Here is a 144,179-nt window from a genome sequence, read left to right as displayed (position 1 = left end):
GATCCACAAGAAGTCGAGGTGAGTCGCTGTGTGAACGCAGCAGGTTATACATTCAGGACGGAGTAATGAAGTTTATATCATGTGACCTGTGCACAACCAGAAGAGCGGCACATAACAGGATGATTAAAAACATCCAAGGTTGAAGAAGAAGCATCATTTACAAGGCGGACAATAGCAAAGATTACCTGCCTTCTGAGTCCCCCCCATCACCCCAGCTGACAGGGAGAATCATCAATCATCAGGGGCAGATTGTCTTTTCAGGAGTGCATGTGTGAAAAAAATAATATATCTGGAAATTGATTAAACACAACATTAAACATGCTGGTTTATAACTAGATTTTAGTCACAAGAATGGTGGTAATGCATGACCTGCTTTTGTTGATATTATACTTGCAAAATTCCTAATTATTTGCGATTATTACCTTCCTGCTCCTCAAGTTGCTGTTGCTAGGTCAAACACAAAAACACAAAATATTGAGCTGCCAATTCTGTTAAGCAGGTACCACAGTGTGTGTAAGAGTTTCTGTGTGTCAGGCTACACAGCCTCAACAAGTGGCTTCAGAAGGTCACGTTAACAATGATAACTCACAATAGCATTTTTCACAAAATTTCCTGACAATTTCTGGAAAATTTCAAGACAATCTGCCCCTGAAATTTTCTGCCCTTTCACTTATGTCCCTCACAGTGAGAGATTTTACATGTTGGGTGGGGGTCACGTGACGTAAATAGTACGCTGTGGTCCCCACGACAACAATTTTGGCGTCGGCCCTCACAGCCAGAAGCTGCTGAATCTCTTCATCTCTTCAATTTGCAGACATCTTTGCTATTGTCGACTTGTAAATGATCCTTCCTCTTCAACCTCGGATACTTTTAATCATCCTGTAATGTGTCTCTCTTTTGGTTTCGACCCCGGTCACATGATATAAATGTCATCACCATGCCCTCTTGCTCGCCGTGACTATTACCTACTGCGTTCACACATCGACTGACCGGGACTTCTTGGGGAGATTTAACTGGTAGGCTGGCAGGAAAAACTTGGATACAAATTCGGGTTCGTTTTGCCTGTTTGCGTCCAATCATGCAGCCCACCCGGACAATGTTTGAAAGGAGCTACTATGAACTATGATCAAGGAAACATTACTTGAACTGAGGCTAAGACATTCCTTACTTTAAATAGAGTCAGAGGATGACATGACTATCATTCAGCTCTGCTCCTGTACTTCCTGATATGTGTCCCCTTTTCCCTTTTCAGGGACTGTATTCCTGACGGCTGTACCAGATATGTTCCTTTCATTAGCCGTCTGTAAAAGGGGTTTGTTCTATTAACAGTGGATATATTGTGCTCTTATGTCTTTGGTGTTCTTTTCTTTTCTTCTTTATAATCTAAAAAGCACCAAACCCACAAGATTTAATAACAACAGCTAAGACGCGTTCTGATGGTACAACAGCATTTCCAACACAGCTGCACTTTGTTCTTCCTGAAGCTCTTCTTTTCTCTCTGCAACATTCAGAGGAAGCGAACTAGTCCCAACTCCAGAGGCTGTACGCAGTGTGGAAACAAGCCGCCGCCTCGGGCCACAGAGCTGAATGCAGTGACAGCGAGGTGAGGAAGAGTGGTATCAGATGAACACATGAAAGAGGGAGGTCGCTGGATTTAAGGCCTTTTTGTCTTTGGGCGTTCAAAGGAGACAGCTGTCGACTGCACAAGGCCCGGCTCTATTCATGTGGGGGGACCGCAGACAGAGACCACGCCAACATACACACACACACTTCAAAGGGAGGTGTGTGTGCACATGTGTGTGAATGTAACTCAGCTTCTGCCGACAGATTCACACCGGTATCATCATAAAATGGAAGTGATCAGGACCGCATATCCATTCAAATAACTTTAATATCACTCATAGTGGCCTATTTGTTATCCTCGCAGGTGTACGTGACGATGTGCTCTGTTTTACTTCCTGTTCTGAGACAGGCCCTGCACTTTAAAGGAACAGTCCAACATTTAGGGAAAAACCCTTGTTTGTTGTCTTGCCCTGTGTCAGAAGATAGTACTTTCATCTCTGTGTCCTGTAAAGATGTTAGCTTAGCTTAGCACAAAGACAGTAAGCAACTGTTTAGCTTTCTTTGTAGGAGCCATTTCTGTTTTTTTAAGACTACAAGGCAGTCACATTTAACAGACACAATCGCCGTGCATCTGCGGTCGAAAGAGGCAGACACACACAGGTGTGAGAAGAGAACGCTAAGACATTGTATTTTAACTGCTTATGAATTTTTTTTATTTGTTTGCACTGAACTCTTAATTTCTTAATGTTGATAAAAATGTAACGCACCATATATTTACATGAGCTCCCCTCCTTCATTCACTCATTTGCCCCCCCCCCAACCCAAACCCTGACCCAATAAACCTAATAGGGATGCATAGGGATGCGATATCTGCAGATAATGTCTTAAAAATGACATCCGTGGTGTTTCCGCTGATAAAACAACGCTTCATTTATGCATAAATGCTCCATGATTCCCTAAAAAAGCTACGACATTAACTCGTGAATGTGTGCACGCACTGCCTGCACCACGCCTCTTCCACCAAGCGTGTAGAAGGGTGCAAGATGGCAGTTTTTTAAAGTTTCCAAAACAGACAGCAAGGTTGATTTCATTTCATGTATTTGTTCTGTGCACGAGGTAAAGTTTGTGGTAAAGGATTGTCTCAGGTAGAACATCATCCAAGCCTGTCTAAGTTTGAATATTACAGTTTTATTTGAAAGAAAATGCTACATACAAATAAATGTGGCATTTTGTATATAACCTAAGTTTCTTATATTGCCCAGTGATTGTGTACATTTTAAAAAGCCCTGTAATATGTTATTTCTGCATCTGCCAGTGGGCCACTACAATAAGAGGTAGCGTGATATCAATTCCACTACAGGTGAGACTTGATGTTCTCTGCAGTTAGGTGGAAAAATGTGCCTAATATGTCGGTATCGAAATCGGCTAATAGGGTTGGAAAATATTGTCATATTGGATATCACCAAAAACTCCAAAATCGAGCATCCCTAAAACCTAATCAAGTGTACGTCAGGAATCATACGGTCCCATTGCACTTGTCTCAGGTGTTAAACAACAAAAAAGCCTGGTAACACTAAAGCTGTGTTATAGCTGGGTGTGGTGTGCGTGTCAGAGGATTTGCAGAGGTGAGGTGAACGCCTTTCCTCTTGCTCCTTTATGCTAAAATATGCAAACACCATAAGCCCCTAGCATGTCTGAAATGAATCAGCTGCTGTGACCTAGACAATAAAGTTTTACAAAGCACTTTCTGACTTAAATCTCCCGTTTTCAACCAGGTCTGCAGTTGGTGAGTGTGAAGGCCAAAGTGTTTAGTTTTCATGACACTCATCAGACTCTTTAGGGAGAGGTCGTGCCGTATGGGTGAGGGCATTGTCATCATGTCTTTAATTCTGTTTTTCGGTCTGTATCTGGAACACGAAACAAACAAGATGAATTACTCTATTTTCTTGTTGACTTTAAAGATATAATCTCGAAGATTTTCAATTAAATAAATGTCTGTTAAGTCACTATCTATCGAATGAGGTAACACAGTGGTGATTGAGCCTATGGCCCACTGATGAAAGCCTTTACATTTGCAGTATTACAGAGTGGGTGTCTGTGGCGACTCACAAGCGGCGCCCAGTTAGTGACACGTTTTCCATCAGCTAGCAGTGGTTGGTCTGCCAGAGAGGGTTAAGCAGAGCTAAGCGGCTGCTTTTCCGCTCTCTGCAAGTGTTTCGAGTAAACAGTAATCTACTATGGCTGAACACACAAAGAAAAGATCGATGACTACAGATACAACTTCAAAAATAAGAAAAGAAACAAATTGGACGCTCAGATGAAGGCAATCTGAAAAGGAAACGGACTGTCAGCCAGGAAAATCAAGAGTTACAACCGGAGCCAACCATGGACGTCACACATGCAACACTGTCTGGATATCTGTGATAAGTATTCTCCCACTATTTCTGTTTATCGCTTTAGGTGCCGCCAAAGAGAATGAAACTGAGATCTTCAAGATTACAACTTAAAGTAAAAATAATATCAGTTACTTGACTTCAGATAATCAAGAATAAATATTTGTAAGGCACATTATGTCAGGGAAGTAGAACATTTTCTGTGTGGTATCAGTGATGTCAAACAACAGACCACTTTAAAAGTTACAAGTGTATAACTCCACTACAGATACCTTAACATGACTTTTTCATATTTGGGATGTATTTGAGAACATTTTGTCAGTAATGGTAAAACAGATGCAAAGTTTACTAGGTGCAGAAAAAAATCCCTGTCTGATACTGAAAGTCAAATCTGTCTCTTCTTTTGCCTGAAGCAATAATGCTGTCTGAGCTGCATCGTCACTGCAGCATGTTTTCAGTTGATATTTGCATCAGAGGCAAATCAGGCAGCCTGCATGAGGGGGAGGCAAGGTGTGTTCTCCTGCAGAGCTGCAGTTATGAAACCAAAGGTTTAGTAGAAGTAATAGCAAAACATTTTCTGAACTAGTTTTTCCATGAAAATCAAATGTAACTCTCTCATATGTATGCCATAGCGTGTACTTTTATACTTCTTCTTCTTTCTTTAAATGTATTAAGTCCAAATAGTGCTCCGGGTGACGCCACAGTATGTCATCAGATTGGAAGACACTTGTTGACACTATGTTTTTCTACACAACACATTAGGCCCATAGATTTTGTATTAATGCTCAGCATTTGTCACCAAAATTCAGTATATAAACTTTATCCTCTACTGATGGGTGGCTCTTCAACTCCCCTTCACTCCCAAAGACTTCACTTGTATTTTCCTATGCAAATAACTTTGCATTGACTGAGCGGATGCAGAAGCAGCTGCAGGAGACAAGGCTGCTCTGTGGGGCTCGCGTCTCTTCCTGACCTCTTTTGTTCAAATCAAACCAAGATGCAAAACCGGCTTTAGCAGCTAAGACAACTTTTGTCTGCAACAGTTTGTACAAAGAGACTGACAGAGACGAGCAGCAGAGACTCTGAACTGAAGTCATCACTGTAATGCTGACCTGTTTTAAGGACTGGACAAGGTAGAAAAGATTTATAACACCAGGATTTCTTTAAATTACTCATATTATTAAGACAAGTATGTCAACTCAACAGATTGGCCTTTAAATCCCCACAGAATATATACGTTTGTTAGTCTCAGAATAAAGGGCGACATGTGGGTGTCATCAGGCCTTCATTAACCTGTTTCCCATCTCGTTTAAACATCTGCTGCTGTGAGTCCCTCTACATATGGGCTGTATTCTCCTATAGGAAATGTAATGACCACCTTCTTAACAAATCCGTAGTAACACAGGAACTCTGGGCCGAAGCGACAGCAGGTCGACTACAATGAGGGCAGCATAGAGGAGGGGGGGTTCACATGTTGTGGCATGGGCAGCCTATTGAAGTGTTAAACAGGAACACAAAGGTGGGGTTGGTCTGCAGGGAGTTAAAGAAGGCTATGCATTAAAACATGGCTGTTCAGGTGATGCTTTCTCACATTAGAGCAGAAGAAAATCTCTGTACTTTTAAAACGATCCATGGTGGTTGGAATACACTCCTCACATTTTGTTGAACAACTACTGGCATATCGCGAGCAAAAACACCTCAGACCAAAATTAGCCTTTGCCCACGTACCCAGAGAGTTGAGCGGAGCTTGGCTGATATTGCATCAGTGGGAATCCCATCATAGCAACCAGGGGCCTGCAGCCGAGCCTGGAGGACGAGAGAGCAGGGAGACGGAGAAAAACAAGATGCTCACTGTACAGCTAATGTAACACACACACACACACACGCTTCAATAATATCCATAAGAATTGAACCTGTCTATGTAGGAGAACTCTAATTGCTATACAAGAAGGAGAACAAAGCACCCTAAACCTGAGTGTCATTAATCATTAACCAGCAGTGACAAAGACTTGACTGTGACTGCCAACAGTAAGACAAAGACAGATACAACACTAGGAAGGTTAAGATTAACTCAAAGTCATAAATAGCCCTGGCTTTTGGCAGCACACAGATTTGTTTTGTAGCATATTTCTGGGCGTTCATGCTGCTTTTGTCTCTGTCAGAACACGTGTCAACTTTCTGCAAAACTTCTATATTACACATGATCTTTATGCAGGTCGGATGACACATCACAGATAAAGCGATTGCATCATCTCTGCTCACATACTTAAGGCAGAGGGGTAGGCTGTATGGTAGGTTACTCTGAAATGGATAACTGGAGGGATAGATATTAAGTTGAAAAAGGTAGCTGCAAAATAATGAGAACAAATGTGCTAAAACTTGAGTGCTGGTGGAAAATTACTTCATGTCACTCTTTTAAAATAGAAAAAAATCTGACGTCATCTATTTTATTTTCATTTTAATTCATTTTTGTATTTTTCTCTATATTTCACAGAAGCTTAAAAATAGCTTTTTGTCAGTGCTGCTTTACATAGTAAACATAGCATGTTTTCTGTGCTGTAGGATGAAGGTGCAAAGAAAATAGGGGGATACTCATAGTGTTTAAGACAGGCATCGTTTGAAAGGTACATTTCTTTTAGGTTATTTCTTTATTCAGAGAGAGAAGGCAGTGGATAGTGTCAGAAACAGGGGAATAGAGTGGGGATGGCGCACTGCAAAGGGCCGAGGGATGGAGTTGAGTCCGGGGCCGTCGCATCGAGGACTGAAACCTATGGGATGCACAATTTAACCTGTGAGCTAAACCAACGCCCCAACCTTTTCGTTTTTATTGTGAACATGCAAAATTATAATTTATCTCGTGAGTATCGGCCATAAGAAGATAAATAGGTTAGTGGGAAAAAAAATTTTTTGGAAAAGTACACAAATACAAAACGACTGATTTTACTTTTGTGTTAGATCTGAGACTTTAAAGGTTCCCAAGCAAAGTCTCTACAGACTGAGCATCTGTCTATATAGTGCATTTCAAGTGTTCTGAGCACTCAGAGCGCTTCAATGCTACATGTCACATTCACCCTTTCATATACTGATGGCACAGGCCTAAGTGCCAATCTCCTATCAGGATCCATGCACATTCATACAAATGTGGGGTTCAGTGTCTTGTCTAAGGACACCTCGACATGTGACTGTAGCAGTCAGGAATCAAACCCCCAACCTTCCAATAGAGAGACGACGGACTCTACCACTGTGCCACAGCCGCCCTGTGTCAACATCCCAACTTACTTAAGTCTTGAATAGTACACTTTTGAAAGACCTCTGACATAAAGGAGTAAATCCTTTATTTTGATGTCCTCAGTCCTCAGTCACATTTGGGAAAATGAAAGTACAGTGCTCACAAACATATGAACACATCAGCAGACATATGTCTATTTATAACTGGGCGGGACAAGTGTTTTCATGATAACATTTCCATTAAAATGAATCTTAATCATGATGTTAAAATGATTTTAAATGTATTATAAATAATATTTATGTCACAGTTTGAAGCTGTTTGTGTGGCTTTAGCATGGATGATCATCCTCATCCCCCTCTTCCCTTTGTCATGTTTAACATCAGTGATTTTATGTGGCTGGTGTGGCTTTGTAAAGTTACAGTCAAAGAAGAATTACCTCCATCTTTTATATTATATCAGCTCTCTTACACCAGATAAATAACTGTAACATGAAACTTTGGCGAACACTCAATTGCTGTATTCATCAAACAATAGCAACAACACACCTTGCTCCACCCTGTCTCATGGTTTCATCACAAAAAAAACATCACCAAAGCTGTTTAACTTCTGTTGATATTTGGTTCACATTTGGAATAAAAAGCCCTCGATGCAGCGTCACTTGTTGATGGAACAACAGGTGTTTAGTGACAGTGTAAACAGAGCGTCCTCATCTTGAATGGCTGGTTTCTTCCTGCTGCAGGGGAGTCGATTCACCAGAGCTTTAAGAAAGTGCTTGCACAGACTACTGAGGCTTTTAGAAGACTTTTTTTTGGTGTATTTTGCTGTTTGTTTGTTTTTTTGACATCGAAGTGATAAAACAGTAGTGAAACTGATAATGGACTCAGTCAGGGTGCCACACCCTGTAACAAACAGCTGATTCGCAGGGGATCATGTATCTGAATACAGCTCTGTGGCAGTAAAATTGTGTACATTTACATGTTTAAATGTCATTGAAGTAGCCTAATACAAATCAAGAATACATAAGGATTTCCTTAATATTCATCAATAGCCTTATTAAGTGCACTTTCCTTGTTTTAGTTTGATGTACAGGAGTCATTTCAACAAACCTAAAGAGGCAGAAAAATGTAAATCATGTTTTAAAACCTCTACTAGAATCTAAAAAATGTGGAAAAAACATTTTTCACTTGCATTTATTCACTCTTGTGAAAAGCAGGGTCTTTATTTAGCTTTATATCCTTTTTTGTGCCACAAAATTTGAAACAACTGCATCATTCTCTTATTTTGTGGTGCCATTGACCCCATTCTTAAGGACATCATGTAGGCTTAAACTTCAACCGAATTATTTCCTCTCATTGTCTACGTTGGAGTTTTTTTCACAGACGGAAAACAGGAACAAGTAAGAAAACACCAGCAGACAGTTTCAGCTCCAGAAAAGCTTCACACACACCGGTCTTTCAACATTTAACATCCTGTAGAGAAGTCGTCTCTTCCTTGTTCAGTCAGCCACAGAAGGGCTAATGCTGCATGCGCTAGCTACAGTTATGCTCTGTTGGTTTTGAGGGAAATGTTTTACATTTATGCTAATTGATGAACAAAGAGAAAATGTAATAATCAGTGAGCACTCCAGTAGGTCAAAAAAGTTCAGTCTTAGAACTAATATAATAAGACTGATACCAGTCTGTACAATAGATAGGAGGCTACCACTAGCAGCCTGCTAGCTAGCTATGAGACTGCTAGCACAAGGAAACAGCTGGTCTAGCTCTGTTCAAATGTAAATATATATGTATATAATATATATATATGCAGTATATCTGCATACTTGTATCATCTCATACAAGATTTGGAAAGCAGAAAAAATTGGTTGCTGGTTGCTACTAATTTCCTGGTAGCTACTGACGAAAGAAAAAGTAGGCCTGGCTCTGTCCTAAGGTCACAATATCCATCCATCTAATATATCTTTTTTGATAATCTGCATAAAAACTGAAGTGACATGTTTTGGTTTTTGGGGGGGATTTTTTGTACTCTCTTATTTGTGTATTATTACTAATTCTTGGCTGATTGGTGGCATATATTCTGTGAGGTACTACTGGATGAATGCTAACATCACATTTAGCATCTGGCTAAAATTGTTTTGTTTAAATATGTACTATTTAAGTTTATTAGAGCCTATAAATGTTTGTATCCAACAACCACTTAAATAAGACAAAGCTTCTTAGATGAGAAAAGACCTGTTGTGCTCTCAGAGAGGCTGAATAAATACATGGGTTTAAATTATGCATAAATCATCCTGAGTCATGCGTTAGTTAAGTATTACCTAGGTATGTTTGTACCCTTATGTAAGGTGCTATATAGTATTAGTAACGGGATACACACAGTATCAGGCTCATCGGATGTCGGTGTGTCCTCAATGCCTCCTGGGTATGTTTACACCTGTACTTAAAGCTGTCCACTTTGTGATCCGATCACTCAGACCACATGTTGATACCAGGTGTAAACAGGGTCTTAAATACTCTGGCAGTGTGATCTGCTTTTTAATTAAAGCAGACAAACTTATGTACATTAACCTTCATTTTCAATTAAAGGCCACCTCATATTCAACACTTGGCTTCCACTTTTACTGCTGCCTGCAGATAAGTGTGACGTCAGCTCCAAACTCTTAAAATATGTTAATTTATTCTGAGAAGAACATGTAATGAACACATAATTCAGAGGAAAAATCATTTGATGCAGTGTTGATGTAAATACAGTATTCAGGAGAGCAGTAACTGCTGATACCGAGCTACAGGGAAATACTGAGGAAACGTTTCAGTATGTTGACAGCAGAGTCGGCCTCAGGACACATCAGGGACGGGGAGCAGAGCTGTGAGCAAGTGCGCTCCCTATAGGACACCTGAGAGTGACACGATGATGATTTTTTTTTTTAAGCAGGTTCCAGTAAAACTTACAAAAGATGTATTTAAAAAACAAAACAAAAACCACAATATAAGTAATAAACTTATAGGGCTTTTAATCAAAATTTAAACCAAGTAATTCTGTGACAGTGACTTTTTTATTTTTTTCAGGATTAAAAATTATTTTAAAGTTATTTTTAATTCCACAATATTTAGACATTTTTTTTAAACCTTCTTAAGAATTCTCTGCACTGAAAATTATTAATTATTTCGAAATAAATGTCCTTCATTTTATGTAGCGAAGGAAAAGACAGATTGAATTAAAACACTTATCTTATAACAGGAAGAGGAAAATATTGTTTCGTGAATAATGACCTCAAAATGTTGGTACATTTCTCATTGCCATCTAAGACCTTGTAATTGTCAATAAAATGAATAGCACAAACCTTTACAAGAAACCTCTAAGTCTTCTAAGTCTAGAAAAATCTAAGTTTGAGCTCCATGAGTATTTGTGTTGTGTGACAGGATGTGGTTTGTTGGTCAGTTAGATTCTAATCTGTGATGTTACACAACAGGAAACAATACTCGATACTTTGATTTCACACGTGCCACTAGATGGCGCTCTCATCCCATTCTTTCCTCACACTCTGCTCCTCTAACACACACATATAGAAGACTTTAAAGACAGTACAGTAATATAAAACAGTATAGTAAAGAATAAACAGTATAGTAAAGTAATTATATATTGTGTCAGAGAAAGGGTGATTAATGAATTGTGGTGTTGTATTAGATTGTATTTTGTCTGATTTGATATCCCTCTATAGCACTTATCTAAGGTTGGTATGAACGGAGATAAATAAAACAGTAAAATATATACAGACATACATGTTACGTGAGAATATGTATGATGTAATTATTAAAGACACTTTTATGACTATTAATACTTGAATATAAAAAATGTTTTATTATGATAGGAAATAAAATAAGCTGTAAATGTATTTTGTATCAGATGCTTATTTGGGTTTAAACAATGAGTACATTTTTACATTTCAGTTTGTCCGTTTAATTAAGCATTGTGAAAAGTGAAAGTAGTTTTTTAAAGTTGCATTTTTAGCGTCTAATTGTGGAATTTATTTCTTCTTCTGAAAAATGTGTATGCATTAAGGGGTATTCCAATTACCACCCTTTTATCTGCATTTAAATATCACATTTGAATGTTTTGACTCCAGAAGTAATGAATTTGGACTGTCACCTCTCAGTAAGAAGGTTCCTGGTTCAAATCCCAGTTTGGACGTTGGGCTTTCTGTGTGGAGTTTGCTTGTTGTCACCAGTTCTGCCCCTCTGGGTACTCCGGCTCCCCCCCACAGTCCAAAGACATGCTCATTAGGTTCGTTGGTGACTCCAAGATTGCCTGTAGGTGTGAATGTGAGTGTGAAAGGTTGTCTGTCAATGTGTCAGCCCTGTGATTGACTGTCGATCCGTCCAGGGTGTACCCGGCCTCTCGCCCAATGACAGCTAGGATAGACTGCAGCCCCCCCTCGGCCCTAAACAGGATAAGTGGTGTAGATCACAGATGGATGGATGGATGAGACAACCGTGTCACCTTCTTATTTTTGCCAACACTTAAATTTGCTCTTCATTGCGGCAAAACGTGTGTCCTATTTCCCTTCCTGTCATATTTCACAAAGTTCAAATGAAAAAATACAACAAGGGGACAGTACAGGTGGGGCGGCGGAAGTCATCCCGTCATGTAACTTGGAATATGTGCGTTTATATTTTCCATCTAAGGAGGAATTACGATTTTCAGAGCTCTTAATTTTTATCACTCTGAAGGAACTGGTTTCCCAAAATATGAACAATAATCCCACTCCAATGGACACATGAAGAATTGATGTAGGATTTTTTTGTACAAATGAGTTTTTATAACATTTTTTATGTTTTGGAGTTGCAAAATATTGACTATTTACTTTACTTCTGCGTGCTGTATATAATAAGCAGCCGTGCATACTGAACGCACACACATTTCTTTTACATTTATTCTTTTCAGTGGTGAAAATTCAACAAAGAAAAACAAGAGGTCTTGTGTAGATGTCGTGGCATTGTGTGTACACACTGTGTTCAAAGCTGCCTGTCCCCAGAGAGGACGTCACTGCTAAAGCGCTGAGTCATATGCCAAAGCCATCTGAGCTGTAAGACAATTAGGACTAAGAAGTGGCACACAGCAGCATTTAACTGGAGACGCTGCACTGATACCAGCCTGCATAAATGGGTTACAGCAAACAGAAACGTGTGTGCGCTCTGTTTACCTGAGCGCAGGAGAGCCTGACGAGGGATGTGGATGTGAAATAGGTCAGGAAATGTTCCAATGTTTCAGATTCAAATAAGAAATCCTTAAAGATTCATTTTGATGGGACCACAGACTGGGACGATGACTTGACTTTCCTGCAGTGTGACGGACAATTTCAGTGTTGGGAGAATATTAATTAAGACAATACAAATAAAAACAATCAAGGCCAACTCCTTATAAAACAGTTCCATATTTATTGCAAAATATTTTTGTACAGAATACAACTGAAAAAACATCAACAGAGGAGGAATGGACAGTAAGGCCAACATCAGAACTCCAAGAGCTGAACTGTACAAACACCAATAGTAACATTTGCTGCTTTTATAGTGTTTTTATACATAAATCGTTTCCCGCCCTCACAGCCGCCTCCTTCAGAGGGAGAACAGAAGAGCTCAAACATCTTCCCCATGTTTCTAAAACATTATTGCCTTTGCCTGTAAATCCATCGTAACTCTAAACACAATCGGACAATCCTTAAAATGTTGAAACTTCTGTAAGAAACTTGTCCTTTGATTGATAATGTCTCACAAAATATAAATATATATACTTGTAAAAAGCTCCAAACAATATGGGACTGATAATATTCTCAAAGTGAATGTTGCATCACTCGTCACTGAGGACATCAGGAGGTTCAGAGCACTACAGCTAAAGTTAGGATGCTAACACCATTAGCTTAACTGCTAACACCTGTGCCGAGACAACACCTCTGATTTTAAACTAAATAAAATTTCAATGTTTGCGTTTAGTTAACTTCACACTGCTGGAATAATTGAACCCTCACTTGAGCTCAGAGGGGTTTAGCATAGTGCGTCTAGATAAATTCGGGCGTGCATGCCCATGCACATCCTCATGCGATTTGGCACTGATGTAAAAGTTCTTTCCTCAAAGTAAACCTTGTGGTAAACACGTCTCAGCCTCTCCAGCTCCTTCCTCTTACATCTTTTTATCTTTACACATAAAAAAGGCAGAGTGAGACAGGATACATTTTTTTCCCCGACATTCAAATGTACATCTTTAACATTGGCTCTCCCAAAATTTGGGATCTAAAGAAGACAAAAAAACCTCCTGTCTCCGGAAGTTTATCATAGAAAATAAAAATTAAATAAAGATTAAAATAGTATTTTTTTCTTATATGCATAAGCCCTTCAAGAAAACACACCGAAACATTAGAAAGGATGAAGATGATGTACAATCCAGAACTAGAGAGGAGAAAAGGGGGGGTCTCTGACATGACTCCACTGGGATAGAAGACGTTGAACTAGAGGTGCAGCACAACTACGTCATGTTTTTGCCCTTCTGATTCTAAATCTCACAATACATGTGGTGGATAAAACACAAAACACAGTATCCTCCTTTAAACCCAGTGCTGGTTATCGTCTCTACACCCACACAGGTGGTGTTCAGACACAAACAGGAAAAGGAACGCAACGCTTTTCTGTCTGAAATTGAACATGAGAAAAAGAGCCGACTGGTGCTTCTGGGATGCTTTTTTTCTCCGCGGTTTTCTAGAAGAATATGTCAGTTTTGTTGCAGAAACTTCTCTGCAAACATTCATTTCACTAATGACAATGATATTTTGAAGGTTATTAAAGTGAATAGACCGTTTCTTCTTACTGTTTGAGTCACTTTGCACAACTTTTTGACCAATCTGTCAGTGACCTATCACTTAATGATCCGATATGCTGTGTATTTGAATGGTGGGTGTGTTGGGCTGTTTAACCTTTTATGGATATCACAAGTGCTTTCAATGATTTGATACCCTGAGTAGAGGACATAGGCCTGGGGTGAATTTCAGTACAAATAAAAACATTTTTGCCAAGCAAAACACAAACTGAAAAAAGGACGTTACTACAGAACACCACCTTTCACACATAAATAAAAATCTGTACTTATCGGTACATAAAAACCACAAATGTAACCAGAGAAATAAAACACTGACGACAACAAACCACCCATGACGACACAGTCATTTTCAGCTTTACAATATGCATATCTTCATGCATATATAGTGTGTATTTCCCCTTGCATACAGGCGAGTGGCTGGGGACGATATAGAGAGTCTTTAGTTATACCAACTCCCTTTGCAGAGACTAACACTGATTATTAAGAGATCGGTTCAAATGAGAGCAAACATAATTCACAGGACAGACCTAGGGGCGAGAAGACGGATTCTGTGCAGCCGTGTAAAATGAGGAGGCCAGACACCCAGAGAGAATGATGGGTAACAGACATCCACTTAAAGCAGCAAAGAGAGGACAGATTACAGAAGGTGGAGGCAGGGCGGGAGTGAGGGAAAGAAGAAACGGGGGACCTTTTTCTCCTGGCTTACCGATCAGAGTTTTAGAAGTGGCAGCATCACCTCACAGGTTTGCCTCGTCTGCTTCCCGTCAACTCGGCGGAACATCAGTTCTGACGCTGAAATTAATCTTGAAGTTATGGACATGTTCCTGCCTGTGCTGATCAAGAGGGAATTTTCTGAAAATGTAACAGCAGACTCTCAGCGATGTAACAGCGTCATGAAGTAAAGTTTCACCATGAGGGGGAGGCAGGTGAGCAGGAGGGTGCAACAGGCAGAAAAATGTAACTGGGTCTTCAAAGGTAACAGCTGCCCCCTCCCACTTCTCCCCAGCCCCCTCCGACATCCTCTTTGGGTGGTTAAGAGCCGAGAGGACAGAGTAGCTCAGACGAATAACTGAATCCGCTCCCGGATGGTCTGCCGGCAGATGGGGCAGGTCTTGAGCGCGGCGCTGCAGTCCATGCAGGAGGCGTGTCCGCACTGGAAGACCAGCTTGATGTGGTTGTCGATGCAGATGGGGCAGGTGATCCGCTCCTCCATCTGCCGGTAGCGGAACTGCAGCTGCTCCAGCAGGTTGTGCTGCTCCGAGTTCTCGGTGCCGGGGCTGCAGTCCACCTCTGTTTGGTCTGTAGGGGGGGACAGGGGGGTCAACAACATGAGTGATGTAAGAGCAAGGAAAAACTGCTGACACACAAAAACTACTGCTGTTTCACTGTGGTGGTTTAATAAGGCTGTATATTACAGCGACTGACCATGGATAAAGCATGGCGAAAAATGTCTGAGAATTGAATTGGTGGCTTCACACAGATGTGCTTTAACCTCATACAACCCAGGACTCCTCTCTGGGATGTTCAAATATGCATAACAGTACAGTAACGCAAATATAAAAGTAAGGGCAAAAATCTGTCAAAACACTGAAAGAAAATGCAACATTAAAGTAATATTCTCGAAGATGTTCTTTTAAATAAATGTCTGTTAAGTCACTATCTATCGCCAAATGAGGTAACACTATGGTGATTGAGCCTATGGCCCACTGATGAAAGCCTTTGCATTTGCAGTATTACAGGCTGGGTGTGTCTGTGGCGACATTCGTGGAAAAAATCACAAGCGGTGCCCAGTTAGTGACGCGTTTTCCATCAGCCAGCAGTGGTTGGTCTGCCAGAGAGGGTGGGCGGAGCTAAGCGGCTGCTTTTCCGGTCTGTGTAAACAGCGAGTCAACAGTAATCTACTATGGCTGAACAAACAAAGAAAAGATCGATGACTACAGATACAACTTCAAAAATAAGTGAAAATCCAAAGAAAAAGAAACAAATTTGACGCTCAGATGAAGGCAAACAGTCTAAAAAGGAAAGCAGGGGCGCTGTTTAGCTCAGTTGGTAGAGCAGGCGCCCCATGTACAGAGGCTATAGTCCTCGTCGCACTGATCGCAGGTTTGCCCCCCGGTCTGCCGGTCATTTGGTGCATGTCATCCCCCACTCTCTACTCCCAACATTTCCTGTCTATCTTCAGCTGTCCTATAAATAAAGCCAAAGGCCAAAAAAATAAATAAATAAATAAAAAGGAAAGCAACTGTCAGCGAGGAAAATCAAGAGTTACAACCGGAGCCAACTGTGGACGCCACAATTACCAACGTGATTACCAACGCAATTACCGTTTATCGCCATATGTGCCACCAAAGAGAACGAAACTGAGATCTTAAAGATTACCACTTCATTGAACTTCAACTCATCAACTTCATTGCTTTATTTAAAAATGAACAAACACAGAAAGAAAAGCTCTGAAGTCACAATTAGATTCATCACAATTCAACAGATGCTCTAAAATGTTTGGTTACATCATTCCTCTATTACTACATCCCAGAGAACCAGAAGAAGAGGATTCTTCTTACCTTGTCTAATTTTCTTGGTGATTGTGACTTGGCATTTGATGCATTTCTTCATTCGATGGGCACACTCTGTTTGGACAGAGACAAGGTCAGCAAGGAGATACAGAGGGAATACAGAGAGTCATTTCACCAAGATACACATATAAGTTATTTAACAAGATAATGTCGGAAATCTATGTTTGAGTGTTTCTATCTTTCTGTTTCTTACACACTGATGAGCAGCTAACTGGTGACAGTGAGGCCCTTTGCTGCCATTGGCTTCATCAACCAATCCCCTTCGCTAACTCAAGCCTGCACTCACCTTCACAGGCCACGCTGTGCTGGCAGGGGCAGAAGAGAACCAGCAGAGCCAGCTCGGAGCAGATGAGGCATTCGCTGAGCCCCGGCGGTGTGGGAAGAACCAGGTTTGTCATTGTGTTTGGCGTAGTGTGGACCCGCCGAAGGCTGGCGCTGCTCAGACCCTGTCCACATGTGATGGCCTGCAGACGCTGCAACCTGAACGACACAACAAGAGCATTTTTCAACTCCAAAGTGATTCACTCATTATTTATTCTTTAGCTGCTGATTTCTGCCCATCAATGCATCACATTTAGTAGTATTATCTAAAGGTGTTTCTATCACATATCTACCTGTGTTTCTCAGAGAAGCTCTTGATAAGTTGCATCATAGCGCTGTCTGCCACCAGGTCCAGGGGACTCTTGCCCTTGTGGTTGGCATAGTTGATGTCAGCTCCTTCCTGCGCTAGGAAACAAGCAATCGCTGCACCTACACTCAGCTCGGTGTTCCCCAGAAGACCTGAAGCGTTCAGCTGTAGATGCACACGAAGTGATGAGGGGAAGAGAGGATGGGAAAACAAAAGAAAGCAGAAGAAGCTGGAGTTAGAACAAAAGGGATTTTGGGTCAGACCCTAATCTACAAACATGCTCTTAATAAGGATAAGAAGTGAGAATAATTAGCAGTCAAGGACACAGCTGATTATAAACAACAAAAGGGTAATTGAATTAAAACCAACACAATCCAGCTAAGGCTGATAAATAAACCCAAATCTAATCAGCACTGAAGAACTCCCCCAATAACTCATCTGCTGACAGCGGACAAAACAGCTCTGCGCACTTAAGTCTAGCCACCTTCATGGGCTGTTGTGTGTGTGTGTGTGTGTGTGTGGGGTGTGTGTGTGTGTCTGTGTGCGTGTGTGTGTGTGTGTGTGTGTGTTGGCTTGGCAGGTGCCCAGGATGTTGAGTGGAGCTGCAGTGTTAGCGGTCATGTAGACTGTAAAAGGACGTTCTTCATTGGTACAATGATATCAACACAATCTGATGTGACAGTTTTATAAGTGCTCGTATAAAAAGCGCTGCACAAAGCACAGAGTTAAAGTCTGTTAATGAGGAATATTAGCACGTGCGACTCGAGACGTTAGTGCGTGTGATGACAGTAAAAGAGTTATGCTGGGACATGATAATTCTGATCCTCGTCACCTTTACAAGGTTTACATCTGGGGACCTACAGCAGGTGTTTAAAGCTGCTTTAATAATTATTTTAACACTGGTATAAAATATTATGTGTAGCGTGAGAGGCCCATTAAGACCTATTAAGAATTATTAACAAACTGAATTTCTCCTCAGCTCTGAAAAACATTTTGCATGTTTCACTTTATTATTTTACTTAACTGTGTTGGTTCTCACCGCCCTCCTCAGTAGGGATGCAGGAATATGGATATTTACTGATTGCTAAAATGCTGAAATGTCCCAATTCATTTTGGCCAATTGCCGATACTAATATGTGCACCTTTTATTTCCACCTAATTGCAGAGATAACCAAGCCTCTGCTGCTGCAGAATTAACAGTATTATGCTTACTTATGATGCTGGTGCACAGGTATGTGCAGACACGTTCACAGGGCAAAAAATATGCTGAGGTTATCAGTAAAACGTGCATTATATTTATTTAAATTGCATACCACCACCTGCTGTTTGTAAGTGTGAAGTGAATGGCGTTAGATCATCTGAGTAGTGAATGGCTTGTGTATCACAAGCACAATTAAGGCGTAATTTATGGGCCTGTCAAATTAGCAGAAATATAGAACACAATAGAATAGATAAACCTTTATTGTGGGACAATGCTGATATATAATTTCAAAGCCTTTATCAACAGTACGGTCATAGATCATTCTATTAGTCCTACTTGAATGTGCTATGAATGTACCAGCTGTGAAAAAAATCCCTTCTGGACCAATAAACTATCTTTATATTGACCAAGGAAACACGAAACACGCTGAACAAGAGGGAATGAATTTCACTGGAAACACAGCTCCAAGGTAATGTTGCTGTAATCCTTCTCCGTGTCGTGTGTCGCTAAAACTTTCCCCTTAACGACCTCACAGCACAGCACTTCCCTGTTCCCTTTGTTAAACAATAGTGTCAGTATTTCCTCTTAAAGCAAAAGAGTTACATGAGCTTAAAGTCAAATGTGAGCATCTCTAAATTTAACAGAAAATAAATCCCAAATGTTTTTATGTTTTTGCCCTTTAATACGATGAGAAACAGCTTGAGCGACAGCAGCTATGGTACCAGACATGTGGTATAGTGCCTATCTGATCACTTTCTCCTCAGTTAACCCCTCCCTTGCCCTGTTTACACACTATCCTTTCTCCTCAGTTGACCCTTTAAAGACGTACTTTCCTTCCTCCCACCTTTCATCACTCATTAACCTTGGAAAGCCAGCTGCTTTATCGCACATGTTTGTGTTTACCATTCCCTCCCTGCATCTTTATTTATCCCACTATAAGTCTCTTTTACCTCCTTAAGTCTACATTAATCCTTTCAACCCATCTTTAGTCCTCGCTTACCTTTGAAAGTTGTTTACCCCTCATTCAGCCTATTTACATCCTTTAGTCCCTTATTTATCTCTTTTATAACCTTTAGTCTGTGTTTACACACATGTCAGTCTCTTTTACGCTGTCAGTTGGGTCCGTGTTTACATCTTTTGAAAGTTGTGTTATCTCTCTTTGGCTCACTCAGTCCAAACAACACCCAGAATTCAGAGTTAATGTGTCACTTAACACATGTAGTCACATTATAACGCCTTCCCATTGTGAGTGGAGTCAAACATTAAGGAATATCCGTATCGGCCAGTCATTTTTAATCAGTTCCCTCTAAACCAGGTGTGTGTCTAGGTGCGGTATTATTCTTCTTGACCTAAAGCTCCAGCTCTACAAACTGCTCCTCTATGAAAAAATAATAATACTTTAAAATCAATAATAACAACAAGTTCTCCCCATCGGTTCTCACCTTGCAGTAGAGCGACGTCGAGGTGCAGCCCTCGCTGCTCTCCTCCGTGCTGCTGGTTCCCACAGGGGGGCTGAGCATAACATTGGCCAGTTGCGGGCGGAGGAGGGCCACGTGCATGGCTGTGTCTCCGTCCTCGTCCTCCATGTTGACGTCGGCGGCCTCGGCCACCAGCAGCTGCACCAGCTCGGTGTGGCCCTGCGTCACCGCCAGCTGCAGAGGCGTCTGGTTCCGGTTGTTGCGGATGTTGATGTCGCAGCGTCCCTGTGGAGGAATCCATATTAACATTTATTTACAACAAGTTGCAGGGATGCATAGATCCGTGCATACTGCACTGCAAGTAATATTACAGGCTGTGGATCAGTGGTAGAGTCGGTCGTTTCCCAATCGGAAGGCTGGGGGTTCGATCCCTGATTGCTACAGTCACATGTCGAAGTGTCCTTGGGCAAGACACTGAATTCGAAATTGCTCCCGATGGCATAGTCAACGGGTATGAATGTGCATTTAGTCTGGAGATTGGCACTTGGACCTTGTATGTGAATGTGTGTGTGAAAGGGTGAATGTGACGTGTAATGTAAAAGGGTTTTGAGTGGTCTGAAGACTAGAAAAGCGCTATATAAATACAGTCCATTTACCATTGATTTACCAGTATGCCACATTTACAAGCAGCAGTAAATAAAGAACTTATGAGCGACTCTGATTGGCTTCTATCTTCGGCTCACCTCCTTGATGAGGATCTCGGCGACGTCACGGTGATTGTTGAGGGCAGCCAGATGCAGCGCGGAGAATCCGTCCTCCTTCTTAACGTCCACCAGCTGCCTCGCCCGGGCCAGGATCTTCTCCGTGGCCCTGCCGCCAGGACAAACAACACAAGACTCAATTAGGCACAGGACACAACACTCCTCTTGGCTCATGACTAAATTAAGGACAGTTATATTTGTAAGAGTTGCCATGGTTTCCAGACGGTACCAGAAAGAAGTACCTAATAGCAAGTAGAATTAAATTTTTACTAATATGTTGAATTATTGAGCTGGAATGAATCAGACCTTGTTTTATGCAGATTTTGTGCTGTAGACTTTTTGCACCGTTCTGACGATGCAGAGGTGTGCAGAAGGCTTCTTTCTTAAACAATTAACTTTATATGTAACATAAATAAACATTGCCAACCAAGCACAGATCACGTGCAGAGGGTATTATAAACTAAGATGTCAGACCATACCTTTCTGGACAAACTGATGACACCATTTCTAAAGCACCCCGAGCATTGTTTTATATATTGTATGCTCTGTAGATAAAACGTTTTCATATGGGCGTCTATCAGAAACTTGTAAGCGTATACCAATATGTCTGGGATATCTCATATTGGTTCCATAATGTGGAATCAATTAAAAGGATTATGATGTTGGCTGTTGAGGCCTCTATCATAGTCATATCTTGATTAAAGCTTTGTATCATGTAAATGAACCTTATCAGACAAAGTGACACTGCATCACACGCACAAAGCATAAAGCTCTAAAGCTCATATTATCCTCTGCCACTGAGGACTTGGCCTGAGCTTGCACAGAGACGCAGCTGCTGTGGAGCTGCTAACAAGCTGATCTAACAAGAAAACACAGAGGCACCACAGGCGGCCAGTTCTCACTAAACACAGCCGACCGACCCCATGATGTTTCTTTAATTCTCACCTCCCTAAAATGTTACAGGTCAATTGTTGCTTTAAGCCCTCAATGACAACGGGTCACTCTCATCCTTAAAGCTTGCCATCATATTCAGTATTCAATCAGCACCTCCCAACTCGATGCCAGACACAAGAAAGGATATTAAACACTCAAATCTTTCAAGGTCAAAAACCAACTCAATAAGCTTCCCTTGTCACCGTACAGCATGTTATCTTAAATGTGAGGGCTAAACAGAGGAGAGGAGGACGTGCAGGCTCTCTGAAAGATGACACCACATTCAGTCAAGTGAGACTATTGCAAGTTTTTTTCGTGTTTCATGCAGCGGGCCGCTGCTGCAGTGTGTGGCTGGTCGAGCTGTCCTCTGCTCTAGAGCCGAGCCTGCTTTATGACGTGTGAAATTGAAGCCGACAGCCTTAGTGAGCACCCAGGAAGCTGGCATGCCACCATGGAGGCTCCGGTGCCACATGACCCAACCTTCCTGTGCTGCACGTTAGGGTGATTATATGTTAGCTGTGCTGGATTTTAATGTTACACACTGTCATTGCTACGCTGGACAAATGACTAGACATACAGCTTCTCATTAATAAAGAAGAAGAAAAGGATTTCAAAGCATTGCTCTCTAAACTGCCAGGGGAATCCAACAGAACAACCAACACAATTTATAATCAATAATGAACAAAGGATGTTAGAAAGTATTCATACTTATTACACCAAAACAGAAGGCACATTTTACCGGAGAAGATGCCAAATGTTGGAGACAGTGCGGACCCAGTAATAAGGCCTTTCAGGACAGAATTTCACAAGGCACTAGAGAGCATATCTAACACTGGTCTGCCCTTGCATTTTTGTGCATTATTTTAAGGAAGTGCTGGTTTTCATGCAGGGCGAACTGATAAAGATCTGTTATGTATTTTGATCTCTGCTAGTAAAAAAGCGATTGCAAGGAGCTGGTTTGCTTCCTGACACCCCCAAAATGTGAGTTTGATATAGTAAATTACATTTATTACTTTATGTCTTTGTCTCCAGAACCGTGTTTATTACATGCTTGATCAAGTGGGTAAAATATGTGAGGCCCTTTCAGCCTGATTTTGTGGAGCTATTGAATTAATAACTCTGTAATGTAGAGTGTGTTTTGCTGGCTGTGAAGCATTAGGCGCGCCGCACTGCCTTTTCTGTTGAAGCCTATGGTTGAAAAAAGAGCTCGCTGCACTTTCTTTTTTCTTTACTGTTGTTAGGGCAACCACCGACTCATAGCTGTCGTTAACCTAACCATTGGGCGCTTTTCTGCTTTGAGTTGAAGTTTTTCCTCAAAAACGCAAGACGCACAAAGCGGAAAAACGCGAGGCGCTCAGCAACGCAAAAGCAGCCCGCAAAAAGCGTCCCTCTCATTGAAAACAACTACAGCAAAGCCACCCCAGCTGCTTAACTGCGTCTGATAGGGCCCTAAACCTCTCCCAATTGTACAAAATCGGATAAATGTGTGGATGTTTTGATTTTATATTAATGGATTACTTACAAAGATTCATTGCAATCGTTCATTTTGTGGTTGTTTAAACCCACTAACAAACAAAACAAATAAAAATCTCTACTTAAAATCTTAAAAACCATCAAACAAAACTGACAAATCTAACATTCCTATATCGGACAATAAAAGCGCCCTGTGCTGTAAAGGAAATGTGAGAAATGCAGTAAATGATTGCAGTATAAAAAAGAACACTTTTCATGCAGTTGTAATTATTAAAACTGACAAATTACAGAATTTATAGGCTTATTAACAGCTGACTGCACATATATTTGAATGCATTTCAGAGGGCATGACCGCTGAGAGCACAGGCTGCAGAGCTACACGTATAGTCACATATGGTCGGGATCTCCTCTGGGTGTATTATAAGGATGGAGGCTGTTGGGGAGACTTTGTGTTGGAGGTCATTGGTACCTGCAATGCAGCTCCTTGGGTGTGTGTGTGTGTGTGTGTGTGTGTGTGTGTGTGTGTGTGTGTGTGTGGAGTGGAGGTATTGATAGAAGGAAATATCGCCTCCGGAGCCTCATCGTTAGCTAAAGCGCTCACCCTCGCAGATCTGAGAGACGCATCCTTGTGGTTTGTGTCACCTTTGTGTCCACTGCGCCTCATTTCTCTGCTGTATTTCCATAATCGTTACTCCTGTGTGTTCATGAATATTCAGACGTGTGCTGACATTTGTAGGCCTTTTGTACAATCATGACTTCACACACACAACAGCTACAGGGAATCAGCTACAGGGCATGCTGGTTATGACTTTTCTGGCGAATGAAGTCATCATTTGGTTATTTTTGGGAGTGTTTATCATGCTTGTTTGTGACTTGCTTCTGATAAAAATGTGCCACAAAAAGGAGTTCATGTTTGCTTGTGTATAAATAGCCCTGAAAGTAAGTATAATGTGGGATCTATCTGGTGTGTGACTGACACTGTAATGCCAAAAAGTGCTGTGTAAGTCCAGGAAGAAAAGATAAAGAAAAGGTTGAGGAATAAAAGACATCTGGTGTCAGCGAGGAGAAGCAATAAAGGTACAAGACTGTGAGGTTACAGGAAAGACGGAGAATTCCCGCCAAGTATTTTTTCCATTAAATACAGTCAACAGACTAACCATCCCGTACGTTCGTTTGGCTCTTCTGTCCGGCTGAAAATTCCAGACTAAATCTGGCCTTTTGCATTGTTTCTTTTCTTTTCCCAGGACTGTTTGTGAACTTGGCCTCTAGCCCTCTTTTTCCATTTCCTCACAATAAATAAATACTAATAAACAAAACATTCTCATCTCTCTGACACAGAAAAACCAACACAGTGGGGCCGCAGCTGCTCAAAGGAACTCTAAACAATGTCGCATCGGGAAAAAAAAACAGCTTTTATGGATGATCTCTACTTTGAAAGCCAAGGACAATAAAGCAATTAGATTTCAATGAAAGGTGGATCAAAGTCAGTAAACATAACAGATCCACAAATATAAACTCCAGTAAACACTTTGAATTTACTACACAAAGACTATTCTTAGTATAAATAGCACTGTATTGAGCCATCTTATTCACATTCAAAGTGTATATTACAGTTTGTATTAAAGCCAAAACAAACCAGAAAACCTGAAGATAAAACACTCAGCACCTGGACTGTATCATTGTGTGTAGGCCTGCTGATGATATATGTTTGAACTGGTGAACCGAGCTAATCCTGAACACTGTAAATCCGGCGTCTCGGCTTCTGGCACGGCGGCTGATGTCAAGCTAAATGAATGCTGTGCAGTGCAGCCTAAACTCCCAGCGCTGCACATATGACACTTGCCAGAACAGATTGGACATTTATTAAATGAGTGTCTGCTGTGGCCTCTACTGCTGTTCTTTTTCCTCTCTCACTCGCTCGTAGTCTTTTTTTCTCCTTCTCAGGCGACATTTGTCCACATATTGTGGCCCGGAGATGATTATTGGCTGAAGGATCATGTTGAAGGTCTGTACAGTAGGAGCTGGAAGGGGCTGGTTGATGGAGAGGTGAGGAAATATGAAGTTTAAAGGGAAGAATTTAGCACTGGAAAAATGGATTCTGGACTTCGGCTTTTTTTTGACAGTTTAAGTACCTGACAGACTGGCATAAGTAGATGGTGTGCGTCTGTAGAGAAATGGTGCTCCCCTCACAGCCTAAAAAAACTGAACTAATGACAATAACAGTGCTCCTACACTCTTTGGGATATAAATTTCCAAGATGTTTTCCATCAAATTACACAAAATACACTTTAAAAATCTCTGAAAGAAGTGGCATTCCTTCAGAGAGGAAATTTATGACTGATGGTGTTTTTAGTTCTTGCTTCCTTTCCTTCATGGCACCTCTTAAAAAAAGAGCCAGGGACAATTTTCCATGACATGACTTTGTTATATTTGGGAAGGAAAGTTCATTTGGGGTCGTAAAAGCCCCGGAGCAAAGAAGCAGGAAGCTCCCTATGGTCGGGCAGACTTGGTGCACTGTGAAAAATATCAACTCTTAGAAGTGACTCAAAGCTGTACAGAGACGAACACTCCGATTCATTTTTCAAACAGATGGTAAAATGTTATTTCCTTGATCTTATGTAAGGAATCTGCCTGACTCTGACGCGTTCACAGACCTTGACTGGAAACAGTTCAGTACAGATCCTCACTTAAAAAGAAAGAATTGATGTATAAAAGATGCTAATACAGAATTAGATCAGGTGATTTTTGAAGCAAAAATATATATATAAAAATTGGGGCGCCAGTTTAGCTCAGCAGTTAAAACACACGCTCCATGTACAGAGGCATGGTCCTCAACACAGCAGCCCTAGGCTGCGACCCTCGGCCCTTGGCTGCCTGTCATCCCCACTCTCTCTTCCCATATTTCCAATTCTATCCACTGTCCTGTCAATAAAGGCAAAAGGCAAAAATTATAAGCTTTAAAAAAAAAATAAAAAAGATGTTTAAGGGCCTGTGTCCACTACGCTGGCAGCGCCCACAACCTCAACTTCAGAGCTCTTTGCACCGGCGCTTACTGTTGCTAGGTTACGACAGTTGTTTCTTGTCTTTGTTGTAGTTTTAATTCAAGAACATTTTTACTAAGAAAACATCAAAACAATGGAAAGGGATCATGTCCTGGCATTAGCAGAAGCTCTACACCTGGAAATTGTACCCTCGAAAAAACGAAACTATACGCTTGCCCTCCACCATTGTTGTTGACAAAGTTGATATCTGTCCCGACCCTTCTTGATTCTGATTGGTTGGTGAGTGAATTGAGGAGTCTTTTCAATCAAACCAACACCTCACAAGGTTTATTTACTGAATAGTATACCACCGTTTTCTTAAAATGAATGATTATGACATAATAAGGGAGAAAAGCCTGGCCGCTTGCAATACATAATGAATAGGGGCAAATTTTCAGCCTTGTGAGTTCATGTTCAGTGGGTATGCAGCATTACACTGAGGGTGTTTTAGTGCTGAGGACGCTGAGCGCTGAAAACACTGAACTGCATTGGTGTTGAATAGAAAAACGCTGTTAGTGACACAGGCCTAAATTACAACATTTGTATAGAATCAACACAATAAATCTAAATTATGAATACAGTGTAAACCACTTATAGTGATCACAGATAAACTGCTTACATGGATCAAAAAGCTTAGGACACAATCCTTCCTATAGAAATGTTGAAATAACTGAATTTAGTGATCAAAAATATGTTGTCATGTATGATAAAAATCTAAAATATAGTAACTGACTACCTGAGGTTGGTGCTGCACGCACATTTAAACTATGGCTGGAAAAAAGGGCTATTTTTTCTTTCTACTTAAACTCAACTCAACTCAAAGCTCATGACAAACTGCCAACAATGAAAAAGTGGCAGCTGCTAGTGATAAAGACAGAAAACAAACATGCACTGGGAGAGCACCTGTCGCCCTCATCAACTTAATTGATTATGCCGGGTCACATTTTGGTAAATGAGTGGGTAAGGCTTATACAGTCATTTCATTTGTACATTTGAAACAGCTGTATTGAAACTGTCAAAGAGACGCAGTTTGTTTCATTACTTTACGTTCAAGTCAGAAGTACACAAATGTCAGATGGTAACCTGCATGTGAAATCCATTTCACCCAAACAGACGTGATCACTTTAAGCAGATTCCACAGTATATAAATAACATAATATTAAAATAAATTCAGTGCTAAGAGCTGTGATAACTCCTAAAAAAAAGGGCCAAGGCACTTTTGGTGCTTTTCTCTCCACATTTCTGGGCTATTCAGGGTACGTGGGAGCTGATGTGATGCAACATGGACAGAGGAGGACTCTGGCACACCAAAAGAGGATCCTGGTGTAAGAATTGTGTTTGAGGGATGAAACCTTATCATTGTGAGAACACTCGGTTACTTTGTCTCTGCCTGCCTGGACATTCAAGGCTCAGTGTGAGATTAAGCACCTGCAGTGTCAACCTGGCTAAAACCAACACAGTCAGACGACAAAGGAGCCTTTGTGACAGGTGTCACTGAGGCAGCCATGATGTTTGGCCTAAAGCACCTCAGTGTTGAGTAAAATGGGAGAGCTGATCTATCACCAGCTCCCTGTTAGTGTCGCTGGAAGAAAAACAATATCTGGAGCCATTTTAGGAGGAGATCATATAAATCTTTTATATTTTCATGAAAATAAATGTTTTTTCCTCCTCCCTCTCTTTAAACACTGTGACACAGCAGTGACACTTCTTGGTACATTTCTGGTACACTGCTCACAATTTGTTTCTGATTTATAACATTTTTTGTCCACTCATAGATCCTAGACTCTGCATGGCTTAAGAATGACTACGCTAAAACTTGCAGCACAAGTGAATGTGTAGGGAAATGGGGATGCAGAAGTTAATGTTGCATATTTTGCTGATATTGACTTCCAGCCTGCTGACAGCAGCAGAAGCTGTGTGGGAGATGAGCTCTATCTGTAACGGATGGTTTTGAGAGTTGACCTTTGAGTTCTCATTTGAACACGCAGGAGAAATTCCCACACACACGCCCATAACCATCAATTCTCATCCTCACATTGGATACATGCGTTTAAGCTAGCAAGATGAGCAACAACCGAGCAGACTGAAAATAACATCCATGACTGTTGGATTTATCTGGTGTGCTCATATTTGAGGAGGATTTCGGGAGTGTATACTTAGAGAACATGGCTATCACAACTAAATCACATAGTAGGAGACTGCCAGCTTTGTGTGATTACAAACATTTTCTTTGCTCCAAATTACAGCTGATTAGTCCCTACTTTGTCATGACTAAAGACCCGCTAATGTTAAAATCAGGTTTTTAACCTTGTAAACATCCATGTGGTGTTTTTCATGTGCTACAAGACATATCAGGGACAACATAAGCAGTCATCTCCATGGCTGCTTTAAAACTGCAGTGTACCAAGGACAGGCTGAACAACACGTTTTAAGATTGGCAGGTTTGAGACGTCACAAACCTAAGGCGCCAATCCTGTTAATGGATGGGGTGACACTATGCCTATCATAATGTGCAACCTTTGCAACCACTTCGGCGATGCGCAAGCCAGCTGTAACCATCATCGTAATTTTTGCGAACTCACTACTGACTACTAACATTAACGTTACTACTAGTAATTACTACATTTCAAGCTAGCTAAGTTTCAACAAGTTGCCACTAAACGATGGCAGAGACGGGTTTTGTTTTCACGACGGATGGACGGTTGGAAATTTGCATAGTGGGTGGCGACTAGGTAGATTCAGGAATTTTTAATGAGGGACAAGGAGGAGATCCCTTGGGATGATTTTTACAAGGTAATTAAAGGTATTTTGCAGAAAAAACATATAAGACACTATTTCTAATTTTAAGCAGAGCATTTTATGTGTCTTAAAACACGACTGGAGCTGGTCTTTAAGCAACAAGAGGGATGTTTGTCAAACTCAATCAAGTGACAACCACCAAAGTTTGAATGTAGGAGCCATTAGAAAAGTACTGTGATGTGAGGATTTCCAAACCTTTACTGATTTTTGAAAATGTAGGACACCACATATGATGATGGATTGAACAGATTTTCAGGAGCACAACAGACTACTTCAAGTCAAGATGCAGGACTTGTGTTATCAAATGTGACTTCAGAAAAAAACAAACACTAAAGCCTACTGTCATTGTAAGAAAGTTTCCCTTGTGTGTGCTGTGATTTGCAACAAAAAACTACATTAAAAAAGGAAAAAGACTGTGGCTGAAGTCATGGCTGAGGAGAGAGAAGCGTGGTTTATACATTGTTGTATCTAAGGTGATAAGGAGAAATTAAAAGTAAGCAGGTTTCTGTTGCTTTCTGATGACATGGCTCTCATTGGTTAATGCAGATTTCTGCTCGTTGTTCCATAATTGTTACTTTCACCCAGCAGGGTTTGTGTTTTTGATTCAGTTGGTTACATTAAGATAATGTCTCTCAGCATCTCACACTTCAGCATCATTTGGAAAGATAATCAGTTTCAACACCGTTGAATCTTGAACACCTCTCTGATTGTCAGGACGGTGCAGAACAGAGCAAAAACCTGCCAAATTATTTGAAGTGTGATGCATAAGATTCACTCCAATAATCCCGCTGGATGTTGACTTCAATAAAATCACAAGTATACCGATGGAAGTGGCAAGCTTTTTTTTTTTAAACCTCCTTATCATGTGTCAACTGTGTCACCGTCCATGCTTTAAAATGTAATAGCAGAAAGTTGTGCATGTGATCTTTACTCACAGTTTGTTTCCTTTGAGGGCAGCGTGGTGCAGCAGGTTGAAGCCTCTGTGGTTCTGCTGGGTGAAGTCGATGTTGGGCACCAAAACCAAGATCTCGATGATGTTGCGGAAATCTTTAGCGATGGCATCATGGAGCGGTGTGTCCCCGTATGAATCCTGATTGGAGGAGAAAAAGGGAAAAAGGTTCAGTAAGGGAGGCTATTAAACATATTGGGCCTAAACAAGTTTTGCAGGTTTTGGAGCCTTTTCTTGATGCTTGTTGAGACATGATGCAACAAAAAACATTTTAAATTTGTAATGATGGCAACTGTACGAATCACAGTGTCTTAGTACAGGGGACTAGGGAATACAACTTTGTTCCCAAAAAAGCTTCATAGATCACTGAATATTTGCAACATATATTTGTTAAATCTGTAACTATGTCATGATTTGTTTGTAAAAATTTGTTGTAATCCCAAAATCTAGACTGTGTTTACTATTTTTGGGTATATATTAATAGTGTGTCTCAGTCTATTCTGATTGTAAGTAGCACAAACAAAAACAAACTCTGGGCTGCTTCTCCTTGAAGTGCTTTTAGATGAGTAGCCACTCTACTCAAGCAGAATTAATATGCAGATAGTGAATTCCAGGCCTGGTTGCAGGCATGTTAGACAGTCTGGAAACACCGTAAAGAGACGCTAAACCCCCTTAATGAGGCTGAGGAAGAAGTAAAAGCAAGATCACACTCAAATACTATAAATATTTCAATTTGTTTACAACTGCTTTGAAAGGGGAAATGTTTGAGTTCCTTCTGACATGTGCGTAGAGAGCAATGACAAAGAAGCTCATTTAATGGCTGCTCAGGTCACTGGCTACATGCTAAGCTAACTTTACACATGCCCTGACCAGTGACCGAGCCAGAAAGCAGATGATAAGGTTTTACACTATGAAAAAAATTTATTTGCAGCCTAGCTCCTGTATGCCATCGCCAAGTCAAGTTACAGTAACATCCATGAGTGTTTCCCATAGAATGACAGTGTTACTCTGGTCTTCATGGGAGACAGTGGATAGTGTTGTAAAAAATATTGCAAAGAATACATTACCCTACAAAACAACCATTGCAAAAGAAGGCCTTAAAGCCGAGAGGTAAAAAAAAAACTAATTTACAGAATATCTATCTGTGCTTCTCTGCAGAGCATACAATTGTCAGTAGACCCTTCTTGTGACAGCAGAGCAAACAGGTACATCTGGGGTAGAGCAAGAGGAGACTGTCAACATGAATAGCGGATGGCGTCTGTGACAGTTAATAAAAATAAAACAGATGTAATCAAATTTGGTCCAAGCATTGCTGAGATATCGCATTTGACCCTTTGAGCTTCTGTAAAAAGAGCCATCACTTCATAAATGTATCCGATCAGGCATTTGTGTAAGATTTTATCCCAATTAGTGAATGAATTCTTGCATTATGGCTGTAAATGTTTTTGAGAGAGTGATCTTGAGCGTAGACCTTTAACCACCAAATGGTGATCAGTAATTACTTGAGTTTTAGTCGAGGTTTGTGCAAAATGTAAGAAGATTTCCACAAGGTGTCTCTGACATATTGGACTAACAAGAATGCAACTGAAGGGCAGACAGTCAGACAGACGGGTGGGTGGACACCACCATCCATAATGCCTCCAGCCACAGTTATCACCAGCACAGAAGAAAAATACTTCAAGTTTATATAATTCTATGCTAGAATATTCAGAGATATTCATCCATGATTTTGCAGAAGACAAACCATTCACTGAACCGTACTCTCTTATCATACATAGCACAAACATTAGCAAATCGATAAGCTAATCATTTCATGTTTACAAAATCAAAGCTACAATGCACTGATACTGAAACTACGCTACCACAGAGCTGGTTTCCATTTGTTCTTTTTTACACAGTGCAAAATCAATCAAGAACAGTAAGGGGTGAAAAACTGAACAACATTGTTAAGAAAGACAAGCATCAAAATCTTCACTAGGGTTTGTATGGGAACAAGTATTTAGGCACTTTTACCTGGAGATTGACGTCAGCTGAATGTTCAGTCAGCACGCGCACCACGTCTGTGAAGCCCTTGTTGACGGCAATGTGGAGCGCCGTGCACATGGAGTTGTTCAGGAGGTTGACATTTGCCCCTTTGCTCAACAGCAGCCGTGTGATCTCTGCCTGATTACTACACAACAAGACAAAGACGCATACACAGATTATTTCTAATTGCCATTCCCTTCCATTGAGTGATTTTAACCAGTCCACAACATCTCAAATGCAAATCCTTAATACCTACTGGGGGCTACAAAAAGGCAAAGGGTTGCATTGTAAGTCAAACAAACTTAGCAGTAAAACAAAGTTAATTTCATGTATAAATTCCAGAGGAGATTTTGTGAAATGCTGACTTCCTGATTATGTGTTAATGTGTTTAGGGGAGAGGATGTAGCTGGCTGATTAGACAAACACTCTAATGCTATCCCTTCTGTGAATGGATTATCACATTACGAGGAAAGAGACACGCAAGCGCTCTTATGTACTGTCTATCTGTCAGTCTCCAGGATCTTCTTGAGAGCTGCACGTGTATGTGTGTTTCTTTTGCCCCTTTGTACATTCAAATGTGTGTGTGTGTGTGTGTGCAGGAAAACTGCCTGCATGCATCCTCACCCGAAAGCAGTGTAGTGCAATGCCGTGTCTCCATCTTCATCCTTGACCTCGATGGAGCCGTTGGCCTGCAGAAGGGCCTTCACCACCTCCATGTGGCCTTGGTGTGCAGCCACCTGCAGTGCAGTCTTCCCCTGGTTCTTTATATCCACCTGCCAAGAACACAAAAGTAGATTCATTAGAGGCGATGATGGCCTACACACTGACAAAGCGGAACACAGACTGGCTGAAGCTAATCTGTGCATGGACTACAACAACAACAATGTTCGTCATACATTGTTAGGCTCATAATCCTTATTAGTAGTGTGGTCATCACACGACTGTTGTAATGTAGTCAAGAAGATAACAAAGAAAGTACTTATAATTTACTTTTACATATTTAAGTTATTCTTTTTCTATAACTAAAAAAATAATCACCAATATCATTATTTATTTCAATATGCTTAAGTCGTATGTAAGTGCAATCAAAAAATCTGTTTATTACAATCTTTTATCTAAGCAGGTCACAGCACTTTGTTGCCTAAATAAAAAAAGTGTATATGATGAACATTTATGTATGTTTTAGAAAAACAATCAAACTCCATTTAGGTTTTGTAGCCTGACTAAAGTTAGCATTACACGTAAAAGCTTAATTAGCACTGACTTCAAACTGAATATGCAGACTTTTGCTTTTACCAGAAAACTTCCCTGGGCTATAAGAACATTAGTTTTATATCTTTTGGTTAAGATTTTTTATTTAAAATTAAATTTGTGTACTGATGACTGTCGGGCCGGCTCTCAAGATACGTTTAAAACAGCATCTACTCAGTTGCTTTGCCAGCTATAGTTCTCTTCCTCATATCTTAGGTTGATTAAGTTACTCATTACTCTTTTGTTCTACCACCTCCCCCAACCTTTGATTTCTAATAGTATTAATAAAGTAATAATACAGCACTATATAATAATATGTCTAACAATATTGTGACCCAATAAGACAAGGAATGGCAGTCAGTGAATTGGATGTCTTTATCTTGCTCACTAAATCACTCTGGCCCTTAAATTCTCCACCCCCTGTCTTGGTGTCCTGGTGGGAAGAGCTCTTGGAACGGGCAGTGGACTGCAGCAAAGAGAAGGAGTGCTGCACTAACCTTGTCAGGATACTTCTGCACCAACTCCCGCACTTTGTTGGCACTGCCGTGTGCTGCCTCAATCACCAGCCGGCTGGGATTGTCCTGCTCTGTAGACTGAGACAGCAGCTTCTCCAACACTGAGATAACAGTACCTGTATGGAGACACAGGCAGATGGAGAGAGAGGGGTGAAAGGGAGAGGTAGAAAATAGAGGAGAGAGAGGGGAGACAGAAGGATTAATTTAGCTTAATCAGGCTAACAACATGATCTGAAATAGTGTCAAGAGCCCTCCAGAGGGCCAAAATCCAACCACAAACACATGTGGGTTAAAGGCTTTTTGTCAAAGCTGAGCTCAATGCAAAACCAGGGGAATGAGTCAAAATGTCCCCCCATGCAGTGTAATCTGAGCACATACACATTCACAAACAAACACACAACTCTGTTGTCAACCTCAGCTGAAGTGAACACATGCACACAGCAGATTTAGTCATGATTAAAAGGCTGCTGAAATAATGACAAATGTCTGCTGAGCTGCCAAAGCCTCTCTCTGTCAACATGCAGGATCATGACACGCCACAGAGAGGAACATTTCAGGAAATGAAGCCCAGTACACACAATGCTGAAAAAAAGACAAAAGAATTGTTGTGACTGTGGCCATGAATGTCACACAGTTGTAGCCTTGTGTGAACACACTCATGGCAGAGTTGGAATGAGAGGGGGAAAGGATGAATGAATGCATGCAGAAGTTAAAGCTGGAGCTGGAGTGTTAAAGATGAGCCCCCTCGTCCCGGCAGAGGCCTTACTTCCAGATTCGTTGGGGTTCTCTGCTGTCATAAGGTTGGCGTCCACCTCCACAGGCTGGGCCGAGAGGCATGCTGGGTTGAACGTCCACGTCTGGCCTCCAAATGCCACCCGTAGGTCACCATCCGCATATACTTTCAAAACCTTCCCAACCTGGCCGAGCACCTGGGAAAAAACAGTAAGTAAGATGTGTACATATGTTTGGGTAAGAACGGGTCTTTATCAGGACAAATTCCTGTTCCTCTTCAGTCTTAACTAAATATAAACAAGGCCACATTTAGGGAAATGGTTTTAAACTTGATGACTTCCTCCACTTTTTTAGGAAGTAGGTCACTCTTAAGTCGGGGGGGTGTCTGCCAAAAGAAGGCTTTACTTAACCAAGTGACATCTACACAGAGAGGAAGTAACTTTAACATACTAAAAAACAGAGGTCAGAAAAAAGTTTCATTGTTTCATACACTACCAGTCAAACGTTCGGACACATTTTCTCATACAAGTGAATGGGAAAGTGTGTCCAAACTTTTAGTAGTAGTGTAGGTCAAAATCAAGTTTGGTCATGATATCCCAAGCTCCTACCAACAACCCACAAGTGAGTTCTATAAGTTAGCATAGTCAATAAACTGGGTAAATTATAAATAATAAAGCTAATTCAAAGGCTAAAGTCCAAGTAAAGCCACAAGATACTGGTGTGAAAATCAAAGTGTAGTCAACTCCAAAGTCATCAAAGATTGAGGGAGAAATTCACAATGATTGAACCACGGCCGCCGATAGCTCCATAAATTGAGCGTCATTTGCACCCGCTACCTGCTCCGTCTCAAGGTCAGATACACACAGCAGATTACACTGATGATATATTCATTTAGCAGAAGCATGCCGTTTACTTTTATTTTGTATCTGATTGTGGAGAGAAGCAGTCTGCACCTCCACTCTCTGCTGCTCGGTGCTGCGCTCTCATGCACACGGACGGATCGCAACTCTGTCCACAGACTGATAATGAACAGGGAGAGGAGGGGGCAGCGCTTTTAACAGTTTATTGTTAAGCCCAGACTCGACAGGTGTTTTACGAGTTTCAATGTCTGTAGCGCAGCTTAAATTTTTAAACAAGCGTGCAATAGCAGCGAGTCCATATAATAATTCCTGTCATGTGTGATGGCTTTTTGATCACACGAAAGGTGGAACTGTCGTCATGATCAGTGGAAATTCTGAGCGTGACAGCAATTACAATATTGCGCCGCAGTTACCACCAGCTTTCTGCAGATAGTAATATTTTCACTCGAACTGTGCGGTGCTGTTAGCATTGGCATTTGTGAATTAAGTTTTTTGCCACAAAGCTCATTTACATAGAAATATGTCCCAAATGTCTGCATAATGACTCGTTTAAATACACACAAACAGAATCGGAGCACAGAGACGCTGTTTGCTCTGCACTGTTTGGGGTGCATTTAACCCTTTGTGTGTGCTTCGAGAATGAGTCTTTTTGTGTCATTTGCACAAGTTTAGCGGGCGCAGAAGCCGTGCAATCCTTTAGTGAATTCCACCCTTAGTCTTTAGATTCATGACCCAAGTCTGACTAAAGTCTAAGTCCCTTGACACAAGTCAACACCTCTGCTTGATGCCTTTGTATCTAATGCTATAAGAGTTAATGAAGCTAAATGAGCGTACAGGAGCCATGCTGTCTGTCCACTCTCCATGGCCAGCCTGCAGTCTCTTCACGCTCTCCATGTCCTCCAGCACTCTCACTAGTTCTCCGACTCCAAAAGTGTTCACCTTGTGGAAGGAAAGATGGACAATCAGCTAGCAGTTTTGTTAAACAATAAAAATTAGCTCAGAACCAGCAGAGAATCCATGTAAGATCCTCGGAGTAGTACCTTGGTGAGGGCCCCAGGATGGAAAGTCCAGCGGATGTTGTTGCTGTACTGGACTCGTACATCTCCTCGGTCAGTGATTCTATGAACAGTCCCGATCCGGCAAATGTACTGCAAACACAAATAGACTGTGTCACCCTGGGTCTGCCTCTGCATTGCTGTGACCTTAATGTTCCCTTTAGCAGCTGTGATTTGAGAGCTGGATGCTCTGTTTCTTTTCACTCTGCTGAACGCCAACGTCCATCTGAGCCACTTATATAAATATTCTGTACGGTTCGAGAGGACACATGTGTTTTGTCTGTGAGGCTATGTTTGTCCAATACATAAAGAGCACATTGTATGGGCACAGTACAAAGAGGTCATTGTCAGTAGTGTGGAGAAACAGGGGAAGTTCATTTTGTACCTCTACATTACAGAAGAACTCAACAGGGAGATGATTAAAGCTGTCTATTGTTAAAATGTTTTTCTTCCTGACTTTAATACCTCTGCCATTTTGGGGTTCCAGCCTCCGTGGCCCTCTTGCATCTGTCTCAGGATGTCCACCTCCAAGAGACACTTGACCTTGTCCCCCTGCTGGAAAGAGTGGCCGTCGGCACTCTCCTGGCGCTGCAGCTCTGCGTGCTCTCCTGTGTTAACATCGACAAATACTTAATACTTATCCAAAGCCTACGACAACAGAAGTTGAATTTAAAGTCTGCATTTATAATTGTTTTGTCGCCTTTCATATTTACATTATTGTAAAAAAGCATCAAAAAACAGTAACAATAACACAGGGCTTCCATTAAGGCACCCACTGACACATCAAACAGAAATTATTTATACATTAAGGATGACGTGGAGGGCTAAACTCCATATATTCATGGTGTTAAGAGACGAGTACTTTCCCCTAAAAGCCCTTTTATCGATTTGTATATATTGTTTTATTCTATTTTATTATTCCTGATTATCTTTTAATGTTTTATAAGCTTATTTATTTATTTATTCCATTTAATTTAATTGTCTTATTCTTTGATACCTTTATCCTACCTCCTGTGTTTCCTCATTACAAAAACATGATTGTGTTTCCTCTGTCAGTTTCCTGTTTTACCAAGTCCATATTTATTACATTCTTTTTTGTGAGGTGGGGATGATTATATTGTTTTTATTGATTTTCTGTCTTTGTCAAGCACTTTGTGTTACATTACTGTTGTATGAAAAGTGCTATACAAATAAAGTCTGATTGATTGATAAAAGTGAGAAGATCCCCAGTCCACTCAGTGTCAGTCGATTTTCTCCACTTTTGTTTTTACATCATAACGACTCCATCAATGATCCTTTCAGTGATCTTTGTTCATGAGCTTTTAACTGGGAGCAGTACTATATGCAGAGGTCTCCTCTCCAAAACAGAAAGACCCATTATAGAAGAACTCTAAATTGGAAGAACTTTCATTAAACCAGTTATACGCTCATTAAACCGGTGATTAAAACCAGCTGAATACTGAAAGTTCGAAATGATGTTTCGTTGCAAGACGAGCTGGTGCTACCTTTAGCTCATTAGCTAACAATAACTCTTTATCCAGTTAAATGAAATAGTTAAAAACGACAATGACATGACAGGGCTGGAGATGTTCCTCATCTCACAGGTATAACATGAGAGTCCTAACAGGGCTAACATTTGGGTTTGGTAATATTTGAAATGTTAGTATTTAACAGCCAAATTTGATTCAATTGTGTGTCAGATACTGCCTTAGTAGGGACTGAAAGAACCAGAAACAGATTTGCATTTATGAAGGCCAATGTCTGTCAAATATAGGCCTACTGCTTCACTCCTAATCAAACCTCCTTAAACAACAGAAAAACAAGTACTGATGTCTGTATGAGAAATGCAAAATTGGAAAAATAAATGTGTCAATCTTACCTAATTTGGGTAGGTGGTCTTTGTAATAGAAGCCTCCTTGGCCGTCAGACACGTATTTGAGGTCTACCTTTCCTTTGTGTCCCATTCGGTAGACATTGGTGGTTCCATTAGACCAGGTGACACTGGCTACGCTGCGACCAGACTCTGTATCCCAGCCACGAATGTCCACTACCTTCCCAACCTTACCCTCCCCGCCTAAACACGCACATAAATAAACAAACAAATATGCAAGAAAACAATAATGCATCATTATCATCAGCACTGGGAAAAGGGGGAGAAAAAATATTAGCTCATTGAAAAGGAAAAAGTCATTAGGTAAAGAGGTTGGTGTGTTTTTGATTGGGAGAAAAATGTGTGAAGAAATGAGCCCACATGTAATCATGCAAGGTAGAATTTGACAAGCACAATGTAAACATGTGAGACAAATGAGATGACAGACACCAAGGTGTGAAGGAGACAGTTTTCCCTGTAGGAGCATGAGCTGCCGAGCATGAAACTCCTTCTGTTAGATTGAGAGCCAGCTCAGTCCTTTTTGAGTCTCTTCACCAAAACACTATTCCTCTTCTTGATTCAAATACAGAAGCATCCAAGAAACAACCAGCATCTAACAGTAAGACATACCCACACCATATTACTATTATGAATGCTGAATTACACAATATTTTAAAATCTATACATCAGGTTTGGTGATGTAAGAGAGTCCTTGTTAAGCCTTTTAACTCATCAAGCTGCCCCAGTACATGACCACACCAACTAAACCAGTGACCCGAAAGACTACATGGCGGGCCAGGGGTTTCTGAGCATGCTCAGAGCTTCCTGTAAGCACTTACCGCGTACAGCATTTAAGCCTGATGAGTGACTTAACCAAACCCCAGGGCGTTGAATTCAAAGACACCAAAAGGACATTTTGACTCATTCGCTTTAGCCCAGAAAAAGGGAGCGTTGCTATTCTAAGAGACAAATATGACCCCAGACCAGGAAGCATATAGAGAAATATAAGCATCCCCTCTTTCCCTAAAGAGAACATTCAAGGGCTTCAGTGTAGCCCACTGATGTGGAAGATGCTCTCTATTACAGTTTAAAATGTTCAAATGTCAACCAGCCCAGACGGTTTTATTTTTCAAAACAGCTTTGACTTTGTCACTTTAAAACTGCAGACATTAATGGATGACACAAAACACCTTTTGCAACTTCCTCAACACCTGCAACACAGTCTGTATCTTAAGTAAAGTGGCCTCTCAGTTTATGCCACCACACAGGGCTGGAAAAAGACAAACAAAGAACGTAAACGTTACAAGGACCCTGCAAAGACACACACAGACATGCACATCTGTGGAACAGACTCAGATGAGTCACCAGCAACATAAGCGCACACAGACACATGCTAACAAGACATTTCGAGGGTTAATGAGACGTGAGGTTAGAATGTTATTATGGGTTGTGGATGGTGAAACACTTTGAAGAGGTACAGCTTCATGCTCAAGAAGGTAGGGGGGCCTGCTGAGTTGGCAGAGCAGTGTTAGTGTTTTAAAAGAGTCCACCCCGCAGCACCACCACTCACCGTCTTGGTTTCCCCAGTCCCAGTCAGGTCCACGAACCACTTTAACCCCCTGGAAGATTCCTTTGAGGATGATCCGTGGGAGGTTCTGCCTCGGTGCCAAGCTCACTCTGTGATAAGAGCATGAAGACAAAGCTGAACAAACTGCTCCACGGACCATAAGATAATGTCAAGACCTGTCAGGAAATCCTAAATACACCACTTCGTCCCAATATACACATTCAAAGGACCAACAAATAAAAGCCTGTTCCCTTTAACTCTCTGCCAATGGGAAACCAGAATTACACCATAGCATATTACATAAAGACATTTACTACAATATATATGATTTAATATAAGGGATGCCAAACATCTGTCGGCCATGTTATTGATTAATAATCAATTAATCGTTACAGAATCATCACATATACCCTTGATGGTCCGTGAACATAGGCTGTATTTGCTGCACAATACATATTAATTTGTAATGTGCATCATATATCAAATCAACAAAAGACTGTTTTCAAGCAAAGTTCCTAAAACAGAGACCATTAAGAGATATAGTGCTGTGTATTGGCAAAAATCTGTTAATACACAGCTATCATGATACAGAGGTTATGATTTAATATATTTAAATACTTTAAGCAAGGAGATATATTGATGTTTTTTAAATCTTATTGTAGAGTAATAATAAAACACCACAAGACGCATAAAATGTCAGTAAGAATAGATCACCAGTTTCTGAATTTGTATTTATCACAGCCCCTGAAGTGTCCAGGGTTCAAGTTTCTTTTTTTGTCTGAGCAAAGGAATTCATATTTGTGTATATCAATGAAAAATATCAAATCTTTGAGTGTAAACTATTAACAAAAAATTCATAAAGTGTCTCTGGGAATCGATATACAATATTGTGATACTCAAGTGTAGGGAAATATCTCTGGCCCCTAAATAGTGACCAACTAAAACTGGTGACCCAAATTGATTTTGTTTATATTAAACACAATTTCATGATTTCTTATTAAATTGTGAAAAAAAATCATAATGTGTATTTAAACACTTTATTTCCTTCCTAACAAAGCTAACAAAGCTCTGTAAAATGTTTCAGGAATGCTTTTAAACCTGAATGGTTAAATTCACTTTACTATCCTCTTGAATCAGAACAGTGCTTCCTGTTTCATGTCTCCCTGTGCTCCAGATATAAGTGTGGGTTGTAGAGTATGACAGCCTCTAAGGACCACACGCATAGTTCAGTTCTTCTGCCCTCAAACCATCAATATTGATATAGATACGTTTCCAAGCCCCACCGCCTGACAGGGGATTTCTAAGTCGGCTGAACATTGTCTATATAGTGGTGCTTCCACAAGGAGTCAAGAGATAAGAAGGATACTGCACTTAAGACGAGGTCTTTTTTTCTGAGAGGATTTCAGGACTGTGAAACTAAAGTAAAAGCAATGAGGAAACTATGCACACTAACATCAGAGTCAACACCTTCTATCTAGCACACTGACCGACAACTTCGACAGAAAATGACAGATTGAGACCCTCAGGTGAGACAGTCATATCCTCAATATCCGACATACCTTATTGTAAAGATTTGATCAGATCTTGGGGCAAAGGAGCTGCCTATTCCCATACTTTCTTGACGAGATCAAAGCCCAGCTTCCGTTCAACCCGAACAGCTTTTCGGATTGACTCAAAGTCATATAAAATCCAGCGTGATCACAAGAAAAAGAGCCTTGGGAGAGCCGTCGTCCTCAGGGAGCCTCATGGAGGCTTTGCTGCCCTTACATGTCTCTCTCGCGATGGGGTTTTACTCAAAGTTAGCCTCTGTTAACTTCATCCCCTGTCACCAGCCGGATTTTCCAGGTTCCCTGGTGCTACAGCAGGAAACAGCAGCATATCAGGCTCTTCGAGCCAACAAACAGTAAATCTCAGCGTGGGACTGAGCCTGAACAGGTCTGTGCTGAGAACCGTGAGTATCTAAGTACACGGCTTTGAGCCTAATCCCTGGAAAGCAGAGCTATCTGACAGCAGGCCACCTCAGGGCAGAGCAGAGAGCATGTTTAGCATTGCATGTTTATATGTTTATATGTATATAGGATGATGGAGTTTAAAAAAGGTCCAGGACAAAGGGGCTGTACAAAGAAACACATTTTTCAGCATAGCTTCAGGAATGCTTATGTTGTTATGACTTTATGTCTTTTCCAGGTATTCGGGATATAAATAGTGTAATTGCGATAAGACTAATTAAAACAGTGATGGTTATAGCAACTTCCAGACTTCCTGAACTCGTAGTATTAAGGGTCATGCAGAGTATGGCAACCTGTGCCAGCGCCCTGATGGCACGATAGATCTAGTTCAGACCTTAAGGACTGATTTGAACTCACTTATGATGGGAGAGTTTGTTCATTCAGAGAAATGACTACTCCTAAAACTGGGCCCAAGATTACTTCACTATTAAAAGAGGAAGTAAAGCGACAGATGTCCCCGTTTCCTGGAATATAAACATGACCTCTGTGTTGTTGTTTTGTTTCTTAGCGTATCCTCTCCGGGAAAAGACAACAGCTACTTCAAAGGATCAAGCTTTTAATCCTGCTTGACCAAATGTCACCTCAGCTACCAGACAGGATGAGGGCGAGAAACCTACACCTACTGACACGACAGTTGGGTCAACAGTCAGCCAAGGGTTAGCTTTACTTTCGAAATTAAGGAAGTGGAATTCACAATACAGTTTAATCAACAGATCAAATGTCAGCCATGTTTGCATTTTACTGTACTTTTTATTAAATAGCTTTTAGTACTTGCTACTACAGTAAAAAAAGAAACATGAATCCAGACTATATATGCTTCATATCCGATTTTTCAAATGAAATTTTAAGCAACAGTCAACAGTTATAAAGATCTGACCACCTTATGCATAAAGTTAGTAAAAGAAAAGTTTACCTTTTGCAGTCCATGCAGTGGGATCTACATTTGTACTTATCGTAATCCATTTAACATCCAACACCATAGCACAAGTTTTTGTGCAGACTGAGCAAAGGGACTAAAATTTTCCTTAATTAATGAAAGATACATACAGCTCTGGAAAAAGATTAAGAAACCACTGCAAATATATGTTTTTCTCTGGTTCTACTATTTATTGGTTTGTGTTTGAGTATAATGAACTTTTGTTTTAGTGTATACAGCATTTCTCCCTACTTTCAAATCAAATATTCTCATTGAGGTCTTTAATTTGCAGAAAATAATAGTTAAGATAACCAATGTTTTTCAGACGTCAAATAATGCAAAGAAAACAAGTGTTCATGCTTAACAGAATACTAATGTTTTAACTCAAGAAGAGTTCAAAAATCAATATTTGGTCAATCAGATCTGGATTGGGCTCGCCATGACATGAGTTTCCACAGCTGTATGTGTTCATGAACTATTGGTACTGATATGTTTTGACATTTTCTCTCACACCTATACAGAAGACTATATTTAAGGAGAAGCATCCTTCAAAGCCTACATTGTCTGACCATGCTGTATGTAACAGCTTTAATTTTGTCTACAAATATTTAACCAAAGCACAAAACAGCGCTTTGTAATTGTAGTGGAAAAAAAGCATGAAAATCTACGTTCAAAGAAAATGAAAAGAGAAAGTACTAGAAAACTCTTCCGGCCAGCAGCAGGGGTGGGTTTGCTGTGCCTTAATCGTGACCACAGGGTGGAGGACTGAGGAGGTCAGCTGCAGCAGTGCAGCTTGATGTGCAAGAGAAGGATTAGGCAGAGAGTGGACCCGACAGGTTGCCTGGAACTGCGCGCGTGTTGTTTGTGTGTTGAAGAGCCGATTAACCAGCTGCATACCAACCATCTCCTCGTAAACATATGGTACACGCATATGCTGCCCTGAGCGCTGTCAGCATGCACACACATGTCTTTATGTACTACAACACGAGTGTTTATCAAATACACGACACCGTGAGCCATTGAGGACACTGGACAGATATCTGCAGTGAATTTTTACAGCATGTGGATACGAATAATCCAACAGATTAAGTTTAGATATCAGGAAAGTCGGCCTGATAAATACTAAGAAGCTAGAAACTTACACGGCTGTTCCAAGAAGCTCAAAACTTCTCTTTACACGTTAGCCTTTAACTAGCAAAGACTTTCCTGCTACAGGCTTCTTATAACTTTGCATTGTACTTATGTTCTGCTGTACTTTTTTACAAATGCTGTATTTTTATTGATTCTATGCATTCTAATATATAACTTATTATTCTTCAGTGGGTTTTATTTTACTTGTGTAATACAATGTATTCTATTTTCATTGTTATTTTAAATCTCATATTTATTAAGTGTTTTTTTTATTTGCCATCTTATGTTCACTTAGGTTCTTTGTTCACCCTTTTTATGTTATATTCTACTACTGTTACCAGTCGGGTTTTACTGTCAATCTCACTATTTTTAGGTGACTACCTGGTTTTACTTTCATTCTGTCTATGTCTATTTGAAGCATGCAGTGCTCTCCCTATTTATCCCTATCTCCCTAGGGTAGATGGTAGCTCAATCTTGGGAAATGGGGGGTTGGCTGGTTCAAGTCCCAGGAGGGACCACGCATGGAAATTGGGACTGGTAGCTGGAGAGGTGCTGTGTCATTTCCTTGGCACTGTCGAGGTTCCCTTGATGAAGGCACGCATGATTGCGGCCCATGTCCACATGCAGGGGCGCATGTCCATGTGCAATCCCATCACTCTGACATCTCTCCGTGAATACATTGAATTTCCAAGGGGATTAATAAAGTATCTATTCTTTATTATAGAGCACTTTCGTCGGCATTGTTTCTGTGTGAAAGGTGCGATACAAATACATGATTATTATCATTATTATGATCATAACTAAAAGATAACTATCATTATTTTTTTCATTATTCTATTATCAAATGTCCTGAAGATTCACAGTAACAAAAATTGTCCCCATAAGTGTAGAGGAAGGACACAACACTGTGACAAACAGCTTAATGCTTTGTGAGCAGCACATATTATTGCACCTTGACTGGCTTCATATCAGCACCTGTTATCTAATACCCACCTCAGAGGAAGTTGAATATGTTAAAATGCTAATCCACACAGCTGAGGATGTTAGCATGCTAATCCAATCAAATCTGCTGTGATTACAATGGGACACTGATGTACAGTACATCCGGCTCAGGCCTCACACCACGTTTGTGTTGGTACAACTGGAGTGTCAGCACAACAACTTCCCATTGTCCCCTCAGGACACACATAAAGTTCTGCCAACAGCATGTCTATAAACTACAAATAGATCTACCCTGCTGAAGCTGCTATTAAACCCTCACACATGTTTGGTACACATGAAAGAGCCTCTCTTAAGTAGACTAAACCCGAACCCGAGTGCCCTCAAATAAATCACAGCTGGCACAACAACAAGTCCCACTCATTATGAAACTGAGCTAAATTTGCCTTTCCAGACAAATATGGAGAGTCCCATGACTCGGCCTGACTATAAAATGGTCTTTTGAAATGCTTTCAGTGAAATATGTGTCAGTGTGGTCGGGAAATAAAGAAGCACTGTGTGTTTGACACCACATACTGTGGTGTGCTCTTCTATTTCACTTATCTGATGAGAAAAGAAGTGACTTTCATGTGATGTTCTCTCGCATGAACAATCTGTCCCACTGCTGGGCCACAATCACAGCTCTGTGTCACTGAGATAATGCAAAGATGTCTTTCATAGAAGAATGAAGAGAGAAGGCAAAAGACTGAATGTTAAGAAAATGTAGTTTAATGTTAATATGATGAGCATCAATCAATCTCTCTTTTGATTTATATAATTGTTTTAGACATTCACTTGTTTCTTTATCACAACAAGGAAAGCTCAAGACTGACTAACCTGTGACAGCCACTGCAGATGCAAGGGTACATTCAAGTGATAATCTCGAAGATTTTCATTTGAATAAATGTGTTAAGTTGCAGAATGAGGTAACACAATGGTGATTGAGCCGATGGCCCACTGATGAAAGCCTTTGCATTTGCAGTTTTACAGACTGGGTGCCTGGTGCGACCTTGGCGGAAAAAAATCACAAGCGGCGCCCAGTTAGTGATGCGTTTTTCATCACCCAGCAGTGGTTGGTCTGCCGGAGAGGGTAGGCGGAGCTAAGCGGCGGCTTTTCCAGTCTCTGCGAGTGTTGCGAGTAAACAGTAATCTACTATGGCTGAACAAACAAAGAAAAGGTCGCTGACTACAGATACAACTTCAAAAATAAGTGAAAATCCAAAGAAAAAGAAACAAATTTGAAGCTCAGAAGAAGACAAACAGCAAGGAAAATCAAGTTACAACCGGAGCCAACCGTGGACGTCACACATGCAACACCGTCTGGATATCTCGGACACCTGCAATTACATTTTATCGCCATATGAGCAGCCAAAGAGAACAAAACTGAGATCTTTGAGATTATCACTGTAACTATGAAATTCTTTAGTAACAACTAGAAGTTTGTCTAAAATGTACACACATGTCTGCAAACAAAAGCATGGGTATATCTTAACTTTCATCCAAACTCTGCAGTTTCAAGAATTTTTAACCCTGTAGGTTTAATTTCAATCTAATTAAACACCATTTTGTAAAACTCAGTTTCCACATTTCAACTTCACACTTGAGCAAAATGTTTTTTCTCAGAGCTTCATTTGAATTGCACCTCCAGGGGGTGTATCAAATTCAAATAGGACACGGACTGGAGAAGTTAAAGGCGTGATTGTAAAACTGAGTGGAGCAGAACAAGTGCTGCTTGATAAATGATATAATGAAGTCTTTCTAATTGAGTTCCTAACAGTAGTTAGGTTTACATGGAGCCAAATATTCCCGTTTTCAAGCACAAGAAGTGAAAATGCTTCATTGAAACATCTCCATCAAAATTAACAGGGCCTACATTAATGAAGGGTAATTTAAACCTTTCATTAAGTTCTCAAAAGTAGTGACATTCTTCTTTGAGTTGTAATTTCAATTGGTAAACCAGCTTATAGGTACATAACGTATGTAAACATAATGGCAACTACTGCATCAAATAGAAAGTACATATCCATCTTGAGGGAGCAGAACAAACACGGGCCAATGTGAGATGTTTTCACTGACTGCCTCACTTCCTGGCATGTCACACGGCTGTTTGAATTAAAAGCATCCGTGCATGTACTCACCAGACTGAATCAGACCAAATCCCATGTAAGCAACTGACCCGAAATCTTCAGTAGGAATAATTTCATCATAATAAATAAAAGTCTGTAATTACAAGCAGCCACTGCAGGCATTAGAGGAGTAAGAAACTTGTACCATTGAGTGGACCATGATGAACACCAAACCAACATCTTGCAAGGTCATAAAGACTCCATACAGATGCTATGAACAGTGACACCACCAGCTGAGTCACACTCTTTTATGCCACTTATAGACATCAGTACACCATTCATGTTGCAGCCTCCATAAAGATAATCTCCCTGAGAGCCATAATGGAAACAGGCCCAGTGTTTCATCAGTGACGTCAGGCCATTCAGAAGTGCTGCAGACAAAAGAAGCTCCACTTTCTCAACATCATTCAGATTAGTGAAACTAATTACAGCCATGGCAGCATTTTCAAAGACAATATTCATCCATTTAAGAAACGCAGCACTGAAGCCCAGGAATCAAACAATGGTCCTTAATCTTGTGAGTATTGAAAGTGATACTCAGTCTATATAGAACTGACATTTTAAGTGATACATGAAAAAGAGTTTGAGCTTACACAAAACATAAAATGTGACGTGTAGCTGCAGTTTCATCCACATTTAACTTCGACCTCTACCAATGACACACAGTCAAACTATTAAAGATTCCTATGATACCATACAGTTAATTCTTACAGCAGGTTTGTTTGTTTGAGGTAGTTACATAAAAAGTGAAGTTACACATTGAAATGGCAACAATAATATAAAGGTGGCTCAACCTTAAAAGAATGTCTTATGATGTATTTTAAGCTTTCCAGGTTAAGCTCTGTCTCACTTAGATGTTACATTCCACAGTAACAACCTCCAAAGTCTCTAAATAACTCAGATTAAAGATGCTTATTATAGAACTATGTGACACATTTGTCCTAAAAGGCAGGCTGCTATAATACACAGCATCCTTTCTAACCAATAGGAACAATGATCAAATACATCTGATCTTGATAAATTAATTTAATATATGCTTAAACTGAAATAGTCTAATGTAAATGATCACATCATTATGTTTGTAAAACATCTCTCATCAATTACATTGAATAAGAAATGTCTTGTGAGTGAATATGGTCGAGTGTTTAGTGTCCACAGATGGAGGGCAGTGACCTGTTAACAAGGTCACATAAAGGTCATTTGTTCCAACAGTAAAAAAGAATCCTAATGAAGGACACTGCTGAGCCAAACAAAGCACCTCGATGACTAATCAATACTTCTGACAAGAAAGGTGGGAGATGAAATGAGGTTCCAATTACTGTCAACAGAATATGATAAAAGGAAGTGAGAACAGACATGGTTTCAAGCAATGACTGTATGGACAACACGTCTCCATCTGCTCCCATTGTAAGAAATTCAAGCCAAAATCCCCCCATGATAGGCGCCGCCATCTTGTGATGGTGACGTCATTTGGAGCTAGAGCTGCGCAGTAGAGATCTGTGGGTGGAGCTGTAGCCACTTCCGCTAACCAAAACACACTTAAATTCACAAACAAAACAGCAAAGATCCCGCACGTCGGCGTATTTAACAGCAGAACAGCTTCTTGTGTTGGTCTGAAGCAGACGTTCAGATATGGAAACTTCAATGACTTTAGTGATTGTTTTAATTACAGCTCCTCTCGCTGTTCCTCCTCTACTCTGCTAATCCAGAACAGATCAGCTGCAGGAGCCGTATTTGTCAACAGAGCTGTCAATCATCCTTTTTACAACATCAAATAACTAATTAAAACTAAACTTGTTAGAAAAATGTATGTCTATCAGCATGATAAGAACTAACTATGACAGAAACCATGTTTGAGAAAAATGTATATGAGGTGTGTTTTGATTTTATAGTTTGACTCATGTCCCATCGGTTAAAATGGAGGAGGCGGGCTTTATGACGTATACTGCAGCCAGACAGCAGGGGGCGATAGAGAGGTTTTGGCTTTAGGGAGCCGTCCTGTCGTCCATCTTTTTATACAATCTATGGTTTCATGTCATAGTAAAGTCAAGGTTTGTAACACTTCATTTGTTTCCCTTCTGCATAAGAAAAGTTTTCGAACTATATGCTATAACCACGATTTGTGATGACAGTGTCTTTTATACAACTGCTAGGAGTCTCCAAAATCTGAAATGTGTAAATCGTGCACACAGGGACTTAAAGGAATCTTTTGCCACATTCAGTGATTCATGTGGATGATCTGTCAGTGTTGATTAAAATCAGTCAATTAAAGCAATAAACTCTTTTTACATGCTATATTGACAAAGCACACTGAGTTCTTCACTTGAGGAGCTGTGCAGACAGATCCTGCCCTACATATCCCAGGATGCATTGCATGCTTGCTGACTGCAGACAGCTCTTGCTCATACAAATACCGCAGGATATCAGAAGGAGCTAAAAAAAAAAAAACTCTTCGTCAATACTATCCTCTGCAACCATGTTTTGGGATGCAATTGTCGCTGTTCAAACTGTATTTTTCATAAGGTGGAAACTACAAATCCAAGCTGTAGTAGTTCTGTAGTTCTTCCAGGCCACAAGCTTTGTCAAATAAGGATGCTGGTGCCAAAAGAACAATAGATTTTGCAGCTGCCTCGAGCTGCAAGCAGAGACACACAGACAACCTCCAACAACTGAAGGTGTTTCTTTATCATGTGTCCCTTATTCTTACTAAAAATAGCAACTATTGAAACATACATTTTGTGCTCAACCTGACTGAGCACAAAGAGTTTGGAAACCATTGCTTGTAGAGCTGAGGAAATCAATTAATAAGCACTGATCTTGAGAGTGAACAAATCAAACAAGTCATGTCTCTTGTCACTATTTTCACCATCTCTTGGACGGCAGGCTCAAGAAAATAGATGGAACGGACTTGGACCTGGACCAGGCTAAACTATAGAAGAAATCTGGGTCATACATATCACCTCGTTAAAATGAGAACAGGCCATCCAGCTGACATTCAGACGATGCCTGGAGCAGTTTGGAGCTTTACTGTGAACTGATGCAGAAGAGTGGATTCTGAAGGGAGAGCTGGATACACAGGACACTTGGAATCAGCTCACTAAACATTTATCCACAGCAAGGCCAAGTGGGATTTGCCTAAGCTGACTAAACACACAGAAACAACTGCAGTTTGAGTTTCCATGAAAATCTCAAGTTTCTGCCTCTAGATAGAAGCAATTTACAAACAAGCAACCAATTTTAAGAAACACATTTCCCATTTAGTGATACAAATTAAAGAATGGAAATCCCAAAGCGACCACAAAGAATAATGGCCGTTAGATCAAAGTTGAATTCTGCAAAAGGAAAATACAGAAATAAAAACCAGACAGTAGAATTAAGACACATCCTCCTTTCTTATAACTTGAAAATGACGCAATAACTGAATAAAGCCTGTTTACTATTACTGTATAAATGTCTTCATCATTGAGGGAAAATAAGTCATTCTTTGGATTGCAGAAACACAAATACAAATCTGTATATGACAATGAACATTTCTCTGACATACGCTGTGAAACATTTCAGGTGATGCTCATCCTGAAAGGACAGGAGTCCGTAGCATCAGTGCCGTAACGAAGCTCCGCCATTATTGCAGCCTTTGCCATTTTACATTGGACCTAGCAACACCGTCGTAAAGCTGCCCCAGTGTATGTTTTTACATAGCATTCCGGAGTTGCAGAAGCAAAGGTGTGCGAGGTGTAAACAAACAGCGCATGCTTCAAATACACACACAGCGCTGTTCTACCCTGGCACCTCCCTTGCCGCGTGTCATTCCCACTCTCTCTTCCACTGTTGTCTGACACTAGCCACTGTCCTCTCTCCCTCAGTAAAGGCATAAAAGGCCGAAAAATAAAAAAAAGTATTGTGAAATAACAATTTAATTCAGCAGAAGCTAACAGAGTAGCTATTAACTTAAATACTTGAGTGCTTTTTAAATAAATCCTGATCGTATTTGGCTGGTAACTGAGAAGACATCCTACATTTACCAGTAGAAACTTAACAAAGCAAGTAGACATGAACAAAAATGGAAACCCTCATGATGTCGCGGCCTAGATTTGTGTAGACAGACACCAGACAACAGTAAGTTTGAGAAAACAACATTAATAAGGTCAATAAGGTTTTACCTCCTATGACTTGAATTGGATTTGAACAAAGCCGGTTAGTTAATTTAAGGCAATGAGGACATAATAAGAATCTGAATGAGGATGAGTTGTGCTGGGGAATCGGACATAGAGTACTCACGGCTGGGAGTGCGCCGTCTCGTATCGCTCAAAAGCGTGGCTCAGGTCGTGCTTGTTGTTCATGTAGCACTGGGTGCACAAGTCATAGTCGAAGCACACCTTGCACTTCCATCGCATTCCCATGATGCCGTGCTTCTTGCAGCTATCGCAGATTATGTTAGAGTGGCGCACACCTGGGGGGGCAGAAGAAAAGAGAGTTGGGTTGTAGGTTTCTATTTTTATATTAATTGTTGGAATCATATGCTAAGGAACCTGTCATGCCCAGTAGAGTAAGCAGAATCTGTGATATACAAGTCACTGAAGCATTCAAGACGTATGTCATGTCCTTATGGTTGTAACTTATCACAATGGCTAATATCATGAGATGTGGAAGAACTGAGGCACAAACAGCATGACAAAATAACCCCCTCCCCCTCAGCTCCTCATCTCTTCTCCTCCTCGCTCGCTCCATTAATTGAAGGGCAAGCTTCTGAGGCAGAAAAATGTCGCTTTAAATGGAGCAAAATGCTAATGAGTCCTGCATTAATGTGTGTGTCATTCAAGTCAAAAATAGAGCTGGATGGCTGACCAGGAGAGATAGACTAAACCGTATCCTGCTTACTCAAAATGGGCTTTGTGGTGTGAAGGAGCAGGCAAAGAATGGGCGAGGTAAAAACATGAAAATAGCTTTTCTAGAAAAACAAGTGACCACAGCACCAGAGAGAGAAGCTGATAAGACCTTTGTTTTTACCATTTCTTCAAAAACAGGTTAAAAACAGATTATTTGGGCTGAAAACGAACTTCTGTTTTTGACCATAGTGCTGAACATATCGATCCCACCAATGAACACAGTTTAAGGACACAAATTCTCATCATATCAAGAGTAGAGTGTGAATTTAAGTTTCTATCATAGTTTGATTAAGAGCATGCAGGCAGCTTAAATTGATTAAACAACATTATATCTAACAGAGACATGTATCAGATGCTTGATCTCATTCTTAGCCTTGGTGATGCAGTGTTTTAGTATGACCACATTAATGTGTGCTTACCGATTTGGGCGTTGTCATAAAGCAGCAAGTCATAGGCGCCCTGGTAGCCAGTGCGGTAGTTTGTCCGTGTGCCGCTGTCCCACTGCACCACAACTGTCTTGTCTGGCGTGGTGGTGCTGCCCTGTCGCCCGATCTCCACCACGGTGCCTACGTGGCCCTCTCCATCATCCTGGTTTCCCCATTTCCAGTCCAGGCCACGCACCACGCGCATGCCCACCTCCATGCTGCCTCTGCTGGGGCCCGGCCTGGGGGCTGAGCGCAACGGCCGGGGCCTGGCAGCGCTGTCAGTTCCGCCGCTGCTGCGCCTTCGGGGCTTCTGAGCGACGGTGCTGGATCTTGCCGACGATATTGCTGGCAGGGACGGCACCAGGGGTGTTTCCGGAAATAGATCAGGGGTGACTGGAGGTAAGAGAAGAGGTAATGTTAGCATCCAACCAATTGCAAGCTAACAATACCAGAAGCTAGTAAATAATAGTAATAGTGTTGTTATATTGCAGTACTGCACAAAATTTGAGCTTCCCACACTAAGCAAGACATCAGAGAAAAATGGACGCATGTAAATATAAATATGGTGAATAGAATATTTAAAAGTACAGCAGAAGTCAGTAAATGGGTGTAACAAAGTTATATTGCACAACATAGTCAATACAGCTCACTACAATCCACTGATCTTTGCTAACTTGTAGAAACTTTTGGGTTCATTCCACTGCTTTCAAACAAGCAAACAAATCACACAACCTGTGTGTTGTTGTCAGAGGCTGCTGAGGGACTCGTGAAGCAACATGCCATATGTCTCATTAATTGTGGAGCAGTGTTTTTCCCTTTGCTGGTGGATCATTCACTGGAGTCCTTGCTGCGTATCATGGCACACTTCTGGAGAGAGCAGCTGGACACGACTGCTACGCCCCGCTGCGCTAATCAAGCCCCAACCTGACACACATAAACGCGCACAAATGCACACACACACACTTGGACTTACATCTTAAACAAAAGTCTACTGACTTGGTTTATGCCAACCATAACAGTCAACCACTTAAACCTATACTTGGACCATGATGTGTGCATACTAAAGAAAGCAAAATATTTTTTACAAATCATCAAGTTTTCTCAAGAAGACATAAAAGTCAAAATCTTGTCACAGGGACAAAACTCATAAGCTCACACATTCACACCCATGATGACTCTGATGTTGTGAATGAAGCTGCTGGGTGCTAGAAACAAGAACAAATACAGGAAGGGAGGAAAGAGGATGGATTTATGAGGCAGCTTGAGTCAGCAATATACTGTGGAAAGGAAGTATAGCTGAAGAGCAGAAATCTATTCATGTCTATTAATAACATGTGACACATAAGTAACATTCTTATGTACACTGGTGCAGTGTTCTATCTTTGTTAGCAAGCTTTAAAACTAATTTAAAAGAACTCCTTGTGAGGCTGCAGTTCTATTTCTGTTTCTTATCATACAACAAATAATCTTTAAGAGGTTGCAAAAAAGAAAAACTGCAAGCTTGTAAAACTGAGGGACACTGGATACAATTGTCCGTATTTACTGCTGAAAATATGTTCAAAACATGGTTTTAAAGTTCACAACTGAAGTGAGTATAGGTGCTACATGTACTGTATGCTACTTATAAACGCTCAGTTCAATGCAGAAACGGCCTGTATCAGACATTCATCAGGTTGTGAGCTCATGACTATTCAGTCACTGTGCACAGAGATACACACAGTAGACCCAACACCAGCCTCCCTTATTTGTTGCTTAATCTTATTAAGTATCTACAGATACAACCTCAAAAATAAGTGAAAATCCAAAGAATTCGACGCTCAGATGAAGGCGATGAAAGCGACCGTCAGCGAGGAAAACCAAGAGTTACAACCAGAGCCAACCATGTACGTCACACATTCAGCACTGTCAGGATATCTGGGAAGTGTGCTCCAGCAATTAGGCTACCGTTTATCGCCTTAGGTGCCGCAAAAGAGAACGAAACTGAGATTGTTGGATGTCAGGAAGCAAATGTATCATGGTTCATCCTTCCCAAAGCAAGTACTACAGATGAGTGTTCAAAGTTTATTTTTTCAGAAATATCAGAGCATTTGAATCCAAATATGTTTAGCACATTTTAGGGATGAATACAAAGCAGCTGTCTCAAAGAAGCTACTGTTCAAAACACCAATTTCTGGCTAGAGCTCTGGAGAGACGTATGAGAGGTGATTGTGTGACACGTGCCACATGAGGAAGGCAGACATTGTTATTTTTTTAGAACACTGACGAATAATTAAACGTTCCACATAAATGCTTACAAACATCCACTTTCCAGCAGTATATAAAAGCAAACAGTCCAGGAGTTAGCATTAGCATTACTAGCATTTAGGACCCTCAATCATTTAATAACTATCTTTGCACAGTTATCATTCAACACTCAGAACCACATCAAAAGCAGAAAGATGCATCAGTAAAAGCACCTTCACCGGTGAGTGGCCATATTTCAATGCAATACAAGTAACTGCAGAGAAAGTGTGAACAGCAGGACAGTGTTTACGCTGAAATTAAGCACCATGTGTGTCCAAAGAGTGCCCATACATCTGACCACATTCCTCAGCAGATGGTGGTGTTAATCCATCATTTCCCTGTTTGCTATCACCATTAACCTAAATTGAAAGGGCTTAAGCTTTTTCTTTGGACAGTGAAATAGTAGTAAATGATCTCTAAAGCTTTTGTAGAGAGGACGTTTCAACATCGTGTAAAGATCGTTTTAAAGTTTCTCCATCTTTGTGTGAATACAGCCTTCAGCAAGTTAAACATCCTGCATTTAACACAGTTTTCACCCAGGGTGATTTTTTCTGGTGTACAGCCTGGTTTTTCAGTCAGGGGGTTTAGTACAAAAAAATCTGTCAATAAGAGGGCAGACAGATGTCTGTACTGTGGCTCAGATTACACTTGCACGCTTATCAAGATTACAATGTCATTTTAGTATTAAAGGCATCTGCTTAAGCATGCAAACATATGGGATGTAGGGGATCAAAGGAGGGAAAGCAGGCTGCTTATGATCCATTTTCTGTCCAAAATGACAGCTTAGCCTCTTTTACACAATGGAATAATATCCCAGCTAATCATTTAACATTTCAGTGTGCAAACAGAGGAGCTGTCAGAGGCAGTGGACAGCTTTTAACGCAGCTTTCAGCATTCTGGGTGTTGACTGGCATAGGAAATGCCAAGATGATGCATCAGTTAGTGAGAATAAAATATACCTGACTTAAAACAATCCACACTTGAACCGAGGGAGTGGAATATGAGCATATTTTTTCCGGTACAGCAGGCCCCACACTTGCGTACTGGAATGAGGAATTGTTCTGCAGACAGACAGAAAAAATGTTAACCTACCACCTACATTTAAAACTGTTCTACTCCCCCCACCGCCTCCCACTCTGCTGCCCCCACACCGTGTTGTTCCAGAGAGAATTCAGGCTGAGCACTGATATCTTATCATTATTAAATAGACCAGAACCAGCACTGACAAGAAGACACAACACTGGGGATTCAGGGGATGGCTTCACCTACAACAATGTCAACATTTCTAACTGTGAGCTTCATCTTTTCCTCTACAATAACACCATTTACACACTCCAGAAGAAGCTCAAGCTGCACAAAACATTCAGTACAAACAATACCCTCATTTTCTTTCATCCCAATGCAAGTTATTTTATGGTGTTGACAGATGGTCACTGCCAGAAATGAGAGTGAATCCCAAAATTGAATCCCAAACAGCAGAGAGCAATTACTACATACCAACAAAGCTATTACCTCTGGATGAAAATTGGGACAAATGATGTAAAAAAGTAAAGCAGCCACGGTAGGTCTGAAAATCACAACTCAGCAGCAATCAAGGAAAGAACACGGGAAAGACAATGTTTTTAAGCACTGGCACAAAGTGTCCCTAAATATGGTGGCCAAAGTATTCTTTTGATGGACCTGAACTGTAAGTAAAAATAATGACAGAAAAAGCAATTCAGCTCATCTTAACTAGGGTTGGACAAAATATTGATACGGCAATATTTCATCATCCTGACGTGCAATACAATTATCGATAGGCTGGCATCAAATATCGATATTTTTTAATTTACAAATATATGGTGCTCTTAACAGTTTTCCCTGCGATTTTGACTCACTGCGTCACTACTTCATGACTTGTTGCTGTGGCGCTTACGACAAGAATGTGGGTAATGTGAATGGAAATTAATTGGCCGAAAAAGTTGACAGCAGGAGAAAAGAAGACGATGACAGCAGGATGATGTCAGACAGCAGTGAAACGTAGTTAAGAGATGCGCCAGCCACTTTCAAATCCAAAGTCCTTATTACGGTTGTTCTAAAGTTCTGTAAATTTAATTTAGGCAGGCCACGTATCTCTTTCATATCGTATCGTGAGATAATGATCGATAAGATAATGATATGATCAAAATATATATTCTGATGGGTATGTATTTAAATTGACAGCTTGAGTCTCTGTACACATATATACACCTCATCTCTTCAGGTCAAAGTGTATGGGTTGAGGGCAGCTGTAGCAGTAGCAGGAAGTAATCTAGGGGGAAGAACACAATATTGGATTTTTCACTTCTAAAGTCCAGAAGCAAAAAATAGATGCGAGCTGTGTCTCAATTCAGGGGCAGCATCCTTTGAAGGACGCGGTCTACGGAGGATGAGTCATTGTAGCCTGTGTAGACCGCTCAGGCCGAACTGAAATGAGGCGGTCTGGTCTGTGGAGGATTTCCTGTTTGCGTCACCAGCTGTTCCCACCCTTACCCTTGTGTCATCATTGGCTCCTGTCGCCTAGCAACAGTTAGCTAGCAGGCTAACTAACTATCATAACTAGTGTTGTGTAACTTGACCTATTATTTTATAGACAATTTTGTTTCAAGGATAGGATAGCAATTGGCTCTTTAAATACGTCCTTCGAAGGATGCAGCCCCTGGGTGATGACACAGCTGCAGTGTTCAGTTTCAGTAATAGTGTGTCTACTCTACCACACCTGCTCAATCTTCACCATACCAAGCTCTTTCATCGCCCTTCACAACAGCTTGTGCAAAGGAATCGGGAGGTTTATGAAACCGAAAGCTCGCATTAAGGGGAGTGAATTTGTTGGCTACTGAGTAACTCTTTGTAGCTTCAGATCATCAGGCCAATGTTAATACTGAACCCTGCGTTTAGTTTAAAAGCACAGTTGTAGGGTCAAAAAGCTGCAATAACGTAGACTGATGAAACACAAACACACTGCTGGTCTGAACTGGGTGCACTCAACCTTCAGTTTTTGTATTTACTCATCTATATTTACTTTTGCATTTCCATATCTGGTGTTCTTGTGTGTAATGTTATCGCCAACAACCAGCAGGCCAAATTCAAGGACTGTGCCGATGGACTTGATGATGAAATCTGTTCCCATTGTTTACTAGTAGCAGAAGCACATGAATAGCTGAAAATGAATTCTCTGAAATCTGTGATAACAAAGATGCTTCCAAGGACAATGGCGAGAACATCAACTACTTTTCTACTCTTAATTACAGTGTGACAGTTTTAATATGGCACTCTTAATCCCAGAGATACATCCCTTCCACATGAGAATCCAAATTTTGTCAGAGAAGGTATTAAGTAACATTTTAAATCCAAATCTGCTAATGACCACATCAGCATCCAAATGTCAAACAGCAGTGTGCTAAATTATTTTTTTGACTCATAATAAGTGTGACCTGGAGAGAGTCAGCTGATTCAGTCAGCTCTGCAGGAAGTTAAAACCGTAAAGATTGGACAAATCATAGTTTATAGCAAGACTGAGGATTCAGTCAGGAGGATTACAGCTCTCCGCCTGCAATAACAGATGGACTGGCTTCCGTCATACGCACTGCTGAGGGCCAATCTGGGAGGGCAACGTCAACCTCCTTCACACAAACAACCCGACAGGCGTTTGGCCACAACACCAATAAACACACAACCATAAACAAATGCACAGTCCAAAAATACTCAGGAATATTGTGTAATTTCATAAGGGAGTGTAGGTGTTTTAGTCTTCTATTTTGAAACTACTACACATTGCATTTCAACTTTTAATCATACCATTCAAAATGTATTTGAGATACAGCCTTACATCCATTGAAAAGGAGCTCATCACCTCAGTCTAAGCTAACCTGCACTGGCTCCAAGGGTCTTTTAGGATTGATTTTTAAGTTCTTTTACTTGTTTACAAGGCTCTGAGTGGTTTGGGACTGGCCTTACATCATTTTTTTGTTATTTTATGATACCTCAAGGCCTCTGCGATCCTCTGCACAAAAAGTCCAGACTCAAGGCGATAAGACGTGCAAACTCCACCACAGCTTTAAATGAACAATGAAAATGTATTTATTCAACATTTTCTTTAACTAGCTCCCACGCTTCCTTTCATTCTTGTTATGGTCTGAATCCAAATAAACCCTTGTCCTTTCTGTAAAGAGGATGAAATTAACCTTTTTGTATTATATGGATATGCACAAGGAGCGGGGTCAACAAACCATTTCTTTTTAAAAGGTTACCACAAGACACATAAAGTAAAATGTAGCGTAACGCACGTGGACAAGTCATCCCACATGATCAAACCTCAACAGCATTAAGAGAAGCAGGACGATTGTTCTGTGAGAGGAGGACTGAAAAACAGAACAACACAGGACTCTGTTGTTAGTCCTCTGTGTGACACGATGGATGGTTTGATGTGAATAAACAAAATGCTTCAGATTTCTTTACAAACTATCTACAGGAAATCAAAGGTTCGACTTATCAGATACAGCATACCTAAAGTCTCTACCCAACAACATACAGGCTGACCTATATCCACACACTGAGCAGCCTTAAAATGGAGAATGAGTCAGGAGTATTATTATTGGCAGACCCTGTGCCATCAGATACTGTGTGAAGGCCTGCTCGGGCTGTATGTCCTGTGACACGTGTTCAGACCGGCTTATATCCCCACTCTTGTGTGTAATAAGACGAGGCATGTGCTGTTTTTTTTCCATATCATATCAGACTCTTAGCAAAGTGCAATCTATGCACAGGCTCTTCTCTTGATTTAAGCCTCATCAGCCCTAATAAGAGAAATGACTAAAAACCTGCTCGAACTGGTTCATGTCAGAAACATCTGGTGGCCAGAGCGTGGACTTTCAGGAAAATCAATAAGGACCCTGAGTAAATAACACATTTAGAAAGATTTCCTGTGGGCGACAGGCTTAAAATAAAACTCTGAATTTTCCATGTCAGCCTTCCTTCCTTTCCTGAGAATCTCACAAAAAACAGCCTTGAAGAAGAATTCACAAAGACCGCACTATAATTAAACCATATTGAAACAAATCCAAAATATACTGCACTGACATCTTCACATATTTCTTGTCTTGTCAGCTTTGTCCAAAGGCAACCTTACAAAGTGTAATGGCTGCAACAACAGATTTAAAAAGCAACTTGATACCAGCAGAATTGTTCCCATCAGCAAACTTCATCCCTGCAGCCTTTCGCAAAAACTCCACCACAGCAAACTCTGCTCCATAAGAACACTGTACATTCGATGCCTCTGTGCTGAGATTATCATACTAAATTATCCTGGATTATAATCATACTCACTCCCCATGATCTTCAGCCCACTTTTGAACATGTTGGCGGCTGTATAATTCCAGCGTGCCCCGACACTGCGAGCCTCAGACTGCTATTATCCCAGATCAACCAGCAGCACCATCTGAGATCCTGAGCGCTATGAAGCAGTCATCATGCTAACGGGGGGAGTGAACCCTTTCTGGCTCATTCTCAGTATTTGGTTTGCTGTGAACTTTGCTCTTTGTTTTGGAACATGTGGTTCTTTTCTCCTCTGATGGTTGATTATTTTGTGTGTGTGTGTGTGTGTGTGTGTGTGTGTGTGTGTGTGTGACAGATGTTGCTCAAGGACTGGACAAGCCTGATGCCTTATCTGAAAAAAAACAAAACATGCTAGCTGAGTAAAAAATAACTTACAAAAGAGCAGTGCTAATCCCTCAAGAGGACAGCGTTTCAGGTGAAGGCATTACTTGATGTAATAATGGGGCATGGTTGTGTTACATAATCAGTAATGTGGGGGAACCTTGATCATTTCTTCCGTTTGATAAGGCCATACAATCTTATCAAGGCTATTCTCGGATAGGATTATTTCCTTCAGTGCTTGAGGAATGAAAATCACTTCAATCTCTGCGACACAATCATCCCCCTTACATGAATCGTATATTACACTGCCTGATTAAAATCTCTTTGATAGTCATTCTCATGGCACCGTAGCCACTGTCTACATCTCATAAACTCAAGTATGACTCACTGTTAAACATGCTATGATAAGGCTACCTGCAGGGCTACCTGCACTACAACCAAAAATGTACTAGAGGTGTAGGAGACATTGATACACTTGAGTCCTTGGATATTGTGTTTTCTGATACTGTATCAATTCTCGAAATATACACTATTTAACACACAAAAGGCACTATATTTCCCCTTGCTTACAATATCACAATATATAGCATCACATCCCCTGTATTGTAATATTTTATGTATAGCCAGATTCTTGTCAATACACAGACCAAAATGCACAACTCATCGATTGAGATTGTTGTGATGTCTGCAGGTCAGGACAAACATTTTTGCCTTTTCGATCATCATCGGTCTGTTACACAAACAGTGAAAGCAGCAGCCAAGCTAGCCAGATGTCTGCCTGCCTGCTTAGCTTTACTACAGTCTGCAATGACATGTGGCAAAATTGTAGCAGCATGGATGCATACCGGCTGCATGCGTGTTGTCCTTGCATTTATTTTACTGGTAAGCACACAGTGCATCAGCTAATTTGTCAACCACATTCAAAAGAGAAACAGCTGTATTTCATTCTAAGGAGGACAATGTTTAGCTAATCTTGTGTCTGAAATGCTAATCTTACTCATCCCAAAAGATTTTAACTGAAAACAGCACATACGGCTCTTAAAATATGAACAGCATCATCATATTGATTTCACTCTCTTGCAAGACCTGCTAGCATCACCCAAATAGACTGAAACTGCACCGCTTCATAAATAAAGCATGTCCCGTTAAGCTGGTTTACCTGTTTGTTTAGTGATGTGCAGCAGGGTGAAAACAGAGACCAACAAAAATAGGGAAGAAGAGAAAGAAGCTCCTACGTCCTGCTACGTAAACGCATCAGATGGTGACAAAAAATAAGCTACCAGTGGTCCTACCAGAATCCAGCAAGATTAAAAAACGCCTCCTCAGGGCTGAAGCCCTGTGCTGATGTGCTCCCTGAATGAACCGGACGAGGTGGAGGAGGAGGAGGAGGAGGAGGAGGAGGAGGAGGAGGGGATACAGGGGGCGGAGGAGGACGGCAGCCAGGCCGGTATTACAAAGATGAGATATACAGTATTAAGAAGTCTTACAGGAACGGCGTCCTGCTGTGTTGGCGGACAGCCTGGCCGTAGAGGTGGACGAGGAGAGAGCCCTGCTGCATGCAGCCAGCATTTAGTCCTTTGTGCCTTGTGTCAGCAAGGATTACCTCCGTGGAGGAGGAGAGGAGAGCAGAGGGAGGAGAGGGACGAGGATGGCAAGGGAGAGCGGCTGTTTTGCGACGAGCGCTGCATTCAGGTTGACGTTCCCTCGCTCCCACATAAAAACAAGCAAATGTGTCTTTTCTCCGCATAGCACTCATCTGAAGCTATAATCCATCACCAGGTGACGTGAGTGTCAGTAACACGCGTGTGAAGCTGACACACGCTGTTTACTGATCAATATGTGCGAACACATGCGCATCACACTCTTCATAAGGATGTACAGCCCTCTCTCTCACAGCCTGCAGGGACACTGTTCGCTCTGCTGCCAATGAGCAGACAGGCAGAGGACAGAGGGGAGGGGGGAGGGGCGATACGTTTCGGGGGGAGGGTCTGGGTGTTGTTATATTTTTGGGGAGGGGGGGTGCTCAGGGGGGAGAAAGGGGTGGGGTTGGAAGAGATTTTGATGAATGGACAGCTGCCACCATCCTCATTTTTAGTCACAAACTGGTTTGTGCAGCCGCTGCTGGTGAGCTGGCAACAGTCTCCTCCAGACTCAGAGAGGAAGAGTGTGTGTGTGTGTGACTATGTTAGTGTGTATGTTTCCAAATGCTTTGCTTTGCCTTGAACACATACTCTATAATGTGACCACAGCTGTGGGAGACATCAACAATATGGTTGAAAAATGTAGCCAAAATGACATCCTGTTGATGCTGGCACACACCCATGCATGTACGGCTGGTATTAACGGCACGTGAAGAGCCAATGAATGAACAGGGGCTTAGGAAGTGGTTGAGACACCGGCTTATAATGGAGTTTATTAGACCACTCTCCCACCTTGTAAACAAAGCTGCTGCTGTCCACGTAATAGACTAGTTGGTGTAGATCCTATAAAAAGGAGGCATTCATTCAAACAGCTCCTCTTCCAACAGACAGTGACACACACACACACACACACACACACACACACACACACACACACACACACACACAAACATGGTAATCATCAGACTGAGAGGACTGTTCAAATAAGGCCTGTTGAAGCCTGGGAAAAACACAAAGCTTAGACGCTGGGATATTGGAGCAAGGTGTGTCTGATCAACCAATCATTCTGGCAGGTAAGGTGGAGGTGAAACCTCGAGTACGTTACAAAAGACTGGAGGGAACAGCAAACACTAATCAAACACTCACTTGTCCATGTAAGCTACCCTGGAATACTTGAGCAAGCGATACCAAAGGCTAAAGCCCGAGTTGTGGACTTGCTGCTACACCTACACACCGTGTCATGAACAGCACTACTCTCACAAAGATCAATTATACATATATATGTAGTGTAAATCACAAACTCACTGGATTACTGGAGGTAGAGTTTCAATACAAATTCAAGTATCGGAGAGCACCAAGATCTGGTATCGGTAAGTATGCCGTCTGGGCACCAATCTGAAACCGTAAATTCAGCAAGGGAACTAAAGATTTTTTTAGGTTTAGAGTGAACAGGAAGAACTGATTTTAGGTGATTCATCACGCGACAATAGCAAGCAACAGCAGAATGCGCTAGCTTAAAGTGCAATGATAGTCAGAGCTAGCATCATTTCAGCAGTTCATGTTCCCCGGACGCTCGTCAGTGGACAAAACACGTCTGGAGGTGATGCGAGCAGAATTGTGGCTTAAGTCTGCTCAGATTGTGTCTAGATGCTCTGTTTGTTTTTAGTTTAGGATTCTTTCAGGCTTCATCGCTCAAGACGTTTTCACCGGAAGCACAATTATCCACGGAGGTCTCCTCCCCTTTAAAACAAATGGATCCCGTAATTACAAAACACTGAGAAATACTGAATAAGGAAGCAGTTTCACGTTAACAATCTGTGTTTCCCTGATGATCTTCAGCAGACGAAAGCCTCAGGGAGATGTGTCCAGGAAATGCTCTATACAGAACTTAGCTATATTTAATCCTAGATTGATACATTAATGTTCTTTTTTTAGTTCTGACTGTCAAATTAGATATTTAAATAAAGTTCTGGCATTCATTCTCTGTATGTGTTTGTTGACTTTCTACAAAGAGTTTAACCTGAGCTATAGGCCATACACCAACGACAGCAATCAATTCACACATGGTTAGAAGTTAATGGCCATTAGAAACAAAACGAAATATGTCTATATTTCACAGTTCAGATCCATATTTAGTATTGGCTGATAGACAAACAAACAGTTTCAGTAGTGGAATTTAGGAGGGAAATTTGTAAAGGATCATCTCTACAGTGAGCTGCTGACTCTTCACCTAACCACGATGCAACTTTAAGAGTTATCTCTGTAATTCTTTAAATAAGCTGGCTTGTGGGAACTGGAATGATATTGAAACCGAAACATTAAACCAGTTTCAGGCTCCCTTCTTCAATTTGAGAACACTAGCCATTAGGCAAAGCTTCGGGTGGGAAATACAAATATAGCCTTCTGTCATAGCATGAATTATCTTCTATGTGGAAATATCTATATCCAATTATCATGACATGGTGCTGTGTCTTGAAATTCAATTGGGTGAAAGATTAAAGACAAAATTATGGATCTTAATGTCTGTTTTTTGGATTTACCACCTGACAAATCTATGTAATTCCCACCATAAATGTCAAATATACAGTATAACTTTAAGCAGTTCTTACTAATTTACAACACTGTCTGCATTGTCAAACTAACCAAAGATAATTTAAAAGGAGAAATTCGCCCCTGGAAAAAGTCACTGTCAGTCAAAGCTGGTGTTCTCTGTAATCGGCAACAGCACTAATATTTGAAATTGGCGCCATAGCTGTGGAGGAAGTTGTACCAACAGCTTGTGGTTTCACCCATTCTACATTCCTACACCATCCAGCGTGCATTGCACCCCTCCCTCTGAGAGGAACGGCCCAGTGAGAGACGTTGGAGTGAAATACTATTGTTTTCGTTGCAGGCAATGTCTCGGTAGCGATACAGACTCCAAATAATTACGAGAATCTACCGCTGGGTTATCTTAAATATCTTCGGGTCTGCAGTCTACATTTCAAACCTTTTTGAACAAGACATGACTCAGTTATAAATGTGGAATGTCTAGGAGGGAAAACAGGAGAGCAGGCAGCGTTTCAAGGCACCTCACAGAACAAATGATTGCATTTTATGGTATGTGGTTTTTTTCAACTAAACACTGCAGACATCAGAGGCGGGCATCCTAGACTGAGGAAGTGTAGTTTAGCAAGCTCCCTGGCCTCCGCCAGATGACACGTTTTACGTAGACTGGTGAAGCAGATAGCATCCCCCAAAGGCACAGAGAGAAATTGCTTTCTTTATTTTTTATTTTTTTTTACCATAATGGCATTAGCTCCCCATAATAGCATGATAGGACTTAAGTTGAAAATCTGGACCATTAAGGACAGATGCCCCGGTAAAAATCAAAACCATCAACACATTTTTTCATCTCATTGTATTTAAACTGTCATATGGTGGAGCTGCTCCCTGGTCAACAACAGTAAAGTGTCTGCACTGGTAAAAGTAGATGACGAAATTACCAAACATGCCTCTTTTTAACAACAGAATAAGGGCCTGTCAGTGTCCTGCAGTAGAAGTATTATGGATATGAGGACAGCTTATTGATTGCAAACTTTACAATGTAATCAGCATCATTGGTTGCCTACCAAGACTTCTGGAATGATTCCAAAACAACATTTCATTCAGTTTCACAAGAGTGCTACAAGTTGACGACCTTGAAACTTTTTAGGTGCTTCCCCAAGGGAAACTGTACTGAAGAACTGAACAGCACAAAGCAATGGCATTTAAAGCCAATGGATATTCAAATCACAAATTCTGCTTTCTGCTTTCTTAGTGGAAACATCCTGTTAACATTTTAAACACAAGGTTGCTTTAAATTGCACAAGCTAGCTTATAAACTTGCTCTTATAGTAATCATACATGCTCATTGTATTAAAATTAGATTATGTAAAACATGTATTATTTTTTTAAAAAGAGCCCTGCACAGAGAGTCTATGTAGAGCTTATTTGCCTTGTAGTCTCAACCACTAATAAGAAACATGTTCGGAGACAAATGCGTATCAAGAATTTATGAGAAAAGGTCTCCTCAGAGATTACACACTAAAATACAAAAACAAACAAAAACAGGCCCCAGGTTTTTTCCACAAGTGCCTCTAAATTGCCAACAGAGGGATGAACACAGATGTAAACCCTTTCAACAATTATTCCAGGTATTTAAAAGTCTTACCTTGAGAACTTCCACACAATATCCTCCCCATTTCCTTGACATTTCAATCAAGTGATCACTGTGTCTCTGAACCTCAACTCATACTTTGGTGTAAGCCAGTCGGCAAGCTCGATTATTGTGATTTAGATTTGTGGAGACATCAAGACAAAGAAACAGACTGAAACTTTGCTCCTAAAGTGGGTGTGGCTGAAAGCAATCCTGACTATGAGCAGTTGTAGCTCCAGTGTGTGGCAGCTGCAGCTGGGCTCTGTTTCATCACCAACAAATGTCCAGAGAGATGACAGGTGTAAGGTCAGGTCTCATATTACAGCTACAGCTTTTAATACATCATATTGTCATAGTGCTAGCACATGTCAGTCAAGTGCTATATTGGTAGAACCAGGGACGACTATGGCCAAATTTCTTTCTCTAGCAGTTTTCCTAACACTGATGAAATGCGTCAAAGTGTGTCTTTTTGAGCTTATGTCCGGTGTCAATGTTCCCACCCCACAACACAATGTAAGGCACATACTAACAACTTGCCCAATACTGACAGGTACACTAAAACGACCATGACACCCAGCTAATAATGTGCAAGTCCTAGTTACCAAGTTAGCTCACGTGCTAGTTAGGAAAAACCTGCTTGTTCTCTTAAGGAGAGAAAAATGTCACGACAGAATATCGTTCAAAAATAGTTAAGTTAAGTAGTTTAGTTGTTCTAAAGGACACTTACATAATTTAAAGACACAGACTTGTAGAATAATGATGGACGAAACCCATTGGTTAAATCGGCAAGCATACAACTACTTGTATTTCGTGTAAGAACCAAAGTGTAAATTTTTAAACTAATGTATAACGCCCTCCAAAATAAAACCTTATTTTGATTTAGGCATATCTTTGACAGGCAACCTTGTCATGTTTCATCTTTATAGAAGTGAAACGCTGCTGGGTGGATTAAATGCAAATTAATCATGAACCACGAATATGCTTTTTACATATAAAGAAAATCAGGGTTACATTTAATTGGCAAAATTGTGAAGATAATTCTGCGTGTCTATAGAATAAGAGAGAACGATGCGCACTACTAGCTTGACTAACGTACACGCTAGCTAGCTAACCCATGTTTGGCCACCCTTTATTGGTGTAAAAATACCTTATTTAATGCTGTAGCTACTTACCGGGCCTTTGTCAAGGATGTTCACTTTGTGGTAGAATGTAATTCCATGTCGCTGTCCACTACCAACGATGACATGGCCTATTTTAGGACAAATAAGTGTTTACTATATCTGAAGGTTTTGCAGCACACAGCCATGACAACACGCCCATGCATTGCGTCACCACTAATGCTGCCTTCATGTGCTCCTCGTAATAACCACAACAAATCCTGAACTCAACTAGTTAGTTTTGGTCTCAAGTAACAAGCTGCAGAAAAAAGGACACTATTATTGTTGACTTGCATATTTTTTGCACAAATTTTATATTAAATGTTATTGAGGGGAACGGAGGTAGATTTTATATATGTAACTACACTGCACAACAACACAAGTCAGATTATTAGAAATACCATCTTCATTAAAGTAATAATAATCCCATGAAATTACACTACCACTGCTAATATGCCCAACCACCTACATTGCCCAGCTCACTCCTAAAATAAAACATATAAACGCATACTTACCGAAATTTACAATATAATATTTGCTATAGTATTAAAACATCCAACTAAAGTGTGCTTTACAGTGATAAAAAGTACCCATCTGTTTTTTACTTTAGAATTTTAGAACTGTTTATTTCCCTTCTCATTCTTAAGTATATATTACAGAGGAAACATTCTAGCTATAAATTATTGTAGTAATAAGTACTGAAAGGATAATTTAAAGCCTACAAGATAAGCATTGTTGACAATAACCACTGTATAAAACCACTAAAACAATTACTTAACAGACTGGACCCCATAGCAGTAAGATATGTAACCTTTTAGAATATACAGTAGAAGCTATAATTTACATTGTAATTTGCAAATGTGTAAAACAACAATCTACACAAATCAGTTAAAATCTATGGATAAAATACATTGAAACTAAAGAAGGAAAAGGGGCATGTGGAGTTTCCTTTTTATGGAAAGGTTTTGGTTTTTTTAAGGAAAACAGGACAAACGTCACAACTGGAATTAGGTGTTTGTCAATGGTGACCATGGGGCCTTTAACCTTTAGTCATTTAGTTGGCTGTAGTTTTCCCAGTTTCTCATTATGTTAAACAAACTCCAAGAATCAGAATCTGGATTTATTGCCAAGTCGGTTTACACGTACAAGGAATTTGTTTTGGTGCAGAACAATTAGAACATAACCAGAATAAAGATAAGTAAAAGACTTAAATAGAACAAGATAAAAAAAATAGGTAATACAAATAGAAATATAAATATAAAAACAATACGTATAATACAAAATATGTACAACAGATTACAGTCATGTCTTCAAGGTGACTCAGAGTTAAACAACCAAAAGACTAATGAAAAAGACCAAATGATAACCACGGCTACTATTTGATTTTACAATATAATCATAATATTATAGAAGGTTATGCCTATGTTCTGAAAAACAGACAAAGGCTGATTTTTTATTTTAATTAACTATTTACGACATGGGAGTGGTAATTAATCCACCCACATGTCTCAGGGCAATGGGTGGAAACAGTAGCACCCACAGACAACCCACTCAGATTTAATGATAAGGTAGGCCAGGTAATTATTAAAATTAATCAAAATGAAGCTTGCAATGAGCTTCTTATTGAAACACTGTGTTTAATTCTAAATGTACACAAATACTGTAACACGTGAAAAGTCACATGTTTGTGCTAAAGGACAATAAACAGGACACACAGAGAAAAAAAGGTAAAAATGACAACAAAGTGCATATTTTCTGCTTCCTGCTCTTTCTTTTTCATGGTGGTTTGTTTTAAGTTTTAGGGAGCTTTTAAGACAAACCATACGATGACATAAACAATAATATGCTGAGTCTAATGGAAAGTTATGTTACAGTTTAATGAACACAAAAATATAGATTAATTTAAAATTAATTCATTATGAAGATGGCGATTTTTAAAAAACAGAATTAACTAATTATTTGGCTTCCCAGTCAAACTAATATTTCTGACCCTGCAAAAAGGGCATTTCACAGGACTAACACAGAGCAAGTGAAGGTTTCTGTGCATGCTGGCTTGATGGCTGTCCAATACTGCCCCCTGCTGGTACATAGCCTGCTATACAAAACCAGATTAGTTTTTGTTGTAAATTAACACTTTAAATGCAGACTGTGAGGTGAAAGATAATAAATAAATAAAATATCTCATAACTTACTCTAGGGGCTACTTCATTTAACACATGCCTCATCAACAAGGCCTCACCCCCCACCCCCTCATTTGACATGGACTCTCATCCAGCCCCTCAGTCACTTAACATTTCATGATTGTTAAGACTCTAAATCAGAATCTATGTGGTACATTAACACACACTGAGCTTTAATATTGTCTGTTCACAGCACTAGTTTTAATTTCATACTTTAAGCTTTTTGTACTCACCAATATCCTGCACATCTGTCCAGTCTTTAATCACACCTGTTGTACGTATTTTGTATTATACACATTGTTTTTTATAATTTTTTTTCTTATTGCCTATCTTTTTATCTTGTTCTATTTAAGTCTTGTACTTATTTTTATTTTAGTTCTGTGTTAATTGTTCGGCACCAAAACACCAAAACAAATTCCTCGTACGTGTAAACCTACTTGGCAATAAACCCTGATTCTGAATCACACTGCTCTTTGTATCAATTCAAACAAGTCATTCTTTTACAGAGAAAGGGCAGGGAAAGGGGGGTGGTGTGTTCTGTGTAAATTCACAGTTAGTGTGAAACAAGGAAATGAAATTTAACTCTGTGGTGTCTATTATCTGTCTCTTTGGAGAGTGTGCATATTTTCGGCAACCAGGTTTTGTCACGTTCAACATAGACACAAAGAGTTTATTATATATACAAAATGTATATTTTTATATTCCGCCTTCTGCCTTAACTGTAAATATTTACTTCTACATGTAAATTTTATAAATTCTATTTTACATTATATTTTTTTAGTACTGCTTCCTTATTGTGTTATATATTTAATCACTAAGCTATGTGTCTTTTATATTTATTACCCTTTTAAATGGAGCACCCAAGCTAGAATTTCACATTGTGCCTGTATAAACAGAGTGACCATAAATGAAATTAATCTTGAATCTATAAAATTGACAATATGTGAGATTGTGGAGTTTGTCATGTGGAAACGCTAACATTTGCTGGTTAATGCCAGCTTTGTATCTCTCTCTACTAACACAAGGAACATGTCTGTATAAAGGAATATATTATCTCTGTGTTTCATTCTGTTAAGTTCTGAACACAGCCTGGTAATTATCTTCCACATTCCTGCAAAATCCTCACAGCTTTTCATTTAATTAAAAACAAGATATATTATACATCATGTATCAAATATGCTTTCATTTGTGTTTGAGTTTCTTGACAGAAGTTCTGCTGTTTTACTTAATTTTTTTTATTATTCTTAAGCACCAAAACCTGATTCATATTTTTTTTTTTTTACGGTAAACGGGATCCACTTTCCCATTTTAATCCATCAAACCTGACAAACATTTAACTCCCACATTTCAAATGGTGATAGGTGCTGCTCATGTCTTTATGTTCTTGCATAGAAATGTAGCTTAAGTCAATGTTTTAACAAACTCTGAAACCATTTTTACTGTCAATAATATACTTTAAAGCTTGCCATTATTAGGCTGGAGAAAGGATTGACTTTTCTGATCAAAAATAAAAACACACAGGACATCAGCATCTGTGAATTTTATTACAATCCAATAAAATACTATTTGGCTCTCCAAAAAAAACAGCATGTACCTTACAAAGAGTAAAATGTTGAGAATATGAGTAATGTTTTTTTAATGTTTTTAGCTGTCAGTGTTATGAGGTGTGTCTTGAACTGAAGAAATATGGCAACTGCAGGTTTATCGTCTGGCCTTACATGATGTAAACGTTGCCTACCTCTACAAAATGACACCAACATTTCAACTTTTAGTAACACATTACAGCTGGCCTAATACTGGAAAAAAAACAGATCTGATTACGCCTTTAGTGTCAGAGGAGGTCCTCAACTAAATCTCTGCTCAACACATAAATTAGACAATAAATTAAGCCGGTGAAATCCCTTGGATAGCTTTGTACAAATACAAAGAGGTACATAAACTAGTCTGTATTAAAACAACAGAAATTTTGAAATATCAAAGCTAATTCATCACAGGAGCGGCAAGCTGCCAGGAGGTGCCAGGATGATCCCGAACACGTAGAAAAGTCCCATGAGCAGGTTGAGCTTGGCCGTCTTCTGGGGGATCTTGGCGTAGCACCGGCTGCGGAACTGCTTCTCCAGCGGGAAGGCCATGGGCAGCGTGAGCAGAGGCAGCGCCATGCTGATGGTGTAACGGGTGGCGAGGATGCAGAACAGCACGTAGGGGACGAAGAGCAGGAGGTTGTAGAGGACGTAGGACAGAGTGGGGCCTATTAGGATGGCCAGGGTGACGATACCCGCCTGCTTGTCAGAGTCCATGTCTCTGGTGTTGTTGCTGTGGAGGATGGCTTCTGTGTTGAGCGCCAGTGGGACGGCGTACACCAGCGGCAGCACGGACAGGTAGCCGACCTGCACCGCATGAGAAAACATGACCGCCAGCGGGCCGAAGGTGATGAGGATGACCACGTCTCCCAGGGCCACGTACTTGAGGCCGATGCCTGTGGAAAAGAGGAGACAAAAGCCAAGTTTAACCTTTATTTATTGGTTGGAAACAGTCATCAACTCCAACAGAGAGATACAGCATTTGATTTCACTGTTTCATTCATACACTTTGATTCTGTATGTAAAAATCAGGGAAGGCATTTGCTGTGGGCAAACTGTAAAAAACCACTAATGCAAACAAATATTAGTAAAGGCCATCTTGATTACGTTGAAAATGATCTTTAGGGTTCTGATTGAGTTTGTGCTTATAGTTTAGGGCAGTGTTTCAGTAGTTTATTTATTTATTATTCCCTAAAGGTTTGGGGGCCCAAAAGACACCAGAGAATGAAAAGAATTGTCAAAAGGTATACTACTACTACTACTACTACTACAAACACAAGACAACTATAAAACTGTTTTTACAGGAAAAATAACAGCAGAGACTGTTCAGAGATAAGACAACACTGAGTATTCTGTTGTAACTGTGTCACGTGCACCTTTAGGAGACTAGCAGCAAGTCCTGTGTTCATTCACTTAAGACGAGATGTAAATGATCATTTATCAGAAGCTACATTTCTTCCAAACATTCAGACGGCAAAATGGCATTTTTTAAGACGAACAAATGACTCGAAAAAACTACTTTGGCTGAGATTTGTCTTTGTCTCAAAAACACACCCATGACCTCATACAACACATATATCTCTTCTCTCTATTGGTGCTGAACTCTCACTGCTGCAGATGTCTCTTTCCAAGCAGATAAACAGACATAAATAAGGGATTTAATGTTATATGATGAATTAAAGGTTAAAACAGAAGACAAATTGTGTATATTTGCTTAGAAATACTATCAATGGTATTATTTAGCAATTTTTGGAAGGGGAAAGCCCACGCCTAATTAGGAGACAGGAAGTACAGACTTTTTCCTTTTATTGGCATAACTTGTACTGCGTCATCTTTGTAACAGAGGATCTTTGGTGGTACTAACAAATACAAGTACCCTTGTGTATGCCTAACAGTAAAGTTCATCTATAATGATACTCTTGTAGTAATCTACATCAGGAAAGGATTTTATATAAACATACCGACATTATCTTGAATGACAAAGTTAGACTGCCAGAGAAAAGAACAAACGTCAAAATGATGAAGGAAATTCTGATGGAAGATGTGAACTGTGCACTTCTCCACACATATAGTGATGAACTGAAACCTGAGATTCATGAAGAAATGTAACACACCTGTGCCATGTCTGAAAAATACACAGACTGCCTTCAAGGGCCAGTTCACCCAAATCCTGTGACTGCGGCTCAGTTAGCGGGGTCAGCAATGGAAACAGAGATGGGTTGATGCTCACAATCATGTCTCTTTTCTGGGTGGAGGAAGATGTTTCAGAAGCTACTATCTTTTCCCCTTCTTTATTTCTGTTGAGGATGGAGGTTAGGTAGTCTAGGATGCAGGTTTTTTTTACCAGAATTTTCCCATGTTTCTGTTCTGTTTGACCAAACCTCTTTATTTTTTGTTAATTCATGGAACTTTTGTAAAAAATAAAATAATATTGACTCAGGTATGATGTTTTCTAAACATGTTGCAGGTCACAAGCTTGACCTAAATGTTTCCTGTGTTGTGACCATAACAACATGGTGAGTTCTGTTTTTTTCTGTTTTGGTTGAACTGACCTTTCCACTGCAGTCAATATATGCTCTGTCCAGGGAAAGATGTTCTTAGCAGTGTTTTATTATAATAACAAATGACAGAGCGACCACAATGGGAAACATGACTGTGCCGTGCACACTTTCCTGGCATCAAAGGAAAGTTCCTACATTTACAACATGAATCTTTGCTGTCATCCTGAGCCCCTGACATGCAAAGATGCTAGGTTAAGCTCTAAAGTAGAATGTGTGATGCGTCTGTGCTTTTATTGTCTTGTGCGGCAGATACCATTGAGACAGTAATCAAAGACAGTCAAGTTAATATTTTACTCACCTCCAGTGTATAAAAAAGAGCTGGACAGGCCCCCGAAGTAAATAAGGGCTAGGTGCTCCAGTCTAAGTGTAGACAGGAAGTAGAGCAGGGTGGCACATAAGCACCCCAAAGAATATAACAATGCTCCAAACATAACAATATCCTGCGGTGCCAAGATTTCATCCACAAGAGTCCTATCATCACTCTTCTTGTGGTCAATCCCTTTAGAGAAGTCATAGTAGGTGTTCACAAGGTTTCCTGCCCCGTGGACTACAAGGACAGCCACCGCACACACCAGCAGGATGACCAAGTCCACTGAGCCATCCAGTTTGTACGCCAAGGCGCTGCCGAGGGCCACCGGCGTGAGCGAGGCACTGAAACTCCACGGTCTCAGCGCTAGCACGTATGCCGCACACTTGTGCCTCACATCAGAAGCGACGCGGGCCATCCTCGACATGTGGTTAGTGCCCTGAGAGTGATTGGCAAAGTTATTCATACCAGTCTGCCATTGTTGGCCATTATGACCGTTTGATCCATGCAGCACAAATGTTTCTGCCCTGCTTTGTTTCTGCTCTTTGGCCATTCCTCTGAAAGGGGTCTAAAGTTACAGCAATAGTCCCAAGTGTCAGCCTGGTGTTCCTGTAAGAGTAAAAATATATCAGCAAATATTTATGAGCAGAATTAAAAACACAGTTGACAATGCATATACACCACAGCCTTTTAAAATGGAAGAAAATCTCCAATAGTGAGGAGTATTTGAAAAAAGGCTGGTTGCTTTGTTTAGGTATTAATGTTAATTTGACACAGGATCATATAACATTTAGTTTCATAAAAAACAAGGTAATATAGGGGATGATAAGTACCAAAAAGTGTGTCATTTATCAGGAATTAATGGAAGATGTCACAAAACCAGCAGCTGAACTGCTTTACAGCTATTTTTACATTAGTTTAGTTTGACATCGCTTTACGTTGTAATTCTTGCACATCAGAGTGAACCTGGAGCAAACCATCGAGGGAGGCTGTTTATTAACAGGGCGGACACACAACATGCAGAAAAGGACTCAGGCTCAGCCCACGCGAAAACAGAAACTCAGTACTTTTTATTTGTCATGTATTTAATTCACACAGGAGTATCCAAAAATAGGCTTTACCATGTGGTTATTTCATATAAACTAATTATTTGTTTAATTACAGTTTGAGATAGCCTTCCTGACAGAAATACACAGGTCACAGAATACCTTATAATGTCATATATTTATGCATTCATTTTTACTTACATCATCCAACAATTTAAGCCCTTTCCTTCACTTACAGATGCTATGTTCAAATTATTTTACAAAGAACACCTAATTTAAACAAAGACTATTCATTGTATGAGAAATATTGTTGATGCTTCAGATATAGTAGGTCTAGGTCAAATATTCTTGAGGGATAATAATCAAGTAGCCTGAAGTTGCTAGCACACAAGCACCAGACTCAGTCCTGTAACTTTTCAGAAAAAAAGGACAGACGGTACTGCCAGGCACTCTGAATTCAGGGTAAAGTGGGTGTTTACGAGGCTGAACAAACAGTGGCTAATTGTTTAGCTTGCCAATACACGTGGCTTTTATTCAAATACCACCCACACTTAAATTCTGGAGACAGTCCTTTAAGGAGAAACCTACACACTTCTTGCCACCTACGAAAGGGCACCGGACACGGGAGGGGCAAACATCCTCAGGCTAACTACTGAGATTATGGGATTAAAGCTAACTGGCTAGCCGGGGAGCTAACGTTCTCTGCACAGGGACAGAGAGGAGGAAATGTCTGACAGCAGCTCTTACCTGTTAGGTCTTCACCATCCGACACAAACTGCGTCTCTCTCCGGTTAAAAACATGTTTCTGTGTCCGCTGAGCCTGTAACTGTGAGAGACGGTTAGTTAGCTTACGTGTCAACTTCGAGGGTACTTGACTGGCTGGCCACAGTAAACCCTGCTGCACCTGACGGGCGCCATTTCCTCCGCCAGAAGTGCAACATTGCACATGGGTCGAAGAAACAGCGTCTCACACAATGGTTCCGACTAGTTTTAAACTCCTACGAAAAATGAAGCATGGCACTGAATATGACCAACATTTGGTTTTCCAAACAGACATAACAACATTACCAACAACTTAAACAATACAAAAAATAAGTATATATACAAATCAATACAACAAAGTTATATAGAGGATGAGTTATATAATACATTAATACAAATAAAATAGATAAATAAATATAATTAAAAAAGAAATTACATTTACATATTAAAGACAGGCCCAGAACAATGTAGAGCATGTTAATGTGCAAATACAACAAATACATTCAAATAAAAAGGGCTGTTATCTGATCATTACATGTGGAGAAGGTCGTTTACACACGTTTACACACACACACACACACACACACACACACACACACACAATATTAAGCTAAAAAAAATAAGAATGTTTCTTTTTAAGAAGGCTTGCTTTATGTTAATAATTCATCAATAACGAATCCCGTCTTCTTATCATCAAATTTGAAATATTTGAGGAAACATTGTTTTAAATTCGACAGTAAAGGTTTCAGTCCCCATAGATCCATAGATCAGAGTTAATAATCTTATAGTTAGTCGGCTATTATATCACTTATATCGCAGGTGAATTACATTTGTGGTTCTCCAAAATTTGACATTCTTGCAGTAATAATATAGCTTGCATTGTATCAGAAGGATTTACAGGTTCAAAGTTATGGTTTTCACTCCTCCAAAGTCTTTGTGAAGACAATTGAAAATTGTAATAAGATTCTTGGTTCATAAGCGAAAAAGCGAAAAAGCAAGACTGCCAGAGTTCAGAGTCTGGTTGAGGTGGTTGAGGTGCTACTGCAACAGTTTGGCATGCAGATACAATGCACTTTAATAAAGCACACAGATGCCAAAGTAACAGTAGGCTACTAAACATCTTGTCATTTTTATAATGCAAAAGAAACGGTGAATATAAGCAGGCCTAAGATATTAGTATCACTCACAATTTAAATTCTACTTAAAATAATTTGCTGCACGTTGTGATAACAGATATTTTCTTACCATGAGTTAAAGTATTGTTTATAGAGTTAAGGGGGAAAGGGGTTGTAATTTGATGCCATTGTTTACAGGGTAAAGACTCTTCATAGTCATAGGCCAAAGTTCTTATCCTATTTCCAAATAGTTTTGGAGCAAATAGTGTTGCATGACTTACCCTTCTATGGCACAAGGCCCAAAATTGTGAGGTGTCACTCCCATGCAGCCCAAAGTCACTTCTACAACTGGCAGCACTAAATCAACTTTGCCATGCCGGAGCAAACCATCTGTGTACTCTCTGTGGCCCCTGCAACGTTCATGTCACACTGACCTGGCTGGACTTTAAAGTCACAGTGGGAGGAGAAACTTTACACAACTCAAAATAACTAGTTTGGAAATAATGCTGGTCACAGAAAATGTGTAACAGTTCAGAGTAATGCCCTGTGTTGTTTTCCAGCCTGCCCAGAAAGTGTCTGTGAATGCCACAGAGGGATGAGGAAAAGACTAAACTATTTTTCCCCCTGCAGCCTTACATAACCTTCAAAAAATCATGTTCAAAAGAGGCCATCTGATTCTGCTTTTACGGAGCTCTGGTGGTTGCAACAAGTGGTTTGATGGACAGGGAGCGTTTGGTTTTCATTAGATTGTCTCGACACTGACCCCCTGCCCCATCGTACAGTAATATGAAACCAGCCTTCTGGCAGACGCACTTTGCGGAAGAGAGCCGAGCAGAGCTGATGCAGTCTGCACTGCTTCCACTACCCGGTGCGCAGGCTGGACTGCGCTGCTGCACACCGCACCAGAGCCTACCCGAGTAGTAACACACTACCGAGACGTGCAATGGCAGAAAAGTAGTGTACCCGGGCATAGATGGTAAACCTGTGCTGTCTTCGCTGAGGGATTATTTGTGTGTTTTTCTTCCTCCTGGAGGAGTGATATCGCAGCCATGGCGTGCTGTCAGACTCCCAGACGTTTACGCAGAGGCGACCTGGGCTGCGCTCCTCTGCTGGCTGCTGCGCTGCTCAGTCTGCTGCTCGCAGGGATGCAACAAACCACAGCGTTTCCCTCCTGGAGGTTAGAGGTATGCTGTGAGCCCTTTATGACCGATTAGAGCTGTCACTGCACGTCTGCAGGTGCAATTTATTGTGTGCTTTAAAAGTATTAAGTTAGCCTGTATTAGCCAAGCTCCATTCAAAACTCCATTCTGCAACTTAACACGTGCTCTACATTTCCGTGCAGCTAATATCTATGACTTGAAAGTATTAGAAATATAAAAATGAACGATTGGATTCGGCAGATAGTTTGCTGTATTGCTGTTGCACGAGGCAGCACTTATTATAAACAGTTAGCAGCCTTCTTTTTAAAGTTTATTGTTCAGCTCTTATCCCCCGTCTAATACAGTTGTAGTCATGAAACCCAATCAGAGTTATAATCATGTCATTAAGTGGTACTTTGTGGATCCTGGTACTCTGAATTCAGCACAAGTACACAAATATGAATACCCTGCCCTAACATGTGTTGTACAAGCTGTCAAAATTGGCAGTCAGTAAAATAAGATACATTTATAATATATTTCTCTGGTCCTCAGAAGGAACATATCATGACAATCACAAATCAGTCCATTGACATGTCAAAGCCTCAGCATCATTCACATATTTGGCTTCACTGACTGCCCTATATGATGCAGAAGTTCCCAACTTTTAAACACTTAGGCCACTGAATATGCTGATATTTCCGTCATTTGTCCTGTCTCTCAAAACGTATAATTAGCTGCACATCATCAGATGAAATCACTTTGTGAAAGCTACCCATGGCAGAACGCATCACATTTAATTAGTGTCTCTGGTGGAGAAGTTAAAGGAGTCCCATAATTAGATTAGAGCATGGAACGGATCCCTGTACAGTAATAACTTCAGTGGATTGGATAAATGTGTTCTTCTATCACTGCCACCCACCCACTGTGAAACAGAGCCGGAGGGATAACTGGATGTCATTTCCTTTGCCACAAACTCTCATTATGTGTCAATCAAGACTGCTGAGGATTACATAAGTGCCTTAGATACGCTTCTTAGGCTATACAGCGTGAGTAAAAAGCATATAAGAGTGTAAATGTTTCAATTTATGGATAAAATGGGTTAAAATGCAGTCAGAAGGTATTAATGTGTTATTCTTTCATGTTCACTGGATGCATGATGCAAAATTCACAGATGTATAAAATATGCAAAGACAGACGCAAAAAAAACTATATTACTGTGTTATACTGTATTAATTAACACTATTATCAATGGTTGCCTTTGTATTTCTACCGTCTTCACAATGTTTTATCTTGTGCTTCGCTGCATTTTCAAGCTGGGAAGAAATGTTGAGTGAAAGTTCATCTGACAGTTTGTGTTTTAAATCCATCTTTTAAAAAAACGATGGATAAAAATCATAATCCCCGTTTCATCCGTCTCTGGCAGTCTCAGGCCGAACTCTTCCAGACTCTCTCTAGGATCCTCAGGGATTAATCCTCGGATGTTTTGCCGTCTTTGTCAGCGCTCACCACTGGCTTCAAGGTTTAGTCTAGCGGGCTTGTTTCATCCCCTCATGGTTTATGGTTCATCTTTAGTCGTGCCAAAGCGAGATTAGATTTGCAGTGATTATAACAACACAGGATACAGAAAGATCTGCACTGGCCTGAGTACATTAAACACTTCATAAATCTACGAACACAAGACTCAGCTGTGTCAACCAAGGTCAGCTGAGGTTTGCTGTATTAAACAGTGACCGGTGCGTTTAATGCATAGCAGGAACTTTATGTAAAACATCAGAGAAGGAAAGGTCATTAAGTTCTACAGCAGCGTGGACAGTCCGCCAGACTGACTGCCCCTGTGTCACTGTTTTGGTGAGGAAATGAAGGAAGTACTGGATCTATTTGTTTTGACTGGGCGAAGCAGGAACAGGAACCAGAGGATTGGGTGTAGAATACAAAGTGGAGGGAGCAGCTTTGATATTCGCTCCCCGCCTTCAGTATTTTTCCCCAGTGAGAAAACGCTGGGCCATAGGTTGCATATGTTGTGGCCAGTTCAACCAGAGACTAAATTTCCACGCTTAGGCTATATTTCAGTTTTTTTGTGTGTTCCGAAGAAGTGAAAAAATCAAATTCACCACCCCCTGCCCAGCAAAAAAGCCAGCAAAAAAGATAAATGTTGTGCAGCAGAAATAGATTTGTCTTGCTCTCCTCTGCTCTTTATCATCTTGAAACCACTACCTTAAATGCTGTTGCAATGCTTTTCACCCTTGTGTATCATTGTACGAGCTGTTAAAGCAGCAACCGCTAGGATCTTAGTTTTGTTCTCTTTGGCGACACTTGTGGCAATAAGCGGTCACTGCAGCTCTAACAGACGTCCAAACAGGGTTTCCACAGTTTGTCTTTATCTGTACATCAAACTTTTTTAAGTTGCACTTGCTTTTGAAATTTCATAATGTCATCAATCTTTTCTTGATTTGATGGGCGATATTTACCATTTATACAAAACTGAGCAGAGACCAGAGAAACAGTATGTCGCTTCTGCTTACTCGCTCAATGTTGGGTGATGGATGCAGCTTTAAATATTTCCCAGGAGTGATGACTGGGCGCCCAGTTTGTAACACTAAAGAAGACTGAACTTATTCAGAAAAATAAGGTGATTGAAGAGACATTTATTCAGCTGAAAATCTTCTTGGTTATTACCTTTAGATCTTGGTATGCTTTATACCTACCAGTTCAAACAGAGTTCTTAAACTTTTCCTTGAAGGGCACACTAGTAGACAAAGGTTTGAAATCCCGTCTACCTGGCTGAGGAGGTTCTTCAGTTTTGCCTTAAATGTAGTCGGCAACGTCTCGCACCGTCTGAACTACCCCTACTTATCATAAGGGTGTCTGAAACAAGAGTGGTAAAAGTAAAAAGGGGGGGTTGTTATGTTAAAGGAAAATAGACTTAAAAGTCCCAAATGATAAGAAATATGATTGTTAAATGTTTATATGGACATGGAAACACACTGCATTAATCTGGTAGAATTTCCTATAACAAGCAAAAAGATATCACGATGTATGTTTTTTTCCAATATTGTGCAGCCCCAGTGGGTGAAATAAAACACTGCGAGTACTCGACCAATCAGAAACGATCAGCACTGCAGGCCCTGCCCTGAAAGTTCCTGGACCTTTGGAAAGTACTAACCCCCGAGCAGGGACTTACTGGAAGTAAATTTAGACCCTGGTTCTTGCTGTCGAACTTCTGTTCCTCAAAAGGTTCCTTTAGTTCCTGGGGAAAGTTCCTGCTGTCGCAAAGCACCGATAGAGTTGCACTAGATTGTACTTAGTGAAAGTATCAGAAATAGTAGGCGCTGGTTTGGTTCAGAGGCTACAGTCTTCCATGCAGCGGCTGCAGATTCGACTCCTGCCCTCGGCTTTTTGCTGCATGTTATACCCCACTCTCTTCTCCATGTCTCTCTTCAGCTTTTCCTGTCTAATAAAGGCAAAAAAAAAAAGAAAATAAAGTGTCACAAATAGTTATGAGAACAATGAATGAAAGAGCTTGAGCGAGACTGTCAAATCTTGCCTACTCCATCAGCTCCACACATCTGGCCAATCACAGTAAAGTCAGCTTCACAGATGGATTGACGGTTTTGGAAGAACTTCAAATTCTGACTTTTCCTACGAAGTTTGACTTAGCTTGAAGCATATTACGGCCTTTACACTTCTCAATGCAGCCCGTCAGTTGTTGCCAGGCTCTCTTCATCACCTCACATCTGACACCCGATGTCAATAAACAGAAAGTCTTCTCACTCTCGATTCCATCATGGTCTCTCTTGGTCAGCATCACACATTTCAAGTGTTGATTAGTAGATATATTACCCAAACCTATCTCCATAAAAAGTTATAGAGTACTGTTCTGGAATACTGCAGCCAAGGCAAACCACAACTAAGCTGTGAATATTCACTGAACACTTAAGCACCAGACAGCATTTCCATTGTATAAAAACAGGTCATGCTATATAAAGATGGACGATGCACCTCGATCTCCTCTCATTGTACATATTGGAAGCAAAAATACCCCCGAGGTGGGCGCTGGCATCTTGCGCTGGTGATGTCTCTTGGAGCCAGAGTCTGCGCAGTAGAGATCAGCATCTGTTAACATGGAGGAGGCGGGCTTTATGACCTATACTGCAGCCAGTCAGAAGGGGGCGATAGAGATGTCTTTGCTTCACTTTTGGGGAGCTGTCATGTTGTCCATCTTTTTATACAGTATATGGACACAACCATCGACACAACATAATCTGTGTATAATCTTCTGTTCCTGTAAGATTAAATGCCCCTGCATGAAAATCTCTTACATTCAGGGTCAGGTTCAGTTCCTTGCTCCATGCCAGTGTGCGGTGATTAATTAAAGGTTTCTCTTTGTCCAAGGAAGAAGCGTACACCACTGTGTTGCTCATCGGGATGCGCAAAGAGGCCCGGACACAAGTGCTTCACCTCTCCAGGAACAAGCGCTACACCCTCACCCCCGAGCAGCTCAAATGGGACAAGTTCAAGCTAACATACAAGTATTCATTTGCAAATCTTCCTGTTGTCAACACAACACAGTTTAAATACACTGGAAAATTGTAAAACAGATGAGTGGGAGTATGTTGGTTTTGGCTGGTTGAGTGGAGTTAGATGAGTTATTTTTCAAATGAAGTAGGCATCGCCAACTTAAAGATCTTTAAATCAGACTTGTTGACGAGGGTTAGCTGCACCTTAATGAGATCATTCAAGCACAATTAAAGAGCTTGTCAATAGCCTCTTATCCCATGTCGGTCAGGATTTAAATTGAAGGCTGTAGGACAAAAACACCTGACAGCGATTGCCTTACAGAAGTCTTTGCTTACAAAGAGGTAAATAAAGAAGTACATGTTGGACCTTCACAGCCACAATGCAGTAGCTTATCTACAACACATTTGGATTGGGCTCCACTTATTGTTTGGAGACGATCCAGTGATACTTTATCATTTCTGAAAGAAAGTTATCTATAAGGTCCGAAGAAGATTAGATTGAACTGTCGAGGTTTTGCATGATCCAACAAGCTTTACTGGACTGTAGAAAAGTAGAAAATGAGCCAAATATCAGTCATTTCTGAATAAGTAAATTAGTATTTTTATCTATTTTACATTAACAGTGATCGTAACCAACTAATCAATATCTAATTCCCTTTAAAAGTATCCATATCAGTCCAGCCAAGATATAAGAGAGTATCAAGTCCCAGTAATGGAGCTGTACTTGGAGTGCATGTGGGATTTCTGCTCTGTCTGAACAGTAGCCATTGTGTTTTGGCAGATGCCTCTGCTGTAGAGGAATGTGTGTAGAGCCCAGTATTAACTACATAATGCTGTTGTCTCCGAGCAGGTTGCTCTCCTACCCTACAAACTTGATAAATGCCAGTGACACGCGTCGAGGCATTGCCAAGGCGTTTGGCATGTGGAGCGACGTCTCGCCGTTCAGCTTCAGAGAGGTGCCAGCTGACCAAGAAGCAGACATTAAGATCGGTGGGTACTCTGCATGTGGCTGCATCAATCCCCAACAGATGTTCCTTGGCTCGGAGCTCCAGACTTCTGCTTTGTCGTTGCTGTTTTTCTCTCCGTGCTGTCATCGCAGAGATTTCAGCATCCTCCAAACCTACTAAATCACACTGCCGCGACTATATTACCAAGCTTATATTCCACATGATTCATAATTCTAACTGAAAAAAACAAATGCTTAACAACTTCCATACATGTCAGCCCATGCCGAAGCAGTCTAAATTATGCTTTATCTGTCCCTTTGGGTGCAAACTCCAGGGTCCTGCATAAATTCTCAGTGACAGTTCGAGGTATGGTTGTCATCCTGCGGGGTGAAAGCTGAAGCTGAAGCTCTGTCTTTTGTAATTCATCATTCCTCCTGTTGTTGTCTTCACAGAGCAGAAATAATGGAATCAGGGTTTCCCTCCTCGGCTCTGAGGTATATCTGTCTCTCTCTCTCCGTCTGTCTTGGCAGGTTTCTACCCCGTCAACCACACAGACTGTCTGCAGTCCTACTTGCACCATTGTTTCGACGGCATCACAGGAGAGTTGGCTCACGCTTTCTTCCCGCCAACTGGCGAGATCCACTTTGACGACCACGAGTACTGGATTCTGGGAAACATGCGCTTTAGCTGGAAGAAAGGCATGTGTCTTTATCATGTTTGTGGAAATTGCTCATATTTAACCCCCGAGGTGATGGATGCAGCAGACTCTGAGCTGAACAGCTCATGGGGTGCTCTGCTACTGAAAATAATCAACAGTATCTGTTTTGCAGGGGTTTGGCTGACGGATCTTGTCCATGTGGCAACTCATGAAATCGGCCATGTCCTGGGACTCATGCATTCTATGGACCCAAAAGCTATAATGCACCTGAATGCAACTCTGACAGGGCGCAAGCTAATCACACAGGATGAGGTGTGGGGTATGCACCGTCTCTACGGTATGTTCACAAGCCTTATGGTCCACGTTTTTCTACCAGAAGATGAATAGAGAAAGTTAATTTTTTGTATATATCTGGGATGTTGTCAGCCATCCAGGACATGGAACATCCAGAACTAGTAAACAAATCAATTGACTTAATTGGTGTTGAAAACATTTTGCACTTCATCCAAAAGGTGATCCACTGAAGCCAATTCCAGTTCTCATGCTTGGATCAGACTACTTGTTAGGCCTGATAGCACGACCTGACAGACCACAAACATCTTGACAAATGGACGAGCACCAGAACTCTCATGCAATTTTTCCAAGTCTGACAACCTGACAACAGGTTCATGATGTTGGGATAAACTTTGAACATGCCAAAACCAAAGCCAATAGATGTTTTTGCTGCTGGCAGGTGGAACACTTGAATTGGTCCCTGGCACCACCGTCCCTATCACCTGCACACTCAAGAAAGTCATGAAAGACAGCAAATTATGATTGGTTGTAGATGGAAATGACTTTCTGCCAAGTCAAGGCAAGAATTCAAGACATGAAGTGATGGAGTGCTCTGACACAGTGGCCTTCTCAAAGGGCAAAAACATGGTCTGGTCCGGGCATTAGAAGAATTAGACGTACTGATGTTTAAAGAACTGATGTCTCAGCCAGATTAGGGACCACCCTTGTTTGTCTTTAAAGACAGAAACTGAAAGCCAACGTGGCATTAATGAATTTAGTATAAACTACTCATGATTCATCATTAGTGTGTATAATAGTGAGTCATTTTCAGTGGAACCAAAAGCAGTTCAGGGATCCAAATACTTTTGCTGCTGACTGAGAGCTGTTGTCTGATCTCTCCTACTCACCCCATCTCCCCCTCTTTCCCCCAGGATGTTTGGATCGGTTATTTATCTGTCCAGCCTGGGCTCGAAAAGGCTATTGCGACAGCAAGCGCAAGCTGATGCAGAAGCACTGTCCCTCCAGCTGTGATTTCTGTTACGGTAAGACGCAGCAGCAGCAGTTCAGGGGGAAAAAAATCTTTTCTCTCAATTGAGCAGCGCAAGGAGCTGCTGTGAACCGTTTGCCAATGGAGCAACGGGAGCCAACAGGTCCAGCCATGCAGAGCTGCGATGGAGGTTTTCAAGAATCTGATTTGAAGGGAGATTACACTTGCCTCTGGAAGAGTTTGTGTTTAGTTCTTCAGAATACTAGATCTCCCCTGGGAGGCAATGTGTGTTTTAGCCCAGGACACGTCCAGAGCAGATTAGAGCAGGTACCTGTGTTGTTGATAACACATCAGCGATCTGACAGCCTGTGCCCCTTTTTGTTTATCGTGGGACACGCTGGTGCTGAGTTCTCCTTTTGCACAACAGGAAATGGCTCCTCTAAACCATCAAAGCCAATAGATTGTTGCGGCTCTCCGAGATTTTTTTTGTCTGCAACAAGGGACAGTGTGGAGCGAGGCAAGAGGATACGATTCCTGGCTCGCAGTAATCTGTTCCTCATTGTTGATTGGGAGACGTTGTACGGCTGTGGAAAATTCCTGAGTGACTCCAAACCGCTGGAATTTCAGACTGTGGCTTGAGGGTTAGAGACACACAAGGTCAATTTGGATTTTTGCGGCATTAACGAGAGCGACTGTTTTTTAAGCAGACTTTAAGTTAATCACAAGACGGCCTGTTGTGTTTGTCAGAAACCAGATGGGAGATATTATATTGATAAGACCGCCGGTAGTCCAGGGGGTTATAAAAAGAGTATTGAGTGTCTGATTTGATAAGGTTTAATCAAAATTTTGACAGTCATCCGTGTTTCGGAAGCTTCTTTGTGATGGAAAGTCATGACGTCTCCAGATTATGTAATACACTGAGTTATAAGATAACCTCTTTGTTTCTCTCAGATATTTGCTGTGTGATCAAGATCGTTAAAACTCTGATCGTTGCTTCATACTTTGGCGCATTAGCTGAATTATCTCCCCTCAATCCATTCCAGAATTCCCTTTCCCCACCGTGGCTCCCACCCCGACACCTCCGAGGACCAAACACAAGCTGGTCGTCGAGGGGAAGAAGCTCACTTTTCGCTGCGGGAAGAAAATAGCATCAAAGAAAGGCAAAGTACAGTGAGTATCTCCCAAACGTGTAAGAAGTGGACATAGCCACTGTGAAGTGAAGCCAATCAACCAGAAAACAACCCTACTTCTCAGCTGATTAATTTGATAATGTTTGGAGATGCTACTAAGCAGGATAGAGGCTTAAAAATGTACCAGGAACTTTTAGTTCCAGGAGTTTCTCCTCAAGGAACTAAATAGTTCCTGTGGCCCACAGTTGTCTGCAGTTCCACAGCGGCCAAAAGTCCCGGGAAGATTATGCAAATCAGGCCAATGACATATGGAGAAGAAATAAAGTAACTGCCCTACACCGCCAGTCCAGTAGGTGGCGGTAAGAAGAAGATGAAGGCCATACAACAAAGATGACGTCATAAAACGTGACAAACGGGCCATATCATCATTTGTGCGACACTACTGTTAGCCTGTTAGCATGGAGGAGATTGAACTTGTTTGGATTGCAAATGGATTCACTGAATCAACAATCAATCAACAATCTTGAAGCACGATGATAACAGTGAGCTTGCAGCTGCAGTCTTCCAATCAGAAACAATGAGCACTGCAGGCCCCACCCTGAAAGTTCCTGGGCCTTTGGAAAGTACTACCCCCAGATTAGGGACTTTTCATAGGGTAAATCAATTACCCAGAACTAAATTTAGACCCTGGTTCCTGCTAAATACACAGAGTTCCTCAAAAGATTCCTAGTTCCTGCTGTCAAAAAGCACCTTATGGCTCTAATAAAACAAGATGCCAATAGCCAAATAACAAATGCAAGGCTTCAAAAAACAAGAAAACAACTGATGACATCGCAATGTTTAAGTCCACTCCAAACTTACAACAGTAATGCTAATATTTGATTTCACCGAGCGCCGTCTAACGTCTGACCTCTCTTTCAGCTGGTACAAGGACGGGGAGTTGCTGCAGTTCTCTCACCCGAACTACATCTCACTGAAAGACGACCACATTACTATAGTGGCCAACGCCATCAACGAAGGCACATACACCTGCATTGTGAAGAAAAAGGAAAAAGTTCTCACAAACTACTCGTGGAGAGTACGCGTGCGCTTCTGAAGGCCGCCCCAGCGCTCTCCACACTGAACTGGACTCATTCAAACACACGGTCACAAGACGACCTCATTCACTAGGGCACATATTTTGGGGTTTTTCAGAACCGTCTTTCCACGTTCAACTGTCTATCTTTTGCGTTTTAATATGTACAAATAATAAATGACCCGTTACAAGTAGAGTTTTAGTGATATACTACCTGACTGTGAAAAGCTGTTCATGACAGACGGTGCGGTTTGCATTTTATTTGGTGATGAAAAACCCTTGTAGCTGTCGTCATCTGTTTGGGACAATAACGTCGACTCTGGCATCATTAAGCCTGGATGTCTCCATATACCTCGTGCTGCTAATGCAGTAATGATTTCCAAGGCCACCCAGGGTTGTTGGGGTGTCCCCAGCAAAAAAGGGACCAACTTAGATATCACTGTGGTTCAATTCAAAAGACAAGCCAAGTTGGAAATAGATAGAAGTATCAAATGAACACGAAATCTACCACTATAGGTCCCTGGGAAAAAAGTGTCATCCAAAAAATATCAATCATTTAAGGTGCATGAAAAAGATACAGAAGCTCTTGCTCAGATGAGTGCCATTTAAATAATTTACGCACTGACCAAAGTAAGCTACTAAAGCCAGAGTAAGCAATGTTGTCTACAGCCTTTGGAACTATTTGGACTTTAAACCGCATATGGAACACCTCAGACGTCTAGCTTACTTTACTAGCCTCACATTGAAGCCAGCAGTCTGTCTCCAGAGACTGAGCCGTCAGTTCCACTAGCAGCTCTCCGTCCAAGCTTATTCAACACATCAGGTGTAATAATCTGCAGAAGGGCTCCGGTGGGGGCTGGGGGATAGATAAAACTGATTAATGAACATTTCCATTTAGCGCTGGCTCTGGTCTTCTCAAGGCGAGGGGACTTTTCTGCGCCTGTTCCAGTTAAAGCAGCGAGTGGTCTTGCAAGGAAATTAAACTGTACTGTTTATTTTGCTTGGGATAAAAATCAAAGAATTTATTGGTTTAATTCTGAAGTCGTAGAGCCATTTAAAAACAAAGGCAGAGAGACGTCTGGGCCTCTTTTCCCCCGAAAGAACAAAGTACTGAGACAAAGTGTGCAGTGCAAAGAATGACATCACTGTTGGACAGCGACTACCAAGCTGGGTTCAAGGCTGGATTTTTTTTTAGGCTCAACTTCCTTTAATTTTTTTCTCTTCTCTGGCAGCGTGCAATTGTGTTTGCATAGTTTGGACAGAATTTATAAATATAGAGAAAACTGCAGACAAAACAAAGTTTCAAACTTTATTTCTAGCAAAAACAGTTTCCCCCTTTCATGAAGTGACCTGACAGCCCTAAGTAAATGTCTGACATAATGCTGGATGGAGCACACAGCCAATGCTGCATCATTATACAGTAGCTCAGGCAGCCAGGAAATACCAACCATTTAGAAAATCTGCTCCTCTCATGAAGTATACACAGGAATAAAAACAAAAAGCGCTAAACCTCCAACAGATGTTTGGTTTGGTGTGTCTTCTCTTCAGAAGCTAAAATGACCACATTAAAATGGTGAAATCGCTTGAAAATAAAGAGAAGAAGCAGAAAAGTTGAAGAAAAATTCAACATGTTTGTAGCCACCAGTCTTGCTGTGAAACAGTCCTGACTATTTGGTGATAGTTTATCAGATGATGATCTGGTTTTCAGTTTTAATCCAGTGACACTGTCCAGTTCCAAAAGAAGTCCCAGAACTCTTTGCTCCCTCTTCTCAGTTCGACAGCCAGGTGTCCCGCAGTTTTTGGACTCAGAATTTGAGGCTAAATCCTGGACCGACGGCAGACGCTCCCTGGTTGCTGGTTGTCAGGTGGAAGCCTGTGTCTTTAAGGTCATCGTCACCCTGCAGAGATTATGGAAACAAACATTACTCATGGTTGCTGACTACACTCAGTTTGTTACTTTGTAAATATCACTCAGTTACATTTCTTGCATATTTATTATAGAACTGATCGATACAACACTGGTTACTTTGGAAAAACCCTTAACCTGAAAGGGCTCTGATGAGACATTTTGATTGTACTCCACACAAGTATGCATGAATTTGTTTATTTACAATATTATTGTAGTTATTATTGTCTTGGGTTCAGTGGAGTTATAATGTTTCAAGACAAGAATGTTTCACCGAGACTCAGCTTTTCCACCTTGACAAGAATAAAACTGAGATAAACAACCAAAAGTCTTGTCTTTAAATGGTCTAATTTGTTGGTAAAAAAGCAAAATAAACACTTTCTCCATTTAAAAATATCAGTATCAGGTTTAAGCTTCTGGGTGGGTAGGCCTACTGGTGAAAACATTAGGGACTAAAAGGTGCTCATCATGGAAAACACAAGGAGGAAATAACCGGACACAAAGCAGAAGCCTGTACCTCTGTAATCTATTTAACACAGACAGCGTTCAGAAAGCCTGGTAGCCGTATGTAATGGAGAAAGTGGAGCCTAATGTCCTTACCAGCTGACTGTAGCCCAGGCCTCCCTCGGGTGGACGAGGACTGGTGCCTCTCTTCACCCTCTGCTGCTCGCTCTTGGCGGGCCAGGTGGGGAACATGGACGGGTCGATGGGCAGCGGCGTCTCGCGGAAGTACTCGTGCTTGAGCGCCTCGTCTGATAGGATCCTCTTACTGGGGCAGTAGGTGAGGAATCTGGAAAAAGTGAATGATCGTGTTATGGAGTCAAATAGATGCTTATACACTTGAGTGATGTTACAATGAGGAAGCACACAGAACTGCTGGCTCAGATAATTTTGAGGACTTTTCTTTGTGTAAAGAGTATTAGTTAAAATTGTAAAACTTTGGAATTTACAAAAACACATTGAATTGATTTAGGTAAACAGGTATTCTGGTTCTCATATAGAAAACATCCTGGACCCAAGATGCAGCCCTGACATGAGGTGCAAGTCACGTGTCTTAATAGTATATGACAGGATGAACACAGCATAATAGGAGCTGCTTAATTGTGATAATTGGCTTTCTTAGTGCGTCTGATTAGGATAGTAAACTTGCAGTATGTTTGATCTTGAGGCCCTGTATTGGGCTAACCTTATTATTGCACTTCCAACAGTTTGAAGCGGTCAATAAAGGACCTTGTGAAAGATACACCACTTTGCCCCACACTTCCTTGTGATATTCCAAACATCCCTGTGGTATCTACATGCGAAACTCTACCTCTAAACTTCTTACACACCGTTCTGTCTGAAGCTGTTCTAAAAAGCCTTCCTGTGTTGACCTCCTGTGGTCTTAATCTGTAGTTGGGTAAACGCCTCGTGAGTCTTCTGACAGCTGGAAGGTTTCAGCCACGCTGGACCTATGCCAACCTTCCACTGAACTGTGATTCCTCCGGCTGCACAATGGACATGCGGTTACCATCCTACGCATCTGTGAGGCGACGGGGCGGTATGTTTTTGTCATTTACAGGTGTAGGAAAAACAGCTCTGTGGGTGGGTTAAGATCGGAGAGGAGAGCTGAAGAACTCTGTCTCTGCTCTTTGCAGCTGCTAAACAATGCTGATCTCTGGAATGTGTGCGAAAGAGTAATGAACACATTAATCGCTATGTGAAAATGATTTTCCGTATTAAATGTGTGTTATTTGTAAAACATTTTCCTGTAGTGTGGAGCATCACCATGGTGAGTGTGTGTGAGGGAACAAGGAGATGGAACAGGACTGCTGCTGAGGCATGTTGATGAATTACAAGTCCGCTGCCGTTGTCATGTTTTAAGTCAGCTTGCCAGAAATGCACTGCCTGAGCTGGAAAGAGTCTCAGGCTCTGACAGGGAAGCAATGCGTTCATCCAAGTAAGGCAATTTCCAGTGTACGATTCATGCTGCTGATATCAGTGGTTGATATTTGGCATTCATTGAATTTATATTTCAATCAATAATGATTCAAAATACCTATGTTTATATTTACTACAAACAATACAATAACACAGATTAATCAAGCTGACATTTTATACCTCGTCATTTTCTCCCTAATTTTTTGGAACAAATATCTAGACGATTACTCAGATGCCTTAACATATAGTGGTTTACGAAGAAACCACCACAGTTGTCCATACACAGTGCATTCAGCTTAACAGTCTGCATGCACGACAATATCTTCGCTGCATCAATGCTTTGCAGTCAAGAGCATTGTCAGCAATTAGCGGTTGTTAGGTGTTAGCTTTGTAGTGTTAGCTAGTGCTATATTATTATTGAACTTGGTTCCCTCCGCTGACGCTCAACATCTGGCCGCCACTGAAAATAGATCAATCCAATAAAAACGTATTTCCTCTACTATTTATGTTTACTATTACATATAAGAGTCTAAATTACAAAGTTCAAAGGCTTTTGTTGATTTGGGGTTTCCTGCTGCTTTAATTCTCAAGCGAGAAATTCATTTTAGGTGGTGTATTGAGATTCACTAAACACTGCTACACAGTAGGTGGTGGAATGCGCCTTTAAAAATGTTACACAAAAAATAAGTTGGCATATCTTATATCAGAAAAATGCAACATCACATCCCTAATCACACAGAAAACAGTCTGACTTGGATACAGTATAAGGCAGTGCAGCGTTTCTGAGGTGTAGTGCTGTGTGTATGTTCTGTGTGGAATAAGACAGCCTCAAGAATCCTACTTGTTCATGAGGTCAAATCCTTGGTCTGAGAGCAGCGCTCCAAAGCGTTTTCGCAGGTTGTTGTAGGGATACTCTGTGAAAGTCATCTTCTTCACAGCGGGCAGCTCGCTGTAGCCGGGCCAGATCTTCTCGCTTGGTGACCCCAGATCCTACAGACAACACACACAAGTCAGCAGACAGCACACTGTTAGCGCAGGGAGAAATGGATATGACATCTAAATGTATTCATCAACCACAGACACAGAGCAGTCCTAAGTGTATTTCAATACTGTAATTCATCAGTGGTAAAGACTGTAGGATGACTTGGGAGGCCTGAATGACATCAGCTGTCATGTTGGATGCACATCGTCTACTTAAAAATCATTCAGCCAACTAATAGGGTTTTTCCACAGGCCCAGGTCAGCCCACTTTAGCTGCACTGTGATGACATGCAGAGGATAACCGCACTGAGCAGCCGAACACAGCCAACCCCCGACAGACTACTCGGCACAGCTGAGTCCTCAGCGGCTGAACTAATGTGTGTCTATGCTGCAGACTAGACACAAAGCTCTGCTTTAAAAGTCTGTGTTCAGCTCTCATTACTGTTATAGTTTCTACCCAAACTTCTGTGGTTTGGAGTTTACTTGACTTCTGTGTGCCTGTTTGTCATTTCAGATTTCAGCTTTATTTAACCGTAAACCTTTTTCCCGTTACTAACAGCCTCTAAAGCTGTGCTACAGAAAAGGTCTAAACAACCAAATAGATTCTGTGCTATTTTGTCAAAAGTTTGACATATTGCAGCTCCCTGGATTTTGATTCTAATAGATATTGTATTGTATATAGGAATAGTACAGACAGCCACAGTGAGCTGAAGGTGAGCGGCTCTTAAAATGGTTTGTGACGAGCACACCTTCAACATGTCATCAAGGTCAGAAACATAAGTTGCTGCTTCATGAAATGGAAAAACACTCAAACCTGCCAGCACGGCATGGTTTGGCACAATTACATGTCCAACTTTGGAAAAACCTGATATGCTAAACTTTTCAGTTTCATAACTTCATCAGCCAAGTTAATGGCTACCAACAGCGCCACCCTGTGGTCGATTACTGAACTCTTCACTGACCTACTCTGACTGACAACACTTGGAAAAGATTTACAGGCTGTTAGGAGAAACTTAACACATTATGTTGTGGATTTACTGCATTTTATGAGAGCAAAATGAGGCATTTACCTTGAAAATCTTGTTAATTTGGTCGATTTCAGATTTTCCAGGGAAGAGTGGTTTCTGGGTGAGGAGCTCGCCAAATATGCAGCCCACTGACCACATGTCCACAGCTGTGGAGTACTCCTGCGGAGTGAAGAACAAACACAGTGGCAGTCTGCAGAAACAGAGTAGACAGTCTGCCTGGCACACTTCTACATCGGAGTCTTCTAGTGCGTGAAAGTGGATGTGTTCCGATGGTCGGCTGGATCTCTGCCATCTGGCTGTGTAAGTCATATACTGTAAAACTCAAATGTTTTTAGTGGTATCAGGTTGCTTATAAACCAAATCTTTCACAGATGTTTTATTTTCTTTTGGAAATCTGTGTAAACTTATCAATCAAGAAAACCACATCCAAGAAAATCACATCAATATCTGTGGTATCAGCTATTCAATAGCTTTTTCATCTGGTGCAGAAGAAGTGCAGAAGTGTGAACTTGAATTCTCACCTTGGCTCCAAGCAGCAGCTCTGGTGATCTGTACCACAGGGTCACCACCACAGGGGTGTAGGGCTTCAGGGGGGAACCATACTCCCGAGCCAAACCAAAGTCACCAATCTACAGTTGAAGACATTTACTCACATTAACAACACTAAATTGCATTTTGGGTACAAGAACAATACCTTTGCATTGGTAGGATAAATGAGTATTCACTTTGGTTCAGCAGGGTAGAAATAAAAACCGCTGCAGTGTGACTCATATTTTCTACTGTCAGCATAAAATTCACACTGACAAATGTCAGTAAAAGCCTGGTTTATTTACACATGGACTCTCTGCTGTTCAGTTTTGCCAGAAATTCATGCTCTAATTGACTTTTAGTAATCAGGTGTTGTTTGTTCAACTGTGCCTCAGAGCTGCTAGCTAGGGAGAAAGATTTGCATCAAAGATGAACTGAAGAATATCCTTTTCGGAGTTTCTGTACACGTCCAAACTATGGATGAATATAAAAAAATAATATTATTATATATATTTAAAAGTAAGGCTTCATTATATTTCTGACAAATGTTTATGCCAGCACTGATGCTATATTTAACCACCTTTGAATCGACTGTTTCTTATTTAACTTGCTGTGGACTCCCTGAGCTCACAGGCCTGACTGAGAACCAAGGACAGTCCCAGCATACCTTGAGGATCCCCTTGTGGCTCAGCAGCAGGTTGGATGTCTTTAGATCACGATGGAGAATCCAGTTATCGTGGAGATGTCGGACGCCTCGGAGCAGCTGAATCATCAGAGTCTTTACCTCACCTGAAAGAGAAACATCCCGATTTAACTGAGCCGTTCTGAGGCATAGAAGAGACATTTAAAGCTAACCCCATAAATAAATATGGATAAAGACAGATTACATTTCACTGGAATTTTTAGACACAGAGAAATGAACCAGAACTCAACAGTGTCTCATGTTACCTGGTAGGAAAGGCTGCTTCATGGTTTCCATCAGACTCTTCAGGTCATGTTCTACATAGTTCATCACGATGTAGATCTTGTCCATATTACTTCCAACAACTATTTCCTAAAAGAGAGGAAAAGCCGTGTTGGATTTAGCCAAAACACTTCAGGATATGAATCAGCCAATCAAAGTGTCAATAGGTCATTTTAAAGTTCCCTTACCCTCACTGTGACGATGTTTGGGTGCTGAGCTTTCAGGATTGTGTTGATTTCTCTTAAAGAGGTGATGGGGAAGCCCTCCTTCTCCTTTTCCATCTTTAACCGCTTCAAGGCCACAATTTCATCTGCAAACATGACACCATATTCATTACTTCACCTATAAAACTATTCAAGAAACATAAAATCAAATGGGCCGGCCTTTTTCTTTTCATACCCGTCTTCTTGTCCTTGGCTCTGTACACCACACCGTAGGTTCCCTCCTCTATTCGGTTCAAGCACTGGAATTCCTCAACACTGCGACAACCCTGAAAAGCAACACAGGATTTAATTAAAGGCCCCAATATAATGCCAACACGCATTAATGATAAAATAGATCTAAACTACTCATGGCTTAGCCGATGAACATTTGCTTCATGTTGGTACTGACCTGTAAAGCAGGCAGGTATTTGGGCAGCTCCTTCTTCAGCTCCACAGGTGAGATGGGGGGCGAGTCTGGGATGTAGTTCTCTTCAGGGGTGGGGGAGCGAGAATGAGTTTGAGACTGCGGTGTGGGGTCGCCGTCTCCTGCTTCATCCTCCTCTTCCTCCTCCTCTTCCCCCATGTCCTCACCGCTCTCCTCAGAGTCATGATCGAAGCGGGACTCTGGCACTGCGGGGTGAAAGGTGAAATCAGTTAAGCTATGGGGAGGGAATGTGAGATGCTATCATTTGGATTTGGAGTGGTCAAGACCAACACATTTTTTCTTGAGGCCTTTTTCAGGGTTACTGTTATTATGTTTTTGATGCCATTATTTGGACTAAATATTAACTGATTGTGATTCAATTTACACATAATAGGCAGCTTCATTCCAAAAGTATTGTAAATGGTCCTAAAAAGCAAGCATTTTGTGTCTGCAAACAATTTTAAATATACGTTTTTTACTGCCTATGCAATCTCGGATCCCATAGGCTATCGTGTACGACGATATGGTCTCTAGGGAAAAGGTGAACATGCTGGGTATGTAGCCAGCAGTTAGCGATAAACAACTTCCAGTCAAGACTTCCTTTTCCACGTGCTGAACTGTTACAGAATAAGAAACCGTTTTTCTTGTGATTGACTTTAAGTTAAGGTTTTACTTTTCTCGAAATTTCAACATCATGATGCAGATTTGTAAAAAGTAAAAATGAAGCTTTGTCAGGTCTGTCCTCAAGAGGAGAAAACTACTTTTAAAATGCTCATTTATTGAACGGAGTTTGGATCGATAATTTCTGATGCATTCGAGAAAGTCAGGAACTCTAAACTCTGAATAGCTTTCGTGACACAGCATCAAGGGAATTTATCTCAAGTTGCTCAAGTTGCTGCAGACATCTGTTAAAAGAGATTAATAAGAAGGTAGATCATCATCAGATAGCCGCTGATGGGAGGCGGGATGTCATTACGGTGCATTACGTTCCGGCTGCTTTTGCTCACAGGGACTGTTGTTCCTGCAGACGCCGCAGCCTGCTGATACGCGATTGGTCAATATTACTTGGACTACAAGCACAGTACAAACGGAAACCAGAACACTTGCCATCCCTAAAAGCCATGTCCCTGCCTACAGATTCTACATTTCTATGTAGAATCTGTAAACAGGGATTACTGCTTATGTGACTTTTCTCTAGTTGATGCAACAAAACAATACAAACAAGGACCTTGCTTGACCTTTACTTACTACGGCTGTAGCTGCTCATATTCTTACTTAGATTTTTTACTTGTATCATAGAAGGACAATAAAAAATGTTGCGTAGTGTTAGTCTCTGTATCACTGACACTGAAGGCCCTGTTTTGGCGACGGGGCGACCTTTTCATTTTCATCTGGGTACAGATTGTTCCTTTAAGAAAGCTGAAGAAAAGACTCCTGGGAAGGCATTTTATTAACCTTCAAGAGCAGAATAATAAATAAAAACTCCCAAAAGTTCAGCAGACAAAGCCAAGCTTTTACTGATCCAAATATGATTTATGTACTCTCTCAAGGCCGTGCAGCTCTTCCATCTAAAACTATTTCTGGGTAAAAACCGTAGAACTATTTTGAAGTGCAGTTTGTTTGTATCATGAGAGTAACTTTGCGATACAGCTTTTAGTAACTAGCCAATTATTATTATTATTATTATTATTATTATTATTATTATCTCAAAGTGGCATTAGAAAAACTAAATTCACAGACGTCCGAGTTGACATTTTACCCACCTGCAGGAATGTGATTTCCATTTTCCCTCTCCTCCTCAAAGTCGTCATCTGACTGCTCATCTTCACTCACATCCTCTGAAAGAAGAAGCCAATGTGTTAGACGTGTGATGAAGTTTACTTATACTGAAAACTTGGATATAATGCACAGCAGTGGGGCAGTCAGAAACAGTTTTACCTGCACTCTGCTCAGACCTGCCAGAGCCTGATACAGACTCCTCTTCCCCTTCCTCTTCTTCCCCCTCGCTCTGGCTGCTGGACTCCTCTTCATCGTCATCGTCGTCCTCCTCTTCGTCAGAGCCTGATCCAGAAGCTAGAGAAGGTGAATGAGACGTGAGAGTACTGATACTAACACTACCATGTCATCTTGCATGTTTATTGTTCTGGCTGTTGTGTGTTGGCACTGGTACATTCCTATAGTGTTTATGAACCACTTATTGCTTCATGTAAAGTTCAAAGCTGTAATGACAAAATGTATTGTAAAATATGTAACTGTCTTCATCCAATCATCTGAAGTGACAATGTCCTAAAGAGATTAGGCCTCCCATGAGTGTTTAGCTGGTCACAGTCATGTAACAACACTTTTGGAGTATATTCATGTGTAATGGGTTATGCAGTTTATATAATGTATTACCGATGGAGGACTCTGCAGAGCTGGTCTTTCTCTCACTGTCACTGATGTCCTGGAGGTCTGTGAGCAGGTCTTTGCCCTCTGGCTTCTCATCCTTTGATGCTGCAGACAAATAGCAACATGAGCTATGCTGAAACGTATATAATGATCTTCAGGAGTCATTACACAGGACAAAAAATAAGCATAAATATAATAAATGCAAATACAATTGTTTTTAAAGACTAAAAAATATTGGTAAACTCACTTGCACATTTCCGTGGTTCACTGTGTTCAGATCGGTCCCGGGGAACACGGGGAGGACTTCGGCTGCGGTGACTTTGTTTCTGCTTGTCGTCATACTCATCAGGGAGCATCCGATGGTGAGTCGGCACTGTAGACAGGAAAGTCTCTTAGTATTTACTGCTGCAGATTTTTCATTACAGTTTCAAGGGTTTGAAGAACACAATGATTATGATAATTACTAGGAAGGAAATCTGGATGCTTTGAGTTTGATTCATCAACAAAGTGTTCAACACTGTGGGAAACATTATTCCTTTTCTTTCTGCAAGTGAAATGAGTAGATTGATAACAATCTCATCCATGGGTGTAGCAGTATGCTGGTGTCACAGTACACAATGCTATGAAAATAAACAGACATCATACCATGTTTAGATGCTTATCTTCAATATTGAATTTTACAGTATTAGTGATAAATTATAATCAATATTTTGTTTTGAGATTATAAGTGTTCATTCAACTAAAGAAATTCCCTTTAGTTTCAGTCCATTGGGGTCATTATGTCTGATAGCGATATAAATAATTGTGTAATATAGTATACTGTGGTTATGGTAGTTGTACCCTGAATCCTGCTATGGCAACCCTTATCTAATACATCAACTACAGAGCTGGAATCAGGACATGTTTAGCCTAGCTTAGCCTAAAGACTGAAGGCAGACGGAAACAGTTAGTCTTGCTCTATACAAAGTAATAAAAAATCCTAACCATCTCGTCGACCACCTCGCTCTTTGCGTCGCTCCTCAGCCCTCCTCTCCCGATCCTTTAGCTCACGCTGCTCTTTCTGCTGTTCGCGCAGCTTTCGGTCCCGTTCACGCTGGCGCTCCAGCTGTTCCAGCCGGTCCCTGTGGTCCAAAAAAAACCCAGGAGAGTCCAATCGAGGTCTGTCCAGACAACCAAAAGGTCAATCTTGTCATTGTTTGATTTGTTAAAGCTTACGCAAACATACAGTTAGTTTATGGCTGCAGAATTGTTTTATTCACAGATGTACTCATTAACATATTGTACAACATCTTGGGTCTGTTGCTTGGTGAATTCACTTGTGTTTATAAAATAAAACAGCTTAAATTTGCCATCTGGATTAAAAGTGGGAAAAGCTCCAGTAAACTGTGTGTGAGTTATTTTTAGCAAGAGGTGATTTGTGTATACACAAAATAGAGGCCCTGAACACATGTATATGTATTAAACTCAAGCAATTATAAAAAAAACCAAATACTTCTGTGCCTAAATTATTTTGTCATGTTATTTATTATGTGGTGCTGTTCCAGTGTCTGTGCTCACCTCTCTCTGCGTGAATGAGCTCTGGCCTGTTCCCTTCGTTTTTGCCTCTCCCAGTCTCGCCGGGCTTTGTCTTCTTCCCATTGACGCTTCCTGCGTTCGCTCTCTCGCTCTTTTTCTTTGTCTTTTGGTCGTGCATGTTTCCCTGCTGTGGAAATAAAAGCCATAAGTGGAAGCAGATTTGAGAAAACATTTCGAAACATTTTGTATTCAGCTGTGAAACACATGTTAGTGTTTATATCATTAAGCAGCTCTCCCACACCTCCTTCGGCAGAGTGACTGCGATGCCGTCTTTTATCTTTTCTCTTCTCCTCCTTTCTGTGGTGAGATTTGTCTTTTCTCGCTATTTGTTGCGGGGGCTTAATTGCGAGTGATTCATCTTCCTCTCCCCTGCATAAAGTAAAGAAAACATTGTGAGACTCTGAAGAGTCATTGACACACAACACATTTATATTGAAATTGGACTATTTCATCTTTATTTCAACCTTTAAGAATGCACTGTCCTGAACTGATAGTCAACATATTTAATGGTGTTTGTTTCCCACAGTTCCTCATACCTGTCCTCTGTTGAGTCTTCCCGTGTGTACGGGGAATTACGAATTGTTATTTCCATTCTTTGATCCCGTAGTTCTCCTTCCTCCGGAGTGTCTCGTTTGGCTTCCCGATCATCCGCCTGTGGAACAGGGCCCTGGGTGAACTGTGTAAGACAAGATGGGCAGAATGGGTTGTTACAGAAACATCTATAAAACACCATTAGATGGAATAAGAAAGTTAGTACTAATGATGCATGTGCAATGCACTCATCATTAAGTTAAACAAAATTCTTGAAAAAATGTTTTGTGTGTGTTTACATATATGGAGAGAGTGAGAGAGAGGGAGAAGATGTTGTTGCCACTAGAACGTCAAACTTCTATGTTAAAAGCAAAATAATCATAGGATCGTTTAGAATATGTTTTTTTATGTATTCAAGTCTAAAGTCATTGCAAAATCGGTCATCCCTACTATAACCATTTGTTTTTTGTTTCGCAAATTTACCATGTAGAGTTTGAATCAAAAAATTTTACACATATTTCAACACCATATCAACATGTATGTGTCATATGGGCCCAGTGTTTTATAGTTAGTAATAGTTTATTTGAAGAAAAGGGACAATGTACACCAAAAAAGTTTTCAAAAAATGTAAATGCACCCCAGTTAGCCGAAGCCGGCTAGCTTTCAGCAGTAGTCCCTTTTGCCAGATGTTGTTAGCATTTTAAAACAACAAAAACAATTCAATAGGCACAATAGTTAAAAATGGTAGTAAAAATTGTTTGAGATGAAAAAAATAGTCTAGTGATAAAAACATACATTACAGACAAGGTTAACAAAGACAACATGAGTGGACAGAATCCACAATGAGATACTTTACATTTTTATGGCGCTTGGGGTCTGTTCTCTCTTCTAATTCTCGTCTGCGTTTCTTCTCTAGCAGGATTTCGTCAAGAGTTTTTACTTTCCAGGTGTCCTTTTCGTCCCCCATCAGCGTCCACTCACCACCGCCTGCTCAACATTACACACAAACAACATATGATTAGTTGAAGTATTTATTAATTTACAGTTCAGCTTCATGTGAATCGTGAATAGTGAGGTTAGCATGGATACATAATGTCCTTCAGTTGTCATTACTAAATCCGTTTATCATCAATTTAAGTGTCAAGGAAGTTGTTATATAAGACCACTGGTGAAGTTCATTATGAGGGACTCTTTCAGTTTGCTGAATAGCTTCCAGTTTGATCAAAAGGTAAAAATTGACAAATTGAATGATTTAAATTTAAAGTCTGAGCTTCAAATGCCGTGATGTAAATCAGCAGTTGTTTGATATGAACAGTAATTCACCCGCCGTTTGTTGAGATCATCAAGTGACTAAGTGTACCCACTACATACACGCTCACTGCAAACGTGTTTAGTGGTTATGTTTACATAACAAAGTTACAGCAAAAACAAATAATACCCTACATTTCGAGTTTAGTTTAGTAGGCTTTACGTAACCGTTACTTTACCGTTGAGCATCACAACACCACGCTAACTTTAGCAAAAAGGCCAGTTAGGGAGACGTAAACAGCTCGATTAGGTTACACTTGCTTCTGAATTAACCAGAGGGTAATGGTAAAGACGCAGCACTGACCAGCATCTCACATCAAACTGTACGTTATTTACGTCTCACATTGAGCACGTTTTGATTGTGGGACAATTGGGGATGCTAACACATTAGCTAGCTAGCTAACGTCAGCCAACTAGCCTAACTTAGCATGAACGACAGTTGCTAAACTATTTCTATAGCTAATTACGTGATTATAAAAATACTGATTAGTGCAATTGGTACAGCTGTGCACCACGGAACCTATAACTGTATTCGTAGCGCTAGTTACCGACGTAATTACAGTGAATGATTATATCAACCAACGGGCATGTAAGAGTGCTAAACAAACCTGAAATATGCGCAGCAGGATTCTGGCACACCGGAAGTCTCAAACGTGTTAGGAACGTCTGTAAAGGTTCCGGTATGAAACAAATACTTCCTCACTATAAAGTAAGTAAGTAATATAATATAATACAACATAATATAATATCATATAATATCATATCATATCATATAATATAATATAAAAAGTGATGGGATAGTCCACAGATTGAATATAAATATATGTATACATACAGATGAGGCTGAAGTTGGCTTTAGATTCACAGCTTTCGATTGGAATTTCCCGGTCCACTTTAAAAGCGTCATAACACCTATAGATGGCATCTTTCAGTAATTTTCAAACTCATAAACGCACAAAAAACAAAAAGTAGGGGGAAGATGAAATGAAAATAAATAGAAATGGTCATTCTCTAGACCAGGTTCAGATTAAAAACCACTATACTTAGACTTGTCATATCTAGACTAGATAAACAAGGAGACTCCAGACATTCACTGGCTGGGGATGCCAGAAAGAGAGCCATTTTTGAACTTTCGTAAACTCCCCCCCCCCCAAGACTCTCCACTTGCCTACTTTTCTTTCCGACTCCACCTGCTTGGACGCTTCCCAAGAAGGAAAAAAAACGCCATCAACATTTCTCAACTCTGTGTGGCTACAGGTATTTTATTTTAACACATGGCTAGCAATCCCCTCTGACCAATGACTGTTTAAATAGATGGACGACGCGTCTCCATCTGCTCTCATTGTAGGGAATTGATGCCAAAATTCCTCCTCCCCCGTGATAGGCGTTGCCATCTTGTGATGACGACGTCATTTGGAGCCAGGGTCTGCACAGTAGAGAACACACCCATAACTTACCGAAAAAACAGCAATGATCCCGCACGTCGGCGTGTTCAACAGCAGAACAGCTTCTTGTGCTGGTCTGAAGCAGACATTCACAGATATGGAAACTTCAATGACTGTAGTGATTGTTTTAGTTACGTCTTCTCTCGCCGTTCCTCCTCTACTCTGCTAATCCAGAACAGATAAGGATACGGCTTCAGGAGCCGTATTGCTTGTGCTCTCGGTGGGTCATAAGCAGTGCAGGGGACACAGCCGGAACACAGCGCACACGCACCCTGTGGGTCCAAGGGTAATTGGAAGCGGAGATGAAGAACTCAAGAATGCTCCAGCTTACTTCAAATTACCTGTGTGGCAATATTTCGCCTTTCCCATGAGATATATAAATAATGATCTGTTGTTGACAAAAAGACAGTGTGTCGGATATGCTACATGAGGAAACCACATACTATATCATGCAGCAAGTCAAACATGGCCAGATATTGTATACATCTTAAATAAAACATTTATTAAATTTTTAATAGAAAAAAAGAAAGAATCAAAGAATCAAAGAAAAAGAATCAAATCGAGAGACACAGAGACAAGGGAGCACAGAGACTAAATAAACTTAGGAGGTGAGGCTAATCAGACAGGGTAAAAACTTGTCTTATAGACTTTGTCTGGCTTGTTAAAGTTGTTACAGAATACTTCCAGAGTGTCATGCGGTAGCACGTGATGATTTGTAGTAGAGGACACCTTTAAAGATGATTATCAGACTATTTAATTTCAGGTTTAGCACAAGCAAACTGTAAAACATTGAGATACATATATGTTTAGTCTGCTACATGTGTATATTTATCTATTTAACCTTTGTAATGTTAACATACTTAATGTGTGTATAATTATATAGTTGACTTTTGTAGATAACTATTGTAATATTGTTTTTCTTTTAACCCATACACATTATATTTGATATTTTCACTTGTAATAATCTAAACTAATCTTGTACTGTATTTTTGGAGCTATCTGACACTATTATTTCCTTCTGGACTAATACAGTTCCATCTCATCTCTTATAGTACTCTGGTTTTTGAAAACTGCTCTTACTTTTTCACAGAATGCATTAAGTGCTCAAATTCAAGTTTGTCTTCATGAAACTCCAAGATGGAAATGAATGAGAAGAGCCCAGAAGAGCCCAAAGACAAGGAACAACCCCAGGATGCAGTGGGCAAGAGAGAGACGACATGAAGAGTAAGGTAAGGAAGAGAAGTCATTCTGCCATGTATCCTGAATTTTCAGGCAACCTTAAGACTATTTAATTTCAGGCCGAGCACAGGCAAACTGTATAAAACTGATATATATATTTTAGTCTGCAACATATGTGTATTTATCCAACTAACCTTTGTAATGGTGGTCTGTTTCATCAGAGAGCACAAAGCAAAGAGAGGACCAGACGAAACTGCCCATCCAAAGAGTTAGAGGGACGAGTCAGGAGACAATCAACACAAGACTTGCACAATGTTTTTGCAGAATGAGGCGAAAAAAAAAAAAAAACCTTCTCAAATAAATGTCAAAGAACCTGAAATCTCTTAACAGGTCCCTATTGGTCTTTTCCTGTTACCCTGAAATAAGACCTTTAAAAACATTTGGTTTCCTTAAACATGTGGAACAGTGTAACATTCAGACTCTGCATTATTGGAGGTATTCAGAATGTGAATGACTTATCGAACAATCTGCTGCAGTTATCAAACTCAAATAACTTCAGTAACAAAGTAGTAAGTCTAACTTAACTTACAGGGATGGGTTCATTAAAGGCCCAACAAGCATTAATGTGGGTAAATCATCATTATTTACTGAGTTCAAAACAAAGCAAATGATGAAGAAGATGCTCCTACCTTACAGCTTTAAGTGGTAGTTCTCTGTCAGCACTGATCCTTCAGACTATCAGTCCTGAAACAGAGTAAAGCAGAAGATGGTCCACTAGAGGGAGCTACATGATCAATATGCTTTTAAGTAATCAAACTGGGTTTCAACATGTCTGCTCTGTGCTGTGGTCAAATATGGTGGGAAAATGATCATATTTCTGAGGTCTGCAGGCCAAAAGGGAGAAGACCACCCATTTCCTTCTTAGGGACAAACATCACCCTCACAGTACATGGCTGTTATGATAGATGTTAATACATATATTTGGAAGATTAATGTAATTTGCTACCTGTGAGACAGCTTGTAATTCCACTTTACTTGAAGTTGACCAATGTTCTGTTACCGATCTGCTCCCGATTAGCAGAGTAGATGAGGATCAGCGAGAGGAAACATAACTAAAACAATCACTACAGTCTTACTGTTTTTTTGGGGGGTAATTTAAGTGTTTTGGTTAGCGGAAGTACCTACAGCATGCTCCACCCGCCAATGTCTACTAAGCCACTTTGGCTCCAAATGACTTCACCATCGCAAGATGGCAGCACCTATCACGGGGGCTATTTTGGCATCAGTACCGTACAATGCAGATGGAGACGCATCGTCCATCTATTTATCCAGTCATTGGGGAGAACATGTTGGAAACAAATGAAGCTGCACAGTCAAGATGGTCCATAAATTACATGTGTCCGAATCAGGGTTTCTGTTAGAAAAAATCTGTGCCGGTCCTCGTGTCCTGGAAGCTTTCAATGTTCCGGACAAATGGGTGAAATTACGGTCAAATATCTGCATTTATTCAGCTTAAAAACAATTAATAGGCAGGCAGGCTATATAAAGGAAGAATTGGATAAACAATTAGTCAATTGTCCCTACAACAATTGTGTCCAAAAATTAATATTTGGTTAATTAATTAATATATAAAACACAATTTCTGAATTTCTATTCTTTTCGTGAAAACTGAAAAAAAGGGCCATTTTCACTTCATCTGGTTTTTAATGTGGTCTGGATGGGGGGAAAAACAGGGAAATGGCCCTTTTTTCAGTTTTCACAAATAGAATAAAGGTTTCACAAATCTAAAACTGTGTTTTGGTGAATCTCTGGAGGCTCCTTGTTAATCTAGTCCAGATTTGACAAGTCTAAGTGTAGTGGTTTTTAATCTGGACCTGGTCTAATGTGGTCTGGATGGGGAAAAAAACAGGGAAATTGCCCTTTTTAAAGTTTTCAAAAATTGAAGAAAGGTTTTGATGTTAATATGAAACAAAATCGCCAGCATTAAACTGAACCACGCCATCTACAGGTGTTATGTCTTTTAAGTCTTTTAAGGTGGACCGGGAAATTCCAATCACTAGCTGTGAATCAGAAGCCAACTTCAGCCTCGTTACATACAGCTTGAGTCAGAGACACAGCAGGTTATCAGAGACATTAGTAAGTAAGTAAGTAAGTAAGCACATTTTATTTATATACATATATGAAACAGATATGTATTTAACTGCTTTTTGAAAGATTCAGCATAGTCATTAGAGCGTATAGCTATAGGCAAGGCATTCCAGAAGCTTGGTGCTATGGCCTCAAAAGCACAATCACCATGAGTCTTAAGGTGTGTTTGTGGAATGGACAGCAGGTGAAGTGTGTTGGACCTTAGAGAGCAGGCTGAAGAGTATGGGTGGATGAGTTCTGCCAAATATTCTGGCTAATAAGATGTCTAATGACTGCAAAACTCCAGTGCAAGAAGAGATACTTTCTCTTCTCAATGTGCGAATGTAATATGTTTAAACATAGAAGTATGTGTGATACTTCTGTGGCACTTCATGAACAGTAAATCCTCACCTTAATAATGGATAACATATTTATAGCAATAAAATGAGTGAGTAGCTGAGATTGCTTTTTCTGTAGATCAAAAAACTGAAGAGGACACTATTCCAGAGTTCTGAAAACATTTTTGAAACAATATAAAGATATCACATTTAACCATGTAACGGTTATTTAATACAACACTAAGCAATTTGCTTGGCAGCCTTTGCACAGGATGTGATGAAACCCAAAACCTTACAGCTTTAATGGCCTCTTATCACTGAGCAAGATAAGGTCTGTAAGGAGGTTAAAGGCAAAACCTGGAATACAACCACTTAATTTATGGCTGACCTCAAAGAGCACATGAACTATGACCAAGGTCTCATACTAAGCAGGAAGCAAGACTGTCTCAGTCTCAGTCATGGGTTTAAAGGTGCCTGAAAGCAGAGCAGGTGGTTGACTGTTTCAAACTCATACAGGTGAGAACAAAGTTTATCTGAATGTTGGGGTTTAAAATGAATTTTGTTTTGTGTGACAATCATCAAATCACTGGACCGATTTGGTTTCTGGGCTGATTAAACACTGCGAATACTTAGTTGACATGATTCATCTTATTTTGAATTCCATATTGTGTAACACTTAAAGTGAACTATGGTGTAAAAGGAGGTTATTAAGGCTTTTAAAAGAAAGTAATCAAACAGCAATAACTTACCATATTCAGTTCTGGCTTTTCTTCTTTTTTTTAACTGTCGTCATGATACCCTATAAAGCTTTATACCAGTAGTCCAGACATTTTGTCACACACTGACTTCTCTTCATCTTCAGACTTTATGTGACCAGGCTGAGCAACGCAGCAGTGAGTGAGTTGTGATTCCAGGCTGTAGATAAACCTCTAAGGAGAGGAATGACTTCCCACACGGACTCCAGCGGCGCCGGCAGTGTGCAATATGATCGCTGGAATGAGGACAACATCAACTTGAACGTAGAGGGGTCACAGTCAACTAGGACGAGGTGAGATACAGTGATGTCTCTCATAGAGATGCAAAGATCAAATGTAAAATTTGCATTATGCATGTAATTTTCTGATGCTACTGAGGAACAAATATAGAGATAAAGGAAGATTTGGTAAAATAATATAATAGGTCATGTATAGACCAAACTGATGGGGTTGACAAATGATAATTAAGCCACAAATTAGCATTTCAACCTACCATCTTTTAAATCCAAAGTACTTTGTGGCGTATATATTTAAAATAAGGTGACAATGTGGTCCTTAAATAATATTAAAACATATAGTTGACCAAATGCTGTTTGACCTGACCTGCCTCCCTCTCTGTTACTCTCACAGGCTCTACAACAGAGTGTGTGTCGGCAGCACTGGAACAGCAGTGAAGGTAGCAGGAGCTTTGGCTGCACTGGTGTCCATTTACATCATAGGATACGTGACAGGATACTACGTCCACAGGTGCTGATGGTGGAGCTCAGAGATTATGGATTAACCACAAGGACCACTAAAAAGTCTTCCTTTAACATAATACAATTTTTCAACACGGGAAAAATAAGGTCATGTAAATTTGTAAATGATTGTATGATGATTTCCTAATAAAACTGCAGTATTGCAACCATGCAGTGAAAGTCAACTATATTTTAAAGTGCAGAGTATTAATTAAAGTCTTGCAAATGCAATATAATCAATATCTGCTATAACTTAATATGTTCTACATGATCCTTGTAATTAATACCTGCACAGTACAGACTGAAATACAGTACATACTAATCTTTACAGCAGCCTAGAGTGTAAATTTTTTGTATTCATGAAAATAATGCATTTTATATGAGCAGAAAATGACACACTACATGCAAAACATTTTTAAAATTATATATATATATATATAATATAAAATATAAGTCTGTTTAAACACAAAGTGGTGTCTTCATACTAAAAAGTGTGGAAAATATCTATTTGATTTGTCTCATTCAGAATGCTAAACTCTAAAATGACTAAATGTCGAGGGTCTGTTTATCATCTGTATGGTCTGTACATTAAAACTGGTTGATCATGTAAACATTTAAATTATGGCTTTATACCAATTATATTTAAATGTGACACAAACAGACTGTTGATTTGCATATCACAGGGGTTGAGGTGATTTCTATTTTTGTCTATCATCATCATCTTCATTATATCCGGTCATCATATAGTTCGGAAGTCTGTTATCTGAGAACACTAAAATGATAAAGCGGAAGCAAATAAAATTCAAGCAGCAATAAAGCACCTTTTTTAGTGTGTGCCCACATACTCCTGTTCTAGTACAAAGTCCTAGAAATCAAAATAAACACTTAGTTGTTATTAACCAGTCTCATCAATTTTTAACACAATCTTACCATGTCAACCAACAAGGCTTTAATCATGACACATTGTCATGTAAGGACTAAAAACTGAGGAAATGCCTGATAAAACAATAATCCTTCCTAAAATCACCATCATCTTTTTTTTTTGAAGGGGACACAATTCTAGGTAAAATCACCTTTTAATAAGAAAGACTTTCTTGATGTACAAAGTACACTGGTTGTCTGTATAAATCAATGGGACTAAATGACGCTGTATTCTTATTAAAGCAAGAATAAAATAATCTCAAGTATTAATGAAAATATTTTATCATAAGTTACAAATCTTATTGGTGTTGCCGTAGTGTACTGAACATATCATCCTGTGATAAATGATACATTAATATATGAGGTTTGACCCAGAAATCTCACTGCAACAAGGCAGCTTTTCTTAGTATTATTTACATTTTCCATTTAGTACAGGTATAGGTCTTAAAAATTGAGAAATTGGCTGTCATGTCTGAGTGTTAGATTTGAAATGCCATATGGGGGCTGGGCCATGGCAGGAATGGAGTAAGTGTGGTCACATTGCCTTGTAACTCTCTAATGTTGTGTCACACCAGGGTTTTTTTTAGTGCAAAGCGGAACAATCACAGCATTTAGTTAAGTAAATTTACCCCTATTAATCAGAATCAGAATCAGCGTTATTGGCCAAGCGTGTGTACATGCATACTACGGTCTACATGGCTCTCTATGTACAGACAAAATACATAATAAAGCAATAAGGCAATAGAAAAGTAGTGCAGCCATAAGTAGTGCAAAAGAAACAGCTATGACTATATATACACACGAGGTAGATGATCCAGCAATATTTACAGTGGGGTTAAAAAAAACATTAGGAGATAGATTCAAGGCAGTAATTTGAATTTAACTTTTTTTTTTGGATAAATATTTTATGTTGCAAATAATGCCCTGAATGGGACATTAGTTTAGCTTTTTTAAATAGTACCACAGCAAATAAGGAAGTGCTCCTGGGCTGAACATAGTTCATACACCTGCAGCATATTCAAAGCAAACAGTAAAATACCCCCTTTTACACAATACTTTAGTTTGTATTCTGTTTACTGTCTTTTAAGTGAAATGTAGATGTATACTCCTGGCCCATATCTAATCAGCTGTGCGGAGCTCTGGGGAAATCCGTTAGTGTGATGTCAGAGACTGAACACAGAGAGGCGGACCTGAGAGAAACTCAGCGCAGCTCCGCAGCGTGTCTGAGCAGCAGCAAAATGAAACATGGATGAGCTCTCCGAAAGTTGGGAGGAAGCTGCTGACAGTGGGGTAAATAATGAACTCTCAATATACCTTTAGTTAGAGGTGGATATTATTTTCGTAGCTCCTCTAGGTTTACATGGCTGCTTTTAGAACTTATAATAACGTTGCTCCATGTTGACGACTCCCACGGGCCAACAATGTGGCTAAGCTAGCGTTAGCTTTAAGAAACTTGGCGAGCTAACGTCAAGTAGCCAGCCAGCGAGACAAGCTTAACATGGACTTAGCCAGCTAACTAGCCGAGTGACGTTTACTGTTTAAGTATTTCGCTTAAAATAACGGTAATTTGTCTGATTATTTGCTAATGCTGACCAGTTGACAAATATATATGACGCAAGCTAACGTTAGAGTTAGCTAAATTAGAGTTCCTGATGAAATGCTTAGGTAGATGTTAGCTAATGCTAAGCTAGCTATTTACTGCATGGCTAATATGGAAACTGTCTCTATGAATGTTGGTTTACTTATTGGCGGGTTAGACGACTTAAGCCCTCTTCTCGACCCAATCTCGCCTAGAATTAATTTCGACATAACGTGTCTTACGCAAACATCTCATTTTAAACTGACCCTTAGTGCTCCTCGTATTAGCAACGAACTCAACAGTTCTGTGGACGACGACGAGGAGAGCTATGAATCGTTTCAGAAGGTCGAAAATTCATTCTGATACTAAATATATGAGCTTAACTTTGCGAAATAGACTTGTTCAGTGTATAAGTTAAAGTTACTATTACATTGTCGTTAATAAGGCAAATTTTGTTATGGAATCTGTTCTCAAACTTTACCTAACGTTATGTTTGGCTGGTAAACTAAATTGGCTATTCCCTGAAGTTTAGATGGCTAAATTGTTTGGCATCAATTTTGGCCATGTCTTCAACTAGTAGTTGGGCAAAGAGAAACTTATGACGCCAGACTGGGAAGTTGAAAACACCTAGCTAACATTTAGCAAACCTTAGCTAACGTTTAGTTACGGCAGGTTGGCAAACCAGCGCTAGCTCGTGACGTCACGAACATGTCTCGAGATGGTCAGAAGGAAAGCAATTTGTCAGGTTGAAGTTATGGATGCTTTTAAACACGTTTTCTTGTCGTTTTTCAGTATAAAACGCAATTCCTAAAATGTACCTCATATACATTACATCAATAACATTCGCTTGGCAGAATCAGCTGGTTAATGTTAGCTAGATGAACACTCTGTCTGTTATGACTGGGCAGCTGACCTGCACATGTATAAATAGCTTGTAACTGAACCCTGCTTTCCATCCACTCTCTGACTTGCTTGCTACCTGCAACACTCTTCTTCCCACCCAATGTTGTTTGTTTACACGAAAACATGTTTGAACCTTTTATTTTCCCCACAGGAAATGGAAAAACGGTTAGAAGAGAAGCTAAGGATCAGCCAAAAAGAAAGGTAAAACCCTGAAAGAACAGACAAGTCCCACTGTAGTACATTTTTAAAATATTGTTTCACACACATGGACATCATTTTTAAAATTGAATTGAAGAGTGGATCTCGACAATTCAGAAATGTTCTTAATACATGTTATACCAATAATAGAACTTTTGTTAGTTTCAGGGAAAAAACTCAGTTCAGTTATGAATGTATTTGGTTTTCTGTCACAAGTCCAGGGATACATCATTCAAGCTACTATCCACGCTTCCTCTTTTTTATCATGGCACTAGACTCTTCCTGTCTTTTATATCACTAATTTTTATTTGTTTGCTCCTAGGGAGTCCAGTAATAATTCTCCACGAACTCCATTGAAGACAACCATGGTAATACAGGATGACTCTCTACCAGCAGCTCCCCCACCTCAGATACGCATTTTAAAGCGGCCTGCGAGTAATGGGTCACTGGGATCCCCTTTGAATCAGAACAGGCCCACACCACAGGTCAAGTCTCTGGCCCAGCGTGAGGCAGAGTACGCCGAGGCCAGAAAGAGAATACTGGGCAGCGCCTGCCCAGAGGAAACGCCTCAGGAGAAGCCCAACACTGACAGGTAATTATCCACAAATATTGACCGTTTTTAGACGTTTTGCTTACAGACTAATAAGGCTTTGCTGAAGGGTATTTGCAGTTTGGAAAACTCCACATTGCGCTTAAAACTGTTAAAATGCTCTCACATCTGAGAGAGAGAGAGAGAGAGAGAGAGAGAGAGAGAGAGAGAGAGAGAGAGAGAGAGAGAGAGAGAGAGAGAGAGAGAGAGAGAGAGAGAGAGAGAGAGAGAGAGAGAGAGAGAGAGAGAGCAAATAAATAGGCCCCATTTTATGGGTTTTTAACATATTTGATTGTTAGGTATTTGGATGTCATCAAAGCACAGTGTTGTCTTTACTCTGATCCAAACATCATTATATGGGGGAATAAATCTTAATTATAATGCTGTTAATCACACATTTTGCCTTCTTAAAGAAATGACAGCTTCTGGGATTTGGATAATGCGCTTCATCGGCTACATTTTAATTTCTGTAACATTCAGTTGTTCAACCCCACTATAAAGTAGACACATAATGGTAGCAACAAATACTTTCAATCAGAACTTTGGCAATAGCCACCAAAGGAATTGAAATACTTCTGGCTGAATTGAAGATGAATTGTCTGAATCGACAGAGTTGTGAGGGGCCTTGTTGAGTTTTCCTCCTAGCATGTTTCCTTTTAATTTCTTTTCCTTGACTACAGCTGGCAGAAGAACATTGTTTTTGTCTTTTTTTCGGCTTGACTGGGCTTTGATTGACAACAGAATCTCCACAATAATAGAAAGCTCTATGATGCAACTTTGCACAACTTGATTGACTGGTTTTTATTGACACTTCAAGTTCATTGACTGAAAAAGAGGAATTATTTCCCTTTTTGTACAGCTGGATTTGAATGCCATTGCATTGTGCAAGAATGACTATAAAAGCAACAAATCCACTCTCCTTAACCCAAAAGGAAAACTAGACCTACAGTCATGTGTGGATAACAGTCTGTCGTAAGATTACAGGCATCCTGTAATAAGGACAGTTCAAAATAAAGTTTCTGTCCAGCAGCGTGCACGTGGAAAATGCTGCGGTCTCTAATTTATTCCCATTTCCTGTCTTTTGCCAGGCCAGGCCGCAATAACTCAACTCAGCCTTCAGAAGACACCCGATCAAACAATCACACTGTCGGGCAGCCAGTCAGCCCAGACGGCACCCAAGGGTTCCGACAGCACAGATAAGTGGGCCCTAGAGCCACCCAGCCATTAAGGGGAGAGAGATCAAGGGCCACCTGAGAGCAAAGACAGCACTGACGTCTTAAAACTTCCTTCCAACTAGCAGTCAATGTAAAACATTCAGGCTGCAAGGAACTCCAGGAGGAAGTCAAATGGAAACCCGCTGCCCTCTCTCCCCACTCCTCCAGTCGGTTTGACACTGTGATTATTGACTTATTCTGGACTCACTGTGATGATCCCTTTAAGAGACGCCCTTCAACTCCATCTCTCTCCTCCTTCAGAGCCCAGCAGCGTTTCAGGACGCCTGCAAGGCGGAAGCAAAGACTTAAAGGAGGGTAGAGAGGAGAAGAATTGATGGGCCTTAGCAAATTGAGATGAGCTGTTTCTTGGGCAGCAGCTTCTCCCCAGCAATAATGCCAGCCGTCACTTCTCTCACATTTACAAATGTTTTTAAGTTTTCGAATATTGGCTGGTTTAAGTTTTTATCTTTTGTTTTTTGCTTGTCTTTAAGTATCTATACCAGGGATGCTCTGATATGCAGAAGTACATCACATCATACATACATCACCAGGACCTTGTTCATCAAAACCGTATTTAATAGAGATTTTATTAAAGAGGAAGCATTCAAATGTTTCCCCTTTTGTTTGTTTGGTGGAAAAAATGGTCTTAAATAGCTGTTATAGTTTCTCCTTACAGTTTAAACACATACACATTGGGCTGCAGTAAACTTGCCTTTAAAGCTGTGGACTTTTCTGTTATATGTTCATAAACTGAATTGTTAGCATTATCAGTGCACCCCTAATATATATATATTGCCATTTGTTTTTAAAATCGGAGGGAAAGGGTCATGTTTGTCAAGTTTTTTTATCTGATGAGTTCTGTTTTTTTTTTTTTTTTGATTAAGCTTTTCAGCTGTCTTCCTTGGACTATCACATCATTATTTCTATTTAAAACTAAAAGCTAAGAAAAAAAAAGAAATGAAAATGAGATTTAAGCCCATTTTTAAGTAGCTTTTCAGCCTTTTTGTATGGGATAGCAGCGATGTCAGAGTAGTATTTTAATCTAAATGAACCAAAATTCCCATTTTAAAATCAACCCATGTATATATATCAGTTTATTAAGATGTCATTAGGAGAGGATGGTGTTTGCAGCAAGTAAGGGGGGTTCAGGTGGGGCAATGAATTGACTGCTGCACACCACAAGCTTCTCCGTCATATCTCTAACATCGTCAGCTGTGCGCTCGTTTCTTCATGTCCTTCACTGACGTGCAGTACGTAGGAACTCAGGTGCAAGTGAACGAGACTGAATGAATGAAATGAACAAGGATTGTATTTCTCCAGCCTGTTTGATCGCTCAAACAGCAAATGTCCGTATTAAAGCTCGGGTTGGCACTTTGTTGTAAACAGTGCTTTACAGAGTGTGCGATGAAATGTAACTGAAATGATGTCCCAGGGTGAATGAATGAATGCCAGTTTTTTATTTTTTGTTAGACTGTTAGCGTCTTGGTCAAGTAAGGAACTAACAGTTTGGCCGCTGTTGAAGTTGAGCATGGAGACACAGCTGTATACAAGCACCTGGCTGACCAGGACCATCGTGCCCAATAGATACTTAGTTTTTCACCTTTTTATTTGTTCAAACAGAGAAAAGCTCTCAATAAAGCCATATTTAGTGGTGCACATCATCTGTACAAAAGTTCTTGTAATGGTTGAACTCAGCTTGTGCCTCCTGTATCACATCTTTACTTCCTCGTTGTTGATTTTTATTACTGTAGTTCAAGAAACTGAATATATCCGAGGGAGAATTCACAATACTGTTTAAGAGATTTTAGTTCAGGAAATTTAGCAGGAGACAGACATGTTTAGCTGAGCTCTGAGTGAGAACACAAACTGCCTGTAAATACTGATTTAATAAAATGATTTCCAAAAAAATTATTTTTGTGATGAGTACTTTTAGTGAAACATACAAAGTTAAAGTGTAGTTAACTTATCAAGAACATAATTTGATTTAAAAGAATTCCTTTGGACAATCATCATTTAGATTTAAGTATCAAGAGTTTTTTTTTCTTCCTGGAAAATAAAGTTCAAAGCTTTGATCACCACCATAGTAATTACATTTACCTTTACTGTAAGGGGGAGAAGGTTGAACTCGTGACAAAATGTAATTTGGCTAAAACATGCAAACCTGCCAACCCAGAGTGGTCATTTAACACCCCCAGAACCCCTCTATTAAATCCCACCGTAATTTAATAGAAGATATGAACGTACACAAAAACCCACACTCCATAGCTTAAATAAAAATAGTTTTTAATAACAGGTAAACATGATTTTGCATTGTTTGGGGCGACAGTGTCCGACAGAGAGGCAAGCAGATGCTAGCTCAGGTAGATGACTGTGTGATTTGATGGGGACAGAGCTTGATTAAGAGGCGGCCATGACGGAGAGTTTGACAGAAGTACGTTCAAACGTTTATACTGTTTCTTTGATTGACGCTTCCCACGCAGCAACCGAAGACAGTTCAGTAAACCCAGGTCTATCAGCACCTGGAAAGAAAATACAAAGATTAATAAATATCTGTATATGCATGTTTGTGCACTTATAAATGTAGTTTAAATTCTCCTCATCAACTTCATGATTACTCTTTTTTCCCCCCTTTTTTTACCTCCCCTGTGCACATACCTACATATTCCTCAGGTCACAGTTAGGCATATACAGTATGTAAACACTACACACATACAGAACATACACATACATTTAATACCAGCACTAACAACACTCTTACTAACATACAACTATAAAGCTGAACCATATTCTAATCCTAACATCTGTTTATGTCCTCTGTTAATGTCTGTATATTTTGTTACAACTATGTCAGTCTGAAAAAAACAACCAGGATTATACCATGCTTTAAGAGATTATTAAAATATTGTATTTATCTTTTGATGATTAAAAGGGACAAAAGGCCATTCTCGCAGCAGAAGATTAGACTTGTCATAACATGAAAAGTACAGGCGTGACTAATAACAAATAACAATGTCTCTCAGTTCCATTATAGGGCCAGAATGCACAATAGTACCTGAAACTGAAGCAGTTACTGTTTTTTTTACACATTATTAATTATATTTATTTAAACTTGTGAAAAAGGGAGGATATGGGAGCTTCAAAAGGTAAAAACAGAACAGCTGAACGGTTGTGTGTTGCTCCTTAAGCTCGACTTGGCATGTATATGATTTATCTTAGCATGTAGCTTGCTGTCACTCAGTGTTGCATTTGCTGGTTACACAGTAATATTTGGCAAAAGACACTCATAACATCTGAGGAGTCTGGTGGGAGAACTAATTAAGCAATATCACATGAGAGGGAGTGATGCTGTACTGAATACCAGCACTGCTGTGATTCAGTTGCAGGCAGGAGGCTGCAGGCCTAATATGTCTTTCCTGTGGGAGATCCTCAAAGATACATTTAGGTTAAAGTAAATCTTCAAAGCATCGTGGAGAATCCCAACATCAGTTATATCAGCGGACTATGATTCCTCTCACCCGGTTGGTGTTGGGTGTACTGATTGAACAGACTATTTTTCACGTAATTGGTGACGAACAACTTTTCCAAAAAGGAATTTAAAAGTTTACTATCACCACTCACCTCTGCAACAAAACAGATGAGGAAGTTAAGAGCAGCCACTGCGACGAGCAGCAGTTTGAAATCCATATCAGTGAAGTCATACAGTTCAAGTTTTTCGCAAACAAAAGTCCCAGGATACACGACCAGCCAGGTCATCAGGCCAAAGAGGATAAATAGTATACAGAGGAAAAGCACTGGAAAGATAAGAAAAAAATCACTGCTGAGTTCAAGGTCCCATATCATCAATACCTCTTACATTATATTTAAAACAGCTGAAATGTATCAGCATGATATGTCATAACAAATGATCACCATTGTGGTAGAGAGGTCTCTTGTGAGGGTAGCCCTTGGTGACCACCACTGCCATGATGATGTACTGGAAACCTGACAGGGCAAACACACTGGTGTCCTCCATGTTGGGCAGATTTTCTGTTCCAAAGACTGTTGAATTGAGGGGAACATACCTGAAGAAGAAAATGGGATTAAGCTGTTTTTCTATTTCTAAATCTGACATTTTGGATTTTGTTTGGTGAGTAAAGAAACTAATATAACAGCTGCAACTAATTGTTATTTTAATTGTCTATTAATCTGTTCAATAATTTCTTAACTAAATAGTTGTTTTGTCAATAACAATTCAGAAACAATGTCGGTTAGTTTCCCCAAACCCAAGATGACATCATCAAATGTTTAGTTTTTGTCAACAACCTTAAGATGTTTAGTTTATTGTAATAAGAGTAAAGAGAGAAAGAAAACAGAAAATATATCTTTACTCTTTTCTCAAAAAATTACAACTAATCAATTAATCATAGCAGCCCTAGCAAATATAAACCCGTGTTCTTGTACTGACCAGTCCTGTGAGGCAGTGATGAAGAGCGCAGCCAGCTGGCCCATGACTATCGTACAGCTGTGGATGAAGAGGCTGCCCAGGACAGGCAGGCCCAGCAGGCTGGCTGGGGGTCTGCGGGGGTGCAGCTCCTCGCTGGGGCCTCCTTTACCCATCACCAACGCCAGCACCGTCACCACAAAGATGTCACAGAACAGGAACTGCAGGTCGGCCATGCTTGTCTTCACCTGCAGACACACAACAAGACACAACATGTTTCACTCTGAGTGAGGCAATAAAGACTGAGTGAGAAACTGTGGTCATGAGAGCAGAATTGTTTCTTTTTATCCATTTATTTCATAACAAATGTATTTATTATTTTTATTTGTTTGGATTTATTGCTTTGGGTTTCCATTATATCCGGTAAAAAATGGACAAGACAGAATTACTAAAGAAAGGCAGCAATATTTTAAGGCTGATCTACCAGGTATTCAGCAAGTAAAAATGGCTCCTTTGTAATTGAGGGTGTCATGAGCTCCACTGGTACTCACTGTGTAGAGGATGAGGACGGAGCAGAACTGTATGAGGCTGTACACGGCCATGTACCTAAAGAGACTGAAGGAGGTCACCAGAGAACACCGACCCTCTCTGCACAAACAAGAAAGGAAAAATGTGTTATTTCTTCCGCTAAAGATCCTATCCCCAAAACATCACAGGTTTGGTTGGTTTTCAAAGACCTCAGTCATTTAATGTCCCCGAGTTCCTCACCTGATAAGCAGCGGCACACAGCTGATGTTTTTAGTCTTTGAAGTGAAAGGTGAAGCGACTGAGGCCTCGGCCTCGGAGAGGGAAACACCGATGTCAGCAGCTCTGAGAGCCCCACAGTCATTGGCCCCGTCCCCACACATGCCCACAAGGTAGCTGAAATAATAAAGGAGGAGTTGTCTTATTTAAACAAATTCAAACTAGTAGCGAGAGAAAATAAAAAACGAAACTTCACTTGTGATATTAAATCTATAATGAAAAACATGGATATGCTCTAAACAGCAGTTCCTATGATGGCCACTAGATGCCCTATTTTAAAAACATTACAGGGAAGGACCCAGCTTCTCCCTACTGACATTACATTTATACCAGAATTGTTCACTTTCTACATGATTTTTTTTCTATTTAAGTAGTAGTAGTGGATTGGTGTGGATGTATTTTAAATCCACTGTTCTTACTTATGACCGACAGTTTATCTATCAATTCACTTATTTATATTGCAAGTATTATTGGAACTGCAAGTTAATGAGGATTTCATGTCCTTATAATGATTTCTCTGTTGTTCTCAGCCTATCCGTATTTTTTCTTCCAGTTTCTTTCTTCCTCTAAGTTTCCCCATTCTTCCCCTTTTTGTGTCAGAACTCACTTCAGTTTCTGCAGCTCCTTCACCAGCTGGGTTTTCTGGTCAGGAGTCATGCGTGCAAATACTGTGGCTCTCAACAAAACCTGCAAAGACAGCATGTGATGAGGTCAGATGGCCATTGTTCTTGAAATAAAGTCTGTTAGCCTCTGTTAGCCTTAAATAAACGTCTCTTTCACTGCTTTCCCAGTTGTTGTATGCATGTCATAATTGCAGTAGCATGGTCCAATGCCAGAATACTCATGCTGAGGTAACATAGCATACATTACCTTTGGTAGATACTCGGGGAAATGGTCACAAAGGGCAGCAAAGGACTTCCCAGATATGGCCAAGTGATAGCCAAAACCGCCCTGGTACAGGCCCTGAGATGAAAAAGAAACATGTCAATAACAGCAAGTTAAATCCCTCCAGCAGGTTCACAAATGCCATGATTGTTCTGAAATGGGCCTTTTGTGTTTGCTGTTGTCATTACTGCTTTATCTTTAATTATCCATGATCATGACCATGCCGTCAGTTAGTAAAAGCTTTCATGTGTGAGTGTTTTAAATTAGCTACTTGTGACGCAGCTCCATCTTTATGGGAGATAATGTGACCCAAACACTAGGACAAGTCCTTACTCACACTGACATATCAAAACTATATGACCCCAACAGCTTCAGATTCACTCACATTTCATGAATAATATCTCAGAGAATTCAAAAAAAACTTTTGGTAAGAAAAACTTCTTGCATCAGAAAAATGAAATTTGTCCTCTCAGTTGTCTCAAATATATTCTGCCATCGGAGTGCACCCAAAACTTAGGGTGCTTTCACACCTAAAGTCCGATTTGTTTGGGTCGAATCAAAGACCAAATTGTTACAATGTTGCATTTTGCCTAAAGTTTGGTTTGTGTTCAAAAGTTTTGATGCCAGAGGAAACTGCTCTGTGATTGGTCAGAATTTCCACGTAGGAAAACCCCCTGAAGTAAACAGAGAGAGAGAGCAGACTGATCAATCACACTCAACACGATCGCGAACTTTAATGTTTTGCTGTCGGAGTTTTTTTTTAACTTTAAATTAACATCGTTCCACAGATCGATCGATTCCATTCTCCTTTAGTTTGTCACTGAACAGTTTGAATACCTCCGTGTTCTGTGAAATTGTTTAGTCAGCTTGATTTCTATTTCCTCGTCCCTCCCCCACGTCTGTCCTCTACTCATCTTGCTGCCTGGCTGCGTGTCTCTCTCTGCCAGTGTCAGCACCCGTTAACAATCCACTATGCACAGTGTTTTTGGTTTGCCTCCTGTATTTGGTCCTACTTTAAGTCCCTTTATGTTCACACCTGAATCAAACCAGACGGTAGTACGCTTGGAAACGGGCCAAGACCCGTCTTTTCAAGCGGACCTTGGTCCGGTGGTTTGGTCTGCACCAGAGTTCGACTGTGTGTTCACACCTGTCCAAACGAACCGGACTTTCAGAGTAAAGTCCGAAAGTCTGGACCAAAGCTGTCAGGTGTGAAAGCACCCTTAGACACAGTGACAAGAAGTGAACTGCAGACTTGGTTTGAGCAGGACCAACCTGAGTGATGACCTCTACTGAGTTTTGGTTGGCAGTCGCTCCTCCATTTTCCAGGTTAAACTTCAGCATAGGCATGGACTGGGTGGAGTGGGGGACTACATTGACGAATATCACCTTCTCATCAGAACCCACCATCCCACAGCATTTTGCTACATTGACTGCTGTTAAAATGTTGTCCCCTGTGGAAGCAAGGACAAAACAAGATCTGACATGACATTTAAGGCATTTAATGATGAAAAAGAGGAAGTGCACTGTGTAAATCGGCCCCGGTCTCTCACCAGTGACCATGATGCTACGGAGGTTTGCCAGCCTCAGGATGTTAATAACCTCGGGACTTTCCGGCTTCACAAGGTTCTTCATAATGAGGAAGCCCAAGAACTGCATGTCCCTCTCTACCTCCCCTCTGTAAAAGACAGACAGTTGCATTAACACTCACAGTTGGAGTTTGTATTTGCAGATTCAGTTCCAGTACCACTAGACTAAGAACACGTTTCAAAAGTAATGGGGGGGGGGGGGGGGGGCCACTGACTCAGACTGTTCTTACCTTTCAATGGTGCTTAAGTCAGTGTTCACATCCAATGGTTTATAGGCGAGTGCAAGAACCCTGAGGCCTTCACTGGAGAAGTTGCAGAGTTTGTTGGAGAACTTTGTCGGCACTGTAAACATTAAGGTATCCAATTTAGCTAAAATGTAAAGTTAAACATGTGGACAAAATGCAAACTTCACTTCAACCTGTATCTGGGAAAGATTCTTCGATGTACAGGACTTTGCGTTAAAAATATTCCTAATTGAAATCACTTAAAAGTGCTATGTGCTGTTTCATAGTCACACATTTACGGAATATTATTAATAAGTTGAAGTCACTGACCAGTTTCTGCCCGGCACAGACTGGCCACCATCTCTGGGGATCCTTTGATAAAAGCGAGAGGCGAGCGTCCCCCGGGGGCCACCGTCACCGTACTCATCCTCTGCAGGGCCGAGGAGAAGGGAAACCTCTGAACTATTGCCACCGCCTCGCAAGTGGACTGACAGAAAAAAGAAAGAATAACAGTTACACATAAGTGAAAACTTTGGATGAATAGTGGGGTCACAGTAAACTGAGCAGACAGAGGGCACACTGCATAACTGCTGTATAACCCACTTTACAACTCTAAGGTTAACAAATAGAAACAAACAACCACAGATGTACTTGTGCTGATCTTTCTAAGAGTTAAGTCCAATGAATCAGTCTATATGAGACTGATAGTTACACAGGACACTCACATTTCCTCGAGCGTGGAGCTGTTGAGTCGGAGGTCTCATAACAGCCAAAACTTTGTGGCCACCAAACTCTGCATCCAGCGGACTTTCATCCCCCTCTGGCTCCTCGAGTGTCTAAAAAATGAGGTACAGTGTTTAGATACTGATTTAACTTTACTTGTTATAACAGATGTTTACAGTAACATAAACATTATAAGTTATTCCTAGTAGAGTAACTCTTCATACCCAACCAGTGGACTCAACCATCTTGAGCTCCAGAGGGTCTCCAAGGGGCTGCCCTCGCAGCAGCGTCACAGTGTGACAGCAGGCCAGGCCTGAGAGCATGTTCCCCGGTGGCAGGAGTCGGGGCTCTGGTACCAGTTCCGAGAAACCAGCAGGTCCCCCCTCCACCACCCCCCACACATCCAGACCCTCCTCTGTAAGAGTTCCTGTCTGGAAAAATACAGTAAACTCTGGTTAAATACAACTTCACTTGTCCTCACATACATCTTAAACTTCAGTTGATGGAGTCCCCCTCACCTTGTCAAAGCAGAAGAGTGAGACCTTGCCGCAGATGTTGATGCGTGGTGGACTGATGCAGAAGACGCCCCGTCTCTTCAGTCTGTGCTGGGCATAGATCGTTCCAGTGGTGATGGCAGCAGGCAGGGCAGGAGGCACTGCAATGGTCACAATATCCAGGCTCCTAATAATAACCTCAAACCAAGTCGCCTGGACACACATCCAGACACAAGTCAGGGTTTTTACTGTATTTATCATCAGAAAGTCAAATACAGACAGGCCATAAGTTATTTAAGCGCTATAATATAACTGCACTTACACTGGTTTTTTGGAGGACCACAAGGCTGTAAATGGTGCCAAAAAGAGCTGAAGCAAGAAGGAAAAAAATGGAACAAGTTAAATAAAGTTCAATTGTTTTTAAATTATTGGAAAAAAGGCTTTAAATACATAATCTGAGTAAGTCATTTATACTCTTTAAGGCTCTTACCAACAAAGCCCAGGATAAGCAGGAACTTGACAGCATCTTGGTAGAAGCGGAAGTTGGTTGGCTGAGGGTACAAAATTGAGCTCACCAGGTTTCCTTTGGCTGTGAAAAACCCTGAGGATGAGATACATGCAGGAAAAGTGGTCAACTTGGAGAGCAAACAAAGGCCGTTAAGTTTCCCTGTTGTCTTCTAAACAAACACAGTTACGTTTACGCTCCCCAAAACTTTTATAAAATGTGCTGAATGCATTTTTTTCTTCCCAGATTGTTTCAAAAGTCTGAGTTGTTTCCATTCATAAATACGTCTTGTTCTCCTGCCTTTTCTGGCGCATCAGTGCCACCTGTTAGTCAGTAAAACAAAACTCAACCACCAGCAGGATTGTGTGCTGTATGACCCAGGGTGTGTGCAGCTGGATCCTTGTGTGTATATACAGTACATATGTAACGGGCATCCACTCATAAAAACACTTCTCCATAGCACTACCAGTGGTCAATAACTCCACAGGGTACCTTTAACTTGCAGAAAGAAAACAAAATAATATTTGGTTTGAAGGTGGAGGTTTATTTTAAACAAACTAAAGTTATGTTAACAATTAATGTTACTCACTAAACTGCCTCATGGTAAGGCTGGAAGTCTTAGACATGTAATTAATGTATTTTCTTTCTTGTTAAAAACGTGCAATATTGATTTTTCTTTTTTCTTGTTATAATTGCAAAAGCAGTCTACTTCTCCGCCTTTGCATGTGGATTTCTGCACAATTTGGCATGTTAATGCCAACTGTAGATCAATAGAAGAGACCAGGGACCTCATATGCACAAGATGAACAAATGGGAATGCACTCATGGAAAACCTGCTCAATCAACATCTCTTAAAAATGTTACAGACTCAGAACATCAGTTTCTCTACTCACCGGTGCTTGTGACTACAGCGACAGCACCCCTGCCTCCCGGCCCTCCCCCTTTGGCCTGGATGAGTTGGGTACCACAGAAGACGGTGTGTCTGCGCTCAGTCTCTGAGCTGTACTGCCCGTCACCAGCCGGCAGTGGGGTTTTCAGCACTGGGACACTTTCACCTGGACACAGGAAGGATGACAACAGGTTGACTCCTCACTTTAAATCTAAAACATGCTTTAGGCACAGAAAAGTGTGAACAGGTTGGCTCACATATTTATTGACTTCTATTTGCAAATGCTTTTGTCTTGATGCTGAATTGGATTAATGGAACACAAATTGAAGATATAACTGAATAAAGCGAACACACCAATCCAACTTTCACTGTAGAACAACATGGTATACGAAAATGGCAGGCTAAGTATTTTTTTTTCCTAGGCTAGTGATTCGCAGTTTTGTTTCATTAAAGGGCTTTGAATTGTGTAGGGATGGTAGGATCATGTTCCTATCTACCTCAGGCAGCAGTATCACTCATAAAATACACTGATAAACCTGAGAGTTATACAGAGTTACATCAGGCTTCCTGATTACATGACTAGTTTTTGTTTACCATCAGTGCTGTCCGTATGCATGTGCTCTCTCTGGGTCTCTCTCTGTACAGCACAAAGGCCGATGTTATAATATCAAAAACATTCATATCTGCAGCTTGACGTGTTAGTTACATTGGGACCCTTGAAATAATAATAGCTCAGCATGTTAACGCATCGTATAAAAAGGTCCGACATGATCCAAGACACACCACTCTGCAGGAGGTATTCCAGACTAATACATACTGATAATTAAAGGATAAACTCTTTGCTGCCTGAAATACCAAGAACTGAGAGGGAGAGAGAGAGACACAAAGGTAAGAGTACCTAAGCTCAGGACTTCTATGCTCATGGAAGCAGTTTTACATTTTATGTCTGGGAATGGTCCGGAAAAAAGCACACATCCAATTAATCTGCTTCTAAGTAAACATAAAATACTAAAACAAATCCCCCAGATTTTTTTTAAAGCAACTGATTTACATGCTGTGAATCACTTAGTCAGTTAGACTAAGTGATATCCAGGCACTGCAATGGTCACAATTTCAAGTATCCACACAGACACGGTAGCAGCCGTGATGGGCATTAAATGTAAATGTATAGAAATAATCAGTCTTCTTCCTGATGGTCTCGCTTGCTTGCTATATAGAGGAATTACATTTCTGCTGGTTTCATAAAAAGTTAAAAACTCTTTTGCGATTTAGCAAACACACCAGAATAAGCAAATAAAAGGATTAAAGTGGTTTTACCAAATCACACCCTGATTTTGAATTTCAAGAAAAGATGCCTGAAAGACTTAACACTCCTTCTATGAACTAACACCAGCATGCAGTCATCTTGAAAATACCTTCTAATGGCTAATTTATGACTCTAATCCGCCTCAAGATTGTGAGATGTTAAGTGACCCCAGTTTAAAAGAGATTTAAACTAAATCCTAAGTTAAAAACTGCAGCAACAAAGCAAAACACATTTCTCAGCTCCAAAAGGATTTCATCAGCCCATTGGTCACAGCATTCCCCAGGAACAACCTGACCGCACTGCTGTGCTTACGAACTAAGACAAATCTATCCAGTAACTTCGGCTTGGTTTTGATGTTGTTGGGGTTTGTTGAATACCTGTGAGCATGCTCTCATTGACCAGACACTCCCCAGCCAGCAGGGCAGCGTCGCAGGGCAGGAGCAGACCTTCCTGAGGGATGATGAGACAGTCGCCGGGGACCAGCTCCTCTGAGCTCACACTCTCCTCAGCTGAGAAAAAAAACATCCAGGAATGAATATCTTTGTGGAGACAGCTGAGTTTAATGCAGCTTATTGCATATTGTAGCCCGAGTTGTTTTCAAAGCTGCTGAATGTGAAGTGGTTTATGAGAAAGCACAAAAAGTTCAGTTGGGTTATGCCTCAAGGGGGGAACTGACTAAATTTGCCCTTAGGATTTATTTTCTGTTTTTAACAATGTTCTGTTTACATTCAGTCTGACTCACTAAAACACTTTGTGTGTGCTCTTAAAGCCTGATGAATATATTTCCTTCACCACATAACATTGACAAGGCCAATGTTCTGAATCCTGTATTATAAAAAAATACATCCATGTTTTTTGCTTGCAGTCTTTAATCTCCTTCCCCGTCCTTTTTTGTAAACAATAAAAAGCAGAACAAAGGTGGACACACTTGACAAACACTGCTCAATAAAGCTCAATAATCAGTGGTCAAAAACTTGACAGGACAAAGTCACTTCTTTAATCCATAGTTCTGCTAAATGTATCGGTAAAGATGACCTAGAACCTAAAGAGGACCTAGAAACTGTGATGGCCCTTTAGAGGAGTGTAATACAGATCCCACAGATAACTTAACCGATTGCTTTATGTTCTACTTAATCTGCTTTGGATTTTCTGTCGTGAGAAAGAGGAATCGAAACATTGGTGGTTCAAAGAAGGCAACTATTTAAGGAGAATACATGGCAACTATTAATGTCTCACTACGACACCTGGGTCGATATTATTTAGCAAACCCTGTTTTACCGTTTCTTTACTGCAGGACGCATGAGATAGCTGCCCTTTATGCAGATTGTCATGAAATAACTTTTGTTGTGATTTCACACAATTTAAATAAGAAACGTTTGATAGATTGAATACAAAGGGAACAAAATCACGTAAAAAATATGAATCAAATACCAATTCCACATAAACACATTCTGATCAGATATTCACATTGGAGGAAAATACATTCGCAAAAACTCACCTCCTGACTTCCTCCGTACTGTGACATTTGTGACAAACCGGGCCATGTTGCGAAGAGTGACGCTTTGCTGTGGAGTAAGTAAAATATGGTTTATATTATATCATCTACATGCATATGGAGAGCTTAAACCACAATCAGATGGAGTATGCCACAACAGACTCACCTTGCGGATCTCATAAAGTGAAATGCTGATGGACAAAAGGGAGATGAGAAATATACATATGGCATAAATACAATAATTATCAATCAGCCACAGGGTGATGCTGAACAGCTGGAACACATAGAATGGATTGAGGACCTAAAGAAAGAGACAGAGAGAGAAAAAATAGCAGGGTTCAATTTGATACTTAGGGTTCATGTTGATAAATGTGATTAAAACAGAGGCGGTACATTTTCATCTCACCTCCTCAAACAGCAGTTTCATGTAAGGCTTCACAGGCACATCAATAAGGTTGGGCCCGAACATGCATCTCCTGAAAAAATATGTCATCAAAGTGTTAATTTCGTTAACGAAAATTGTGACGATAAATGTTCGTTGACAGATCTTTGACAATAAAAACTGAGGACACATTTTGTTTTCGTTAACGAGAAAGGACTAAAATGTTAGTGGCAGGTTGTTGGACATTCAAAGTCCATGATATTTTAAAGCCTCAAGCCCCAGTAAGAGATAAGAGGCATCATTAAGGTGGTTATGATCTTTCTCATTTAACTCAAGCTTTCTGCTTCAGGCTCTGTGCGCGGTCACAGAAAAAGGAGGGTTTTTTGTGTCATTTGACACTTCTTCGGCACAAAAAGGAGCGATCATCAGCTGTCTGCTTCAGTCAGACTGTTTCAATGCGAAGCGATGATAAACAGTTAGGACCAAGCATAAAAACATGATCCAGCGTCCATAGATGCTGTGCCCTCATCGTTCTTTAACTGTATGGATGATCTGGAAACTGGAGGGGGGTCATATTTTCTCAAGAGTAATTTGACAAAAACTAAAAATCATTTTCGTCTAGAGACTAAGACTAAATCAAAAATAGCAGCCAAAATTATCACTGTAACTCAGCTGCGCCCTCTGAGATTAAATACTCCGTTTATTTCATTCATACATGCATTGCATCCTTTCTTACCTGAAGCTCTGCTCCAGGTGACTCAGGCCCTTTTGGAAACCATACAGGTCCTTGCAGGTCCAGTCCTCATTGAGGACACTACAGACGCAGACAGAAGGTTTCAACATTACAGCAAATAAAGAAGTGGGAGGAAAAGGTTGGCTTTCTGAGTATCAGCACAAAGTCGTACTGCCTGAAAAAAGTTTCAGTTCTCAGTATTCCCATATCCTTGCATTCCTATGCTCCTTAGATAATAAGAATTGGCTTTCTGAGTATCAGCACAAAGTTGTACTGACTGAAAAAACTTTCAGTTCTCAGTATTCCCATATCCTTGCATTCCTATGCTCCTTAGATAATAAGAATTGGCTTTCTGAGTATCAGCACAAAGTCGTACTGACTGAAAAAACTTTCAGTTCTCAGTATTCCCATATCCTTGCATTCCTATGCTCCTTAGATAATCCCATTTTCCGAGGCATTCTTCCAACTATGGTGCATTTTGAGACTTTAAGGCGTTACGTGGAACATGAACACTGCAAAGGATGTCTTGTATTTGATTGCACAAAATGAGGCTAGGTCACTTTATGTGGTTAGCAACTAATGGCTGCTGGATTAAACCATATTGCAAATCATATAGGACCAAAAAATGAATATGCAATACGTGAATTAATGACGTTTTTGACCACCAAGCCAACATTACGTTCATCTGCCATGTCTCTACATAGTATCACATCAAGTTTTGCAACTTAGCAAGCTGTGTACCAAAGTTTTCTCAGATTTTCCAGGATGTTGGGTTCATTTCAGGGATTTCCATTGTAAACTACTTTTACGGATTATTCTGACACCACATGAATGTAGATTATGTTCCTGGTTTTCCTGCTTGAGTACCTAACACGACAGAAAGCTCCTTTTCTATCCAGCCAGATGTAGCGCAGTCCTTCAAACAGATAGTAGCGCAGCAGCGTTTTCTGTAACACAATAAAGGTCAAGTTTCAGGTTGAGAAAGAAGGTCACTTAGCACATGACTCTGCAGGAAAACGGCTCCCTTCTTCCCTACCTCCTCCTTGTAGAGCTGAACTGTATCTTTCCATTCAGTCTCCTCCAGGTCTCCCATCAAGTCCAAACTAAAAGGGACAAACCAAGTAAACTGAGCTCACATGCAGTCTTCTTTTTGTCTTTCTTTTTTTACATCTTTCTCCATTAAGAGCATTGTCCTGAAATGATAGAAACTTGTAGCTTACCTGCCCTCTTCAATCTCCTCTGTGAGGACTTCCACCACATGCTGCTGGCCAAAACTGTCCTGAAGGAAAAACAACACAAATGCATCTGTGATTCCTGGAACCGGGACACAAGGAGAAATAATTAATACAGTGACTCATAACCTAACACAGAATACTGTTAAAGATACGGTCTTCTTCTCCATCTTGTAGCAACATCCATGCTGGGTAACAGAATGTCATGAGACAGAAACAACAAATATACAATAAAGGTATAAATAAAATATAAGCCGCTAATAAACCTGGTAATTACATGTGTATTAAATAGATGGAAAATGGCTTTCATATTGAAAACTGATGAAGCAAGTTGAGGCATTTACTAAAGCCTGATTTATTAGAGGCTCTTGCAATGTGAAGCCGGTTATTTCTGAGATTCTGTGTGGATATATTTACTTCACATAAATTACAAGTAAACATTTGTTTTTCACTGAACTTTTTTGATGCCAGTGTGGAAAATCCTCTTTGAACATACCGTAGAAGCAGCCGTTACACTGCTCTCTTCAAAGCCACCAGACTCCAGTGACAAAACCACTAATTAAAGATTGAGTGGTGAGTTTGTTTGTGTTATTGTGTGACTTTGGTGTTTTAAATGGTTGGTCTAATTGCAAAACAATATCTATGTAACACACAATAACACACACACACACACACAAAAAACTGACTGAGGCAGCGGTAGATAAGTAAGTCCCGCTAATTAACTACAAGGTCTATTGCTGTAAGGATCCTTTCTTTAATGTTCTTAGACACTTACATTTACAATCTGAACCTGTCAGTGGCCAAATTAGCACTTTTCTTAGACATGCTTGGATCAAGTGCATTTGCACCTAAGGATTACGTTGCAGCCATTATAGCCGGTTTTGCGTCTGCTAGCTGAAGCAATCTACCGGAGCAATTCCAAAGGTTGTTAAACTGATTAGTTATTAAATCCAAAAGTATGTAGAATAGGATACAGGTTTAGAAATACTGGAATTACACTTTGAATTAATAATTAGGCCAGAAGAAGAACGTTACATTTCAGTCCAGGTTTATTAATTACTACTTATCATATACGTAATGTCCAGACCAGGTTTAGCTTTGATGAACTTAAACCCAGACCTGTATGTCTCTTTACTAACATAAAAAGCTAGTGTGGGACAAAGTGCCATGCAGATCACAGAAATATTTTGTTTCAGTAATAATTCCAGGTGTCAAAATCGAGAGTAGGAATTAATGCATTTCTCACTTTTAATAGCAGAATATCTGCCAAAGCCAGAGGGCAGGAGCAGCAGCGGGCGAGGACAGCAAGCCGCGGGCGCCAGTGAAACACAATCAGGAGGAGACCCAAGGACAGCAGGGCAGCCAGTCGACACAACCACACACGCCATCGCACCCACTTATATCCCTGAACATCCTGGTTTGGCAAAGGACAGACAGTTAATTGAGATTCAAAGAGAGGTTCGTTATCAGGTTTAACAAAGGTTCATTTCCATATGGCTATGATAAAAAGCCAGTGTCAAAACACAGATAGTGAAGGTGGTTTGTTCTGTTCCCAGCTGTGATACTTGAACCAACTGTCACAGAAAATGAAACCATAGATTCCTCAGTGTCTGTACATATAGTAATGGGATAGCACATCTGTTAGTTCTCCATCTGCAGATGACAGGTGTCAGTGTAAGTTTTCACATCAAGCAAGCAAACCAGGCTACCACTACAGCTTCAGCCTGTCTATGTGTCAAAGAAAGGTGAATTTTTCCTCTTTAAAATTATTTTCTTTATCTCACCCTTTGATGCTAAAATCCCTTACAGCCATTGTTTATTTAGCAAAAACACTGTGGAGCTTCTTACCATGTGTGACTCAGGACTGAGCAGGGGGTCTTGTGGACTGGGTGAAGGGAGTCCGCTCTGCGGATCCGCAACACTACCTACAAAACAGGTTAACACAACATTAACATGTAGCACAATAGGCACCTAAAGTCAATATTTACAAAGTCAGCGCAACAGGGCTCTAGTTTAGTCCATGTTGCACATTGCAACAACAAATCTTTCATGGTTTAAAATACATCTTTCATATGATTAAGGTGATGAAGATGAAAACATGGCAATTTTTGTTTGTTTCATGTGGACAAAATCGTCTGTCCAAGTTATGAGAAGTTATTAGACATCCCTTAAACCTTACAGCACTGACACAGTAACATTTATTGCCTGGGTCAGTGTATTTAAAAGTCATTTTAGCTGTTCACTTCAACGTCTGCCTCTGGCAACAGATGGACGGAGAATGCAATACAATACAAAGCCAAAATAAAGGAGAATATGTAAGATATTGAGAGATTCAAGGGTTAACATAAAGATCATTGAACACACCTGTGTACGACGTAAACCAGAGTACCGAAAGAAACATTAACTTTAAAGAGCTACAAGGGAGAGTAAAATATCTCGTAAAATAATATACGTTCGCAATAAACTCTTTGTAAAGTCTCTATATAATACAGCTATACAATAACCGAGAAGATAAAAGATCCAATAAAGCACAGAAAAGTAAGTTGTTTGTTTAACCGGATGCTCGCTTCCGCTTCCAAAGACCTGGTAAATACAGAGATAAAACCCCCTTATCGTTCAGACATGTTTGAAGAAAAACCTGTGCTTACCGTCAATGAGAAAACGTAATTTTTAAATTAATATTTTCCACATACAATTAGAGATTTCCCTTCTGCTGCTGGTAAATCCCACTCAGTTCTGCCGCTGCCCTTTTTACCTGCGTGCGCTGCCTCGACCCTCTGATACCTGACGAGGCTACTATACCTGTTTAACCGGCTTTGGGGGTAAACTGGTTCACGTCCCCCACAGGCATTTCTGGCGACGAATCAACCACTAATCAAACTCTCAAACATTTGTGCCTAAAGACAACTTTAAATGCGCTTACAATATAAACTGTTGCAACGACCGGTGACGTTGACGGGTGCTGCACGCGCTGAGGAGGACCATTAGCAGTGGCGGACTCCGGCTGTCTGAGAGCTGGGGCGAGGAAAAAGGGCACCAGTGCAGAAAAGTGGAACTAGCCTACTTAGAGGAAACCATATCACATTTTCTCAACTGGAAGGATGCCCTACGTAGCATTTTCTCCGCGGGAGGGGCATCCTTGAGGGTAGTTTATTACATTTTGTCCACTAGAAGGCCACCTTTCAGGCCAGTTTGACACATTTTCTTCAGCCGAAGAGCACCCTGTAAGGCACTTTTTTCTTCACCAGAAGGGCCTCTAAGAATGCACTTTATATTATGTTTCTCCACTGTAAGGAAACCCTTCAGAGCATTTTGTCAATTTTTTCCAAGCATGATAGAGAATGGGTGTATTTTTTATCTTGATGCACCAAGTTGTGGTGGAAATGTATTTATTCAAGTATAGAAAAACCCTAAATTGATTATAACAATTAACTAATTCATTATTAAACTAGTAAGTTTCACATTCCAGCAAGATTTAAACCATCAATATTCATAGTCATTGGTGGTCATTTTATCCCTAAGTCGTTATATAACAACATATAAGCACAATTAGGTGACTATTGTTTCCTCTTTGAATAAATGCATTACATAGTTGTACACCTAAATCACAAACCTTCCATTCCAGTATTAACACATTTTCTAGTCCTAAATTTCACAACAACAAGGAGATTAATTATATTTCTAAATGTTTGCAAAATAGCAATGGCGTTTGGACATGTTGTTTTTATTTTGACTTTGGGCAGTGAATTTCACTTCAATAATATTTAAACTTACTGTGATATGAAGGAGTCCTCTGTAGGCTGAAAGTGTGTTGTAGATCTTTGTATTGTATTCTGATTTTTAGACAAGATTGTTGGTAAGGAAAATTCAGTAGTAGGTGGTTATTGCCCAATTCTCTACCCTTGCTTCAAAGGGCACTTTATCACATTTTCTCCAATGGAATAGCATCTTTCACATTTCTCCTATTGAATAGCACCCTTGAGCCCTTCACTGAGTCATTTATTTTGTCATTATTCACATGATTTTAGTATAATGATGTGATCAAATGCTTGCTTTGTTATAACTAGGACAATCTGTACCAAAAGTAGCCTATAAAAGTATCCGGTGAGGTCTGCAGTAAAACCCGTGAGTCGAAAGTCATTCAGCATAGTTGTCATACTACTTGATTTAACTTTTTAATTATAAACCTACACTGCATCAGCCAGTGTCTAAAGTGGTAATGAAATCCAGCTGATTTCAGAAATCCTTTTGTTCAATAACTCAACACAACACAAACAGTAATTTCTGGCATCTGAAAGTCATCATTACACTTCTTTTAAAAAATGTTTGTCCCAGGCATCATCAATGACTCGGTTCAAAGGGCAACTTACATTTTGAGGACATATTGACCTGCAACAAGGCCTCAGATATTATATCCCTACCAATATGACAAAAAAAATCCTGCTCTGTCTAATATCCTGTATATTAACTCATTGAAAATCAAAGCTTTCAGTTTCATCTTTAACCAGACCATTACACAGGAAAAACTTTCTGCTATGTCAAAAAAAAGGAAATACATGTGCACAAATGACTTGACAAACACGAGACGGTCATGTGAGCTGAGGAGGAAAAATTTTCAGAAAACCAACCTCAAGAAGCACAGCCCAGACTTCATCTCACGGCTATGTCAAGGCCAAAGGAACACTATTGTCTGGTGGGCTTGCCTGACTCCGACATTACTTGGCTCTATTATATTATAGTCTTTGTAACTCTTTTAGATAGATTTCATGGCAGCATAGGCAAATGCAGAAGCAATGGTAGTAGAACAAGCAGTACTGGTGGCAATAATAGTCAAATGACTAAAGCCAGATCAATTCTGGATTTTAAGGCAATTATTGATATAGTAGAGTTTATAGTTGCCCTAATAAATACAAAAAACAAAACTCCGAAACCACCTGTGAGTTACTTTCCCAACACCAAACAGATAAACAAATAGCAATTGCTAGTTAACCTTATTACTTATAAGCCGATTTGTCATTTATGCCCTGAGACAGTTATGATTTCGCACGTAAAACAGACACACAGGGCAGCAGTGCTCAATTCAGTAAAAGTGGAGCAGCAGTAACAGATTCAATAGCCTAGTTACTGCAGCAATGCTTGAACCAGCACCTGTATGAGCATTAGCAGTGTGGGCTGAGGATTATCCAAACCAACAGGAACCGTATTTCTGACAAGAAATGTTGATGATGAATTAAATGTCATTCTTCACTTTGGTGTGAGGGCCACAAATGAATCATTTCACCTCTTTTGAAATAGGGAGGAATCAGAAATGGTTATAACATTGCCAACTGTGCAAATAAAACCACACATTTGCTTGGCTGGATACCACTAGAGGTAAAAAGGTAGAGGTAGTTAAATTAGCCTCTAAACTGCACCCCAGTGTTACTGTTAAGAGCATTTGTACTCGAAAGATAGTTCTTAGCAATAAGGATACATTGCCCTGCAACTCCTCATAGCAAACATTATTGGAATATTCATTTTTTACAGTATTAATTGGGATTTGGCCTGGACTCACTGTAAGAAATATTTGGTTAACAAAAAGTCCCTTAAGTTTATTTTAAAATTATTTATTTAATATATCCAAAAAAAATATAGAAGGATCATTCTGAATCCTGTGTGTTCTGTAAAACTGGCTCAGAGTCTGTTCTTCATTTATTTTATGAATGCATTAATTCTTCTGCATTCCTTTTGAATATGTATTTGATTTGTTATGTGGCACCAATATTAATTTACAGAAAATAGATGTTATTCTTTTTTAAAGGAAAAATGATCTGGACAGAAATGCTACCTTTTTTTTTTTTTTTTTTTTTCAAATCCTCCTCCTTCTACATGGGAAATGTTACATATCCATAAATGCAAATGGTCTGAAAGGAAACCCAATATTCAACACTTCAAGAATGAAATGAAACTGTATTTTGAAACACTAAAAGGACTGATAGCAAAGCTATCAGAATTGAATTTTGAATAAAGGTTTATTTAAAAAAGAAAAAATACTCAGTAATAAGAAGTTTTAATGGACAATTGAGTGTTTAATAGCTTTAATAACATCAGGTCTTGGCTTAAGTTAATTCACTTTGCCTTTCAATAGTAACTTATTGAGTGTGGTATAACTGTTATTCATAGCTAATAAAGGCGATTATTGAGTTAGTTTTACTGTGCAAAGGTAAGAGAAATCATCTGAAATTATAAGTGCGAGCTCACAACAGAATTTAGTCATTTTATACTACCATAAAACGAGCAGTCAGTCCACATCAAAACAGGGCTGGGTTCATGGGTTCAACACTGCGAGCTATCTCCATTGGCTGTTTTTAGCTAACGGCTAGCAAAACATCAGTGTAGCTTTACTGTCTCGAGGGGAGGTTTGCTTAAAAGCATTCAAACATGCTTACCTCGCCTCTCCATCCTCTGGTCACGACGACAGCCTACACATCACCTTATTTCACACCATCATAACCTAAATGTCAGGCTGTCTTCTAGCCTGACTAGGAAGATACTCACTAAACGACTAGCTATCTCAGCACAAACTGTACCTCTCTACGGAAAATCCCGTGGTCCAAAATAGATAACAGCGCGTGTAGAAACAAAATAAGGCTATTTTGAACTTGCATTGATGTTGATTACACATTGTTGACGAATGTCTAAACAGTCACATAAAGAAAATCAATATCTGTATTTAAGATGTTATTACTAAATTACTATTAGTGTGGATAAATAGTTAAATCCTTAACGTTTTAAATAAACGTTTTCATATCAGTTTACCGTTAGCCTTTGTCTTTTTTATTATTATATTATACTATTATATTATTTATTAAAAAATATATAGTATAAAATAAAAAGTAATAATTATAATAATAATGCACGTACGTCTAATTCATATAGATATAGGCCTATATATAAGTACATGTATACACTTTCAATTTGTTAATTTATAACAAACAATAAGCAACATTTTCATTTGGACATAGAAATGGTTCATTATGTTGTATTCATGTTCTTCACTATTTGTTTCTGACCTTAATCCAATATCTTAGCAACATACCTTAATATCCTTATACATAGATACACATCCTTCCATACATATCTACATATAATCAAGTTTAATTAGGTCTTTACACATATAGAATACTGGAGGATTCTAGCCCTTAAGTACACATACATCCCTACCACTTAAAACCACCCCACACACACACACAATATTCGTATAATTTTGTTTTATTTAAAAAATAATGTCAGTTTTGGTGATTCTCTCCCATCTTGACTCAAAGAAGTCGCCTAAGTTCCTTATCCTGTAAGTTATCCTTTCCACCCTATAGATTTTATTGATTGTTTCTTTCCATCCAGTTTATATCTTTATAAGGTTTTTTTTTTTTCTACAAATGTCCATAAGGACAGCTGAAACACACATCTACAAATAGTGGTATTTCTAGTGGGTTTTTTTTATATTAAGTGCTATTAATGTATGGCTTTAAACCATTAAGTAAGGCATTTCAGCTTCATTATAAGCCTCTTGTAAGTACAACTTGTAGATCACCAAGTTGTGAATCGCGTTTGCTGGTGTTTACTGTCCTCCAACACTGTACCGTAAAAGAGAGGAATTAGTTACTTGATCTGTACTGTAACCCGATTACTGTAGAGCCCCTGTATATTTGCAGCAAGTCAATAATTTTCCCTGAAACCTTAATTGTTTTTTTTTTATCATTAGTAACCCTGCTTAGCATATTCATGGCAAAGAAATCGTGTTTCTGGAAAAGAATTTTCAACTGTGGTATTCATGTTTCTCTTAATCTTTTAATCCAATTGAGGAAACTAGCTTTCTCATATAAATCAGGTTTAAGGAGTTACAATGGAAAGCTGCCCAGAATACTTACCTTACTTCCCATTAAGGCATGTTAAACCATTCATTGCTCAGATATCACAATAACAAATGAACACATAATGAAAACACATAATTGTTTAACAGATAAAAAAAAATCACCACTTTCCCACAGGAGAACTTTTCACAGGAGACATTTGGATTTGTCAAAGCACAGGTGTAAATAAAGATCAATATCAATGGCTTAATTTAAAAATACCCCTTTTCGACCAGGGCGAATCTGGTTCTAGTTCAGGGCTGGTGCTCGTGCTGTCCCTGTAATTCATGTTAGAGATACATTTAGCTGCTTCAGGTTCAGGGGCATGTTGTGCATGCTGGCTAACTATTAAACTGTATCAGCTTGCTGGAGTACTGTGCCAAGGCTGATTACTAACACATGTGCTTTCCCACTAAGACAAGTTACAATGTAGTATGTGAAAAAAGGCCTAAATAATGCCATGTGGTTTATTTACCACCTGACACATGTAGCATCTTCTTTTCAGGCTTTTACTGGATCTTGTTCTCTTTATTACTTAATATGCAAATGTATTATCATATGTACTATTAGACTAATTACTTTCATATATCCAAGAGGATGAGTTTTTATTTTCTATTTCAATGTTATAAAGCTTTTTTTTTTAGTAATAGAGTGTTTTTAAGTTTCCATCTTATTTTTATTATGACACTCTCTCCCAGTTTTGATGTGCGTTCTTTCTGTTTTAATTTGAAATGCTTGGTGCATGTTTTCCCCTCATTGGTAAGAACTTCGAGCTTAATTTCTTGTATGTATTGTAATGGTGCTACACAAATAGACTTTATTACTATTATAGGGCTGCAAGGTGGTGCAGTGGTTAGCGCTGTTGCCTGCTAAGGTCACTGGTTCAAACCCTGGTTTGTGCAAAGTTGGCCTTTCTGTGCGGAGTTTGCTTGTTGTCCCTGTGCATGCGTGGGTTCCCTCCGAGGTCTCCAGCTTCCTCCCTCAGTCCAAAGACAAGCTTGTAGGGATAATTGGTGAGTCTAAATTGCCCATAGGTGTGGGTGTGAGTGCGAAGGGTTGTCTGTCTTTATGTGTTAGCCCTGTGATTGACTGGCAATCAGTCCAGGGTGTACCCCGCCTTTTGCCCAATGACAGCTAGGATAGGCTGCAGCCTCCCCCAGCAACCCTGAACAGGATAAGCGGTATAGATAATGGATGGGTGGATTATAACAAAAAATGTTTCAAGGTGAAGTCTATACTGTAAAAGTGATCCATGAATTTTGTGTTAAGCCTTTTTAGCAGTTAAAAATGACGCTGATTATGATGATTAAATATTGTTTATTGCCATCTAATTTGCCAAGGACTTCAACAGAAGAGTTGTCTGTTCTTCCCTTTCCTTAACATGACGGCCTATTAAACTTCCATCATTAGCCCAGTGTGTCTTCAATGTACACATGCTTAAATATTTACAGTCTGAATTCATGAGTTCATGAGCAAAGAGTGAATACCATAAGGCCTAGTATCTTCCCTGTGCAGGCAAACAGCAGAAATATGGTCCAACATGTTGTGTCATTCAAAATATTAAACTTGAGAGTTCTCCTCAGCACCCTTTCTGATACCCTTTCCTTCTCCTTCCTTGTCCAGTCACACTCACACACATACACAGATCTCTCACACACAGGAGAATAATAAAAGGTGCTCATGGAGGAAAAAAGTTCCTGGTTGGCTCTTCTCTTCCTCTTAACTCAGTTCATGATATGATTAGTGGTTCTTGAGCAAGCTCTTCAGATGTTCACGAAGCTGCAGCTTTCTTCTCTTTGTATGTCGCCATCATTTTCTTGATTTCTGCAATGGCCTTTCCTGGGTTCAGTCCCTGTGGAGCAAAGTGAATTAAACAGACAATGAGAAACCTAACTCTTTGAAACTCTGTGAAAGAGAGAGAGTGTTTGAATGTTAATGTTTTAAAGCACCTTGGGGCAGGTCTTAGTGCAGTTCATGATCGTGTGGCAGCGGTACAGAGAGAAGGGGTCCTGAAGTTTTGAAAGACGTTCTTCAGTGAATTCATCTCGAGAGTCGATCATCCACCTGTAGGCCTGCAGAAAGAAAAAACAGTGGTCATCTGTTGTCTTTGAATACATTTTAGTATTTTTTATAATGTTTTGGGACATGAATGTTGTGAAATAAGTAAATAATTCTACAGTGAAATATCTGGACAATTGTGAAATAGATAGCCCTGAAATTTTCACTGCCTTCAGTGGATGTTGCAAGGTCAAATTTCCCAGAAGTGTAAAACTGCAGTTATTGACATGATTCATCTTTAACTTCATACATTTTAGAGAAGGTACAGTTCCACAAAATGCAGCCGTAGCTGTTAAAATGCTAAAGGTAACCAACATCTGCATGTTCACGTCCAATAGGCCAGTGGTTCTCAAGCTAATTTTTTTTTTAATGTACCTTCTTTGAAATAGTTTTCAAAAACTAATAGAAAGAAGTGTATTACAGCTCTGTGGCATCAGTAATAATTTAAACAACATCCTTGTAAATGAAAAATGTCACAAGATGTGCTAGCAAACACTTAGCTAGCATACCTTTGCAAACACTTGTAGGAAACAAATGTTTGCTGATTTCTCCCCACAAAAAAGCATATAGCCTGTGGAGGGGTTCAGCTTGTTGAGGCAAATTCCTCATACTGTTGCTCTGTTTTTTTGTTTTATCTATTTATTTATTTTTTCTATTTAGGTGTATTGCTGGTATGTTTTATCCAAGATTACATTTTTGTAATTTTGTCCTTCAATATTCAAACTGGCTCTGTGCTCACAGTAAAGACGGGTAAATTTAGAATGTGACTGTGTTTATTGCGACAGTTTTTCCTGTTTAACGACTGCACTGAAAACAGGAACATAAAATGTGCCTTATCAAACTACATTTTTACTGAATGTATTTGAGGAATTCTGCATGACTGATAACCTACTGCATTACTCCAAAACAACGCAGTGGAACGCATTGCAACATTTGAGAAAACTGACATAGTTGATGTCAATTCTTACGTCAGCATTTAGCTCAAAGACAAGCCTCAGTCTCCGGTGAATACAGCTGAGGCTGATAAAGTACCCCAGAGACTAAGATGTACAAAACGGCAACCGACCAGAAGATAATCTGATTAAATATTAACAACATGGCTTTTGCTCTGGCACCACCCTCAGGCTAAACCTCACATTTGTCTTACCTCACTAGTTGCTACCAAAGTTTTCTTTTCAGTTTTTATCCATCAAATGATTTAATTATGGCTAAGAAAGATGTCTCAGAGTGTCTTTACCCACCTGCATTAGAACAGCAGGTCCCAGGTATTTGTCTCCGTTCCACCAGTAGCTGGGACAGCTGGTGCTGCAGCAGGCACACAGGATGCACTCATACAGGCCGTCCTGTGGGGGAAGAAGAACAGCTTATTCTCAGTCTCTGTGGTCCTTTATGTCTCCACAGGCAAACCATAATGATACCAATGAAAGTGTGATTTCTTTACAAGTAATAAATCTGAAATGCTCAAACAAGACATGTTGGATGACCAGTTCTGTAATGACCTTATGATGAAGACCTCTAATATGGCTGCCAGAGGGTCATTTGTTTGTGTTGCTTACAGTAAGAAGGTGGTTTATTTACCAGTTTCTGCCTGTCCTCTACCGTCTGGAAATACTGTGCCTTCCCTTCCTGTGTTTCATCCTTCTTTTTCAGGTAGGGCTCGATGGATTTATACTGTGCGTAGAAGTTGCTCATATCCTGGTGGAAATAATAAAAGGGAGAACTCATTACAGGCACTCAAACAACCAATAAATTTGAGTATATACGATTCTATTATTTCTTCTTTGAATTCAAGTCATGCTATGCTTTAACGATTTGTCAATTGCTTGCTAAGCAGTTTGAAAAGGAGATCAATAAATAAAGATTGATTGATACTATAGTACATAGCCATATCGCCACAGAAATACACTTTTTACAGTTTCAATACTTACAGGCACCAGATCTTTGACCACATACATGTGTGGGAGCGGGTAGATTTTGGACGGTTTGCTTGTGTTGGTGTCAATTTTGTTCAGACATGCCAGTGTATTGCCTCCGTTTATGTTCATTGCACATGAGCCGCAGATACCTGAAGAAATACACAAACCATTGGGTCACTTAATGAACAGTTGTTCACTTAAACAGACCTGGTATTGTGTTTAATGTTTTTGTCTCTGTTAAAAATGTTTGCATTATTATGTGTAAGGTAATTGTTAGTTTCTTACCCTCCCGGCAGGAGCGTCTGAATGTGAGCGTGGGGTCAATCTCATTCTTGATCTTAATGAGAGCATCCAGAACCATTGGACCACAGCTATATGAACAGGAACATGCCAATAGATTAGTACAATTGTTGGGCTAATTTAAATTGTAAGAAAAAGGCTCAACAATGTTCTGTTCATAGACACAGTAGTGACTCACGTGTTGAGGTCAATATCATATGTCTGCATTCGTGGTTTGTCTCCGGCCGTGTCGGGATCCCAGCGGTAAATCTGGAACTTCTTGATCCTGGGTTCAGGAGCGGGGGCGGCGGCAGTCTGAGCATACCTCACCATCTGTATGACAATTTATGAACAAGAGAGTTAGTGTATGATTCACAGAGAACAAACTATTGCAGGTTGTACAGCCACTTAATTCAGCGCACTTTTTATGTCATTTATAATTCCTCCAGATATCCTCTTCCTTTATCTTTTTGAATAAAGATCAATAAAAGCAAGAGTTATATCCAAACACAGAAGGTGACCTAGCTGCTAGTTAGGTCAACTAAGACTAAAATAGTAAGCACTTTGTAATTCTATCCTGTAACACATGAGGACACTATGAGAACTTATAAGTACAGTAATGACCTGCTCTATTTAAATTGCAAAAGTCAAAAACAATTACCACAAACAATGAAGATGCAAACCATCATAACCAAATTAAGTTCCAGTACAATAAAAAATAAAAAATAAAAGACCTTGTACAAAATCATACCACTTTTTATTAAACCGTATATATACTGTTAACTATATGGAAATTAATCTTTAATGTAAGAAACAACATTTTGTTGACTCCCAATGCATAAAAAAGTATGGAGTCTCCCCCTAGTGGTAGCTTGGATGAACTGACATGAAAGTGTTACATCACTGTGCAGTCGCTGGTTACCTAACTGACTCTTAAAGGACAATTAAATACCTATTTAAGTGGAATAACTTAGGTTTTTCTCTACAGTTTTGAGATGTTAACGGATATATGCGTACTATTACTGCTAAAAAGTTGAATTATACATGTGTTCAACAGTAGGGAGGAGTTGCAACAGCACAACTCATAAATTTACTAATTGTTAATTATATTATAATAATGATGAAGTGTTGATTGTTTTGCTTTAACTATATATCTACTATTCTTATTCACACTCAACAGTAAAGCAGACGGTCTTCAATATTATGAGGCATTTACACAGACATAGCCTTAGAGCAGGGTGTGTTTCTATAGGTCGTTTAATTACAGAGCTACATACTTTTGCAATTACATACTGTGGGATGATATACTGTAGCCCTGCATTAACTAAACAAGCAATACATTTAAACAAATATTCAATGTTTTGACACACAAATTTCTAAAAAAGAAGTCCACTGGCATTGTCTATCGTAAAACTGAATACAATTGTTTTTTACTCACCACCATAGATCCAGAATTTCTGATAGCCAAGACATTCCGACTCAGGGCAACACAAACCGCCGACATCTTTCTGACTTTTTAAGCGTTTATTACGGTAACAACACGACTGAACAGACCCGGCAGCTCAGTTTTGTCTCAACTGCCCTGTATGTAAGCAAAAGCTCCGCCCGCTACACGCTTCCACGTGACGTAAAGTACGTATGGCTGCGTCATGGTTGCTGCCTTCATGTTCTCCGACTCAACTCGTTTATCCGACAAACGGCGCACCCAAACTGGCACACAGATGTTTTATACTGCAGCTGGAGACTAGTTCGTATTAAATTAGTGTCGAGCATGAATTTCATAATATCCATGCTTCCATATAAAAACACAGATTTTACTTAATTTTACCGTAAATGTACACGACATTTGTGAGTAAGTTATATATATCCAACAGCGCCTGAAGGCACCAAATGTAAAAGCCTCTTTCACAACTCTCATTGATGTAAACGAGGGTCAGTTACATACCCGAAAATAAAAACATGCTGTACAAAGCAAGTCGTATATGCAATTAATTTGAACTCGCCTATATGCAATAGTTATAATCTAGCTATGCTCCTGCTAATGTTTAAAACTTTCTACCCTGGATATATCCCATTCTGTGATTTATTTCATACTGTACCCATTACCATTTCATTTCTTCTATGTCTCAATGTGTATTTTAATGCCACAATTTTTCATGTTATACTTTGTGTGAATTGTTACTCAACATGTCCTTGACCCCTCCATTTGTATGTACATGTTATATAAAACATATAAAGGCCCTGTATGAGCTGTTACTGATTTTCTACTGCAATAGTTCAGCTCTGTAAAGTAATGACTTAAGTTTAATCCTAAACAAATTCAACAGTCACTTTTGAATGGCACCTTACGATATGTTACTTTAATAAATGCCAGTGAAAGTGATAGGAGCACTCTGTGTGGTTAGAGGCTATCTTCTGTGTGATTTATAGTGATGCAATGACTGCCAGTCTGTTCTTATTTAATATGCAAGACATCACAAGGACACAGATGTACACAGTGAACTATTCTGACGATAATGAATTTGAAGGTCAAGGGAACATTTATGCACTCGTGTAGATTTCTTATTTATTTAATGTTCTTAATCCACATGGCCAATAAAATCAAACATTCACCACTGACTCAGATTAGAAATAAACGTTATCTTTAATCTGTGATATTAGTACATGGTTTAAAAACAAACAAACATTAGGCTCAGACCCTTTATTATATGATATCCTGGTTTTCCAATTTCATCAACTCTTATTGCATGTTATCTATTTCATTTTGAATTGTAAACTGTTTATTAATCACACAAAACTGACAACTTGTACCTCACAGTGATAAATCATGACATAGGAAATAAGCATAGATGTTCTTGATGGTATCAGATGCAGATTTAAACCTTAATTTTTATTTTTTTTCATATAATCAGAATAAAAACATTCAATTTGTAACTTAAAGGGATTAAAGTGAGAATCAGCTTTATTGGCCAAGTATGTGAAGATATACAAATACAAAAACAGGTTTTACAGTATGCATAATTCAGTGCACTTTATTCAATCTTTAGATATTCTCTCCCTTTTTCCTTTACACTATGAAATAAATAAAGACCAAAAAAAGCAACAGTTATGTTCAAACACAGAATTTGACCTATCTGTAAGTTAGGTCAAGCAAGACTAAATTAGGAAGCACTTGGTAATTCCATCCTGTAACACCAGAGGATACTACTAGTACTGATACATTTGGCCATACACACAATAAT

General features: G+C 40.1%; 7 protein-coding genes across 13 annotated transcripts; 2 read left to right on the top strand and 5 right to left on the bottom strand.

Moving 5' to 3' along the window:
* Positions 1-12,594: 12,594 nt before the first annotated feature.
* mib2 (MIB E3 ubiquitin protein ligase 2) lies at positions 12,595-62,624 on the bottom strand. Of its 2 annotated transcripts, none has more exons than XM_069660204.1 (19): positions 62,557-62,624; positions 52,163-52,561; positions 51,136-51,307; positions 39,701-39,807; positions 38,140-38,334; positions 36,726-36,868; positions 36,246-36,353; positions 36,040-36,144; positions 34,380-34,542; positions 33,596-33,729; positions 32,472-32,620; positions 31,836-31,992; positions 29,809-29,963; positions 20,610-20,736; positions 19,891-20,151; positions 17,234-17,412; positions 16,906-17,099; positions 16,608-16,673; positions 12,595-15,345 (listed from the first exon to the last, which is right to left on the bottom strand). In XM_069660204.1, the coding sequence occupies exons 2-19, from the start codon at positions 52,383-52,385 to the stop codon at positions 15,104-15,106; spliced, it is 2,880 nt and encodes a 959-aa protein (XP_069516305.1). In that variant the 5' UTR covers positions 52,386-52,561; positions 62,557-62,624; the 3' UTR covers positions 12,595-15,103. The 2 variants fall into 2 exon arrangements, with proteins under 2 accessions (XP_069516305.1, XP_069516304.1); XM_069660203.1 differs by lacking the exon at positions 62,557-62,624 and adding an exon at positions 59,795-59,868.
* Positions 62,625-70,803: 8,179 nt separating this feature from the next.
* Positions 70,804-75,689, bottom strand: ubiad1 (UbiA prenyltransferase domain containing 1). The gene is made up of 3 exons (XM_069660602.1): positions 75,520-75,689; positions 73,718-74,335; positions 70,804-71,754 (listed from the first exon to the last, which is right to left on the bottom strand). The coding sequence occupies exons 2-3, from the start codon at positions 74,277-74,279 to the stop codon at positions 71,267-71,269; spliced, it is 1,050 nt and encodes a 349-aa protein (XP_069516703.1). The 5' UTR covers positions 74,280-74,335; positions 75,520-75,689; the 3' UTR covers positions 70,804-71,266.
* A 1,799-nt stretch (positions 75,690-77,488) lies between these two features.
* On the top strand, positions 77,489-89,610 carry mmp23ba (matrix metallopeptidase 23ba). The gene is made up of 8 exons (XM_069659696.1): positions 77,489-77,833; positions 82,181-82,317; positions 83,156-83,295; positions 83,783-83,950; positions 84,083-84,247; positions 85,116-85,226; positions 86,215-86,341; positions 87,223-89,610. Exons 1-8 carry the CDS (start codon positions 77,699-77,701, stop codon positions 87,395-87,397), a joined length of 1,158 nt encoding a protein of 385 aa, XP_069515797.1. The 5' UTR covers positions 77,489-77,698; the 3' UTR covers positions 87,398-89,610.
* Positions 88,672-101,759, bottom strand: cdk11b (cyclin dependent kinase 11B). 4 transcript variants are annotated; one of them, XM_069659692.1, is made up of 20 exons: positions 101,741-101,759; positions 100,681-100,811; positions 99,830-99,969; positions 99,535-99,662; positions 99,276-99,420; positions 98,703-98,878; positions 97,966-98,091; positions 97,725-97,823; positions 97,269-97,403; positions 97,094-97,168; positions 95,316-95,536; positions 95,103-95,193; positions 94,892-95,013; positions 94,688-94,793; positions 94,407-94,528; positions 93,733-93,840; positions 93,254-93,370; positions 92,044-92,192; positions 89,883-90,072; positions 88,672-89,274 (listed from the first exon to the last, which is right to left on the bottom strand). In XM_069659692.1, exons 2-20 carry the CDS (start codon positions 100,789-100,791, stop codon positions 89,182-89,184), a joined length of 2,454 nt encoding a protein of 817 aa, XP_069515793.1. In that variant the 5' UTR covers positions 100,792-100,811; positions 101,741-101,759; the 3' UTR covers positions 88,672-89,181. The 4 variants fall into 4 exon arrangements, with proteins under 4 accessions (XP_069515793.1, XP_069515795.1, XP_069515794.1 ...); XM_069659694.1 differs by having other exon boundaries at positions 98,703-98,839; XM_069659693.1 differs by having other exon boundaries at positions 99,276-99,417.
* Positions 101,760-109,842: 8,083 nt separating this feature from the next.
* szrd1 (SUZ RNA binding domain containing 1) lies at positions 109,843-114,773 on the top strand. Its single transcript, XM_069660254.1, has 4 exons — positions 109,843-109,924; positions 111,268-111,317; positions 111,637-111,906; positions 112,992-114,773. The coding sequence occupies exons 1-4, from the start codon at positions 109,880-109,882 to the stop codon at positions 113,101-113,103; spliced, it is 477 nt and encodes a 158-aa protein (XP_069516355.1). The 5' UTR covers positions 109,843-109,879; the 3' UTR covers positions 113,104-114,773.
* A 610-nt stretch (positions 114,774-115,383) lies between these two features.
* Positions 115,384-135,337, bottom strand: atp13a2 (ATPase cation transporting 13A2). 3 transcript variants are annotated; one of them, XM_069660722.1, is made up of 29 exons: positions 135,224-135,337; positions 130,644-130,720; positions 130,042-130,209; positions 128,784-128,842; positions 128,600-128,666; positions 128,431-128,510; positions 127,567-127,644; positions 126,855-126,924; positions 126,615-126,749; positions 126,452-126,518; positions 125,331-125,462; positions 123,652-123,813; positions 122,744-122,854; positions 122,576-122,622; positions 122,278-122,466; positions 121,984-122,190; positions 121,762-121,872; positions 121,367-121,523; positions 121,043-121,154; positions 120,777-120,901; positions 120,499-120,677; positions 119,212-119,304; positions 118,949-119,028; positions 118,306-118,458; positions 118,089-118,185; positions 117,562-117,785; positions 117,027-117,178; positions 116,736-116,908; positions 115,384-115,636 (listed from the first exon to the last, which is right to left on the bottom strand). In XM_069660722.1, the coding sequence occupies exons 1-29, from the start codon at positions 135,234-135,236 to the stop codon at positions 115,469-115,471; spliced, it is 3,486 nt and encodes a 1,161-aa protein (XP_069516823.1). In that variant the 5' UTR covers positions 135,237-135,337; the 3' UTR covers positions 115,384-115,468. The 3 variants fall into 3 exon arrangements, with proteins under 3 accessions (XP_069516823.1, XP_069516824.1, XP_069516825.1); XM_069660723.1 differs by lacking the exon at positions 135,224-135,337 and adding an exon at positions 131,719-131,795; XM_069660724.1 differs by lacking the exon at positions 135,224-135,337 and adding an exon at positions 131,444-131,529.
* A 1,294-nt stretch (positions 135,338-136,631) lies between these two features.
* On the bottom strand, positions 136,632-142,526 carry LOC138589626 (succinate dehydrogenase [ubiquinone] iron-sulfur subunit, mitochondrial-like). Its single transcript, XM_069660010.1, has 8 exons — positions 142,376-142,526; positions 141,137-141,270; positions 140,944-141,029; positions 140,671-140,807; positions 140,321-140,437; positions 139,984-140,085; positions 138,634-138,756; positions 136,632-138,536 (listed from the first exon to the last, which is right to left on the bottom strand). Exons 1-8 carry the CDS (start codon positions 142,439-142,441, stop codon positions 138,456-138,458), a joined length of 846 nt encoding a protein of 281 aa, XP_069516111.1. The 5' UTR covers positions 142,442-142,526; the 3' UTR covers positions 136,632-138,455.
* Positions 142,527-144,179: the final 1,653 nt, after the last annotated feature.

This window comes from Semicossyphus pulcher, unplaced genomic scaffold, assembly GCF_022749685.1.
Source record: "Semicossyphus pulcher isolate SPU_LCO1_2020_fin unplaced genomic scaffold, fSemPul1.0.p SCAF_13, whole genome shotgun sequence".
Classification (NCBI taxonomy): domain Eukaryota; kingdom Metazoa; phylum Chordata; class Actinopteri; order Labriformes; family Labridae; genus Semicossyphus; species Semicossyphus pulcher.
Note: the sequence above shows the minus strand (reverse complement) of the source record. Positions and strands in the feature narration are given on the sequence as shown.

What these genes read in the sequence shown, in the direction of transcription:
- ubiad1 (XM_069660602.1), bottom strand. Translation starts at nt 74,279, where the DNA reads ATGGCCAAAGAGCAGAAACAAAGCAGGGCAGAAACATTTGTGCTGCAT. An exon ending in CTCTTTTTTATACACTGGAG is followed by an intron (nt 71,755 to 73,717) that starts GTGAGTAAAATA and finishes TCTTTTCCACAG; the next exon opens with GCATCGGCCTCAAGTACGTG.
- mib2 (XM_069660203.1), bottom strand. Translation starts at nt 59,825, where the DNA reads ATGTTCAAAAGTGGGCTGAAGATCATGGGGA. An exon ending in CCGAGATCCTCATCAAGGAG is followed by an intron (nt 20,152 to 20,609) that starts GTGAGCCGAAGA and finishes ATTCCTCCACAG; the next exon opens with GGACGCTGCGACATCAACAT. An exon ending in GCACAGCGTGGCCTGTGAAG is followed by an intron (nt 16,674 to 16,905) that starts GTGAGTGCAGGC and finishes CTGTCCAAACAG; the next exon opens with AGTGTGCCCATCGAATGAAG.
- mmp23ba (XM_069659696.1), top strand. Translation starts at nt 77,699, where the DNA reads ATGGCGTGCTGTCAGACTCCCAGACGTTTACGCAGAGGCGACCTGGGC. An exon ending in GCGCTTTAGCTGGAAGAAAG is followed by an intron (nt 83,951 to 84,082) that starts GCATGTGTCTTT and finishes TCTGTTTTGCAG; the next exon opens with GGGTTTGGCTGACGGATCTT. An exon ending in GGGTATGCACCGTCTCTACG is followed by an intron (nt 84,248 to 85,115) that starts GTATGTTCACAA and finishes TCTTTCCCCCAG; the next exon opens with GATGTTTGGATCGGTTATTT.
- szrd1 (XM_069660254.1), top strand. Translation starts at nt 109,880, where the DNA reads ATGGATGAGCTCTCCGAAAGTTGGGAGGAAGCTGCTGACAGTGGG. An exon ending in AGGAAGCTGCTGACAGTGGG is followed by an intron (nt 109,925 to 111,267) that starts GTAAATAATGAA and finishes TTTTCCCCACAG; the next exon opens with GAAATGGAAAAACGGTTAGA. An exon ending in AGGATCAGCCAAAAAGAAAG is followed by an intron (nt 111,318 to 111,636) that starts GTAAAACCCTGA and finishes GTTTGCTCCTAG; the next exon opens with GGAGTCCAGTAATAATTCTC.
- cdk11b (XM_069659692.1), bottom strand. Translation starts at nt 100,791, where the DNA reads ATGGGGGACGAAAAGGACACCTGGAAAGTAAAAACTCTTGACGAAATC. An exon ending in CAGTCACTCTGCCGAAGGAG is followed by an intron (nt 99,421 to 99,534) that starts GTGTGGGAGAGC and finishes TTATTTCCACAG; the next exon opens with CAGGGAAACATGCACGACCA. An exon ending in GCCACAAGGGGATCCTCAAG is followed by an intron (nt 93,841 to 94,406) that starts GTATGCTGGGAC and finishes CTTCAACTGTAG; the next exon opens with ATTGGTGACTTTGGTTTGGC.
- LOC138589626 (XM_069660010.1), bottom strand. Translation starts at nt 142,441, where the DNA reads ATGTCGGCGGTTTGTGTTGCCCTGAGTCGGAATGTCTTGGCTATCAGA. An exon ending in TATGATATTGACCTCAACAC is followed by an intron (nt 141,030 to 141,136) that starts GTGAGTCACTAC and finishes CTGTTCATATAG; the next exon opens with CTGTGGTCCAATGGTTCTGG. An exon ending in GCACTAAGACCTGCCCCAAG is followed by an intron (nt 138,537 to 138,633) that starts GTGCTTTAAAAC and finishes TTTGCTCCACAG; the next exon opens with GGACTGAACCCAGGAAAGGC.
- atp13a2 (XM_069660722.1), bottom strand. An exon ending in TGAAACTGCTGTTTGAGGAG is followed by an intron (nt 126,750 to 126,854) that starts GTGAGATGAAAA and finishes CTCTTTCTTTAG; the next exon opens with GTCCTCAATCCATTCTATGT. An exon ending in TGGTCCTCCAAAAAACCAGT is followed by an intron (nt 122,467 to 122,575) that starts GTAAGTGCAGTT and finishes ATGTGTGTCCAG; the next exon opens with GCGACTTGGTTTGAGGTTAT.